The sequence below is a fragment of the Myotis nattereri genome (genome assembly GCF_964212035.1).
Source record: "Myotis nattereri genome assembly, chromosome: 2".
Lineage (NCBI taxonomy): Eukaryota > Metazoa > Chordata > Mammalia > Chiroptera > Vespertilionidae > Myotis > Myotis nattereri.
Genome location: NC_138076.1, coordinates 142,934,506 through 143,078,684, shown reverse-complemented (window position 1 = coordinate 143,078,684; position 144,179 = coordinate 142,934,506). Strand labels below are relative to the sequence as shown.

Sequence of the window (144,179 nt, the reverse complement as noted above, 5' to 3'; positions counted from 1 at the left end):
CGGAATCGAACCTGGGACCCTTCAGTCCGCAGGCCGACGCTCTATCCACTGAGCCAAACCGGTTTCGGCGATCATCAGAATATTTTTATCAAATGCCTTAAACACTCTCAGATTCTGGGTTCTGCCCATGAAGTTTTTAATCTGCAATGGACTTGTGTGTGTGGTGTGATCCAAAAACATTTTTTCTAGTCCTAACCGGTTTGGCTCAGTGGATAGAGCGTCGGCCTGCGGACTGAAGGGTCCCAGGTTCAATTCCGGTCAAGGGCATGTACCTTGGTTTCGGGCACATCCCCAGTGGGGGGTGTGCAGGAGGCAGCTGATCAATGTTTGGATCACCAATTGTCTGAGTACTGTTCATTGAATATCTCATCCTTGTCTCACTGAACTATAATACCACCCTTGTGGGTAGGTCTATTTCTAGTTCTTCATTTTATTCCATTGGTTGTCTGTAGCTATATGATTATCATATTGTTTTAACTAATGGTTTTATAATAATTTTGATACCTGATGATAAAACAATATCACATGGTCTTAATTAATTTTATAATAATCTTCATATCTGACATTAAAAATTTCCCCAGTTTATTATTCTTTTTTTAGGAGTGTCTTAGCTATTCTTGGGTCCTTTTTTTTTGGGATAGTTGGGTTGCAGATTCTTTAACATTTTCCATTAAGAGGTGGTATCTATGTTCCCTCCCCTTGCCCATTGAACTGAAACCAGTCAACCAATGGGTCTGGGTTGCCTGTTAGTACTTGAAGCAACTCAGCAGAGACAGGGTTGGATCATATATGAGCATTTATTCCAATAATGCCAGCAGTATGGGAGAGCAGCAGGTCATCCACACAAATCTGCTCTGCAGCCCCCATAAGCCAGAGGCTTATACCAGGTGTACCAGTTAAAAATGCGGATTTTTTTCAACAGATGGAGTTACACATATGTTGATATATATGCGATTTGATATGTATGCTATTGTATTGACAGCAAGCTTCAAAACTTCATATGTCAAATTTGCTGAAGGTGTTAGCATCATAGCTATTTTTTACACTTAAAAATGTCGAATTTTGTGCCAAAAAAAAAGAGCATTTGCAGCAAGTTTTAATTCATTACTTTATTTTGAAGAAAAAGTTATCGTATACTTGGGGAAGCTTATGGTGAACATGCTCCATCTCAAGATACTTGTGAGCGCTGGTTTAAACGCTTTAAAAGTGATGATTTCATATTTTGAGAACCAAGATGGCGGCGTAGGTTAACGCCGGAGTTTGCTGCTTTGAACAACTACTTCAAAAGTGAAACTAAAAGACGGAAAGGACATCACCCAGAACCACTGGAACGCTGGCTGAGTGGAAGTCCTACAACTAGGAGGAAAGAGAAACGCATACGGACACGCAGAGGAGGCGCAGTGCTGAAGTCAAATTCTGAGGTGCGGAGTGCGCGGAGCGGGCTGGCGGAGGAGGGCGCGGTTGGCGTTTTCAATCGGGAGGGAGTCGCAGACTCTGAGCTCCAGATCCGGGCGAGTCTTTAGGGACCCAGACTCAAACGGGAGAAGCGGGACTGCCTGGCTTCGGTCAGAGCGAGTGCAGCTTTCTCTCCGAGGTTTGCAGCCATTGCTGGGACTCAGAGAGGCAGAGCCCCTGGAGACAGGACTGAGAGCCGCCATAACTGCTCTCTCCGGCCCACCCTGTTGATCCGGTGTGACCCGCCCCGCCCAAGCCCTGCACAGAGGCATTTGCCGGATAGCCTCAGGCAAACGCCAGATTAGCACCTCCCTAGAGGACAGAAGTTCTCTCACTGCTGACACAGCTGATTCTCATAGCCACTTGGCCTGGAGGTCAAACCCTCCCTGGAATTAGCTACAACAATCAAGATTTAACTATAAGACCACGAACAAAGACCACTAGGGGGTGCACCAAGGAAGCATAACAAAATGCGGAGACAAAGAAACAGGACAAAATTGTCAATGGAAGATCTAGAGTTCAGAACCACACTTTTAAGGTCTCTCAAGAACTGTTTAGAAGCCGCCGATAAACTTAATGAGATCTACAAGAAAACTAATGAGACCCTCGATGTTATATTGGGGAACCAACTAGAAATTAAGCATACACGGACTGAAATAAAGAATATTATACAGACTCCTGACAGCAGAACAGAGGAGCGCAAGAATCAAGTCAATGATTTGAAATGCGAGGAAGCAAAAAACACCCAACCGGAAAAGCAAAATGAAAAAAGAATCCAAAAATGCGAGGATAGTGTAAGGAGCCTCTGGGACAGCTTCAGGCGTACCAACATCAGAATTATAGGGGTGCCAGAAGATGAGAGAGAGCAAGATATTGAAAACCTATTTGAAGAAATAATGACAGAAAACTTCCCTCACCTGGTGAAAGAAATGGACTTACAGGTCCAAGAAGCGCGGAGAACCCCAAACAAAAGGAATCCAAAAAGGACCACACCAAGACACATCATAATTAAAATGCCAAGAGCAAAAGATAAAGAGAGAATCTTAAAAACAGCAAGAGAAAGAAACTCAGTTACCTACAAGGGAATACCCATACGACTGTCAGCTGATTTCTCAACAGAAACCTTGCAGGCCAGAAGGGAGTGGCAAGAAATATTCAAAGTGATGAATACCAAGAACCTACAACCAAGATTACTTTATCCAGCAAAGCTATCATTCAGAACTGAAGGTCAGATAAAGAGCTTCACAGATAAGGAAAAGCTAAAGGAGTTCATCACCACCAAACCAGTATTATATGAAATGCTGAAAGGTATCCTTTAAGAAGAGGAAGAAGAAGAAAAAGGTAAAGATACAAATTATGAACAACAAACATGCATCTATCAACAAGTGAATCTAAGAATCAAGTGAATAAATAATCCGATGAACAGAATGAACTGGTGGTTATAATAGAATCAGGGACATAGAAAGGGAATGGACTGACTATTCTTGGGGGGGAAAGGGGTGTGGGAGATGCGGGAAGAGACTGGACAAAAATCGTGCACCTATGGATGAGGACAGTGGGTGGGGAGTGAGGCCGGAGGGTGGGGTGGGAACTGGGAGGAGGGGAGTTATGGGGGGAAAAAAGAGGAACAAATGTAATAATCTGAACAATAAAGATTTAATTAAAAAAAAATAATAAAAGTGATGATTTCGATGTGAAAGACAAAGAACGTCCAGGTCAACCGAAAAAGTTTGCAGACCAACAATTACAAGCATTATTGGATGGAGATGGGTGTCAAACTCAAAAACAACTTGCAGAAAGATTAAACGTTGCCAGCAAACAATTTCTGATCATTATAAGTAATGGGAAAGATTTTAAAGGAAGGAAAATGGGTGCCACATTAACTGAACGAAAGACAAACGGAAAACCAAAAATTCATCAGTAAAATGTTGCTTCAACAGCACGAAAGAAAGTCTTTTTTGCATCGAATTGTGACTGGCGATGAAAAGTGGATTTATTCTGAGAATCCCAAACACACAAAATCATGGGTTGATCCAGGTCAACCATCAACGTCGACTGCAAGGCCAAATCGCTTAGGAAAGAAGACAATGCTCTGCGTTGGTGGGATCAGGAAGGTGTGGTGTATTATGAGCTTCTAAAACCAGGTGAAACTGTTAATACTGATCACTACCAACAACAAATAATCAATTTGAACCATGCTTTTATCATAAAATGATCAGAATGTTCCAGAAGACACGGCAAAGTAATTTTGCTTTGTAATAACGCAGTATCACACACTTCAAAACCAGTTAAAGACACGCTAGAAGTGTTAGGTTTAACCGAAGAAAGGCACCAGAGTCCAAATTAAAAGCAGAATGCTCTCGGGTGAGGTCCCGTGGTCCGTGAGCACGGGCCGGGGGAGTCACACCCGCCTATGCCTGGCAGAGCTTCTTTATGCTACTGTTGGACCAATCAGGTTTATCTGAGGTAGCTTGTGGCAGGTGATTTATGAGCAGGAAGTTTGTACATCTTCACCCTGGCCATCCTGAGAAGTCTCAGGTGGTCATTCATTGTCCAACGGGATGTTAATAGGATGTTAGCACTGTTGTGACTTGGTGTTCTAGTAGTTCCCAGGGGACTGCTATTGTCCAACTCAGCGGGCGGGATTGGGAAAGTCCCTATCTTCCCAGCCCCAGACCTTACAAAAAGCTCTTGCCTGGAAAATATGAACCCACCCGCCGTATTCATCAGACCTTGCTCCTTCAGATGACCACTTGTTCCGATCGATGGCACACACACTTTCTGAGCAGCACTTCAAAACGTACAAAGAAGTGGAAAATTTGGTCTCTGAATAGTTTGCCTCAAAACAAGAAAAGTTCCATTGGGACGGTATCTGCAAATTACCTGAAAGATGGAGGAAATGTGTAGCTAGCGATGGACATTGCTTTGAATAAAGCACTTTTGATGTTTCTCTTGAAATTATCCTGTTTTCTTTGATTATAAAATCCGCATTATTAACTGGTACACCTGGTATAAGATAGGACAAGGATTACATGGGGATATAGGGGTTAGAGGCATGGGGGAGTAGGAGGCTGGGGTGGGACTCCATTGTTTAGGCAACAAGGTTGCTAATCTTTCCATGCTAATAGGCAGTTCTTAAATGAGAATGGTTCCAAGGTTGACTCCCAGGTCCTGGGGGCATACAACTCCTAGCCAGGTCAGAATGTCCTTTCTTTAACTAACACAAAGCAATCATGGTTAACAGAGCATGATTAATATTTCCCATAACCATAGCTAGCCCCCAACATTCTATTTTTGCCCCTAACACTATTGTGTTTTTATTACAAAATTATGTGTTTCTTGTTTACTTGTTTTTTTTAGAATAAATTTTGTAGTCTTATTCGTTGCTCAATTTTGTGATTCCTTTTTTATTTTTTCAATATTTTATATATGGCTTTTACATTCTAATGTCTGATATTTACTATATATAGTCCTTGGGTTTAATGTGTTTGCTGATTCTGCTGACTCTAATGGTGGTGAATTTGAGGTATGATGAATTTATTGTGAGTGACATCAGGGCATACATTGGGGGTAATTTTCTTCAGAGAGGATTTATGATGTTTTGCTGGGACCCAAGGGTGTTACCGACCTGGCACCATACAAGTTTCTTTTTGGGGTCTTGATTTAGCCTAAATGTGTCAGCCTCGCCTTTCCCAGTTGCTGCTAGTCCAGGGCTTCTGTACTACAGTGCTGTTGTTGGCATTTGCTTTCGGACTAGCCACCTATCATTTCTTTATTTGGGATTTACCAATCCTATTCTAATCCATGGTCTTTCCCCCTCTCATTATCTGTAAGCCCAGAAAGGTCTGTTTCTCATGCAGGATCTTTTTGTATTTATATAAAGCAAAGTTCCCTCAGAATAACTGCACTTTTTCATTTTATTCCAGACACGTAACATTACCCAATATTACATTATGTAATTAGCTGTTTATTGTTTTATGGCCAGTCTCCCTACCAGAATGTGAACTTCCTGATAAGAGGGACTTTGGTTCACTGCTGTATTTTCAATGACCAGAACATAGTTCTTTGTTCATTGGAGAGCCTAGAGTTTAACAACTATTTCTTGAATGTTGGAATGAATTAATAAATGAGTGAATGAATTCCATCAATACCTTTATTAATATCAGGCATTCCACTCATATTTCTTAAAGGCAGAGAGTGCCTTGTTCACAGTTGGATTGCTTTGTGGGATAGTGCCTGACACAGGTAGCCTCTGAGTAAATATTTGTGGAGAGCTTCGTGAATGAGCTTGCAGATGAGACAGAGATGCCATCTCAGGTATGAAGCTGGGGCCTTAGGCAAACCTCTAGGTTGGTATTATCTCAGTGAGGTAGTTTGGTCCAGTTTTGGTCCTCAGCTCCATAGGCCTAGGATCAAGATTTTGCACTTTAGCCAGAGGTGATAACCCTCTTGGAGATAGATTCAGACTGAGCCAACTCATGTATAACTATATTTATTTCCACTAAGAAATATAACTTTGGGGTGGTCTGGAATTCTGCTTATTTACTCATTTGATGAATATTGATTGATTAAGCATTTCCTATGTGTCAGATGTTACCGTATCTTTATACAAACAGTGAACAAAGCAGACAAGATTGCCACTCTCATGCAATTTGCACAAATATGTCCACAAACAAATATAAGATCACAGATAATGATAATTGTTATAATGAAAAACATAGCAGGGTAAGAAGATGAAAACTATTAGGAAGAGGTATGTGTTATTTTGAACTAGATAATCAGGGATGTGTGCCTCAGGAGGGAATTTAAACTAAAACCTGAATGAAGTGGGAGAAGAATATACCAAAAAGGGAAATGTTGCACTGTATGTAAAGGCTGTGATGTAGAAATAATCCCTGGGGGTGTTTAGGGATGAAAAGCAGGCCCATGTGAGAGGCAGCCTCTAAGATGGCTCTCACTGATCTCTGGCTACTGGTATCCATACCCTTATGAAATCCCCTCCCCTTGAGTAACCAGCAGATTTAGTAACTAGCTTCTAAGGAACAGAATGTGGCAGAGGCGATGGACTGTCCCTGCCAGTATGAGGTTGCAAAGAGATGGTGGCTTCCATTGTGGGTGCTTTTGCTCCCACCCTTTTGTTTCCTTGCTGTGCAGCAAAGAGTTAACATAGCAGGCCTGAGAATGCTATCCTTAGAAGGGCTGGCTTATCAGATTGGCCTGTGAGTAGCCTCTGCGAACTTGGCTGGATTCCTGCACTAATATAAAACTCTCCCTAAATGATAAGTGTGGCTCAGTATGCCTAGGCTGTGCAAACAGTATGCTTATGCCGAACACCTGCTTTCTCCTTGGAGTCTGGAATTTTAGTATCACTAGGCAGAGGTTGTCTGTGTGACTAGCCCTGTATATGATCTTCAGGTACTGAGTCATTACTGGGTTTCCTCGGCAGAAACATTGCACACACATTGCTGCAATCTTGTGACTGGGAGAAGAGTGTGGTCTGTGTGAGCCCCCATGGGAGGGTGGAAGTAGAAAGAAGCATGCTAATGGATTCCTCCAGACTCTGCTGGTGCTTTTTTCCTTTATGATTTGGCTATGCATCCTTTCTACATTGCTTTGATAAATCTCAGTGTGAGTCCAATTACATGGTGCATCCCATGAGTGCTTTTAGCTCATCTGTGAGTGGGGGATGTCCTTGGGGACTCACAACACACTTGCTGTGATAAAGAAGCTGCCATGAGCTGCCCCCTGGAGTGGTCCATGTAGCCCAGCACTGAGGGAGCCTCTGGCCTACAGCCAGCAAGGAGGAGGTGAGCCGCTGAGGAATAGAGGTCCATGTGAATGAGCTTTGGAGCAAATCCTCCCCAGTTGAGCCTTCAGATGAGGCTACAATCATGGTCAATGCCTTGACTGTGAGAGACCTTGACCCACGGGCACCACCCAAACTGTGCTTGGATTCCTGGCCTACTGAAACTGTCAAATAATAAATGTTCATTGCCCTTAAATTTTGTGGTGATTTTTTAAAATATATTTTATTGATTTTTTACAGAGAGGAAGGGAGAGGGATAGAGAGCTAGAAACATAGATGGGAGAGAAACATCGATCAGCTGCCTCCTGCACACCTCCTACAGGGGATGTGCCCACAGCCAAGGTACATGCCCTTGACTGGAATCGAACCGGGGACCCCTCAGTCCACAGGCCGATGCTCTATCCACTGAGCCAAACTGGTCAGGGCATTGGGGAGATTTTTTAATGCAAATCAGCCAGTGTGGTTGGAGTATAGGAAGCATAGAAAATGTGGTAGGTGGCAGGCTTAGAGAGGCAGACGGAGCTCAGATCGTAAAGGGCATTGCAGTCTACAGTAAGGATTTGGGATTTTGTTCCACTAGAGCAGTGGTTCTCAACCTTCTTAATGCCGCGACCCTTTGATACAGTTCCTCATGTTGTGGTGACCCCCAACCATAAAATTATTTTCGTTGCTATTTCATAACTGTAATTTTGCTACTGTTATGAATCGTAATGTAAATATCTGATATGCAGGATGTATTTTCATTGTTACAAATTGAACATAATTAAAGCATAGTGATCAATCACAAAAACAATATGTAATTATATATGTGTTTTCCGATGGTCTTAGGCAACCCCTGTGAGAGGGTCGTTCGGCCACCAAAGGGGTCGCAACCTACAGATTGAGAACCGCTGCACTAGAGGATTTGGAGCAAGGAAATCTGATCAGCACATTGCCTCCTTAGGCCAGTGGTTTTCTACCTTGGCTATGTTTTAGAATCTTTTAAAAAATACCTATGCTAGGCCTCACCCTCAGAGATTCTGGTTCAGTTGGCCTCTATGTCATTATTTATTAAAAGTTTTCTGGGTAATTCTGATGGGCAATTTGGGCTGAGAACCAGAGGTGCTTTAGGGAAGTACACCTGTGTAGGAAGCCAGAGAGGATAGTTTGCTTAGTAGGGAATCGGAATGAAGGGAATGAGTTGCATAGTTTTAATGATTGATTATTATATCAGATGAAGCATGCCTGGGCTCTGGCTAGGTAGCTCAGCTGGTTAGAGTATAGTCTCAATACACCAAGGTTGTGGGTTCGATCCTCAGTCAGGGTACATGCAGGAATCAATCAATAGATACACGGGTATGTGAAACAATAAGTTGATGTTTCTCTCTTTCTCCTTAAAATCAATAAATAAAAATTTAAAAAATATTAAGCAGTCCTGGTGAATCTAGGATGATTCTCTTCTGACCAGTGCTGGAGAAATAGTTGCAACTGCTCAACCCTTGGATTGTCCCTTCCTATGATAGCTGTCATCCATCTGTTCTGTTCACACAAAATATAATACTATAAATTAGGCTTCAGTTTTATTTATTTATTTATTTATTACATATGTGTCCTTCCCCCCCCTCCACCCCCCCACCCCCGCCCTTGACAGTTCCCTAGCCTTCCCTACCCCCCAGTGTCTTATTAGGCTTCAGTTTTAAAGAGACCAATATAATCATAGTAAATGTAAATCTTTGGTCTTAAAAACTTTTTTGATAAATTCCAACCAGTGACAGCAGAAAGAGTCTTTTGTCTTCCATTTCCAAAAATAGACAAAACAAATTCTCCTGGCAACCTGGCTGTGTTCTAAAAAGAATGGATCTAGTAATCAGTAGATTTATCAACTAGCTTCTAAGAAACAGAATGTGGCAGAGGTGATGAACTGTCCCTGCCAATATGAGGTTGCAATATCAATAGTAATCAATATCTATAATAATAAAAGCCTTGGTGGCCCTTGTGCCCTCACATCATCACAAGATGGCCACCCCCACTTCGTCACAAGATAGCCATCACAAGATGGCCACCACAAGATGGCTGGCAGCGGAATAGTTAGGTGTCAATCAGGCCAGCAGGGGAGCAGTTAGGAGGCGATCAGGCTGGCAGGCATGTGAGTGGTTAGGAGCCAGCAGTCCCAGATTATGAGAGGGATGTACAACTGCCAGTTTAGGCCCAATCCCAACCTAAACTGGCAGTCGGACATCCCCCGAGGGGTCCCAGATTGGAGAGGGTGCAGGCTGGGCTGAGGCCCCCCCCCCCCCAACCCGCAGTGCACAAATATCATGCACCGGGTCTCTAGTATACATATAAGAGAGCAAATGTGGAGACATGTCAAGCCGTTTCATCAAACCTGTTTCTTAAAACTTCATCCCCTATAATGAAAACACAGACATTAACACACCAAAACAAAGCAAACAAAAAGAAAAATCTCTTTCATAGGACTACAACAAACTTGGATTTTTATATTCAGTGTATTTTATATGTTATCTTTTATATATTTGGCTAAAGATATTAGTCTGAATCTTAAATTCTGATCAATACATGAACATTCTTGATTAAAAAATAATTAAAATTTTAATGAAATTTAATTCATTTGAAATGTAAATTTTAAAATCTTGGTTTATAATGTTTCATAAGAAAACCTTTTTTGAGGTAGGAATGAAGATAATTATGTTTGCTTCTCTTCCCCAGTCAGTTTAGATTCTGAACTAAAGGGGGGTTCACTTGGGGAAAGTGCTGACAGTGTTCCTAGGACCAGAGGGAATACCCTATACTCATATTGAAAAAGAAATAAAGACGGCAAATTCAAAAGCATTAAATTCCAAGTCATCCATTCATAATTCAACAGACATACTAAATTTATTATATGCTAGGTGCTCTTTTGGTGCTAGGGATATAACAGTGAACGACTTACACAAAATATCCTTAGTTATGGAGCTATTTTGGCATGGAATACATGTGCCAGATAATAAACAAATAGATGTCAGGTGGTACTAAGTGCTATTATCATAATAAAACAAGATGATGCGATTAGATGATGGGAGTAGAAGGGTAGAGAATGGCCAGTTTTGGCTGTGTGGTGTCTCAGGTATCTGATGTACTCCAGAAGAAAACTGTTTGATCCACAGTGTTTTAAATAGGTTTTTAATTAATTGCCAATTATTAATATTTGGGAGATTTCACATAAAATCCAGAGTTTTACCTTCTCTTAAAAAAATCAGAAGATTTTTTAGGGATTCTCTTAAAAAATCAGAAGATACAGTATTTCTGTATGGCAGCAATTTTCCTTTCAATGGGAAATGTCTCTCTTTTCTTCATAAGCCCCCCTTTCCTAGCAGAGCTGCTGTTCTCATTTGCATTACTGGCCGGCTTCTGAATTCTGAAGAATTTTCAAGTCTTGCACTAGTCAAAGACCAGGGGCCAAGATATGGTGTGGAATGGATCCAGGGCATCTAGAAAGTCATGAGCTGAGGGGCAGAGGGGAGCAGGCCTGGACAGCTACTAGTATGTGGACATCTGAGATCACCTTTTTGCCTTGTCCCAATACGTCCCATATTGTCCCAATATGGGCTTGTAATGATATACCGAGTCCATTTTTGAAAAGTGTGCAGAGTGGACCAGAGAGTTTAGTATGATAAATAAAAGAATCAACTGGTAGCCAGGTTCTGCTGCTATGTAGCAATTTAATTTCACATGATCACATGTTTTTACATGATCATACATTTTTCTAAAATGGGCAAAGTGAGATATTTTAACCACTGTTTTCTTTCCACTCAGACTTCTGATCTGTTAGACTTTCCCTGGTATCAGATGGCATTGGCATGCCAATAGCATTTTTAGAAGCCAGCTGAGGAAAATTGAGTTGGGAATATGTCACTTTAACTGCAGTATTTAGAAAGTCATTTTGGAGTGTTTTAGCAAAACTAGCCAGGAATGGTAGATTTTTAATTTGGAAATGTATGAAGACTAGGCTCTTCGTCAGTTTTAAACTTATTAAAGAACTGATAAAAATTCTGATAGAAATTTAATGGCATATGAAACAAAAGGGGTAAAGAAGAACAGTAAAATCAATGGAAAGTATTCTGATATTGGGCAAATGGTGACAAGAATATTTACAGAGCGCGCAGGGAGCGCGCGGGCGCCACGGGAGCCTGGGACAGGAGGTGCGTGCGGAGCCGGGGGGACAGGCCCCACGACCACCCAAATCCGCCTGCCAAGAAGGGGGCGCGAGCCCGGGAGGACCGGACCCCACGCGGGAGCAGCGCGCGATCGGGACTGGCTCGGCCTGGCTGCTGGCGGAGACCCGGCCTGCAACTCTGGGGCCGCAGCAGGCGGCTCCCCGCGACCCACGTGGATGCCCCTGTGTCCCCGGCCTCTGCCCCTCCAGGAATCAAAGCTTGACTCCCATTCGTGGACAAACAGACCTACAGCTCCCGGTGTGGTGAGAGAGTGCGATTTGCTGTCCTGGATTAGAAAAGCAAGTCAGTGAGCGAGGGCCCTGACTCTTCGTCAGCGAGAGAGAGATGGAAGCCTTACATTCTGGGCACAAAAAGAGGGTCCTTCCCTCCTGGATGACAGCCCAGGGGTCTGAGAAGAGAATGTTGCTGGTGAAGACTCGGAAGAGGAGAATGGCAGCGGTGCCTGGGCTGCAGCCAGCGTCCCGCAGTGAAGCCCAACTTGTCAGTGTTGCTCTGGGGTCCTGATTGGGACCTGAAACCTGGAAAAGGCCTTGGAGCAGCTGCCCTGGCAGGCACTGATCAGCCAGAGCTGTCCCCCACCTGCTCGGAGGGGCCGGCTTCTCCCGAGAGAAGTGAGGGTGAGGACCGTGAGGAAGCAGCCTCCCCGCAGGCTGGGCGGCCTCACGGGTCTGCAGGCTTGGAGCCTGCCTGCAGCAGCAGCCCTGAGGAAGACCAGGATGCGTTCAAGTACCGGGAGACAGTCTTCAGCTGAGGGACAGGTTCCCAGGACGTTAGGACGGGGCTTTGGCTCTGCCTGGGGACTGTTCCCAGCTCCATACCCTCCGGCTTGCAGCCAGAAGCTCAGGACGCTCAGCCTTGGGAAGTGAGGGATCCGAATGAACTGCCATTAAAATTCCCCTCTGCCTTGTCTTCCCCGGGCACAGGGGTCTGCAATCCCCATGTCTGTGTATTCAGTGACCAGGCTCCAGGGAAAATGAAGTCGCAGTGTCAGACGTACTGGCATCAAGGGATCAGATTAATACCTTTCAAACAGAAAAAGGTATGGCTGCTAAATACACCAGAATTGCCCGGTTTAGGCAGCACCATCTCTCTGTGAGGAGGAAACCGAATTTAGAGTTTCCTTCACAGGCAGCCAGTCAATCCCTGAGTGGTGAAGACATTCTGCCCACAGTGCTCTGCTCTGTCTGGGAGCTTAGCACTCCCGGGATACCTTTGATCCAAGCCTTCTACCATCAGACAGGCCTCTTCTCCTGAGCTGCCCCCCTTCCTTCTACTTGGTGGCTTTGGCCTTGATCCCTGGTCACTCTGAAAGTGCATGTGGGACAGGCTCCCAAAGTGGACGCTAAGGACAACAGGTCAGGGCAGAGATCACATTGCCTCTGAATTCAGTGTGGCTTTTGGCAGGCAGAGAGTGAGGCGACCATTGCTATACAGCTTTTCAATATACAGTGCTGAAAAGTACAATTCCCCATGCAGAAGTGGTGCTTGTATCCTTTCCAGGTCTAGCTTGAGCAGTGAAGGCATGCAGCATTTGTGGAACCATTTAGTCCTGTTCACCCTCCCTGCCCTCCCCCCCCCCCCCCCCCCCCCCCAGGTTTCAGCATGCTCTGCTCCCGGACTCCCAGGTTGTGCCAACTCACTCCCCTGCTGTCTGGCTTGGGGTCCAGCAGCCTTGGGGGAACTTCAGAGACTCCCTCTGAGATCTCTCCTGTGCCTTTGGGAGTGGTGTCCTGGGGAGGAAGGGGCAAGGGAGAAGCTTGCTAACCAGGGCCCCGGGGACACTGAGGTGCCCTCAGCGTTCCCCATTTGCCACCATGAACCTTCCCGGGGTCTCAGTTTGGCCTTTGACCAGTCATCCTGGAAATCTGGCCCTGGGACAGGAACCCTTCTCTGGCCAACATCCTGGGAATGAAGTAAGAATGGTTTGCTCAGATCAGTTTAATTATAGCAGGAATTCCCGTGACAAGGAGCTACGTGGTGTTAGCAGTCCCAAAGGACAGACAAGCCAACACTAAGAAGCCGCAGGGCCAGTCACCCTTACTGCCCGGGCCTCCTTCATGCCAGGTGCCCCTTCCTCAGGGGGGCCCATCTGCTCAAGCTTGAGATCAGTATCAGCTATGATGCAGGGTGGCTGAGAAAACACCAAGCCATGAGTCCTCTGGCACCTATCGGAGCCTCCTTCAAACAACCCTGGCAGTCATGTGAGCCTTTGGACAGGACTAGTGTCTCTTCTGCTTGCTCTTGTCATCTTCTGCCTTTTGGGGGAACATGACTGTGGCCATAAGCAAGAGGACCAGCAAGGCCTGGGCAGCGGCCAGAGCTAGAAATCCAGGCCCCAGGAGGGAGATCGTGATCCACTTCCAGGTGTAGGTGAGGAAGAGGCCCAGGCCTCCAGCCAGCAGCATGGAGGCCATCGCCAGGAAGCACACTGCCAGATGCCACTCACCCTCGCTCCTGTGGCAGCGGGCCAGGAGCAGAGGCAGGGGGACAAAGAGGGTGAGGACCAGGGCCCCGTACACACCGAGCCTGGCCAGGGCCAGGGTGCCCCAAGGCAGCCCCAGGGACTCCAGCTCAGGGAACTGGTGGCACTGCAGGCGGCCTGCTCTCTCGTTCCACAGGCAGAAGTTGTAAAAGCCGATTCTCAGGTTGGGCAAGTTGATGAGGTCGCCCGCCTGCCAGAGGAGAGCGTAGAACAGCAGGAAGATGGCCAGGACCGTGAGGACCATGATGCCCAGGAACAGCAGCTGGTCGCCCCTCCTGGGTCTGGGGAGGCTCATCATCTCTTATTCTTGACAGGGCCACCCTCCTGGGAACCTGAAGGAAGTCACATCAGTCACATCAGTGTCCAGCTCTCCCTTTCTCCCTCCCAGTTTCTTCACAAGCTCATGCTCTCCCTTCTGGAATTCCATAAAAACCTGTGGCAAACTCCCACCCTCTCCCACTGCCGCCTCCAAGGAGTGTGAGGTCACTTGTCACCAGGACAGGCTCTCCAGGCAGCTCTGAGTGCCTCAGACATGCAGCGTAGACACCACAAGCCCCTGAAGACATCTGTGAGGTTTCTCAGACCCCTTGCCTAGGGGCTTGAAGGAAAAGGCAGATGCTGAGAGTCCTGGCGACCCCTAGGACCACACGAGAGCTGTAAGGATGACCATCACTGGGCCACAAGCCAGTAAACTCAGAACTTCTGGGGTTGGGGCAGGCGCTAGTGTTCTAGCAGCTCTGCTGCTCCTAGCCTGAGCAGGGCTGAGGACCACCAGAGTCCCTGCCTGCTCTGGGAATGCATTACTGGGCTAAGACAAGATGCTACCTGGTGATGAAATCACATCATTTTAGAACAACTACAGTATTTTTTTTCCTGACAACACTAATATATGTTGATTTTTTAAAAAAAATCTTGAAAAATATTTTTTAAAAGAAAAGTATATGAAAACAACCTTTTTTTCCCACCACATACGGTAGAACCACTGATAACCTACCAATATTCAGATTTGTAAATAATCATACCATTAAGCATAATGCTTTTCTTACCGAATATTAGGCACATTTTTCAAAGCTGTTTCGTATTCTTCAAAAACATAGTCAATGGCTGTATGATAGTTCACGTCACAGAATTACCCATTGCATTATTATTGGACAAATAGTTTTCACTTTTCACCATTATAATCGATAGTCAAGGTAAGTGCTAACTACGTAGCAGTGCAATTATTGTGTCAAGGGGAGAATCCTCTTTAGTGATTTTATTGCGTATTGCCAAATTGCCCTACAGAAAACTTGCCTAACCCTCCTCACCATTTTTGAAAAATCCTTTCACTACATTTTAAATCAGTAGGACTTTTCCCAGTCGGCATCTAAAATAGTCTGCACACTGTATGTAATTTTTCCAATACGGGACAAAACAGCCGTTTACACAGTGAAGTGCCCAGGAAGCAGTGCGGGAAAACCTGACGAGACACAGGATGCTGAGGCCAGAATGCAGAGGGGCATTCGTCCTGTCGGTCCCCCAGCCAGGAGAGCCAGGTGGCAGTCAGCAGTGAAGTGAGCCGTGGCCATTGGTGGCCCTGGGGAGCGGACCCAAGACACAGCCCTGGAGATGAACTTGTGAAGGGACCCCTCAGGGGACTAGTCCCTCTTTACTAGAGTGTACTGGAGGGTCCTGACCACACCCCACATCTGCTCTGCAAGAGCTGAAAGGGAGCAAATGGAAAAGAACAATCTGAAGGAACAGGATGTGGGACAGGCAGAGGGAGAGGACGGCATCTTAGTCCCTACGGCTGCTGTAACAGAATACCATAGACGGGGCGGCTTATAAAGAACAGAAATTTATTCCTCACGGTTCTGGAGGCCGGATGTCCAAGCTCAAGGTGCCTGCAGACTCAGAGTCTGGTGCAGCCCACTTCCTGGTTCAGAGATGACACCTCTTTGGGTCCCGTGGTGAAAGGCACAAGGGAGCTAGCTCTCTGGAGCCTTTTTATAACAATCCCATTCCCGAGGGCTCCACCCTCATGACCTAATCATCTCCCTAAGGCCCGACCTCCTAATATCACATTAGAAATCAGGTTTCAACATGTGACACGGGGGAGGGGCACAAACATTCAGTCTGGCAGGTGGCTCCATTCAAAGGACCTGAGTGAATTCGAATAATGACAATAAAGACTTATCAGTGACTCCTGGGACAGAGACCCAGGGATATTGTCTGGGGGTGAAGCGGGTGCCTGTTAGACAGGAACCTAAACCTAAGCACACAGGGAGGGCTCACGTCCATGCTGCCACCACCTGACCGTGGTCTTCTGCCCATGGCATCTGCGAACTGGACCGGGGAGCTCTGACATGGAGGTGAGGGCCAGCTCAACGGAGCCCGAGAAGTTGCCCCTGCAGTCACTGATCCTCAGTCTCTGGAGGCCTGAATTAGTGAAACAGAGAAGCTGAAGGCCCCACTTGAAGGTGGTTGGGGGATTCCTGCAGCTATGATGCCTGCTACAGAGTTATCGAATGAAAATGGTGTCTTTAGTCCATACTTTATCAGATTGAGGTAACAGAAGTTTTAACCAGTTAGGGTCCATCCGGGAGAAATTCCCAGTAGGGACATATTTTGCATATTTAACAAATGTTTATATAAGCCTCAATCTGCATGTTTAGTGAATGTTTGTATAAGCCTCAATCTGCATGTTTAGTGAATGTTTGTATAAGCCTCTATCTGCATGTTTAGTGAAGTTAGGTATTTCAGGATAGAAAATAGATTTCTACGACTGGAACCCCGACTTATGTCCTTGTGCTATAGGAAATAAGGTTTGACTTGCCTCCTTTGTCCAGAAACCAACAGGTTGGGACTTGCCTTTGTATAAATGCTCCTTCATATTGCTCCTAGATGGAGCCTGTTACATTTGGGTTAAAAAAAAAAAAAAAGGCATTGTTAAACTTCTTTACTTGAAAACAGGGCTCCAGGAGGAGATTGTATCAGCCACCTTCCACGCAGCATCTCCAGCCCTTTGTTTCCCACTTCCTGTTTTTCTCTCAACGGACCTTTTGGAGGTTTTCAATAGAGTGAAACAAAAGTAGAACTAAGAAGCCCCTGATCATGTGGAGAAGGGAATAGGTCTCTGGTTCCCTTTGTTCTTCTTGCCTCTCTATGTGTGAAGAGTTGAGTCCCAACTCTGCTGCCTGGGGCTCTCCACCATCAGGCTTGACTTAGAACTTGAACTTGGAATTTTCTAGTGAGGCCCTGCTCCCTTGGGTCTTCCAGTCTTGCTTTGCTTAATCCAGCATCTCTCAGGCTGTCCTCATTCCCGTCTGCCCAACTCCTAAAGTCCTGCCCTGTTTTCTGTTCCTCAAGTCTAAACCCTACTAATTCCCCCTAGCTTCCCTGGACTACCTCAGCCACACTCTGACTTAGCCCAGAGTTAGAATGTATGCTGTGTTCTCTCCCAGGGATGACTTTCATCTGTTTTCCTCTCCATTTTCTCCCCCAGCATGGGGAAACTCACTTTGTCACTTCATGAACATATCTTAATATGAACATATCTTAACAAGATACCTTGAGGGGAGGGTGCTGTGACCTGCACAGCTAGGGTTCAGGATCTGAAGGAGGGGCCAATGCATAAATGAAAACACTAGACAAAAAATATGAACTTGAAAGGCATGGGTAGCCAGGTGGAGACCTCTCTCTTGGAGAGGCACATCGAAACCTGGCCTTATCTGCTTTTTATTCAGTTTTAGATACACACCTTGCCCTCAGTAAAGCATGGCAAACAGGTAGCAGACAGACTGTCTCTAAGGTCAATAAAGATCAGTAAAGATCAGTAAGGTCCAGTAAACATATACTTTGAGGTCATTAGGTCAGGAAATTGCTTTGAGTCATCACTATCTCAGCACAGCCCTATTAACGCTCAAGGTCCATCAGCCTTCTGTGTTCCTTGGTGCACTCTCATGACAGTATTGGGAAAGTGATGGCTTCCTGCAGGAGGGGCTGTGTTCTAATGTCTCACACATACTCAACACTGTGCTGGGCTAGCCCCTGGGACTTACTAGTACAGCCTCTAGGAACTCATGGACAGAGAGGTTAGAGGCTCATCCTGGCTTCCTTTTCTAAACCTTTCACAGTGACTATCGATGGACATTTGGTTGGGAAACCCCATGGCACTCTTCTTCTCAGCTGTCCTAAGATGTCCTAGGAGCCTACCCTGTTGTGTTTTTGTTTGTTTGTTTGTTTTGGGCTTTTAAGAATCATAGTAATCATTGTAATCACAACTATGAGCCTTTTAATCCCCTTTAATGATAAACCTGTGCTTCCTTCAGAGGGCAAGGGGGAGACTGCTGAATCATTGTTGCCATTTTTAGGTGAATTGTTTTCCATTCTAAATAAAGTAAATACATGCTGATGGTAGATAACTAGAAATGTGGAAGTCTGATCCATAACCTCAGGTCATAGAAATAACCACTTTTAACAGGATACATGCACCCCTATGTTCATAGCAGCACACTTCACAATAGCTAAGATTTGGAAACAACCTAAGTGCCCATCAGCAGATGAGTGGATTAAAAAACTGTGGTACATCTACACAATGAAATACTATGCCACTGTAAAAAAGAAGGAACTCTTACCATTTGCAACAGCATGGATGGAACTGGAGAGCATTATGCTAAGCTAAATAAGCCAGTTGGAGAAAGATAAATATCACATGATCTCACTCATATGTGGGATAAAATGACCAACATAATTTGATGAACAAGAATAGATCCAGAGACAAATGGTGACGGGGGGGGGGGGGGGGGGGGGCGGGGAGGGTGGTTAGAGAGCAACCAAAGGACTTGTATGCATGCATGTTAGCATAACCAATGGACACAGACACTGGGCAGTGGGGGCTTGCCCGGGGTGGGAATGGCTGGGAGGTGGGGGTCAAGTGGGGAAAAAGGAGACATATGTAAAATTTTAGACAAGAAAGAAAGAATATTTTCAGAGCATTACAAAAGCAGTAACTCAAAAAGAGAAAGAACTAAGACTCTTGGATGTTTGATCATCTATTTAATTAAGAGGAGATGATCACGTGGAGAAAGATTTAAATTTCTCACTCATTTGACATGTGTGTGCTTATTGATGCACGGCCTCTTAGTTTCAAAGCATGATTTTTTGACTACTCTGAAAAATGGATCAGGGCCCTTTAAATAATTTCCTCATCCCAGCTGACACTGAGGCTTTAATAGAGGGTGGTGGAGAAATAGCAGGAGGAAAAGAGTTTTGCTCTCTGATTCTGGTGTGCGTGGGTAGGTTCCTGCAGCACACAAGACTTCTGCTCACTGCTCCTCTGGCACCAGACTCCCGCAGTGCATACAGTTTCTCCAGCATCTGGCGCCCACAGGGCTTGCAGCTTCTGCAGTGCCCAGCAGCCTGTAACCCTCCCTGACAAGCCTCTTGGGCAATTTTGTAAAGAAGTGCCTCAGGGAGATGTCTCCCCATCGTCAGCTTTCACCAGCACACAGCACAGATTTCTTGCAAGTTTCACCCGTGAGAGCCATGGCAACTTCTCTGCCATTCAGCGAGTCACAGCCATACAATGTCTGTGTCTCAGTTCCGGTTGGGAGTGAGGGAGTTTGGGGTGCTCTCTCTCAGCCTCAGAGGTAGTAGCTGCTCCTGCTATCTATTTCTGTATTCTCTGTAGCCTACCCAATGTCCCATTTTCTTCTTTTGCTCATCCACCTAATATGCCAAAATTACTTTTGAGTCTTATCTTTAATCAACTTCCACATGTGATTATTTTGTTATTATTTTGGTTTTTGAAGTCTAACACCCTAGCAAGCATGTCAAACACAAAACTAACACGGGCCAAATAAACGAGGCATGAAGCCCATGGGTTGCGAGTTTGACATGCTTGCCCTAGAATCTAGAAAGCATTAGTATGGAAGATGAGAGTGTTACAGGGACAATAAGAATTGTGGACTGAACACACTTATTTTATAATGTCTCTGATGATAGTTTCTGTTTGTATTGGCATCAACAAAGCATATATATATATATATATATATATATATATATATATATATATATACTTAATTATTTGAGAGAGGTTGAGTTTTGCCAAGTCCTTCCTTATGAGCATGTTCAGTAATGATTGGATTGGCTCTGGTAGTAGAAGTGGATGAGGCTCAAAGGCCTTCTTCCACATATACTTGTAAGGACCTGGTGGATGGATGTACAGGATGTGCCCTGCACAAGGACACCAGGCCTGGCAGGATGCATGTGGAGGCTGACATCAAACCTGTGCTCTGGTCATCAAGCTCTGTGTCCGGGAAGGGACTGAAATGGCTGAGAGAGATACAAAAGCCTCTCCATAGTCCTGTATTAAACAAGGCATCAAAAGAACCAAGAAACGCTGAAACCGGTTTGACTCAGTGGATAGAGCGTCGGCCTGTGGACTGAAAGGTCCCAGGTTCAGTTCTGGTCAAGGGCATGTACCTGGGTTGTGGGCACATTCCCAGTAGGAGATGTGCAGGAGGCAGCTGATTGATGTTTCTAACTCTCTATCTCTCTCCCTTCCTCTCTGTAAAAAATCAATAAAATATATTTTTAAAAAAAGAACCAAGAAGCATATTGAATCACAATATGTATTCCTGCAAACATAACCCCCAAATGCCTCTTCTCATATTCATTTTTTTAAAAACATATATTTTATTGATTTTTCACAGAGAGGAAGGGAGAGAGATAGAGAGCTAGAAACATCGATGAGAGAGAAACATCGATCAGCTGCCTCCTGCACATCTCCCACTGGGGATGTGCCCGCAACCCAGGTACATGCCCTTGACCGGAATCGAACCTGGGACCTTTCAGTCCAAAGGCCAAAGCTCTATCCACTGAGCCAAACCGGTTTCGGCCATATTCATTTTTTATTGGTTCAAATTGGATATCAAAGAGTTCAAACTGGACAGTAATTATATTTGCATAACAAGAATAGAAAAAATTTTCAGTAAAAAAATCAGGTCTTAATTATGGAAATCAAACAGAAGTAAAATATTATGAATATAATGAGTACAGGTAAATCTTCGATTCTAGTTCATATTTTACATACACCAGAGAATTCATGCTGGAAAGAAAAAAGAAGGATTGATGTTGTAAGTCCTTCAGTTGCTGATCAAATGTCTTTCATCACCAGAGAACCCATACCCAATTAATTATGTGAGTATGCAATAAATATGGCAATGAGGATTTAATGGAATAGAAGATTTCCCATTTGAATTCAAGATCCTATAGTGCATTTTTAGCTCCAAGCCCTTTCCCTGTGTATCTCTTCTACCTGGCTGTTTCTGAGTTATATGGTGTCATTGGAACCTCCAACTTATAGCTGGTTGGTCAGAAGCACAGGTGACACCTTGGACTTGTGATCACCATCAGAGTGGGGGCAGGGGCAGTCTTATGGGACTGAGCCCTTAGCCTGAGGGATCAGATGCTATCTTCAGGAAGATAGTGTCAGCATTGAGTTGAATCATAGGACATCCTGTTGGTATCAGAGAATTGCTTGATGGTGTTGGGAAACCCCCCACAAATTACAAGTGGAGGCAGAATTGTTAGTGAAAACAAAGTTAAAAGGTGTGTTACAACAGGGAATGCTTGAAACTTGGAGAAGATAAAGGAGTATCCCTGAAATTTTAAGCACAATCTAATCAGTTTTTTTTAAAAAAAGATATCATCATTACTATTTTTGTGAATGCCTAATCTTCATTAATATGCAAATAGCAATAGGTGAAAATGGCATTTTTACTGGTATATATTTGCTTATATCAGGGCATTAAAATTTTAGGTATCACTAAATTAGATAAGCGTAACAAAATTATAAATGTTTTATTACTTAAGGTTTAAGGGAATCTTTATAAACATGGGAGCTTTAAAACTTTCTGCAAGATGCGATCCCCTGAAAGGAAGAGGCATGCAGTCTATCTGACCTAAATGTAAGTTTTACATGGGAAAGAAAACAAGGTTATCCCAAAGTAAAGTTTCAATTTCCTTAGGAGGGCAAAATGGAGAGAAGTCATGTCACGAGTGAGATCAGTTGTGGCAGACAGGCTAGTTGGGCATTTAGCTAGACAGCATTTCCCAGTCTGCCGTACAGTTAGAGGCAGTGGGTGACTGAGTCCTAGACAGTAAAATGTGAGGTGAAGGGACATGTGCCACTTCCAGAACTGGCCCGTCAGACCGCCCCGCGCTCTTGTCCCTTCCTCTAGTTTGACAGACATGAACACAGCAGCCTGGGAGACCATCCTGTGTTGAAGATGAAAGAGCCACAGATGGACTGGCACTGAGAGGAGAGCAATCTGTCATCGGGAACATTCGTTTTGGACTGCAGTTCTGTGTGAAATAAGTTTCTCCTGTATTTGAGCTATTTTACATTTTGAAGTTTGTTACAGCAGCTAGTGTTACCTTAACAATATCACAAGAGTCTGTAAATAATTTCTTAGTGATGATGGCATACTTCAAACCAAGTTAGCCTAAAGGCTCCCCTACAAAAACCACTGCTGTATCCCGCCTTGTTCCCAGTCCTCCAATACAACTTATCCCCAATATTGATAAAAAGTTTTAAATAAGAGTGTAATTGGGTAGAATATATTTAATGCCATGACGTCTTGAATCAACCAGTGTAAGTTGAATTCCATCTCTGCAATTTACTAACTATATGGCCTTAGGCATGTTATTTAACATCTCCATGCCTCAGCTTCTTTTTCCATTAAATGAGGATAATAACCCTTCCTCTAAGTTTGTTGTAAAGATTAAAAGAAGTTACATATGGAAATTTCTCAGTGTCCCCAGTGTTTAGTAGTTAGGTTAACTATTACTAAGATGTGTGGGTATAAAAAATGTCCTTACATGTGTATATTTCTCTGTGCATTGTCTCTCATGGAACTCTGTGGCTAGTGCCATAAACTGGGCATGGGGGGCCTCATTCTCTTCTGCTGGTCCTTAGAAAAGGAGCTCTCTCTCAAGCTATCCAGACCTTCCTTCAATCCAGGCAAAAGGAATAATCTTGGTTCAGCTCCAAGTTCCATTGGAGCTTAAATCCACCGCTCCAGAAAGGAATATTGAATGATTTTGTGACAAATATATAATTTCATCATTTCTTTCTTTACGGCCACTAGTCTAAGGCTCTCTCTCTATATCTCTTTATTTCTTTTTTTCTCTATATTTCTTACCAAAACTACTGCTATAGCCCTTTCGCTGTTACTGACCCCACTAGAGTGTATTCTATACATAGCAGTGAAAGTGATCCTGCTAAAATATCAAACGAATCATATCCCATCCCTCCCCTCCTCCTTACCCTCCTACAGGCCTCCAGCATCCATTCTGGTCTTAGAATGTGCTTTCTCATCCTGCAGATACTAGAAAATTACAAATCATGTATCTTAGACTCTGTGGCAGCTACGGCTTAGACACATACAAAAGATTAGGAAGGTGGAAGTGGGGTGAAGGCCCTGTTCTGGTTGTTCTAACTATTGTAGCAAGTAAGCATGGTCTCAGATATGCTTTGGTTGGTGATGTAGGTGTTCAGAGATGGTTGTGGTGGCAGCAATGGGGGCTTCCTGTTCCGTGGGTCATGGCCATGAGATCTATTCCCAAAATGCCCAGTTCATTTGTAGCCTCTTGATTGCCCGCCTTCCTGACTGTGACAGAGGCTGGTTGGGCGGTGGTGTTCTGGGTCTCATTCCTAAGGACCAGCTTAGCGCTTGCTCCTCTAACCTTTTCAGTGGGTTTATAAACACCCAAGTTTCTTTCTAATGAAATAATGAGAGTCTTTTCTGTTTCCTGTGACTGAAGTTTAAGTGATACATGTCTAATGACACTTAGAATCAATACAAAGTCCTAGCCCTGTCTGGTGTGGCTCAGTGGATAGAGCGTGGGCCTATGGACTGAAGGGTCCCGGGTTCAATTCCAGTCAAGGGCACATGCCTGGGTTGTGGGCTCAATCCCCAGTTGGGGGCCTGCAGGAGGCAGCCAATCAGTGATTCTCTCTCATCATTGATGTTTCTATCTCTCTCTCCCTCTCCCTTCCTCTCTGAAATCAATAAAAATATTTTTTTAAAAAAAACAAAACAAAAAAAAACAAAGTTCTTACCAAGGCCTACAAGCCCAGATGATCTGGGCCTTAGCTGCTCTCACTGTGCACTTGCTTGAACAAACTGCTTGCCGCAGGCTTCTGCACCTGCTGTTCTGAGTTCCTTACATCTGTGGCATGACTCATTTATGGGTGTTTTTATGTCCCTGCTCGAATATACTTCTTCGGAGAGGCCTTCTCTGACCACCTATCTAAAGCATCACTCCCTGTCACTCTTGTCCCTTTGTTTTTCTTCATTATACTTAAAATCTATCATTAAAGTATATATGTGGTTAATGTGTGTCTGTCCCATTGGAAAACAGGCTCTCTGTTTTGTTAATTGCTCTATCCTGAGAGGGTCAAATGATTCTTGGCACACAATAGGTGCTTCACAATTATTATTTTTGAGTGGACTCCCACTTTACAAATGGGGAGACTTGAGGCAAAGAATGATTAAGTGGCTTGTCCAAGCTCATACAAGAGTGGCAGCCTGATGTGGGGTCATTTACTCTTAAGCAAGAATCCTCACTGCCTCCCAGCATAGCCAGCTTCCAACTAGGTACTCAAGGACTCCATCTGAAAAAATACTGATCGTGCTGTTGGGAGGCAGGAGGTGGGAACAGCATGAGGGTTGAAAAAGAAAAGGAATAAAAATGCTTAAGCATTTGCCTGTTCAAGAGAGGTATGTCCTGACCCACAAACACAACCGCCTGCCAATGAGGTAGGCACACCCCTGTGGTGGGGCCAGATGGCAAAATGGAAAAGAGAGATGGCTCAGTGCCACACAGCCTGTTCTCAAACCACCCATCCCTCTGCTTCCCAATCTCCAAATACACAGCAATGCTCTCAAAATTGCCCTCTTCCTACTCAGCACCTGGACATTCTCTAGGTTGTTGTGTGTGTTTTATATTTCTTTCTTTCTTTCTTTCTTTCTTTCTTTCTTTCTTTCTTTCTTTCTTTCTTTCTTTCTTTCTTTCTTTCTTTCTTCCTTCCTTCCTTCCTTCCTTCCTTCCTTCCTTCCTTCCTTCCTTCCTTCCTTCCTTTCGTTCTTTCTTCCTAATATATTTTTATTGATTTCAGAGAGGAAGAGAGAGGGAGAGAGAGATAGAAACATCAATGATGAGAGAGAATCATTAATCAGCTGCCTCCTGCACACCCCCTACTGGGGATGGAGCCCGGAACCTGGGCATGTGCCCTTGATGGAATCAAACCTGGGACCCTTCAGTCCACAGGCCAACTCTCTATCCACTGAGCCAAACCGGCTAGGGCTGTTGTGTCTGTTTTAATCTTACAAGGGCTGGGTTTTATTCTTCTTTATTCATTTTTCTTTTTTTTAAACTTCTTTTTCTTTTTATTCTCTCCTTACAGTTTAATAAACAAAAGCAGTCCAATGCTAATTAGGTAACATATTCATTTAAATTCAGAAATAACAAAGAGTGTTAACTTGCTAATATTTCCATTTCAGGCCATCAGAGAGGGAGGCTGATGGTTTTATATCATGGACCCCTTTTGTCACCAGCCTGGGGTCAGGGTATCCATCATTTTCTCTCACAAGAAGCCTGGGGGAATGAGGCAAGCTCTGGAATTGGACAAAACCTCAGCTCAAATAATGGCCTACAAGTTTCTTATCTCTCTCAGCCTGATTCCATACCTATAAAATCAGAACAAAAATATTTTTCTTGACGAGGTTTGTGAGTATTAGAGGTAATGTGCATAAATAACCTGGCACTAGTAATAAAACATAAGCAAACTACCAAAGGAAGGCAAGACTTTTTTCCTTTTTTCTCCCCATGTAAAAGAATATAACACAAAATGATTATTCTGTGATTACACATAGAATTAATTTGCTGATGGAGAAGTCAGGAGGCTTGTTCACTTCAAATAAGCTTCAATAGATTGAAGCATACTTTTTAAACCAGAGAACTAGGCCAGAAACTCCTTAACAAACATTAATTGAGCACCTGCTATCTTCTAGGCACTGAGCTGGCAATGAGAATATAAAGATTTTTTTTTAAAGCTACAGTCTTTGCACTTCAAGTTTCTTATTGTTAAGTGACTGTATAGGAGACCTAAACAGGGTCCTAATTATCTAAGGTCTCATGTCCTGACCTTTGGGGTTTGAACTTTATTCTGAGGACAATTAGAAGCTGTTGAAAGATTTAAGCGGCAAGCAGCATGATTAGATTTTTATTTTACAAAGAATAATGGGTCTGCTGGAATTTGAGAGGATGATTGTGGGTGGGAGTTTGGTAGCAGAGGTTAGAGGCAAAGAAACTGAGAAACTATTTAGAAGATTGCTCAGTAAATTAAGCAAAGAAATGATGAACTAAGACAGTGATGGCGAACCTTTTGAGCTCGGTGTGTCAGCATTTTGAAAAACCCTAACTTAACTCTGGTGCTGTGTCACATATAGAAATTTTTTGATCTTTGCAACCATAGTAAAACAAAGACTTATATTTTTGATATATATTTTATATACTTAAATGCCATTTAACAAAGAAAAATCAACCAAAAAAATGAGTTTGCGTGTCACCTCTGACACGCGTGTCATAGGTTCGCCATCATTGAACTAAGAGCTGCACTGGAGATGGAAATACTAAGGATGCGGAATTGACAGGACCCAGTGAACAGTTTGACTAAAACAAGTGCATGATTAGGGAAAAGGAAGAGTCAAAGTTGAAACTGATTCAGCAGAGAAAAGATGAAAAGATCATCAAAAAAGATTTTAGCTTTTATTTAAATAAATTTTTGGTTTTATTTAATATCTGTAGATTTTTTTGATGTAAAAATAACCAAGCATTAAAAAAAAAAAATCTTTATTGCCGAGACCGGTTTGGCTCAGTGGATAGAGCGTCGGCCTGCGGACTGAGGGGTCCCGGGTTCGATTCCGGTCAGGGGCGTGTGCCTGGGTTGCGGGCATGTCCCCAGTGGGAGATGTGCAGGAGGCAGCTGATCGATGTTTCTCTCTCATCGATGTTTCTAACTCTCTATCTCTCTCCCTTCCTCTCTGTAAAAAATCAATAAAATATATTAAAAAAAAAATCTTTATTGTTGAAAGTATTCCATATGTTCTCCTTTTCTCCCACTGACCTCTTCTAGCCTGTCCCTGCTACCCGCCCCAGGCCTCCACCACCCTATTGTCTGTGTCCATAGGTTATGCTTAGATGCATACAAGTTCTTTGGTTGATCTCTTCCCACCCACATACCCACCCCTGCCTTCCCTCTGAGATTCGACAGTCTGTTCCATGCTTCTATGTCTCTGGATCTATTTTGTTCATCAGTTTATTTTTCTCATTAGAGTCTACACATGAAAATATTATTTCTTCAAAATTTGCTACTGTAATTGTGATTAAAAATCGACAAGTAGAAGGAAACGTTTCTTAATTACAAATTTTCTTATCATTCTACTTAAGATTTTAAAGTAAGTTAATGAATATATTTAACAGAAAGACTGGTAAAGATACCTGTACTTTATATGTATACTCTAAGTAACTTTTTGCGTGGTTGGCAAATATATAGTTCTCAAATTTTAAAAGAATGCTCTGAATGTGAAGTCATGGGTAGTGATGATGAGACCACCTACATTGGTTTTATATGGACAGACTCTAAATTATCCATATTAGAAATGTTCTCACCACAATCTTTTCTAATTACCATGTTTCAAAAAGGTACCTTTTAATTAGTAAAAAATTATGTTCAGTTAATTCTTTCATACGTCAGCCATAAAGCAATTTTAATAGTCTCCAAAATAAAAAACTCTTCTTTAAAAAAAAAGAAAAGAAAAGAAACAGACCTTTCTGTTTTTATCCATAGCTATAGAAAACTAATGATTACTATTATGTTAAATATGTCCCAATAGATTTCTATACCAAAATATAACTAAAAATAAACTTCTGGTTGCATCTATTTACATTTTTAGCAGAGTTTGAAGCTTACTAATTATTTCAATTGGTATTTTATAAAGCAAGAATTTTATAAGTCTATGCACATTAAAAAGATTTTCTAAATGTGCATGACAAATGTTCATTGCATAAATTCGTGTGTAGGCAGTACATTGGGGTGATGTATTGGTGAAGCACATAGAGTTAGAAATAGTTTCATTTCATTATAAATTTATGAAATCTGTAAAAAGTGGATGCACTTACAGATATGCAAAATCATCTTAAGAGATGGGCTCATTGCCTGAAGAAGCACTGGTTAGGGTTTAATTGATTGAATTAATATTTTCAAAAGATAGGAATTAATAAACATACAAAAACATGACAATCAGGACAAGTCAGGTCCCCATTATTTAGGCTGTCTCAGCCCGTGGAGAGTGGGAGCCTACTAACAGGACTCTGTAGACAGACTGTTGGGCAGCTCCAAAATTTCCTATGGGAGGGACTTTGGAAGGCAATCCCCCTACCATGAGAAGCTAGAAACCTGTTTTGAAACTGCATTTGCACACTGTGAAATAAGCACACTGTTATCACTTCAATTTCACTGTTATTTAGGGATGCTGAAGGAGATGGGGGAGGCTCAAAGGCTCTCAAAGCCATCCTTTGGTGCTCTGTTGTAGAGCTCCATGTCTCAGGATATCTTGGGGACACTGGGATTTAGAGAAATATGCCTTGATTTCTAATCCCTATTATTTCAGTTATTGGCATGGCACTTTCATAAAATCATTCAATCTTTCTGAATTTTGGTTTGCTTATCTGCAGAGTATCTTGATCTTGGTTTGGTTATTTGGATCAATACTGAATGTGTAAAAACACCTACTATATAGCAAGCAACGATTAAATGCTAGTTATTATTACAATAGCCTAATGCAGTAAGTACTTAACTCATTTTGTCACCACCCCAAAAAATTCTTTACCACTGTATTCATTTCCTCTTGCTGCTGAAAAAAAAAATTACTACCAACACACTGACTTAAGACAACATAAATCTATTACTATCTTATACTTATGGAAGTCAGAGTAAAAAATGGGTCCTATTGGGCTAAAATCAAGGTGTGACAGGACAGTGTTCCTTCTGAAGCTCTGGGAGAGAGTTTACTCCTTGTTTTATCAACTGCTGGATAATATCCTTGGTTTTTGTGGCCCCAGCTAGCAATTATGTCATTTGGACCCCTGCTTCTGTCATTACATCTTCTCTAACTCTGACACTTGTGTCTCTTATAAGGACCCTTGAGATTAATTTGGGCCTACTGGATAATTACAAATAATCTTATAATCTTCCCATCTCTAGATACTTAGTTTAATTATACTTGAAAACTCCCTTTGACCATGTAAGGTACTGTATTCACAGCTGTATTTGCCAGGTTCTTCAGAGAAACGGGACCAATGGGAGATATATATGGAATTAGCTCACATGATTATGGAGACTGACATGTCCAAAATCTGCAGTGTGGATCAGCAGGCTCAAGACCCAGGAAAGTGGATGGTGCAGATAAAGTCTGAAGGCAATCTGCTGGGTAATTTTCTGTTGCTCACAAAGGCCATTCTTTTTATTCTATTCAGGCTTTAGCTGATTGGACAAGGCCTATTCACAAATGGAGAGCAATCTGTGTTCACTCATTTGAATGTTAATCTCATCCACAAGTCAAAATCACAATGAGATACCACCTCACACCTGTCAGAAGGGCTGTCATCAATAAATCAACAAACAAGTGTTGGCGAGGATGTGGAGAAAAGGGAACCCTTGTTCACTGTTGATAGGAATGAAGATTGGTGCAACCACTATGGGAACAAGTGTGAAGGTTCCTCAAAAAATTAAAAATGGAATTGCCTTATGACCCAGTGATTCTACTTCTGGATATATATTCAAAGAAACACAAAACACTGCTTTGAAAGAGTATATGCACTCCCATGTTCATTGCACATAATTTACAATAACCAAGACATGGAAGCAACCCAAGTGCCCATTAACAGACTAGTGGGTAAAAAAGTTGTGGTACATATACCCAATGGAATACTACTTGGCCATAAAAAATAAAATCTTACCTTTTGTGATATCTTAGATGGCCCTAGAGGGTATTATGCTAAGTGAAATAAATCAGAGAAAGACAAATACCGTATGATTTCACTTATATGTGGAATCTAAAGAACAAAGTAAGTGAATAAACAAAATAGAAACAGACTCATAGATACAGAGAACAGACTGATGGTTGCCATTGAGGAGGGGTATTAGGGAGCTGGGTGAAAGGTGCAGGAATTAAGAGGTACAAATTGGTAGTTACAGAAAAGTCCTAGGGATGTAAATTACAGCATAGGGAATATAATTGATAATATTGTAATAACTATGTATGGAGCCAGGTGGGTACTTGAAATATCAGGGGATCACTCTTTTATAAACAAATTTATTTATTAATTTGAGAGAGAGAGAGAGAGAGAGAGAGAGAGAGAGAGAGAGAGAGATTTATTGTTCCACTTAGTTATGCACTCATTGGTTGATTCTTTTATGTGCCCTGACTGGGGATCGAACCTACAGTCAGGTGTATCGAGATGATGATCTAGCCAACTGAGCTACCTGGCCAGGGCTCAGGGCTCAGGGGACCACTTTTTAAAGCATATGACTGTCTCACCGCTATGCTGCACACCAGAAACTAATACAATGTAAACTGTTATTGAAAAAAAAATTTTTTTTGATGTTAGTCTAATCCAAAAAACATCCTCTTACTTAACAACATAAAATTAACCATCACAACAAGTTTCAGGGATTAGGATTTAGACATATTTTGTGGGGGCAGAGATGATTTTGCCTATCACAAGTATCTATCCCTTGATATCTGTATATTGAGCTCCGTGCTGCCACTAAATCTATAAAAACATGTTAACACAATTTCTGCTTTTAAGAAACTCACATTTAGAGGCAATAACACATAAATTGACAAGTATGGTACAATAGAGTAGGTGTAATGACACAGTTATGCACAGTATGCCATGGTAATACAGAAAAGAGGCAAGCAATTCAGCGTGGGGGGTGGGAAATGCAGGTGGAGAAGGTGGGAGTGACCTTTGAAAGCTTTCTAAAAGAGATGATGCTTAAGCTGAATTTTAAACGATATGTGGGCGTTAAAAAAGAGAAAAAGCATTGCAGGCAGAGGAATCAACCTGAGCATAGAAAAATAACCACTCCGCTATGTCTGATTCTGCATTCACCTGTAGCTTTTTCATGATAACTTTCCTCAAAGTTTGTTGTTGCTGTTATTCTATAAGGAAAGAATATATTGGTCAGAGAATTCAAGTGTGCAGTTCTTTTCGCAATAATAGTTCTCGGTGTAAATTAATAAATGGACATTTAGATGTATATACCAGTCTCTGTGGCATGGTAGATGCTATTGGTTACTGACCAAAAAACTATCTTTCTCTTATCTTTCCCAACAGAAATACAATTTTGTTCAGAGACTTGGTACAAATATACTCAGGGAACGTGGGTCCCCTCCAAGCCCCAGGGGCCAATTGTGAGTGTTCAATTCAGTGAAAATACTCATCCTTTTTTGTAGTGATTGGTTTAGGGAAGACAGGTGACAGAGTTGTGGTCACCGAGACAAAAGAGAAAAGAGAAGTCAGCTGGGGAGCTTCTAGAAAATGAAAGGAGAGCGACAGGAGGAGGTGCTCTCAGCCCTTCTTGCTTGCTTGCTTTTTGACTTTGTTTGTCGAATGTGTTGTTTGGAGCTGAGGCAGCTATTGTGGTATCATGAGGGCAACATTGTAACACACTGAGGATGAGCAGAAAGATGAAAAGAGCCTGAAGCCTTAGTGACATCACTGAGCAGCTGGACCAAAGGTGCTGGGAGGCCAGTGAAGACTAAACGTTGGGTGCTGTCAGAGGTCATCTGCAAAATAACCAAGACCGCATTATGTAGATGAACCCCCTCTACATCCTATCTAAGAAAAGACAAAAAGGGTAATTGACCATACCTTCGCTAGGCTTCCCATTGGCTAATCAGGGTGATATGCAAATGAACCGCCAACAAAGATGGCGGCCGGCAGCCACACAGCTGAATTTTTCTTTAAATTTTGATTCATATTTACACATATGAAATTATTTCCTCGCTGAGGTTCTCTAAAAAGTATGGAGTTTATACATGTATACATATTTAAAATCACGGACTTACTGTTTTGAGTATCACATTTAAAAATGAAAAAAGAGCTAGAAGCTATACCTATAATGAATATTCTATTTAGCATATTTTTGCATTTTTAAACTATTTATATTACTATTTAAGTACAGTTAATGTTCTGGGCCATTAATGTGCATCCGTGCATGATATATTGATTGATAGCACATTTAATTGATTGATAGCAAGTATTATCACTGCTGTGAGTGATTGTGTTCTGCTCACTCAGCACACAAACATTTCAAGTTGCAGTACACTGAGATGTCAGTGATGAAAGGGAACATTCTAAAAATAAAGTGATTTTTAAGCATTTAAAAAAATGACCTTTTTTAAAAAAAACCAGTGAGCACATACTCTATGTTTTTTCAAATGCTTCTTGGAAACCCTTATGAAACAAAGAGACATACTTCTAAGTATTCTCTATTGGTGGGTTAGTTTCAAGAAATAGTTATCTCCCTGATTCTTTACCATTTGTTATCATAGAATTAGACTTGCAAACCCTGAGGTGGGGGGAATACCTACTAAGAAGAGCTCTTGGTGGTTAACTAGGCATAAATTAAAAATTAGAGCCTAGCAGCCATTTCTGCACAGGGGCCTTTTATCCAAACCTCACTTCACAGAGAAGCCTGCACTCAACTACCCGCCTCTGCATTGGAGCCTTTGCACTGAGCTGCCTGCCTGCACTGTGTTTCTGCCATCTGAGGCAGCCCTTGTAAAAGTTCCCTGGAATCATATTTCAAACAATAGGACTGACTTTTCCCCATCTAATCAGTGCTGCGCAGGACAGTGCCTTTGGACCAATCAAACTATGAGGATTGGGAGTCTTCATTTGCATAAGGATGGACCAATCAGGGATTAGGGGCAGGGACTGTTGTCCATATAAGCCAGCTCCCTTCTGGTTGGGACAGTGTACCTTCCCTTTCCACCAAAGAATGAAGAGGGTATCTCCCTGGCTGAGCTGAAACACAGAGGGCACAGTGGAGCAGAGCTGTCTAGCCAGAGAGGGGCGTGGCCCCAGAGCGGTTCCACAACCCTGCTCTTTTCACAGCCATGCTGTAGCACAATTGAGCTGTTTTTCACTGAATACAATTCCCTCCTTCACAGCACTCCAAATTGGGGATTCTTGTTGGCATGGCATTGGCTCCAGTGGCCACTGGTTGACAGACTTGGTTAAGACTGAAGAGCTTATAATCAGCAGAGCCAGGAATTCAACCACAGTTTTTCTGAATTCAAATTCTCTCCACTTGAACACTTTGCCAAAATGACACTCTATTACTTCATGGTGACAACTACTAATAAAATAAAATGAACTTTGTTGTTTATTTTTCTTATTTGAAAGTAAAATGTTTTCCTTTATATCTGAGTTGAAGCACTTTCTCTATGCTTGTGGCAATCCAATTGGATGTCTTTGGGCCTACGTACTATCCTTTCTCACTGAGAGCAAGTGGGTTGTTGTCTTAAAGCAAGCCATCCAGAGAGGCCTCTGATATACAGATTAGATACATAAATTTGTATGTACATTCATACATACATACATGATACAAGAGATATATGCATATGTGTGTGTGTGTGTATATATATATATATATATATATATATATATATGAAAAAGTCAACAACATGTGTGAACAAATGGAGAATTTCAGCAAAGGTGGAAACTTAAAAATCAAATGAAAATTATACCAACTACAAAGAATTCATTTCATGGTTTTAAAAGTGTCTGGACACAGTAGAGAAAATATTCACTGAACTTGAAAACATTTGGGTCAATAGACAAATGTTTACCCAAACTAAAACACAAAGAGAAAAGAGAGATTAAAATAAAATAAAATAAAACAAAATAAAATAAAATATCTAAGACCTTTGGAACAATACCAGTGATCTAAAACATGTAATTGGAGCCCAAGAAGGAGAGATAAGAGACTGGGGAGTTTCAACAAAACTTCAAAGAAAATTTAAAGACTTCAACTCACAGAACCAAGAAGTTCAGTCAACCACAAGTAAGATAAATACAAAGAACACACACACACACACACACACACACATATTATAGTCAAACAACATCTTTAAACTGCTGAAAGAAAAAAAGCTGACTTACAATATACCCAAATGATTCCTTAAAAATAAATACAAAATACGTTTTAAAAATAAACAATGAGAGAATTTGTTGGTAGCTGACCCAAAGACAAAAAATGCTAAAAGAAGATTTAGGTCTAAAGGGAAATAATATCAGATAAAAGCCAGATCAGCTGGAAGGAATAAAAAGCACCCAAACACCTAATATGTCTTTTTTATGTTATTTATATATATATAATCCTAAGTGACCAGTCGACCGTTCGACTGGTTGACCGTTTGGCTGGTCACTATGACATGCCCTGACCACCAGGGGGCAGATGCTCAATGCAGGAGCCACCCCCTGGTGGTCAGTGTGCTCCCACAGCGGGAGCACCGCTCAGCTGACTGATGGGTGCCAGATGCTGGGCTCACAGCTGGCGAGCACAATTGTGGCAGTGTGAGCTTCTCCCAGCTCTGCGGCAGTGATACCAAGCAGCAGTGGCAGGCACAGCAGGGCCAGGATGAGCGGAAGCAGCGCAGCACCTGGCCTGGGCTCAGGCTCCTTCCCTGGCGGCCTACAGCTTCACACATTACTATATCCCTCTGGGAATGTCGGATTGCCAGTTTTGGCCTGATCCCTGCAGGCCACCTGTGAGGATTGGGCCCAAACTGGCAGTCCAACATCCCCCAAGGGGTCCCGGATTGCGAGAAGGCACAGGCCAGGCTGAGGGACCCCACTGATGCACAAATCCGTGCACCAGGTCTCTAGTTTTAATATATAATATTATGTATGTTATATTTTATATGTGCTTAGAAAGTAGATAGATAGATAGATAGATAGATAGATAGATAGATAGATAGATCATAGATAGGTAGAAACAGATTCCTGTAACCTGAAAAAACTTGCAGGAAACTATTTTGGAAAATAGGGTCCCATTTCCAAGGACAGGGAAAAAAAACAGTACAAAGTAATTTATAAAATACTACTAATAGTGTGATGGAGTCATTCATTATAAATGCAATTTAGGCATTAGCAGAAGTGCCCTCATTCTGGAATTTTGAGGTCTAGATAGGATTGGCTCAGCTCCTCCATTTCCATGCCCTGAATTCTTGTTTTCTTTTCTGTATGCTTATGGCTGTTCCTTTACAGCTGCTGTGGCATTCATGCAAGCTGGGCACAGCCCATGCCCTCTGTTCCGTTCTCGCACCCCAAAGTAAGCTTGAATGAAAACGCTATCAAATAGAAACAATTTTACTGAAGACAAGAGCTTGCATAAACCACTTCACACCACTGAAATTGTTTGTAGAACCTTCTATTTTGATCCTGCCACCTTTCTCATTCTTTTCTCCCCGCCCCCCCCGCCTTCCTTTCCCTTTTCTTCCCTTCCCTTGTTTTTTCTTCCCTCTCAAGAACTAAATAAAAAATTTCCTGGCCAACTCTCTCTCCCTATCTCTCTCTCTTATATGCCCTTGCCTTTCTCCACCCCCTCTTTCCCCAAGGTGTCCTTTGGAGTACAGTACATGCCAGCACTTTTCCCCGTCTTCTCTCAAGGCGTGTACCTTTGCACGCGTGCACACTCTCTCTCTCCAAAGCTCCAAGGATTCTTCTTTGCTTCTGTAATTTGTTTCCTGATCCCATGCAGCCCAGCTGGTTCACTTTTTCTACCTCTGTGACTTTTTAATAAACTTTTGCTTGTATTTGAAATCAATTTTTCTTTCATGTCCTCATTCAGAGAAATTTAGCCACTCTCTCATTGCTTTGTCTCCTTCTTCCCAGAACTGTTTCATTGCATAACTCCAGGGGCCTCACTTACATTGTAGTTCACATAAATGGGGCTCCTGGGAGTTGTGCAGTGCACAGACTGAGAAGCAGTATTCGGCAATCCTACCCGTACTTTGTTAGGGTATTTTCCTAATCAAATAATGTTCTGGTGTCAGCTATTATGCTAATAATCTCCCACCTATCCTATATAATAAAAGCCTAATATGCTAAGTGTCCGGTCAACTGGTCGGCTGTTCAACCAATCAAAGCTTAATATGCTAATGATATGCTAAGGCCACTTAATCACTCACTATGACGTGCACTGACCACCAGGGGGTAGACGCTCTGACCAGTAGGTTAGCTTGCTGCTGGGGTCTGGCCGATTGAGACTGAGTGAGATGGGCCAGACATGTCTTGGAGCCCTCCTGTGGTCCCTCCCCAGCTGGCCATCCTCCCACATCCTCTCACATCTCTCCCTGCCCCGATAGTGCACCAGTGGGGTCCCTCAACCTGGCCTGCACCCTCTCACAATCCAGGACCCCTCGGGGGATGTCAGAGAGCTGGTTTCGGCCTGATCCCACAAGCCAGGCCGAAATTCGTGCACCAGGCCTCTAGTATTACATAAAAACACCTACAAGAACTTTATAGAACATTGAATATAGTGTTATCAATTTTAATTAAGATATCAACAGGTTTTTCTCTTTTTAGGGGGTATGGCAATAATTTTATAATACATTTGAGTAATTGAACATAAGAGAATAGCAAAAGTAAATCTTTTGGAAAAAATGAGAACAAATGTTTAGACCATATAATGATCACTAACACATGTAGCTGTCATCTATGTAGTCATCTAATTAGCTAGTTCCCCATCTAGCTAGATATACTGGAGCTATCTTTTTTGTGACCATCTGAAGCACCTCTTTTCTCCTTCTTTGGGAGCAGGGGATCATCCCCAAATTGCATCTCATATAGTTCTTTTGGAGCTACCAATCATAGGACCCTACTCCATGGCCTAAGCGTGGATATGCAATGTAGGCAGGCCCACTCAGACAGTAAACTATCTTCTTCTCCATATTGATCGGTCCAGGGGGATAAGTAAATGACTCAAGTCACTCAGAGATTTTCCTAGAAATATTCAAAATGAAGCTGAGAAAATGTATCCTTTTCTAGGAATGATAACTGGGATTATGTAAGCCCAAGATTGATGGCAGGTATGTTTTCTGCCAGTGGAAAAAGTACATCTGTTATAAGAGAGAAAGAAGCCAACTAAAAGTAGGTAAACATGAGAGATGGCATGAGCAAGCGAGAAAATCCTGGAGGTCTTGAGTCCCAATTTGGATTTCTGAAGCTCCAAAACCTATCTGGTTCCCAAAGCCCTTCTCTCAAATCTCAGTTTCCCTAGTATGTTTCTAATAACATAGAGATAGAAATAGAGATAGAGATAGGGGTGTAGAGATATAACTACAGGGAATATTTCTGCCTTTCTTTGCCCACCATTCTCCTGGTTACCCCACCCAAAGGAGGAAGTGGAAAGAGATGCCACCCTGATTGGTCAGGATCCCTGACATATTTTGGGGTTGTAACTTACTAGTGGATGATTTCACTCTTAGCTAATGATGGTGGGTATGTGATGATGGTACTGGTGGTGATAAGAATGTTAGTACTTGTAATAGTAGCTCTATGCTTAGGGGTGCCCGATGGTGTCTGAATGTCCTGAATGCCTCTGGGGCTGAAGTGGGACTCAATGGTTTGGGAAAGCAGATGATATACAGGTCATAATTGGTATAGAATAATAGAATCTGAACAGACAAGTGAGTGAATTATTTTACACAGATTCTAAGGGAGTTTACTAAGGTTGAACTCTCAAAAGTTTTCTTCTACCAGGAGCACTGGAATTTCCCTTATTAGGGGGAAATCTGGACATACCTCATCTTAGCTATGTGACTTCAGTTGTACATTTTTCTAGATTATCCCAGGTTGCCCAAAGATAATAAGGCCTTCAAGTGTACTACACTATGGAGACAGCTCAAGATCGCCATTCTAATTCTTCCTCCCATGCTTTTTTTGCCACTAACTCTCATTCAGGTCACCTGGATGTTTTTTCCACCCTCTCATGTAGGGAGTTTGTGCAACTCTCTAACACGTCTTTTTTCTGTTTTGGACATTCATTCATTGATCCACCTATTTAATTCAAATCTATATTTAAAACCAATAGTATCCTTTACTATTTGTATTAATATTTTTAATATATCTTTATTGATTTTTTACAGAGAGGAAGGGAGAAGGATAGAGAGTTAGAAACATCAATGAGAGAGAAACATCGATCAGCTGCCTCCTGCACATCTCCCACTGGGGATGTGCCCGCAACCCAGGTACATGCCCTTGACTGGAATCAAACTTGGGACCTTTCAGTCTGCAGACCGGTGCTCTATCCACTGAGACAAACTGGTTAGGGCCAAATCTATATTTTATGAGTACCTACTATGTGCCAATCATTGTGCTAGTTGCACCCCAGGAGTTTTTAGTCTGGTAGGAAGACAGACATTGAAACACTTTAATAAATAATTGCTAAACCCAGGTTCATTTAGCAAGGCCTGGGTAAGATGGGTCTACTTTTCTCAGTACCTCAGTGTTTCCTGCACTTTCTTTTTGTGTTATATACTCAGTCTCCTTCCAGAGTAGAGCTGGGGTCACTTAGTTCAACCTTCTAATCATAGGAAAATTCTAGCAAGTACTACCGTCCTTATTTCCTTATTCTAGCAAGTTCTACCGTCCTTATAAAGGAGAAGAGCTGCCTCAGCTATCACACATGATGCTTTCCTAGGCATACCATAGTACAGAGTCCCTACCCATAATTCAAAGAACCTGGCTTTTTCAAAGGCATGGATAGCAAGTGGAGAGAATTACATACCCCTGAACCTGCTGCAAAATAGTTGCTGCTGCCTTACCAAAGATGTCAACAGAAGGGCAGTAGGAAGAGATATGGAAACGAAGACCAGGGATAGAAGTGACTTCAGTGTTGGCTATTGAAAATATAATTCCATACAATAAACTTGCTCTCACCTGACCAATCGGTGTGGCTCAGTGGTTGAACCGGTGTGGCTCAGTGGTTGAGCATTGACCTGGAAACCAGGAGGTCATGGTTTGATCCCTGGTCAGGGTATATGCCTGGGTTGTGGGCTCAGTCCCCAATGGGGGGCATGCAGGAGGCAACCAATCAGTGGTTCTATCTCTCTCTTGACATTTCTATCTCTCTGACCCTCTCCCTTCTTCTCTGAAACTAATAAAAAATATATTAAAAAAATAAACTGGCTCTTATAGATGTCAATAGAAGAACAGTAGGAAGAGATATAGACTTGAAGACAAGGAATAGAAGTAGTTCATTTATATTAATAATTTTATTATCTATGTAGATTAAAAACTGACTAACCTTTAAATATCACTTTTATGCATTTTTGTTTACTCTGCTTTCACACTTCAATTTATTATCATTTTAAAATGCCACCTACTATAATAGTGGCATGTAAGCTTAATTACTGTTTAATTTTATGGCATAGTGTAATTGTGTTTTGTAATGTTTTATGGATTGTTTAGTAATACAAAATTGTGACTGAATTAAAAATGCATTTAATTATAAAAATAGTGTATGCTGCACAAATAAAAATAGTTGAGAAAAAAAAAGAAATCCTGCTCTTTCCTCTAGATTCCTGCTTTGTAGAAGTCACATTATTTTTTTTTTAGGGATGTACAATATCCCTCCACAAATCCCATAAGTAAGCGCACACACACACACACACACACACACACACACACACACACACTTGTAATTAGCTTTCTCCACTTAATCTGCCCATGTCATATAAATATTTCATAGTATGAATGTACTGTCATATACTTAACTGTTTATTGAAATACAATTAATATGATTTTAGGTTTTTCACTATTACAAACACTGCTACAATAAATAACCTTGTGATAAATATTCTTGCATGCTTATGTGATGTATATTTAAAGCAAATTTCTAGAGATGGGATTGTTGGGTCAAAAAGTAGATATATTTGAAGTTTAGATAGATACTGTGGAAATGCCATCCCAAGAGGTGCCAGGCTGTGCTCTTAGCAGCATGTGTCTGAAAGCATATGCTTTTGACCCTTGCCAGTCTGGTAATGAAACCTGGGATATAGCATTGTTATTTTTACATGCATTTCTTTAATTATGAATGAGATTTAGCACCTTACCATATATTTATTAACCATTTTTATTACAATTTCTCTAAACTGTATTCTTTTTATGGCTGGACTTTTAAAAGTCAATATATTTTTATTGATTTCAGAGAGGAAGGGAGAAGAAGAGAGAGATAGGAACATCAATGATGAGAGAATCATTGATCGGCTGCCTCCTGTACGCCTGTACACTGGGGATCGAGCCTGCAACCGGGGCATGTGCCCTGACTGGGAATCGAACCATGACCTCCTGGTTCATAGGCTGATGCTCAACCACTTAACCACACTGGCTAGGCAGATGGATGGATTTTTTAATATTGCAGTTAATTTCCAAGAAAGAGTATACATGTTTTTGAGTTTCACATTAAATGACTCTGAAATTTTTAAAGCATACACTTAAAGTTAAAAGTAGATTGGTCATCTGTAATAAAATAATGATTTTTGATATGAGGAAAAGCTATCTAGTCTGTTATCGGAAAGTGGATCTGGCCCTGAGTGGGTCTGTCTAGGGACAGCTGGTAGTGTATGGGTTCTTGACTTGTGCGGGAAGATGTCACAACACTAGTCCAGGTGACTTTGAGGGTATATTTATTCCAGCTGGGGACAGTGAAACAAGGAAGGGCTTGGCATAGAAGAAGCAACACAAGAGCCTCGTCAGGGCTGCTTTAGTCACTTGGAAGTGAGAGAAAAGGGGGCCTTAGAGACAGGTTGAGAGGATTAGTCTGGGAAGAGCTGCGGCTGCCCATTGCTCTCCTGGTTGTAAGTCTTGTAGGGACCCTTAGAGTTTAGGCGATCCATGCCTGTGAGGGAAGGAGAGGGAGAAGGAAAAGGTGTGGGTATGCTCCCAGGAGGGAGAGGACTTTCTGTGTCCTTTGTTTTGAGGGTTTTTAAAGGCTGGGAATTTAGGGGAGGTCTTAGGGGCGATCTCAATAGAATAGCCATCAGCTTTTGCAGGTGTGCCCTATCAAGGTCGTGGTTTCTACTGACTGGTCAGCACCAGGGGAGGGGTCATTAGTCATTGCATCTGGCCCTGGTTTTGCATCACCCTCATGGTTTTGGTACTCTTCTGGCCTGGAGCTGAAATACAACTGAGATCTAGATGTTATCTCTAGGGAGGTGACCTATATTTGGATATACATTGCTTGGCCAGTTTGTTCAGCTAATTGTCTCAGTTTCCCAATTCTACTTCCAAGGAATTCTCCTAGCTTCTTACCATCCTGCCTCACGTCCATTTGATTTCCCAGGGAACCTCCCCATTCCCACATTGCAAAGCAGCCATGGACTTGCATTAGCACAGCCACTCTTAATTCTTGGGGAGACAGTCTCACACCCTCTTTAAAAGGCCAGACAATATGGTTTTACCTCTAAAATTGTAGCTTAAATATATAAAAATCATAGAGGATGGGCTGACTCTGTGCCAACAGCACAGAAAGCAGCTTTTCGGAGGTTATGTAAGAAGGAGGTAAGGAACAAAATGATAATGCCATGTGTACAACTAAAAAGCTGGGGTTGGCCCAGATCTCTAGAGCAGCTGCGGGAAAAAAAACAGGAGCTGTAGCCAAATGCAAAAGAGAAACCCATTAGTACTGGGATGAGTTGGAATACTGGAATGCCCCACGAAGATTAAGCAAAGGGCCTATTTATCTTTGTTTAAATTCAATTTAAGTGGCTCTCCAATAGAGGGAAACCCCTGCAGAAGACAAAACAATTGTTTCAGTTTTAGTTTTTGGCTTTTGGTTGCATGTGCAGGAGCCTGACTCAAATTAGTTCAGCTAAAACAGAATTCACTGGTTTGTATAAAAGGAAGCTGAGGCGTAACAATTTTCAAGCATCACTGAGTTCAGGGCTGACTCCTGAGGTAGGGGCCTCATCCCTGGCTCTTCCCTGCTTTTCTCTGCATGGGCTCCTTCTCAGCTGGGCTGTCCCTATGGCCACCAGCAGCATTAAGGTTTTTCTATGAAGCCCCTGCCAGATGCCAGGTGACTTCCTAAGTGCTGGGAATATAAACATGAATAAGACATCATCCCTATTATTGTTTTTATGAAGTCAAAATTTAAAGAATTCTATTTCCTTTACTTAAACAACTAATTCCTTCTTTTTTAAAAAATATATTTTTATTGATTTCAGAGAGGAAGGGAGAGGGAGAGAGAGATAGAAACATCAATGATGAGAGAGCATCATTGATCAGTTGTCTCCTGCACGCCCCCTACTGGGGATAAAGCTCACAACCTTGGGCATGTGCCCTGACTGGGAATTGAACCATGACCTCCTGGTTCATAGGTCAATGCTCAACCACTGAGCCATACTAGCCGGGCTAATTCCTTCTTTTCTTAAACTATTTTTATCCTCTTTCCACATATAACCATTTTAGTAAATTCAGCGTATAGACAATATTTTTACATTTTAACTTTCATATTTCATTTATACTTGCCTAAAAATCTAATTTTTATATTTTTATTAATGGCTGCCCAATTGTCCATTAATTCAATATACATTTTTTTTTCATATTTAAAGACTTTAATTTTTTTTAAAGCAGTTTTAGGTTCTCAGCAAAATTGAGGGGGAGTTCAGAAATTTCCCATTTAGCCTCTTCCCCCACACATGCATAGCCTCCCCCATTATCAACGTCTCCCATTAAAGAGGTACATTTGTTACAGTTGATGAGCCTACATTGACACATCATTATCACCCAAAGTTCATAGTTTACATTAGGGTTGACTTTTGGTGTTGTACAGTCTATGGTTTATTACAAATATATAATGATATGTGATAAGGGGAAAATTCTAAATTAAATTCCAGCATTGGAAAGTGAGTGCAAGGGACAGAACTGTTAGAACTGTTCATGGCTGCAGGCCAGCTGACAAAAAGTCTGCTCACATTCCTTCTCTGTCTGTTGGAACTTCAGGTTAATTTTCAGGTTACACTTTCTGCAAATTATGTTAGCCAGGCACCATCGAACTCCAGGAGTCTCCGCTTCTTGTTTACATGTGGACTTTTCTGACTGCTGCCCACAGCCAATCCACAGGAGCAGACATTTCTTTTTGCGGACTCTGCACCTATCCCAGAGCTGGCCCTGCTTAACTTTCTCCCATCCCTTTGTCTATAGCTAATGTAAGTTTTTTTCAGACAGTTTACATCTTTCTTCCCCCTTCCTCCTACTTGATGTATAAAATCACTTGCTAATTTCTAAATGAAGAACATGTTGTCTAGACTCCATGCCCCAAGACTGGACCCCTCCTCCTCCTCCTCCTCCTCCTTATTCTTTTGCTAGCAATGGCCTAATAAACCTTGTCTTTTAAAAAGATTTTTAGTCATAGAAGTTACCATTTTTTGTTTTAACCCATGTATCCATCATTACAGTATCATATTGTGTATTTTCAATGCCCTAAAAATCCTCTGTGCGTTGCCTATTTGTCCCTCAGCCATACTTACCTCACCACCCTTACTGTCCCCTACCTGCACAACCCCTGACAACCACTGATCTTTTTACTGCCTCTGTAGTTTGGTCTTTTCCAGAATGTCATGTAGTTGGAATTATACAGTATGTAGCCTTTCCAGATTGGCTTCTTTCACTTAATAATATGCATTTAAGATTCTTCCATGACTTTTCATGGCTTGGTAGCTTATTTATTTTTTAGTCCTGAATAATATTTCATTTTCTTGATGTACTATACTTTTTTTATCCATTCATCTACCAAAGGTCATCTTGGTTGCTTCCAAGCTTTGGAAATTATGAATAAAGCTGCTATATACATTCATGTAAAGGTTTTTTTGTGTGGACATCAGTTTTTAACTCCTTTGGGTAAATACCAAGGGGGTGCAATTGCTGGATCATATATATCATAAGAGTGTGTTTAATTTTGTAAAAGCCAATAAACTGTCTTACCAAGTAGCTATACCATTTTGCGTTCCCACTTGGAATGAATGACAGTTCCAGCTGCTCCATATCCTTGCCCACATTTGGTATTGTAGTGCTCCAGATTGTTTTCATATCTATTGTTCATTCTAATAGATAAGTAGTGGTGTCTCACTGTTTAGTTTTCATTTCCCTGACATATCATGTGAAGCATTGTAGGCTTATTTCTATCTATCTATATATTTTTTTGGTGAAGTGCCCATTAAGATCTTTGGCCTTAAAAACAAAATCTTTATTGTTGAAAGTACTGCATATGTCCTCTTTTCTCCCCCATTGATCTCTCCTAGCCTGCCCCCACCCCCTGCCCCAGGCCTTCACCCCCCTATTGTCTATGTTGGCCTATTTTTAAATCAGGTTGTTTGTTTTCTTATAGTTGAGCCTTTTAAATATATATATATTGTTATTGATTTCAGAGAGGAAGGGAGAGGGAGAGAGAGAGAAATATCAGTGATGAGGATTATTAATTGGCTGCCTCCTCCATGACCCCCACTGGGGATCAACCCCACCACCTGGGCATGTGCCCTTGACTGGAATCAAACCTGGGACCCTTCAGTCCGCAGGCCGACGCTCTATCCACTGAGCCAAACCAGCTAGGGCATAGTTGAGTCTTAAACGTTCTCTGTATATTTTGGATAACAGTCCTTTAACAAATGTGTCTTTTACAAATATTTTCTAGCAGCCTGTGGCTTATCTTCTCATTTACTTTTCTTTCTTTCTTTTTTTTTTTTTTTTGGTAATTTTCAATCGAGGATATTTTCCCATTGACATTTTAGAGAGAGAGTGGAAGGAAGGGAGGGGAAGAGAGAGAGAGAGAGAGAGAGAGAGAGAGAGAGAGAGAGAGAGAGAGAGAGAAACATTGATGTGAGAGAGACACTTGATTGGTTGCCTTCCACACACGCCCTGTCGGGGGCAAGGGATCAAACCTGCAACCCAGGTATATGCCCTTGACCGGGAGTCGAACCTGTGACCATTTGGTTCATGAGCCAGTGCTCTAACCACTGAGCACACTGACCAGGATCTTATTCTCTTGACATTGTTTTTCATGGAGCAGAAGTTTTTAATTTTAATTTAGTCTGTTTATCCATTAGTTCTTTTGTGGGTCATGTCTTTGGTGTTGTATCTAAAAGGTACCATTCTCAAAGTCATCTAAGGTTTTCCTATGTTATCTTCCAGGAGTTTTATAGTTTTGCATTTTACATTTAAGTCTGTGATCCATTTTGATTTAATTTTTGTGAAGGGTGTAAGATCTGTGTCTAGATTCATTTTTTTGCATGTGGGTATCCAGTTGTTCTAGCATCATTTGTTTAAAAAGTCTGTCTTTGCTCTATTATATTGCCTTTGCTCATTTGTTAAAGATCAATTGACTATATATATATCTGGTACTATTTCAGGGCTCTCTGTTTTGTTCCATTGATGTATTTGTCTAATCTTTCACTGGTACTACACTGCCCTGATTAATGTAGCTTTATAGGAAGTCTTGAAGTCAGTTCTCCAACTTTGTTCTTTTCTTTTAATATTTTGTTGGCTATGCTGGGTCTTTTGCCTCTCCATATAATCAGTTTAATATATGCAAAATAACTTGTTGGATTTTGGTTGGGATTGCATTGGGTTTAGATATCAAGTTGAAAAGAACTGACATCTTGACAATATTGAGCCTTCCCATTCATGAATGTGAAATATCTCTCCATTTATTTAGTTACCTATTTTGCTCTTCCATTCTCCTCATTAATCTTATACATAATCTGTTAGATTTATACTGAAGTGTTTCATTTTGGAGGGCGCTAACGCAAATGGTATTGTGTTTTTAATTTCAAATTCCACACGTTCATTGCTAGTATATACAAAAGCAGTTGAATCATATATATATATAATTCATAACATATAACATATAATAAAGTATATAAATCTTATATCTTGGAACCTTGCTATAACAAGGGTTTTTTTTGGTTGATTCGTTTGAACTTTCTACATCTCCAAGCAAAGACAGTTTTCTTTCTTCCTTTCCAAGTTGTGTACCTTTTATTTCCTTTTCTTGTCTTATGGTATTAGTTATTACAGTAAAATGTTGAAAATAAGAGGTGAGAGGGAATATCTTTGCCTTGTTCCTAATCTTAGTGGGAAAGCTTCTAATTTCTTACCATTAAGTATAATCCAGGCTGTAGATTTCTTTATATCAAGTTGAGGAAGTTCCCCTTTACTTTTATGTTACTGAGAGTTGTTGTTTTTTGTTTTTGTTTTGTTTTTTTTTATCATGAATGGGTATTGGATTTTTGTCGAGTATTTTTCTGCATCTGTGAATGTGATCATGTAATTTTTCTTTTTTAGCCTGTGGATGTGATAAATTACGTTAATTAAGTTTCAAATGTTGAACCAGCCTGCATAACTGGGATAAGTCCTACTTGGTTATGGTATGTAATTCCTTTTACACATTATTGGTTTCAATTTGCTAATATTTTGTTGAAAATTTTTTCATCTATGTTCATGAGAGATATTGGTCTATAGTTTTCTTTTCTTGTAACATTTTTGTCTGGTTTAGATCTTAGAGTAATGCTGGCCTCATAGAATGAGTTAGGAATATTCCATCTGCATCTATCCTCTGAGAGAGATTGTAGAGAACTAGTATAAATTCTTCCTAAGTGTTTGATGAAAGTACGCTTTTAAAGCATAATTTCATTCAGAAATTGCATGGCAGCTGAGGGTGAAAGAGCTCGAGTGCCAAGCAGGGTTTCCTGATTATCATCACAGGAAAAGGGAGTGCTCATTACCTAGGAACCGGCCGTTGGCTTGTTTCAGAGCATTCCTCTCCTGATATTTTGAACATTTACTGAAAATCCTCTATATGACAGCAAGCATTGTGCTAGGAGGTTGAGAAACAAACAAACAAACATAGTACATATGCATATATGGATAAATAAATATATCCATTTCTCTTGTTTAAAATGAATCTTTTTATTTTTGACATCATTTGTTGCAATAACTGTACAAAGAATTTCCACATATCCTTCACCCAAGTTCCTCAAACATTAACATTTTATTATCATTTCTCTTTGAGACTTTCAGACATGATATTCCAGTATCCTTAACTATTTCAGCATGTATTTCAAAAAAAACAGGGACATTCTTTTATATAACCATAATACAATGATTAAAATCAAGAAATTAATATTAATGCAAAACTGTTGTCTAATATACAGATCATATTGAAATGTTGTCATTTGTCCCCATAGTGTCTGCTATAGCAAAACAAAACTCAAGGTCATATGTTGCCTTCAATTTTTATTTAGTTTGGAACAATTCTGTAGTCCTTCTTTGTCTTTCATGGCATTGACATTTGTTTTAGGAGTACAGGCTATAAATTTTGTGGACTATCTCTCAATTTGGGTTTGTCAGTTGTCCCTTCATAATTAGATTCAGGATATGGCTTGTGGTAGGAATGTCAAAGAAGTGATATTGCTTTCTTCTCAATGAATCACTTCAGGAGGCACGTAATGCCAATTTACCCCATGTCTCTATTTTTAAAGTACTTAGCATCTAGGATTAGTGAGAGGCACACAATATTGTGATATAGTCTGATTAGCACAATAAGAGAGGCGTGTGTGTATGACATCTTTCACTCCTTCATATCTCTTGGCACACTTTTTTATGCTCCAGCCTTTGCTGCCACAGCCAACCATGGTCCATCATGGCCTTGCTTCAAGTGCATGGAGCATCTCTTGCTTTTTGCATAGTGCTTCTCTGCCACCACCATCCAGCTGTTCTAGCACAGGCACAAACTGGGGAATGTGTGGGAGTTGACACTTACTGGGGCAACCTTTTACCACTGAAGAGTAGAGCCAAAGAATCAACTGTCTTCCTCTGTGTCAGGTAATTCTGACAATTCCGAGGCACAATTCACCAACTCTCAAAGGACACTCAGCAGGATCAGGCTCCAGGTGCCCACAGTGTGACCAGCTTGATAATGTGATTTGGATCGGCTTTCTTTCCTTCCATTTACCATTCCTCTCCAGACCTCTACTCGTGCCCCCTGGAATAATTTCCCAAAGTAAACCAACTGCATCCAACTCCTTGTCTCAAACTGCCTTTCAAGGGAACTCAAGATAAGATTTTTGATATCAGGAATAGACTGCAAAACAAACACCCAGGAAAGGATTCTGGAATTGAAAGCCTTTCCAGTCAGACACTCCCACTGCTGATGGGAAGTGATAACCCCTGGCCTGAATCAGCATTACTAAGACGTTCACTGGTGGATGAGCCCTGAGGACCCAGCATCTGACTATGTTTCCCAGAGGACATATCCATCTCCAAAGCAGTAAGAAATACAGCAGTGGGGGTACCCCTCACATTTTTGAGAAGCTTGGTGGTAGCTCTTCACTGTTGTTGACTGTAAGAGATGCTTCTATGGAACTGGGCTTCCTGATATCAATTTGATTGAGTCCAAATTATCAGAAGCCAGATGGTAATTAGGATAATGGGTGACAAGACCAGAGGGGCAACCAGAATGTCTTCAGCTACAGGGTTCTGAGATAATGATTAATATACCATGGTGTTCCTCAGGACAAGTTAAATGAGTATCCACTAGAGCAGGGGTGGGCAAACTTTTTGACTCGAGGGCCACAATGGGTTCTTAAAGTGGACCGGAGGGCCAGAACAAAAGCATGGATGGAGTGTTTGTGTGAACTAATATAAATTCAAAGTAAACATCATTACATAAAAGGGTCCGGTCTTTTTTTTTTTTAGTTTTATTCATTTCAAACAGGCCGGATACGGCCCGCGGGCCGTAGTTTGCCCACGGCTGCACTAGAGTGTTACTTGACCTATTTGTATAACCAGAAAAAATGAACAGCTGGTGAACAGAAGGCTGATGACAGCTGTCTCAAAGGGAAATTGCAACCTCTCACCCAGTTTACAGATGTAAGCGAGTTCTCGGACCCAAAGTCCGCCATTTGAAGAAGGCTGTGTAAAGACCCAGCAATACCAGCACAAGTATATATGCTACAGATTCCCCCAAGTGTTCACCAAAAGGACATATACTCGCTTATGGAGAAACTGTACGTTAACAAAGGGAAAACAAAGAGGTTTTCAAGGCTTGATGGATATAGGATCTGAGCCGACACGCATACCAAGAAGCTAGAAGCCCTATCATAGCCTCCAGGGAGAGTGGGAAACCAGGGTCCAAGTTCTTCTCACAGTGGTCCAATGGAGCCACAGACACACCTTTGTTTCTATCCCTGGTTTCCAATTGAATTGGAATGGAGTATACTTAGCAACTGGCAGAACCCTCACTTTGGTTTCTAGTAAGAATTAGTATGGTCATAGTTTGTTTGGCTCAATGAGTAGAGCATCAGCCTGCGGACTGAAGGGTCCCAGGTTCGATTCTGGTCAAAGGCACATGCCTAGGTTGTGGGCTCAATACCCAGTGGGGGGGCGTGCAGGAGGCAGCCTATCAATGATTCTCTCTCATCATTGATGTTTCTAACTCTCTCCCCTCTCCCATACTCTCTGAAATCAATAAAAAAATTTTTTTTTTAAAAAAAGAATTAGTATGACAATTCTGAATTCTGGCCCCTCAGAAGCTCTCCAGCAGGGAAGAGCCCCCACTGCCTACAAAGGTAACCAGATCAGTAATGCACCTCTGCCTTGGTTTTCTTCTTATCCTGTTTTATTCCTAGTCCTCTACCCCAATTCCTGTTCCCTGGGGTTATGTCCCCAAATAAATGAATGTGAGTGAGCCCTTGTCTCAGATTCTACTTTTCAGGGAACCCAAGCAAAGACAAAAAGGTAAGATATAGCCCCAAGTATGGTGTTATAAGGTTTTTCAGAGGAAATAATTGAGTTAGGTCTTAAAGTCTCTACCTTAGAAATTTTCCATGTGGACAAAAGAGAAAAGTGTTCCAGGTACAGGTTACAGCATGATTAGCCATAATTAACTCTGGGAAGTGTTATTGGATGAATAGGGAGGGAAAAGACAGTTAATTTTAATAGTAGATATTACTTTATTATTTAAATGTTTAAAATAATATGCAATTATTACTTTTAAAATTGAAAGGCTGGTTTTTAAAAAAGAAATTATTAATTTCCAGATAGACGGGAATCTTGAATAGGATTCTGCAGGAGTCTGGGCATGTAGCAATTCAATGCTGATGCCTAAAGAAAGTAAGGCTCTAGATTCAGGTAAATGATTTCACTTCTGTCTTATTCTCTTAATGTGGTATCTTTAGTTGTGCTATCTTCTCTCTGAGTGAAGCTTAGAAGGGTATAATCTAGGAGAGAAGAGAGGGACTACCAGATACCACACCTACAACAGTTTAGCTTTTCTTATCTGAGAGACAGAATATCTAATGGACTGCCTTTGGGTGTTAGGACTGTGTCTCATCTCATTTACCATGCATATTAATAATTTAAAAGTGGGAAAAGGGGTGCTTAGTGATGAAGTCTGTCTTAGGTTTCAGTGGTAAGACTTTACCTGTCTGGGGATGATTTAGGTAAGGAAGATAACAGAGAATATTAAGAAGATTGAGAAGAAAATAAAATAAAGAAGACCTACAGCATGAGAGGTGTAGGATAGAGATCCAGAAGAAGTTTCTGATGGTAAAAACTACCACAGACAGAACAGAGAGAGGCTAATTGCAGACAGTGTAGACTTTTCATTATGGCAATTTAAAAGGAAATTATTATCTGTTTAGGAAGGTATTATTATAATTAGAATCATAAAGATAAAAGAAACTTTAAAGAGACCTATTCTAAGCCCCTTAGTTTTATAGATGATAAAACTGACACTGAGAAATTAAAGTGACAAAGATCATATAATTAATTAGCTGTAAAGCCAGAACCAGCGTTCACTTTCTTATAATAGTCTTTCTTCTATACTACATTTATGAGAATTATTTTGTCTGGAGGCACTAGGATAAACTAGATGACGTCCCAAAGTCCTTTATAGGTGAATGACATTAGTCAAGAACTAAAGCTATGACTTATGATCAGGGATTTTTCCTCATATGGGACCCATGGACTATGCTGAGGGAGTCCATAACCCTGTTATATTTAGGCAAAATTGTGTGTATGTATGTTTGGAAATCAGTAGTTCTGGCACCTTCTCATATAGACTAATCTAACAGCATGAATCCCAAAAGCTGAATTTGAGATTCATCTCAGAGAATTAAATTAGAAAAATGTGTGCTATACACACACACACACACACACACACTAGAGGCCCAGTGCACGAAATTTGTGCAGGGGAAGGTGTGTGGGGGGGTCCCTCAGCCCGGTCTGCACCCTCTCGCAATCCGGGGCACCTCAGGGGATGTCTAACTGCCAGTTTAGACCTGATCCCGCAATCTGGGACCGCTGGCTCCTAACCGCTCACCTGCCTGCCTGCCTGATCACCCCTAACCACTATGCCTGCCTGCCTCATCAATCCTAACACTCACCTGCCTGCCTGATGGCCCCTAACTGCCTCTGCCTGGGCCCCCGCCACCACAGTTTCATCTGGAAGGACGTCCGGAATGACATTCAGCAGGTCATTTGGCTGTCTGGTCTAATTAGCATATTATGCTTTTATTATTATAGAAGTCTAAGCAACTGTTCAACCGGTAGCTAAGGTGCGCACTGACCACCAGAGGGCAGATGCTCAATGCACAGGCATGGAAACATGGAACAGACTGATGAATCTCAGAGGAAAGGGGGAAGGGGGGAGGTTGAGAAGATCTTATATGCATACTAGAGGCCTGGTGCACGGATTCATGCACTGGTGGAATCCCTCGGCCTGGGCTGCAGGAATCGGGCAGAATCCATGCACTGGGCCTCTGACATCCCCCGAGGGGTCCTGGATTGTGAGAGGGCGCAGGCCAGGCTGAGGGACCCCACCGGTGCATGAATCTGTGCACTGGGCCTCTAGTAATAATAATAATAATAAACAGTTAGAAAGAACCCAAACTTAGCAAAGAGGGGTGGTGGAGTTAAGGGGACTCTCAGGTTCAGTGATGTGGGAATATTTTCTCATGCATTTGATTATAGCAGCATATCAAAAGCTGAGTGGGAGGGGAAGAAAATTCCCATGTGTTGGGGAATTTTAAAATGTCCAGGTGGCCAACTAAAACTGCACCACGGATTTTTCTATCCCTTAATACTTGCTTTTAAAAAAAGTCTAGAAAATTTACCAATTCAGCAACCAAAATACAAAAGAGGTATAGTGTGAAGTTAAAAAGAAAAATAAAAGAACTGGCAAGCACACAAAGAAACATTACATTCTGAAACGGAGTAGAGTATGGTTTGGCTTATTTCTTAACTTTGCCCTTTCACCCATTTGCCCATCTCAAGCTATACTGACAAATATACCAAATTCTGAGTCATACAAGTATCCCCAAATTTGTAGAGAAACAAATGTAATGGATCTCCTTACATTTTTTATTTCTTCACTGTACATTACTAGAAATAGCTACAAGAAAGGCTGGTGATATGGGGGAAGTAAACTATGGGCTGATTCTAGTGAAAGTAAAAGTTCCAGGACTACTCACTAAGATGGAAGACTACCCGATGCCTGGGGCTACATCCCTATGGAAATGACATATAATTCTCCACTAAAACAAACACTCAGCAAGGAGAGCATGACTCAAGCTTTCTAATGCAGCTTGTATCTTACCTCAACAGAGCTTATCTCTCCTTCACCATTTCTCTGAGGCACAGAAAAGTAAACAGAAGATAAAATACTCTGTAATCAAATAAAAATTAAGAGTGGAAACCAATCAGGACTCAGGTATGGAGGAAAGAAAGTGAAAGTCACCCATACCGTATTGCAACAAAGAGAATATCTGTCAGAGCTACCCAAGCCTGAGCAAGATGAAGAGAAATGGCAGAGTAACCGTGCAAGCATGTAATAGCCAGAGAACATACGTAACATTCCTCAAGTCACAGAATTAAGATGATGAGACTGGGATTCAAACTCAGGTGGTCTGACTAGCCTGAGAAATCGGAATAGAACAATGTTTTTATTTACTAAACTATTTCCTAAATAAGATAAAGCAGTTGAAACAACTATAGTTACATTTCCAAATCTCAGTTTGAGTCTTAGATGTGAATAAGCCAGTGTGAGAAGAGTCTCTGGTTCCTAATCTAATGGGACATAAACTAATTAGGTTGAATCTTTCCAATGACGGGCCAGGAGCTTGGTGAAGAGTAATCACGTTGTGGAAGTGACCTGGTCACCCTCTGGGCCTACACCAGTTCCACACATCCATATTGTCCTAATGAAGCCCTGATAGAAAAGTTTATTCTTTCAATATCCTCCTGAACAGGAGCCTAGGCAGGGGTCCAGAATAGCGAGGCAAAACCTTTATTAGCACAATCACTGTTGCTGTTTACAGCCCTGTGTTAAGCATGCCTGAAACATAAGGGTATTCTGCCCTAGAATCAGGGTAACAGGAGAGGGGATGTCATAGCGAGGGGGGGGGGGGCACTTCCTTCATGTGTCACAATGGCCAAATCAAAGTCTCCTCCTCCTCCTCTCCCTCTTCCTCCTCCTCCCCCTCCTTTTCCTCCTCCTCCTCCTTCTCCTCCTCCTCACCCTCCTCCTCTCCCTCCCCCTCCCCCCTCCTCCTCCTTTTAAAGACAAAACATAAAGAATACCCAATTTGTTCTCAGTGTGGGTTTGGGTCAGTGAAGATGTGCAGACTTTAGCCAAGTCCAGTAGCCATTCTGAAAAATATAAATGACATTAACTACATGGTAGCATATAGGAGGTAAGAAGAGGATGAGTAGAAATGTGGAAAACACATGGGAGATCATTGAAAATACGTTTTAAGTTTTATATATTTCCCCCTAATTCATGAAGGGCTATGGCATAAAATTTCTCTCAACAGCTTGGCCTAATGATAGCAATGTAAAAGATTTCTGTTATTTTTTATAGTTTTTTATTTTTATTTTTATTTATTTTTTTTTTTAAATATATTTTATTGACTTTTTTACAGAGAGGAAGGGAGAGGGATAGAGAGTTAGGAACATCAGTGAGAGGGAAACATGGATCAGTTGCCTCTTGCACACCCCCTACTGGGGATGTGTCTGCAACCAAGGTACATGCCCTTGACCGGAATCGAACCTGGGACCCTTCAGTCCACAAGCTGACGCTCTATCCACTGAGCCAAACCGGTCAGGGCAGTTTTTTAAATCTTTATTGTTGAAAGTATTACAGATATCCCTTTTTTCCCCACTGACCACTATGATTTATTTTCAATAAGAATTAACTTCATCTTCTCTTAAAGTTGTGATTAATTATAGGTATTATGTAGATAATCAGTTATAAAAACACTTTCCTGGGACTGCTGAATTGTCATAGAAAAGCTAATAGTGTATTTGACATTGGATCAAAGAAGTAATTTTATGGCAACAATAGTCATATGCAGTCATGATACTTAATCAACTATTATATCTCAATCTAATAGCTTATTAGCTGTTGTCTACATATTTGATTTCAGGGATTGTTAGTGCATCTTTAGTTGTTTGCAAACTTCCTAACATGTGGTTCTATACAGACTCCCTAGTACAATCCCATGCAACCGTCATGTACACTCACTATAAATGGTTAACAAACCTGTAAAAGGGAGATGCTAACCGTACTTACCTCGTAGGCTGCATATGAGGATTAAACGAAATAATGTACATGAGGTATTTAGAACAGTGACTGGCACCTAGAATGTGTATTAGTCAGGCCCCTCCGGGAAATAGAATTCCCTCCACATGACAAAGGAAAAAATGTTAGTGAAATCACTACTTACAGTGAAGTGTGTAGGTTTAAGGGAACAAGCAAGGGATGGTGGCCACCCAGAGACTAGCAATACCCTCTGGCTGAGGGGACACGGGGAGGAGCACCCACTGACAGCTGGAACTACAGAACAGGGACCACTAGGTAGGCACTGTAGTCTAAGAGGATGAAGCTGCTGACAGAGATGCTTTGTCAAACCAGAGAGGGACTGGGAAGAATCACTCTGGCCTATTTCTTCTGCCAGTGCCTCCCATCAGCCAAACCCAAACTGCAGCCAACTTGGCCAACGTAGCCCAGGAGAGGAAGTCCTTGGTGAGTAGTTCGCGATAGCACCGGCAGAAATGAGCAAAGAATGGTTGGTGCTGGGGGGCGGGGAAGAAGTGTAGGGGAGAGGCTGTTGGGACGAGGAGGGATGCAAATGAAATACTTTGGATCATTTTCTATTTTAAACCAAACATACTATTTGAATCCTCACAAAGTTGGTATAACATTATCTTTCTTTCCCTAGGGGAAATAAATTATCTGAAATTTTGTCTATATAGAGGCTCATATATGTTTTCCTTTTTTCGTACCTTCATTAATTATTCATTCATTTAACAAATAATTATGGAATAACTAATTGAGAAAGTAATATGGTATTTTGTATAGGATTGGTATTCCTGTTCTTATGGGGATTATAATTTACAAACCACTCATATAAATTAATATCCTATATAATAAAAGTCTAATATGCAAATTGTCCCCACAGGCAGGAGTTCGACCAACTGGGAGTTAGACGTGCGCTGACCACCAGGGAGTGGCATGGAACATGGCGGGTGCCGGTGACGTGGTGCTGGTAGCAGGGGGCAGTGGAGGCACTGCCAGCCCTCATGGGCCCCGACGAGAGTGGGACCATGGCGGGATGGTGGAGCAGCTGAAGGGGTGGCTCCAGGCCAAGGCAGGTGTGAGCAGGGGCCCTGATTGCCCTGCTGGCACCCCATAGATTGGCCCTGATCCCTGGCCAGGCCTAGGACCCTACCTGTGCACTAATTTCGTGCACCAGGCCTCTAGTCATTTAAATAATATAATATAGTAAAAATCCCCAGTGTAAATTTTTATTAATGTAAAAGGAGGTAATACTTCTAAAAATGGGGACTTTACATTTCAAATATTCCTTTTTTGGATCAATAACCCCTTAAAAATATGATGAAAGCTGTGGATTCTCTTCCCAGGAAGCAAAAAAGTGCAGATGCATATAGGAAGTGCTTTCATTGATCATTGTCTTAGTTGAAAGAAGGGTCTCAAGCTTGCTCAATTGAGCCTTTCTCACATACTCCTCCCATCTCCTAACTGGGAAGTGCGCAGGGGTTCCTTTGGGCTTGGAGGTGCCCTAGAACATTGCAGAGGGTTCAGGTCAAAAGGCAAAGAGTAAAACTTAGTGGCATTGCCTGGCATGGCCACGCCTTGAGTTATTACCAATGTCACTGGCAAAGAGGTTCTTGGCACCCCTTCAAGATAGCAATCAAGAGAGGAGGCAAAACAGATTCAAAAGAAGTAGTTTAGTGAAAACAAGGTGGAGGGAGAGTAAAAAAGGAAGGATGCATTAGGGAGCACACAGGGTCTGGCTTGGGGCTGGTCACACCAGTGCGGAGTGGAGCTCTTTGGGGAGTGCCTGAAGAGAAACTTTAAAATTATCTAGGAGAGGCTTAAAAATAACTGAAGAGCATTCTCATCCCTTTAAGAGAGGCACAGCCTGTCTCGCCAAGGAGCAGTGAAATGATGGAACACTGGTGCTTAACAGGAGCAGCTTGCTCCCACACACAGAATGAAGAGAGGCCTTGGACACTTACCTCCTTTTCCAGATAAACTAGAAATCTAGATTTTAAGGTAAAATCTCCTGATTTATTGAATTTTGGTATCTACTTAAAATATATTTGGAAAACTACCATGTGGGCCAAAGGAAACATTTTTGCTGGGTGAATTTGGCCCTTTGTCCTCCCACTTAGGACCTCCATGAACCTAGGATCACTGAGAAGGCTAAACATCTTCGTGGTTTTTTTTTGTTTTTTTGTTTTTGAAATCTCTTCATCGTACCTCTGCCCCAATAGTCCTATTCCATGGCCACCCATGACATACTCTTTCCTGTTCTTCATGCCTAGTTTCTTCACCCCTCCATCATTCAACACCTCCTCTGTCCCATCGCCCAACTTTTCTACTGTTTCCTTTCTGTGCTCCCATCTTTTCCCTATTCCCAGCAAATGCGGGGCATAAGGACAAGATGGCATTTGAACTGTTGACGTGAAAATAACTTCCGTCCATGGTAAGGTGCGTCTGAAAGCAGTTTGGAGCTCCCAAGGCAGAACCCTAATCCTGTCCAGTTCGGCATCATGGGTGCAAGAACCCCAACCAGAATTCTTGGTTTGGGCCAGGACCAAAAGAAGGAGCACCAGCTCTGACTGGACTGAGAACAAGCAGCAGCGACCGGACAGGCACAGAGAAAGCCGGCTGCGGAGTTACCCGGGAACCTTGTATTCGCGCGGCCGCGTCTTCCGTGCGCAGTTTTGCTGTAATGAATGACACCCAGGCCCCCTTGGCTATTGTCGCTTATGACTGGGCACCGCACCCAATCCCCGCTTCGTGCCCGCTTTTCCCAGTCGCGCCTCGGAACGGCGTCCAATCCAGATCCCCGCTCTCCCTAGACCCTCCCCTCCCTCGGCGGGAACCGAAACCTCACAAAAGGCGCTTCCTCCTCCTGCCTTTCCCCATGGTACCCACGCTTCCCCTGCGCGGTCCTTCCTCCCGGTTTATTTACAAATAAAGCTGACCTTAGTGGACCGCAGACTTCTTCCTGCTGGTCTTGGGCTGACTGACTGGGCTTTAGCAGGAGGCAGGTTAGCAGCAGGATTGCTCAGGGTCATGTTTCATCATCGCTGCTGCTTCTTCCTCTGAGCTCGCAGTGGTTCTCAACCTTCTGGCCCTTTTAAATACAGTTCCTCATGTTGTGACCCCCAACCACAAAATTATTTTTGTCGCTACGTCATAACTGTAATGTTGCTACTGTTATGAATCGTGATGTAAATATCTGATATGCAGGATGGTCTTAGGCGACCCCTGTAAAAGGGTTGTCCGACCGCCAAAGGGGTCGCGACCCACAGGTTGAGAACCGCTGGATAATGTGTCACAGCTCAGCACAAGGAGGAATGCCTTCTGTAATGGTCCCGTCCCCACCCCCTGCGGCTCCAAGATGCGTTTACAAGTGGCTTTGGCCGTGTTGTCTGGGCTCCCCTTCCAGGGAACTGAATGCCCGGCCCGCATGAACATGCATTAGATGGGGCTGCACGGGCCTTGCGGACGTACATTTTTTTTATGAGGTTCCTGCTCATTCAGGATCCAGGAGCAGAGGCTGGGGTCCTTTTGAAAAGACTGCTCTAGGAGGAAGCCTCCAGCATTACTCGTGCTTTTGCGGGCGGCCCCACGGCGGGCATACATTCGGGGTGACCTTTAGGAAGCGTGGAGGAAGGGGGTGAGTCTTTTGTCTTCACAGGGATGCGCGTCTGGATTCAAGCCGGAGGTTCCCAAACCTGGAGCCTGTGCGGGTTCCGCCGGGGTCTCCAGGGAGGGGTCCCGGGGTCCCGGGGTCCTGGGGCGGGACAGTGGGGCTGTGGGCCCGGGCCGCCCGGCTGCCTGCGCCCCCGACCGCGGCCACGCGGCTCCAGGGCCGCCCCCGCTCCCGCGCCGCCGCCCGGTTCCCCACTTTAAGGACTCAGTTGCCCTCCGGCGCCTTCTCCGGGCGAGCAGAGGCGCACCTCCGCCTCGGGCTGGGGCCCGCCCCCAGCAGCGCGGCCCACGCCCAGAGCGGTCCGCCCGCCGCCCCGCGCAGTGCAGCAGAGCGCGCTCCCGCCCGGGCGGCCCGGCTCGCGCGCACGCGCAGGGACCCGCGCCCTCCGAGGGGCGGGCGCAGAGGGGGCGTCCGGGGGCAGCGGCCGCAGAGGGAGGCGGTCGCGTCGCCGCCGGCCGGGCTCGCGCTCGCCCTGCCGCTCGCCCTCCGCCTTCCCCGAGCCCCGCGAGGGTGAACGCTTTCTCCCGGCATGCAGCGGGCGGAGGGATTTAACACCAAGATGGCGGACGGCCCGGATGAGTACGAGGCCGAAGCGGGCTGCGTGCCTCTTCTGCACCCAGAGGTGAGCCGCGGCGCGGGGCGCGTTCCTCGCCCTCAGGTCCCCGGGCGTTTCGCCCTCGGACCGGCGGAGGGCGGGGGCCTGCGGGTGGCGGGTAGTGGAACGTGCCCAAGTTTGGGGCGGCTAAGCCAGGCCCGGGCGCGGGCGGATAACGGGGGAGGAGATAGCGGGGCGGGCCCGGCCGGGGCGGGCTCCGGGACGCGGTCCCTGGCGGAGCCTGGAGGACGGAGCTGGAGAGGTTGATGCCCGCTGTGCACCGGCGGCGGGGGCCATGGTGCTGGTTCGGAACCGCTCCTGAAGCCCCCAGTCGTGCCCCAACCTTCTCCGACGAGGAGGAAGCGCCTTTAGTTTTGATTTCTTCTTTCCATGCGCCTGAGTGCATGACGCTGTCAGTTCCTCCCATTTGGCTGTGTGTGTGTGTGTGTGTGTGTGTGTGTGTGTGTATGGGGGCGGGGGGAGTATAGAGGAAGAACACAGTTTCTTGGACAAAGTGATGTCCTTCCATGTTATGCTGCAAGCAGCACCTCATATAAGCAGCACCTTGTGTCGGGTGTCCTATTTGAGCATTTGCCCTTAAGCAATTAAAAAGGGAGGTCAAAACTTTTGGGAATGGACCCACGCTCCCATTAGCTCGTCAAGGTACCATTTTTATATTTTTATTTTTATTTTTGTTTTGGAGCCGGAGGAGAACAGTGCAACACGTTACCCATCACGCGAGTATCCTCCCCTGTAAGTAAACAGTGCCCCCGCTCCAGGGCCAGCCACCTTCTGCACTTGCTTACCCCTGAGTGGGTCGCCGAGCGAGTGCTAGTCCAGGCCTGGCAGCAGTTCTTGATGAATTCTTGTTTTTCACGACCCGCAGTGATGTGTGGATGGGCAGCGGCGAAGCTTCCGGAAGAGTCCCTGTAGTTTTTATGCGATTCAAGGATGAAGACCATCTTTGCGTTGTAGTCGGGTGAACATAGAAGTCTGTACCCGGCTACTCTGCCTTAGAAGGCTTTTCTGTATTTCTGGATTTTGATCTGTGGCATGCTTATGTTATTTAGGAAGGTGTGAATAAAGACAAGCACTTAACCATGTCATATATGAATACTCAACTAGGCTCTTATTCATTACTTTGATTAATCAAAAAGAGACGGACAGTTCCTTAGGAATATACCTGGGTCAGTCGCAATAGAAAAGGCTACTCTGGGTTTCCGACAGATAGAACTGAACAGTAAGACTATACCTTTTTTATGTTTTTGTTGTTGTTTGTTTTTTAACCAACGTGGTAACATTTTCTGGGATTGGAGAATATATCAAGGCCCTGAAAATATATCAGGAAGTAGACAAAGTAGTCTTCAGATGATGGATTGAAAATGTTGCCAAGGAATTTTTTTTCCCTTAAAAAAATTTATTTTTATTGATTTTAGAGAGGAAGGGAGAGGGAGAGAGAGATAGAAATATCAATGATGAGAGAGAATCATTGATCGGCGGCCTCCTGCATGCCCCCACACGGGATCAAGCCGGAAACCTGGACATGCGCCCTGACCGGGTATCCAGCCGTGACCTCCTGTTTCATAGGGAGATGCTCAAACACTGAGCCATGCTGGTTGAGCACTTTTTCTGCATTTTAAAAATTGGGTTAATAATACCTATCTCTTAGAGTTCTTGGGAGTATAAAATAGAATAATGTGTATAAAGCAGGCTTCAGAGACCTAGGCACATAGGCTGCCAATCCAATCTACTAAAGGTCTTGACATACTGGTGCTGTTACTTTGTTTTCTGACTAAATAGGTGATTATTTTATCACAATGGCGGAAATTAGAGGCTATTTGGGAAAGGATGAACTGATTAGGGTGCAAATCCCAGCTCTGACTTGAGGCTAGTGGACATTTAACTACTTTTAGTGTCTTTGCTTTTAAGATAGAGTCCAGACTACATAAGTCTAAGATTTCCTCAAACTTTAATGGTCTAATTGTATGTTGTGATTTTTCAAGATTCAAGCATAGCACTGTGCTGGGTTATATGGGTGAAACGAAAATAAATGGGGTAGCTTCTGCTCTCCAGAAGTTAATGATCTAGTTGGGAAGATATATGCACATGAGACACTTAACAGAATCCAAATAAGTGCTGAACTGAGTAGTGTAACCTACAAGGAGTGTCAGATTCCTTTCATCTAGAATGGTTAGAAGACAGACTTTAGTGGAGAGATAGAAGCCGTAATATGTTGGTCTACAGCAGTGGTTCTCAACCTTCCTAATGCTGCGGCCCTTTAATACAGTTCCTCATGTTGTGGTGACCCCCAACCATAAAATTATTTTTGTTGCTACTTCATAACTGTAATTTTGCTACTGTTATGAATCGTAATGTAAATATCTGATATGCAGGATGTATTTTCATTGTTACAAATTGAACATAATTAAAGCATAGTGATTAATCACAAAAACAATATGTAATTATATATGTGTTTTCTGATGGTCTTAGGTTACCCCTGTGAAAGAGTCGTTCGACCCCCAAAGGGGTCGCTACTCACAGGTTGAGAACCGCTGGTCTACAGGTTCAGCTGACTTGCTATTACTAGTCATCTATTTCACCCACTAGTACATCCTCAGGAAGTCATCTCAGTTCTTTCCTAGAATGAGGCCACAATACTCTCTTCTTCCAGAGCATTATTATAGGGGCTGTTTCAGCAAGATCTGAGCTTTGAACTGGATTGCCGACATTATCTAGGGCTTTCATCTCTTGCCTGCTTCCTTTTCCCCAATTTGCCTTCTCTCTAGTTTCTCATTTTTTTAATGGTCACACTTTTTTGTTTCACATGTTCATATTCATGTCTCATTTTTTGTTATTTAGAATATTAAACCAAAGTACTACTACATCTCTTGTCTTCACATCCTATATAATAAAAGGGTAACATGCAATTATCCCCTTGACCGAGAGTTCTTCCGGGAGTTCAGCTAGGGGGCGGGGCTGGCCAGGGGAAGAGAGGGAGCACCCGGAGGCAGCTGGCAGCCACTAGGGACGACCCTACCAGTGCATGAATTTAGTGTATTGGGCTTCTAGTATTTTATAAAATCTATTTTTTGAAGCTTTTCTTTAGTAAATGTGACTTTGCCTTTTCCATTACTATTTTTTTTTCCCCTATTGTGTAGTTAGAGATACACATGTTTACAGTCACATAAAATAACTCATTTGCTTTCAGAAAGCAGGTATAAAATTACTTTGAAAATTGTGTTTCTCCTTCTGATAGGTTACTGGCATGTTCTTTCCCTTTAAAATGTATCTTTCTGGCAATCTTTAGGATCTCATTCCTTTTATTATTCAGCAAAAAGGTTATAGGTCATAAAATTATAATTTAGATTTATAAATATTATACCTTAAGCATACTAACCACTGAGTCAATATCTATAAAATGAAAATGCAACTAATTGGTTACCTCAGGGGATTGTGGCAAAGCCAAAGTTGAAAATTACTGACCTGTAGAACCAAAAAATTATATTTAGTTGCGAAAAATGCCATTTTATGTGTTGAATTTTTTGTTTTATTTTGCTCAGTATTTTTATTTAATTTGAGAGAATTATTCCAGAAGTATATAAGAGTTGACTCTGAAGTGGGTAGATACAAGAGCAGATAGGTTAAAAGTGTGAGGGCTGATGTTTGGCTGCTTGGGTTCAGATCCTAAGTTTGTCACTTACTAGCTGTGGTCTTGGGCAAATTATTGAACTTGTCCCAGTCTTCCAGACTAAAATGAAGATTAAATAAGATAATGTATACAAAGTTCAGTTGTGAAGATTAAATGAGATAATGTATAGAAAGTTCTGTGGCATTTAGTAACACTATAAATGTTAGCTATTAATGTTGTGGTAAGAAGTTAATATTTCAAGCAATCCTATATAATAAAAGGCTAATACGCAAATCGACCAAATGGTGGAACAACTTGTCGCTATGATGTGCACTGACCACCATGGAGCAGATGCTCAACGCAGGAGCTGTCCCCTGGTGGTCAGTGTACTCCCACAGGGGAACGTTGCTCAGCCAGAAGCCGGGCTCACAGCTGGCAAGTGCAGCGGTGGTGGCGGGAGCCTCTCCTGCCTCCAGGACATCCCCCAAGGGCTCCTGGACTGCAAGAGGGCGCAGGCCAGGCTGAGTCGTCCCCCCCCCCCCATCCCCCAAGTGCAGGAATTTCGTGCACTGGGCCTCTAGTAGTAGTATACACATCTATCTATATATATAAAAGACTAAGTGACTGTTTGACCATTTGACCGGTAGCTATGACATGCACTGACCACCAGGGGGCAGATGCTCAATGCACAGGCACGGAAACATGGAACAGACTGATGAATCTCAGAGGGAAGGCGGGTGGTGGGAGGGTGGGAAGAGATTAACTAAAGATCTTATATACATACTAGGGGCCCAGTGCATGAATTTGTGCACCTTGAAAGGAACTGTGGGCCGCAAGACTGTGATGGGCACAGGGGCGGGTCTTGTCCCATCCTCCGCGCCCCTGCCCAGCCCCTCCTGCTGGCAGCCCCGCTCCCGCCGCTGCCATTCTCACGCGCTGACGGCTCCGCTTGCACCTGCTGATGGTGCGGAGCAATTGGGGCTGGTACCAGCAGCATGTGTGAGTGGGGCCGGCGCCATCAGTGGTGCTAGCGGCGGTGGCTGCCCTGATCACCGCGCAGGAGCAGGGGGAGGTGGAGAAGCCCTCAGGGGCTATTGGGGCCGGCAACCACCATTTGCACCTGCTGATGGCACTGAATGATCGGGACCAGCCCTGGGCGCTGGCAGTGGGTACAAGTGGCGGCTCTGGTGCTGGCTACAGGTGCGAGTGGGGCCGGTGCCAGCAGCAGGTGCGCGCGGTGGCTGCTGCCCCGATTGCTCCTCAGGAGCAGGGGGAGGTGAAGAAGCCCTCAGGGGTGATCAGGGCCAGCAGCTGCCGCTTGCACCTACTCATGGTGCCGAGCGATCGGGGCTGGCACCAGGTGCTGGCAGTGGGTGCGAGTGGGGCCAGCGACAGCAGCAGGTACAACGGGTGGGACTGAGGAGCGTGGGAGCAAAGAATTTTCAGTAACCACCAGAGACTCACTCTGATGATAGCAACCAGTGCCCCAGCTTGGTCTGGTGCGCCTGCTCACCTTCTCCAGCATCCCATCGCGGCCGACGCCCGCCATGTTATGCACGTCATAGCAACCGGTTGTTTTGTTGTTCAGCCGTTCAGTCTATTTGCATAGTAGGGTTATATCTATATCTATATCTATATCTATATCTATATCTATATCTATCTACCTATCTATCTATCTATCTATCTATCTATCTATCTATCTATCTATCTATCTACATACTAGAGGGGTCCCTCAGCCTGGCCTGCTGGAATTGGGCCAAAACTGGCCCGGTGTACAGATTCGTGCACCAGTGGGGTCCCTCAGCCGGGCTTGTGGGGATCAGGCTGAAATCGGCAGTCCAACATCCCCTGAGGGGTCCTGATTGCGAGAGGGTGCAAATCAGGCCGAGGGACCCCACTGGTGCACTAATTTGTTCACCGGGCCTCTAGAATTAGATATGGAAGCAACTGACTAATAGCTAAGAAAATTAAATTTGATTGTCTGGGAATTGAGGAGATGAGCAGAGGACTCTTTTTACACGCCTTTTTGCACTATTTAATTTTCTTAAAGATGTGTGCTATGATTTGAGGAGTATTTATTTATTGAGCATCTAAGTATGGTCTTGATGCTTTGCTAGGCCACAAAGTAAAGAGGAATACAAAATAGGGCATTGCAAAGTCCTGCAGATCCCTCAGGATAGATGGTGAGTGTGTGTACATGCGCACACATTTTGTTAAAAATTAAAAAGGCATGTGAACCTCTTTTCCTCCAGAGAGTATCCTAAGGGTATGTTAGACTAGTTAGGGTTAGTTAGTGAAGGGATCTTGATGGAATGTGTTTTTAACAGAACCCTCAACAACTACATAATCCAAAAAGGCATTATTTCAGTATCAAGGTTATGTGCAAGTCTCTTTCAAAGCATCATCCTTACTAATAAAAGGCTAAGTAGCCGTCACGCCCTCATGTATGATACCCTGACACTGTCACAAGATGGCTGCGCTCACAGTGGAGGTGGGGTTCCCATGGCCCTGCGCGCCTGCCGCAGAGGCGGGACACGCGGCTCCGGCTACCTCTTTTGGGCAATCCATCGAGGAGCCCCGGATGGGTGGGTGGGGTCTACCTCTTTGGGGCGATCAATCACGGGGCTCCCACACTGTGAGAGGGCACAGGCCAGACTGGGGGAACCCCACCCCTGAGTGCATGAATTTTGTGCACCAGGCCTCTAGTAATAATTATATTATTACTAGAGGCCTGGTGCACGAATTCGTGCACGGGTGGGGTCTGGCCGCCCGGGGGAGGGGCCGCGGGTGGTTGGCCAGCCGCACCACCCCCGATCGGGGGAGGGGTGCTAGTCAGGGGTGGGGCCAGCTGGGGGGAGGGGCCAAGGGGCCCTGCCCCCGGTCAAACTCCCTGTTGAACTCCTGGTCAAGGGGACAATTTTCATATTAGCCTTTTATTATATAGGATTTTATATTTAGATTATATTACAGATGGGTAATTCAAGAATCAAATATTAACTATTTTAAACTTGTTCATTTGAAAACTTGATTCAGGACAATACTATATTATAAAATATGCAAGTAAAATTTTCACCCAGTTTTCATCCAATTATTGGATAATGTCTTCTTTTTTTTTAAAAAAAATATTTTTATGGATTTCAGAGAGGAAGGGAGAGGGAGAGAGAGGTAGAAACATCAATGTTGAGAGGGAATCATTGATCAGCTGCCTTCCGCACGCCCCCCACTGGGATTGAGTCTGCAAACCAGACATGTGCTATGATCAGAAATTGAACCGTGACCTCCTTGTTCATAGGTTGACACTCAACCACTGAGCCACACCAGCTGGGCTGGATAATGTTTTCTATTAAAAAATCCTTAAAATAAAGCTACAGGCAGCTAATTTGAAAATACAGTGGAACTTCAACCTTCTGTGAAGGAGATACTGTGAAGAGCTTAATTTCCTGAGTTTTAGAGGGCTAAACAGAATATTTTTAGGTTTTGTTTCAAATGAATTACTCCATATTCTAGGGATAATACATACTGAATTACTCCATTTTTCTAGGGATAATACATATTGAATTACTCCATTTTCTAGGGATAATATATACTAAACATGATAGAATTTTTCTTTTATAAGTCAGAATATTATAGTGTCTTAGGCTCATTGTTTTCATTATCAGTAGTATTGTTGAGGAAATGGAGATCATTGGGCTAAATGTACCTGAAGGTTTCTTTTTGTATACTATATATGTCAGGTAGCTTGTGTTTTTTATCAGTTGTTTTATATTAGGAAAAAAATCAAGTGAAAAAATGATAACTACTGATTGAGATGTTACTGTTTTATACCCTTCTTCAGTTTTTTAAAACAACTTTCTGATTATGTACCTTTGCTAATTTATGCATGATTTAATGAGGGATGAACAAAATTGGTGACCAAAACTATCCTCATTCTCATGAAAATAAAATAACATAAACTCTTCTGTGAGCTGAAGACTGAAGTTGTTATTGTTAGAATCCCCAGGTTGCAAATATCACCAACCCTTCTAAAACTTACTTGGGGAAAAAAAAGGGAATTTACTGGCTCATATAACCCAAATTTAGGATGGCAGAAGTACAAGTAAGCTCTGAGCTGAGAAGATCACCAAACTGTCTTCTGTCTCTTCTCATCTCTGCCTTTCAGCTTCATTTTCTTCTAGTGCAGAGCAGCTTCTTTCTTCTGTGTACTGGGGTTTCGGATGCCAGCATTTTTTTGCCATACATCTCAAATCTCAACTAACCATTACAAAGGGTCTGCATATCTTCCTTTATTCCATACCTAGATTGTGGGTTCGATCCCTGGTCTGGGTACGTATGGGAGGCAACCAATTGATGTTTCTTACATTGATGTTTCTTTCTCTCTGTCTCTCCTCTTTCCTCTCTGAAATAAATATTCTCAGGTGAGGTTTAAAATTTTTTTTTATATAAAACAGCAGTATAATACTTACAAAAATTACATGTAATGGCATGAGAAAATATGAGGGAAGAATATAAAATATATGAGTGCTATGATTACAAATCCCATAAAATATATAAACATTTAAGCAAATAAATTTTGTATACCAGTGTTCAAAGAGATTTGCAGAATTAGGTTCAATTAAAAACCGCTTCCTCCTAAAAACATAATTCCTGTCTAATAATGGGGGAAAAAAGCCCACAAAGACAAATTCCAGTTGAGGGTCATTCTACAAAATACCTGATAGTTCTTGTCAAAACTGTCAAGCTTATAAAAAACAAGGAAAGTTGAGAAATTATCATAGCCAAGTGGAGCCTAGGGAGCCATTATAACTTAAAAGTAATGTGGTATCCTAGATGGATCCTGGAATAGAAAAAGGACATTATATAAAAACTAAGGAAATTTGAATAAAGAATAGACTTCAGTTAATAATAATATTTCAGTATTGGTTCATTAATTGTAAAAAAATGTACTATGTCAGTGTTAGATATTTATATCTAAACTATCTAGAACTTAAACTATCTTAAAAATGTTTATTTTTAAAGAGATAGAGATAATATACATACAGAGACTTTTTTTGTGTGCGTATAGACATTTGTTGATCAAATATTTGTGGAAAGAAAAAGTATGCCAACTTTATGCATATTGTTACAAATATGTGTGTACATATGGATTAATGCTAGAAGGAAATGAAGTAAAAACAAGTTTTTGAAGAAACTAGAAGATAATGAACATTTTCCTGGTCTAAATTTTGTTGGAAGCAAGCATTATTAATTTGACTAGAGGCCCAGTGCACAAAATTCCTGTATGGGTAGGGTCCCTAGGCCTGACCGGCAATCAGGGCCGAACTGTCGGGCGACTGGTGGGGTGATCAGGGGCCCCCTACTGGCACCTGCCTTGGACGGCCTGGTGCTGCCCGCTTGCTGGCCCCGCCCCCCACTGACCAGTCGTTCTGCAGGTCATCCCGCCATTTGGTTGATTTGCATAGTAGGGTTTGATATAGATAGATAGTTTGGATTGAGGAAGTGGTACTACACTATGAAGAGAACCTGTGTCTCAAGTTGGACTCTGATATTAGATGCAGCATTCATGTACTGTTAGCCAGGGATCAGGGACCACAGCAGAACACATAACATGTAAGAGACCATTTGCATATTGGAAAAGAAAATGGAAATCTTTCCATTATATAACCACATCATTTTTGTCCAGTGTTTCCTTAAAGGAGGATGGATGCATCAAATAGGTTAGTAAAGAATTCTCTCTTGAGTTTAGTGCCCTCTGCTGGCACTATTAAAAACATTTTTAAAGAAAGTTATTTTATGTATTATGTGGTTACTGGTTTCCCTTGTTATTCATTATTCACTTGGTTATAAAAGTTTTATGCTTATGCTACCTTTTTCATTATATATAATCAATATTTCTTTTTAAAAAATCCTTATGATATCTCTAGAATTTAGTTCATTACTTTCTTAGGTTTTAAGATGGCCTCACATTTGGCCCATTGATTTTAGTTAGGATTTAGAAATGAATCAAGTACACAGAGACCTTTTTTTCCTTTTCTATTTTCTTCTTGTTAGCAGCCCTACATAGTGTTCTAATATTATCTTGTACATTTAATGGAATTAAATTTCAGCAGCAACATTATATAATTAAGTACATTTAGTTCCTTGAATTAGAGTCCAATCTATTAGAATGATACTAACAGCAGATATTTACACAGGGCACATCATAAGCATATGGGTAAGCCCTAATGGCTTGCTAATTCACCTGTGTGTATAGGCTATGCACCAAAGGCATGTGTCTTGAAAGTAGCATGTATATGCCCTAGAATTTTATTGACTTGATTTCGCTTCCCCTTTTTTTGTAACATTTAATTAATTTATACATATTTTTTTAGATTAGATAATATAATTTACTCATATTTGCATTGTATTTTTCTTTGAATTGTCTTCATAGCCTTTGCCCATTTTTCTTTTTTTTTTCAATCTACAATTATTTTTAATGAACTGTAGTCTGCAAAGCAGTTGCAAATATTTCAGTCTTTGGAAAAAGTACATACTGATAAAGAATAAGAGTAAACAAAGATACACTTTTTGTCAATTTAATGCCAATCTTTTTGTGAAGTTTTGAAAGGGTTACCAGTCTACTCTTGACACAGTCTTCATGGCCACTCTCTTTTTAGAGTGAATTCATTTTTTTACTTCATTATACATGCTCCAGAAACTTGGGTAGGATTGATATTTTATGACATAGATTAGATTTCAAACTTACTTTATTAAAATCATGACTTTTTAACTGAGTTTTGGTGTCAATTTACACAGAATGTCTATACTATATTGAATTCAGAAAGGAAAGTTTTAAGTTCTCTTGAGGACCTTTTCAGGTCCTTCATAAAAGAACCCTATTGCTTTTTCTGGAGTCTTTACTAAAGAGCTTTGTTGTCCAGACTAATATCAGAAACCATAAAATCCAAATCTTCCTATTCTTTCTTTCTTTGAGTCTACCAAGGAAAAAATCATTCCAATGCTACCTTGCAAACCCAAACTATCGTTCAGGCTTCAATGTCTAGAATGTTAGTTTCCCATGATTTCTGTTCTATTTATCTAAATCACTATTTTTCTACTTAATTCATATTTTTTATTAAATCTTTATTGTTCAGATTATTACAGTTGTTCCTCTTTTTCCCCCCATAGCTCCCCTCCACCCAGTTCCCACCCCATCCTCTGCCCTTACCCAATCCCCCCCCCCTCCCACCCCACTGTCCTCATCCATAGGTATATGATTTTGGTCATCTCTTCCCCCACCCTCCACACCCCTTTCCCCCCCGAGAATTGTCAGTCCACTCCCTTTCCAATGCCCCTGATTTTATTATAATCACCAGTTTATTCTGTTCATCAGATTTTTTATTCACTTGATTTTTAGATTCACTTTTTGATAGATATGTATTTGTTATAACTTTTATCTTTACCTTTTTCTTCTTCTTCCTCTTAAAGAATACTTTTTAGCATTTCATCTAATACTGGTTTGGTGGTGATGAACTCCTTTGGCTTTTTCTTATCTGTGAAGCTCTTTATCTGACCTTCAGTTCTGAATGATAGCTTTGCTGGATAAAGTAATCTTGGTTGTAGGTTCTTGCTATTCATCACTTTAAATATTTCTTGCCACTCCCTTCTGGCCTGCATAGTTTCTGTTGAGAAATCAGCTGACAGTCGTATGGGTATTCCCTTGTAGGTAACTGACTTTCTTTCTCTTGCTGCTTTTAAGATTCTCTCTTTGTCTTTTGCTCTTGGCATTTTAATTATGATGTGTCTTGGTGTGGTCCTCTTTGGATTCCTTTTGTTTGGGGTTCTCTGCGCTTCCTGGACTTGTAAGTCTATTTCTTTCACCAGGTAGGGGAAGTTTTCTGTCATTATTTCTTCAAATAGGTTTTTAATATCTTGCTCTCTCTCTTCTTCTGGCACCCCCATAATTTGGATGTTGGTTCGCTTGAAGTTTTCCCGAGGCTCCTTACCCTCTCTTCATATTTTTGGATTCTTTTTTCTTTTTGCTTTTCCGGTTGGGTGTTTTTTGCTTCTTCGTATTTCAAATCGTTGACTTGATTCTTGCAATCCTCCAGTCTGCTGTTGGAACTCTGCATAGTATCCTTTATTTCAGTCAGTGTATGCTTAATTTCTGGTTGGTCCTTTTTCATATCCTCGAGGGTTTCACTAGATTTCTTGAGGGTTTCACTAAATTTATCGGCGGTTTCTAGAAAATTCTTGAAAAACCCTATAACCATGGTTTTGAACTCTATATCCAGTCGTTTGCTTTCCTCCATTTCTGTCATTTGTGATCTGTTTCTTTGTCTGCGCAGTTTTTATGCTTCCCTGTGTTGATAGGGTGGCTTTGTTTGCTAGGTATCCTATGGGGCCCAGTGGCTCAGCCTCCCCAATTACCTGAGGTGGACACACTCTTGGTGCACCCCTTTGTGGTCTTTGTGCACAGTCTTGTTGTAGTTAAGCCTTGATTGTTGTAGGTATCACTGGGAGGAATTGACCTCCAGGCCAATTGGCTGTGAGAATCAGCTGTGGTTATGGTGGGAGAACTTCTGTGCTGGGGACACCCTTCTGGGACAAGACTTGCTTCAGTGGGGCTTTGGTGCTCACTGAGTCTGCCCTCTGAGTGTGTCCCTTATGGATCTGAGGAGTTGTAATCTGGATGGTCCCACTCTGACCACTGGGTACACTGGCTCTTGGATCTCTAAGGAGGTGCTAATTTAGCCTCTACCTGAGGCTACCCAGCAGGAGCTATGGAGAGATCTGCAGATTCCTCTTCTTTGTTTGGGATTTGGAGGTGCCCATATGAGGCCCAGCTGTGAAGCAATGCAAGCTGCTATGGGGCTTTGGACCTTCTTTTGGATGTTCTGGGTCTCTCTGACCCAGCTGCAATTTGTTAGGTAATTTTCAGATTGCAAAGCGCCAGGTCATTCCTATGCAAAAGGCTCTGCGCACAGCTTGGGTGGGGAAGGGTCTCAGGGAATCAACAGGAGCAAACAACTATGGCTGATCCTCAGCCCTGCCCTAAGAGACTCCGGGTCTCAGTGTCCTGCAGTAATCACTGCAGGCACCTCTGAGAGAAAGCCGCCCTCAAGTTCTGCCCCCTGCCAGACAGTCCAGTTTCTCCCCGAATGATTCTGGGTCCCCAGAGACTTGCCTGGAACTGGAGTTCAGAGCAGTCGGAGCTTGAGACTCCCTCCCGAGTAAAAAAGACAACCTCATCCTCAGTTGCCAGCCCTTGCCGTGCGTGCTTCCATACCTCTGCACTTTACTTCCACACCTCCTATGAGTCTCAGTGAGCTTTTCTCTTTCCTTCTAGTTGTAGAATTTCCACTCAGCCATCTTTCCTGTGGTTCTGGATGATGTCCGTTTTGTCTTTTAGTTGTAGTTTTGAAGTGGTTGTGTGAGGCAGCAATTTCAGGTGTTTACCTATGCCGCCATCTTGGTTTCTCTCTCTAAATCCTGCCCATTTTTCAAATATGTTGTTATTTATGCTTGTCTTAGATTTTTTTTTTTTTAACACATTAGGACACTTATTGCCAGTATTTTTATTTTGAAATCTTTGGTCTGGCTTTTGAAGTTACCTGATATAAGGAATGAGGTGGGAATCCATAGGAAGAATCTTCAGGAGACTGAGGCCTGGTCCTGCCAGGGTATAGTCACAGCTCTGGGATCTTCAGTTTACTGTCTTGAAGTAAACAGGAAAAGTCCCTGTAGCCATTTGGAACAAGTTACTTAGATCCCATGAGCACTGGGCATATGGTCAGAGTCTCCATCCAGAACAATCAAGAGCCCGGGGGGTGGGGGGTGGGGATGGGAGGAACACAAAGACTCCCCAAGAACAGGAGGGTGGTGCATGCTTCTGTCATTAGGTCTAGGCATCTGTATGTTCTCATGGAGAGTGGCTGACCTGGCAAAGCCTTCACCTAGGAGCCTACTGCCCTGAATCCTGCTTTGGCCCTGTTATTCTCAGGCTCATTTCAGTATCACCTGCCATTAAAGAAACTATAGCTGTGGCTGTATTTGTTGGCATCTTTCCATCAAGCATATTACCCTTTTATATTGAAGCCTGCTGAATTAAAAAAAACAAACAAACAAAAAAACACACGCAAATGGTCCTTTTTATACCATTTATTGAATGTCTTTTCCTCCTGATTCTGATTCTCACTCTTCAAGCTCTATTCCATTGCTCTGACTGTTTATAACCAATGCCCCTATTTTTATATTGGTTTGCTTTCTAATAAATTGTAATTGCTGGTAAGTCCCTTCCTTTACTCTCCTTTCTGAATATTTCTGAACTTACCTTGTGTGTCTGTTTTCAGACATACTGTGCCATAGGACCTATTCTTGGAGAACCTTTTCTGGTAGAGTACTTGTAAAACATCTGTATTTGGTTGGTATAAACTTAGAAGCACTGGGCCAATAGAGGATTCTCTGGTCACAGACACTTAGTAACTAGTTGATTGGTTTTATAATTCTACCCTGCATGTGAATAAATGTATTATGGCATCTATCACCTTGGCATGTAAGTCAGCATTTGCCTATACCTGCTGTATAAGTTGAGTTCTAACATATTGATTTCTCTTAGCAACAAGGTATAGTAGCTGAGCTTATCACAGCTCTTCTTATTCCTATCTACTATTTCAGCAGTTGATTTTGGAGGTTCTTTTTCACCTTCCAGCTCTCTTCAACAAGTACCAGGGCTGTGTTTTCCTAGTGGCTGTATTTTCTGTACTCTAATGTATAAAATCATTGTATGTTAGCCTTAGAAGAGATCTTGGAGGACTTCAAATCTAGTAGTTTAAATTGTGGGTTTTTTTTTGTGTGTGTGTGTGTGTGTTTTTTAAGAGCAGCTGGATCTTTTGTTTTTAATTAAAGAAATCTAAACACAGGATAAATTACAGTTTAAGAAGGAAATGAATTGAGTGGGGCTTGGAACCTTTTAGCTCTTTGATGTCCTGATATTTGTCCTTGAAACAACTCAGAGGAACTCCGTGAAGATCTTATTCATCCTTCTCTTTTTACAAATAAGGGGCCTGAATTCTTGTTGGATTGTAGCCTAGATAAGAGAGTGGCAGACATTCAATTCAATAGCCTTATACTCAAGGACTTTTTCTATTACACCAAGCTGTTTCTCATGGAATTAATGCATTTTTAAAAGGTACAATGACCTACATATATATTTTTAAATTAGTATTTTCTTGCCAGAGCTATCAATTAAATTGCTTCTTGGTTCCTATTAAAGTCAAGGAAAAATTACAGAATTTTAAAGTGTCATTAAATATTTGTATGTTGAATTGTATCTGATATAATAGCAAATTGGTAATTTAAAAAAATTGATATTGTCTGTATATTTTCAAGGTGTACTTATTTACATGAACATAGTATTTTTATTTTATTTTATGTTTTCAAAGTTTAAAAACTACGGTTGTTATATCTAGGACTAGTGATAATGGTTATCTTGATAGACAGTGTTGGCATTTGTCATATTGATAGGGTACTAGTTCTAGAGATGAACCAGTTTCCAATCTGTGTAAAAGCGAGAAAAATACATTTAAGTTCTTTATAATAATGGAGGGTAATAAGTCAGGTAAGAGATTTGCTTTGCCATTTCTTCTATTTTTTATGGGAATAACTGTACCTTGCTAGAATTAATCTAGGGATATTTTTAAGCCATCTTTTAAAAAAAATCATTTCTTTTACTAAAAAGTAAAAATAATAAAATAAAAACCTTACAGATGGGATAACACAGATACCAGTGTAGGTTTAATATAAAACTATTACTAGAAAAAATAGTGATTTTTGGTGCTTTTGGAAGATCGTATTTGTCAGTGTCAATGAGATTAGAGAAACTATAGAGAAACTGAGAATAGGTCTCTGGGGATAAAAATGACCTTAAAGAGCATGAAAACATTATAGTAGTAAGTAAGCCTTAAGTAGAAATTTACTTTTTGTTTTATGAATGTTATGTGCCTGTAAAGCACTATATTTGTCATTAGTAAAAAAAAAAATAGCAGTTTGCCCTAAAAGATTTTTCAACTTGAAATAGTTTTTAAAGTTATTAATTTTTGGATGTAATGTCTTTATTTAGGTTTTAACTTATTATTGGAAGGTTTTTGCTTCTACCAGTACTATTTGACCTATATTTCTTACTTTGTCCTTCCACTCTGGACTGTAAAGTCCTTGAGGACAAGAGGCTGTGTTTGGTGTTTGTAGTGCTTCTCTGAGCCATTGTGGAACCTGGTGCAAATAGAAAAATTAGCAGTATTGATGCTGTCTATATTCAAAATGGTGATGTTAGGGATTTTTTTGCATTTTTTTTATTTTTAAAAGGTAATGCATTAAAATATTTTAAATTGTGATTACTGAGTTTTTTGGCACGTTCTTAAACTTTGCACTGGCCTTACACTTATTCTGGCCTGAGGTCCCAGTACATTGGAGAGTGCTTTACATATAGTAGGCTCTCAATACATGTCTTTTTGGATATACAACATTTTTCCATTTTGCTTGTAAACTACTACCAGTTTAAAAAAAAATATATATATATATATGTATATATATATATTTTAATATATTTTATTGATTTTTTTTACAGAGAGGAAGGGAGAAAGATAGAGAGTTAGAAACATCGATGAGAGAGAAACATCAGCTGCCTCCTGCACACCTCCCACTGGGGATGTGCCCACAACCCAGGTACATGCCCTTGACCGGAATCGAACCTGGGACCTTTCAGTCTGCAGGCTGACGCTCTATCCACTGAGACAAACCAGTCAGGGCTAAAAAAAATATTTTTATTGATTTCAGAGAGGAAGGGAGAGGTAGAGAAATAGAAACATCAATGATGAGTGAGAATCATTGATCAGCTGTACTCCCCCTACTGGGGATTGAGCCTGCAACCAGGCATGTGCCCTGACTAAGAATTGACCATGACTTCCTGGTTCACAGGTCGATACTCAACCACTGAGCAACAGCAGCCAGGGACTAACAGTTTTTATTTTTCTTCAGGTGTGTTTCACAGAAGTCAGAATCAAAAGTTTAAAAAATTATTTTCCTGGTGGTAGAGGAGAATAAAAATCTGAACAGAAGACTTAGAAAGAAGGAAGTGTTATTGGTCTAAGAAGTTTCTTTCTTGACTTCACTCCACTGAATATAGAGCATAGAGAAGTTGAGAACTGTAATTCATTGGAAAAATTAAACAGAAAAGTTTTAAAAATATTAAATGGTTAAGTCTTATGAATTGGTTTGTTTCATCAGTTATTCAAAATGTTACACATACCTAAAATGCTATACCCCTGTCCATGTTCAAATTTAACCAGTTTTATTTTAATGGAGTCCAAGAACAATCTCAAAGAAAAAAAATCACTTAGTAAACTATATGCATTATGCATGTTGTGAATCTTGGTTTAAGACTTATGTCTATTTTCTTCTGCTAATGTAGATTAATGATTATTACTGTGGCATTTTAATATTAGCTATAACATTTTCATAAGGAACTAATCTGTTGAAACATTCTTTACTAAGCAGAATTTGCTTTTGTGAAACTTTTTAATTCTCCTTGAAAATATTCAGATTGACATTCTTCTAAATTTATGGCTCAAACAAACTAATTTTGGAATTTCCCAAACAAATTGAAAGGCGATAGTAATTTAAAGATAATAGCCTTTTTCTTTCAATAAAATGCCATTCAATTTGGATTATTAAATATCAGTGGCCAAGAGAGCATGAATTCTTTTAAGGGTTTCATTCTTTCCAGATAGCTTGTTGTGCTGTATCCTTTTATTTACATTTACATTTGTGTGTGTGTGTGTGTGTGTGTGTGTGTGTGTGAGAGAGAGAGAGAGAGAGAGAGAGAGAGAGAGAGAGAGAGAGAGAAAGAGAGAGAGAACAGAATAATAGAAATTTGAATGGGTGATATTAGAATTAAATATGCTCAATTTTTCTGTTTGCATATAAGAAAATATAATTGTATCTCAGTGCTACATTATATTGAGGATGCTGATTATGCATAACAAATTTTGTATTTTAAATAGAAAATTACACATAGCATATAAGCTTTGGATATACTAGTAATATTCTACAAAATTGTTGTTTAATTGAATTTTTATATAAAAAGTTACTTACTTTAGTGGGTTTACATTTTATCAGAGCTGTTCCATTGTTCCTTATGCATCTAATGGTAGATGCTTAATAAGTCCTCAGCATGAATGAGTATAAGAAAAGATAATATCTGAGAATAGTAGAAGAATAATATCCCTGAGTTTTTATCTTTAGGAATCTAGAGTTTATTTGGCATGTAATGAAGGTTTTAGAGCAGGAGTGGGCAAACTTTTTGACTCAAGGGCCACAATGGGTTCTTAAACTGGACCGGAGGGCCGGAACAAAAGCGTGGATGGAGTGTTTGTGTGAACTAATATAAATTCAAAGTAAACATCATTACATAAAAGGGTACGGTCTTTTTTTTTTTTTTTTTTTAAGTTTTATTCATTTCAAACTGGGCTGGATAGTTTGCCCATGGCTGTTTTAGAGTAAGGTGTTAGGCCTAGGGGTAATGTTAGAATAATAGAAAAACTGGTCTAAGAGAACAAGAGTTGATTTGATGAAGAGATAAGAGAGTTTTATGGAACTAAAGATGAATTTCACTTACTAATTTGTCACTAATTTCTGGTCTAGCATCTTTTCTGTTTTGGGAGTGTGTACCAAGGGTTTTTCTCTAAAGAGTACAGACCTCAGAAAAGATAAAACTTAATAATTTCAATAACGAGCATTCTTCAAATAATGTAAAACAGTAGAGAAATATTGAAATGTTTCCTGTAACTTTTCTCAGTTCTTGCCTCTGTGTGATTTTTCTCTTAAAAGGAAATTAAACCCCAAAGCCATTATAACCATGGATATGGTGAACCTCTTGGACGGAAAACTCATATTGATGATTATAGCACATGGGACATAGTCAAGGCTACACAGTAAGTTTCTGTTGTAGTTGTTTTCTTTGATATATGTATTTTAAGTGAAATATGAACACATATTTCTTTGTCTTTATTGATAGACAAAGGGATAGTTGGTGAGACATTGTTTTCATATTTTGGTTCTTTAGACATGATTTCCTTTAGTTCTTTGTACAAATTCAAAATAGCTGATTTAAAATCTTTGTCTAGTTAAGTTCAGCGTGTGGCATTCCTCAGGGACAGTTTCTATTACTTGCCACCACCACCCCCACGCCCCCAGTATAAATTATACTTTCGTGTTTCTTTGGAGGTCTTATAATTTTTTTAAATTGTTTAAAGTATTATATATGTCTCCTTTATTCCCGATTGACGCTCCCCCCCACCCCCCCAGCTACTTCCACCCCCGATGTCTTATAATTTTTTGTTGAAAACTTGTCAAATAATGTAATGTGAAAATTCTGGATATCACGTTCTTCCAGGGTTTGTTGTTTGTGACATTTCTGAACTATTCTGTAAAGTCTGTATCTTTGTTTTGTGTGGTCACTGAAGTCTCCATTCAGTTCGTGGTCAGGTAAAGATGGGACAGACTTCTTAATTCCTTAGAATCATTAAGCCTTGATCTTTGTCAAGGGATTCTTTGTGCATGTTGGGACACTGAACACTCAGCCAGGCAGCTGCCAACTCTGACTTAGCCTTCACTTTCTGTTTATATAGAACCTCAAGGTCAATCAGAGGTGAGAGCTTGGGCTATCAACAGCTAATGTGCATGGCCTTCTAGATTCCCAAGAATATGTCCAAACTTCTTTAAAGCCTCTATGGATATCTTGTTCCTTAGGTCTTGTTTTTAAGCTTTTTGATTTGTCTGTTGTTTGTTCCAACTACTATCCATCATCTCAAACAACTGCGATGTTAAAACATCGACATGCACAACCCCAGGGAGAAGCTTTTAATGAGTTTGAGTGAGATCCAATTGGTCTTTCAAGCAGACAGCCAGACAGGTCAAATAATGACTCCTCTTTGTGAATGAAGCTTTGAAAGACTCCATCCCTATTCTGCTCACTCCAGTACCATAACACAATCTTATTTTTTAAGGCAGCTGGGAAGCAGAGGATGGGACCATGATATGTTAAAATACCACCATTCTCTTGTTGCTCCTTGGATTGCTGAAAGCTTTTGTTTCTTTTCAGAATTTTGAAAAAGTTGACTCTTGACAGTTTTTGCCAGATTTTTAGTTACTTTTGTGGAGAGGCAAACTTTGGAAGTCCTTAGGCTACTGATGTCACCCTACTTTCTTGAATGTTATGTATCAAAAAAATCAAAGTACATTGTGCCAATTGTATTTAACAAATTATACTGCTCTACATTCATTTTTCCTTTTGAGACTTTGTTTCTTTTGCTATTGCTTTTCCTTTATCATTAATCTCTCTTGCCCTACCTAATGCATCATTTTCATCAGCAAATATATTATAACATCTTTTATTTTAAGAAAAAAACACACAACACAACTGTTTTTTTTTTAATCCCTCACATACCTTTGTAACTACTCTATTTCTTGAAAAGTATCTAAGTATGAGGTCTATAATTTCTACCTTTAAAAACATTTATTTAAATTTTGAAGCATTTCAGTCCCATAGAGAAGAATAACTGTCAGATTAAGCAGATGTTAACATTTTACTGTAGTTACTACAGGTTGCTCAGTGTGTTCTTTTCCCTGTCTCCCCCAAGGAAACCTCTCTTGAAGTTGCTGTGAATCATTCTCATGAACATCCTTGTACATTTCTACAAATATTTATAAACAAAATATGCTATTGTAATATATGCTTAAAATTTATATAAATTGTATTCTACATTACATATCCTTTTGCAGCTTGCTTTTATTAAAAAAACTATATCACTTTTGTGATTTATTATCATTATCTTATTTAATAAAAGAGAAACATGGTAATTAGTGTACGACCGCTACCCTTCCCATTGGCTAATCAGGGCGATATGCAAATTAACTGCCAGCCAAGATGGCGGCCGGCAGCCAGGCAGCTGACGCGAACAGGAAGGCTTGCTTGCTTCAGTGACGTAGGAAGCCAAGCTTCCCCGCCTGCCTTGCCGGCCTCTCAGCTGCACTCGAAGCAACATTGTAACAAATATAGAAGCTAAACAAAACCCTGGGCTTCAGCCAGCAGGACTGCAACATTGTTTCAAATACAAAAGGTAAACAAAGGCCAGAAACCTGCTTTCAGCAGCGGAGGTCTCATAGTTGGAGCCGAGCCTCAAAGCTAAAGCTGGCCCAGAATTAGAAAAAAAGAAAAAAGGACAGGTTGGGAGCTTCAGTCACCTGCCAGCCTGAAAACGGCCCTCAGCCCCTCACCCAGGCTGGCCAGGCACCCCTGTGGGGACCCCCACCCTAAAGGGTGTGTGACCAGATGCAAACAGCCATCATCCCCTCACCCAGGCTGGCCAGGCACCCCAGTGGGGACCCCCACCCTGAAGGGGGTGTGACCAGATGCAAACAGTCATCATCCCCTCACCCAGGCTGGCCAGGCACCCAAGCGGGACCCCTACCCTGATCCAGGACACCCTTCAGGGCAAACCAGCCGGCCCCCACCCGCGCACCAGGCTTCTATCCCATATAGTAAAAGGGTAATATGCCTCCCAGCACCGGGATCAGCGGAGCCTCGAGGCCTTCTAGCACCGGGATCAGCGTGACAGGGGGCAGCACCCAAACCCCCTGGTCGCCCTGCGGCTCTGTGTTTGACAGGGGGCGGGGCCACAACCTCCCTATCTGCCCTGCTCTGTTCGTGACAGGGGGGAGCTCCCCAACCCCCTGATCGCCCTGCGGCTCTGTGTGTGACGAGGTGGGGCCACAACCTCCCTATCTGCCCTGCTCTGTTCGTGACACGGGGGAGCTCCTCAACCCCCTGATCGGCCCTGCTCTGTGCGTGACAGGGGGGAGCTCCTCAACCCCCTGATCGGCCCTGCTCTGTGCGTGACAGGGGGGAGCTCCCCAACCCCCTGATCGCCCTGCAGCTCTGTGTGTGACAGGGTGCGGCGCCCCAACCCCCCCCCCCCCATCGGCCCTGCCCTGAGTGTGACAGTGGCGGCACCCCAAACCCCTGATCCGCCCTGTCTATGTGTGGCAGGGGGCGGTGCCCCAACTCCCCTATCGGCCCTGCTCTGTGAGTGACGGGGGAGCTCCTCAACCCCCTGATCGGCCCTGCTCTGTGCGTGACAGGGGGGAGCTCCCCAACCTCCTGATCAACCCTGCTCTGTGCGTGACAGGGTATGGAGTCCCAACCCCCCTGATGGGCCCTGCTCTGTGCGTGACAGGGGGGAGCTTCCCAACCCCCTGATCAACACTACTCTGTGCGTGACAGGGTATGGAGCCCCAACCCTCCTGATGGGCCCTGCTCTGTGCGTGACAGGGGGCAGCGCCCCAACCCCCTGATTGGCCCTGCTCTGTGCATGACGGGGTGGCGCCGCAACCTCCCCATCGATCCTGCCTTGAATGTGATGGGGCGGTGCCTCAACCTCCCAATCGGCCCTACCCTGAGCGTGACTGAGGGTGGCATCACAACCTCCCGATCCGCCCTGTTCTGTGCATGACAGGTGGCAGCACCCCAACTCCCCAATCGGCCCTGCTCTGAGCCCGACCAGGGGCTGCACCTAGGGATTGGGCCTGCCCTCTGCCACCCGGGAGCAGGCCTAAGCCAGCAGGTCGTTATCTCCCGAGGGGTCCCAGACTGTGAGAGGGCACAGGCCAGGCTGAGGGACCCCCCCCCCCCCCGGAGTGCACAAATTTTTGTGCACCGGGCCTCTAGTATATAATAAAAACCTAATATGCTAAGTGTCCAGTTGACTGGTTAGCCATTCAATCAATCAAAGCATAATATGCTAATGATATGCTATGGCTGCTCAACTGCTTGCTGTTATGTGCACTGACCACCAGGGGGCAGACGCTCCAACCGGTAGGTTAGCTTGCTGCTGGGGTCGGGCCGATTGGGACTGAGCGAGACAGGGCCAGACACACCCTGGACCCCTCCCATGGTTCCTCCCCAGTTGGCCAACCTCTCACATCTCTTCCCGGCCTGATCATGCACTGGCGGGATTTCCCCGGCCTGGCCTGCACTCTCGTAATCTGGGACCCCTTGGGGGATGTTGGAGAGCAGGTTTCGGCCCGATCCCGCAGGCCAGGCCAAGGGACTCCATTGGTGCATGAATTCATGCACCTGGCCTCTAGTTGTTAATAAAGACCTAGTTTATTCAGTTTCACTGCTTTATAGTACAGACTGAGTCTGCCCCTTATCTGTGGCTTTGCTTTCTGTAGTTTCAGTTACCCATGATCAACCACTGTCCAAAAATATTAAATGAAAAATTCCCCAAATAAACAATTTACATTTACATTGTACACTGTTCTGAGCAGTATGATGAAATCTCGCACTGTCTCATTGAATCCCACCTAAGGCATGAATCATTCCTTTGTCCAGCATATTTATGAATGTAAGCTACCTGCTTAGTCACTTACTAGTAGTTGCCATCTTGGTTATCAGATTGACTGTCAAGGTGAAAACCGCAGTGCTTGTTTTCAAGTAACCCCTATTTTACTTAAGGATGGCCCCAAAGCACAATTTGGATATGCCAAAATGAAGCCTTACAGTGCTTCCTTTAAGTAAAAAGGTGAAGTTCTCAATTTAAGTCATTTTATCATCTCATCACAACATGAGTGAGTACAATACAATAAGATATTTTGAGAGCATGAGAGAGAGAGACCATATTAACATAACATTACAGTATATTATTGTTTTATTATTGTTAGCAATCTTTTACTATACTTAGTTTATAAATTAAACTTTATCATAGGTTCCTCTGTATAGGAAAAAACATAGTATATGTAGAGTTCAGTATTATTTATAGGTTCAGGCATCCACTAGAGGTCTTGGAATCATCTCCCCAGGGTGAAGGGGGATTACTGTATTGTATCACTCTTTACTGAGGGACACTTAACATTTCTTTTACTTTTTCATTATTATAAACATTGTGTCAGTGAATGTACTTCCACTTGTTTCCCCTGCACATAAACAAGAGTTTTTTCTAAGGTAGACACTCAAGTGGAATTTCTGTCTTGTTTAGGATATTCTTTTTCAACACTAGCAGTTATTGCCAAATTGATTTCCAAAGTGCCTGTGCCAGTTTATACTTCCAATGTCGAAAGAGTTCTTTTTTACTACATTCTTACTAAATTCTAGTTTTGTCATACTTAATAATTGTCAGTTTGATAGTTGTGAAATGAGTTTTCTCTGTTTTGATGGGCCTTTCTCTGATTACAAGTGGTGTTGAATATCTTCCCTATGTTTATTGACCATTTGGGTTTCTTCCTGTGTGAATTGCCATTTTAAATCCTTTACCCATTTTGAGTTCTTTTATCGTTTTGTAATTTGTAAAAGTTATTTATGTATTTTGATGGAGTCTGCTTTGAACTTAGTGGGATCTGTGTCCCTTAATGTATACATAAAATAAATATATATACCTTCCAAGTGTCCTGTCTGCCGCTCTCCCAGCCTCTTCCCACTCCCAGGTCATGTAGCTTATGATTCAGTACTCCTCTCCAGTGTGTCCAAACTTGCATATTGTTCTGCTGAAACAATGTGCTGCAACCTCTCTGGAAACCTGGACTTCCACAAAGGCTCTCATCCATAGGTGATTGCCTAAAACAGTGTTTTCCAGAGCTCTCAGACTGCAGCCCAGATCATGGACCATTTGCAGGGGCCACAGCTGAGATAGAGGTCTTTGTTCCTATTACCCAGTACACGGGTGAGTGAGACTTCTCCCAGATCACTTGATGTATGGTTCTGGATCCCACAGTTCCACAGAGGCACTTTGCCTGTGAATAGTACAGAATTATTGTTGGAGGGGGAACAAAATGATGGAGTCTTATTATACCATGATGCTGATGTCACTCTGTGGTCCATATCTAAATACTCTTTTTTCTTCCATTTGTTTAATCTTTTATAGTTCCACATTGTTTTAATCATTTAGTCTTCAGAATGGTCTCAGCTATTCTTGGCCTTTTACTCTCACTAATGAATTTTTAGGGTTCTCCTTAGGAATTTCATGAGATAATTCATTTAGGATTTAAATTAGAATTTCATTGTATTTATAGATCAATTTGGAGGAAATTGGTGTATATATTTTATGTATACATTAAATATGTACTTTAATGTCTTATTAATTTTATTTACAGTGAGTGGTGTAATTAAACAGGCTTTCTTATTATTATTTTAGATGGTATATGTATAAATGATATAGAAATCTGATCCTAAATTGATTTTTTAGGTACTTTGTTTTAATTATTTAATTATTGATTGATTGCTGAAAAAAGGATAACTTCACAAAGAAACATAATTCCCTTATGGAAGAATTGGAATATATGCTGCATTTACTAAGTCACAGTCATTACTTTTTCAGCTTTAATCACTAAGCAAATATTTTTTTATCTTTATCTTGTAAACATCCATTTTCTGATGACAATTCTTACAAATTAATCAGACTTTGGCATTTTTGAAATTACAAGAAATGGGTTCACACATGTTAGAAAACTGTATCAAAATTTTTCAGTATGTCCACATGAGAAGGATTTTATAGGTGATGTATTTAAAGCTTTCAGAAATTATCCTGTATAATAAAGAGATAATATGCTAATTAGACCAAACAGCAGAATGACCGTCTGGATGAAGCTGGGCTGCGAGGGCCGGCCAAGGCTGGGAGGGGCTGCAAGGGTCGAGCCCCTTGCATGAATTTCATGCATCGGGCCTCTAGTATTATGTAATGATGGAAATATTTCCAAACATTTTTAAAAAATATTCTCTTTATAGTTTTTCTGAAATAAAAATAGTTACTTTCTCACTATTCCCTTTGCCTTGAAGGGGAACAGACTAAATATCTTTACCCTTCTTAAGAATATATGGTTGCTAGCATACTACTCACAGTTTTTTGGCATGACTATCCCCTGCCTCACACGCAAAGCCAGCAGTTTGGAACACTTGTCTTTTTTGTTAAAGGGAAAATGAATGCGTACTCACTTTTAATTGTTAGAAAAATAATCAGTGATTTTTTGAATGGTTAAGATTTTTATGGACACGTATTTCATTCAAAATGTGAGGTAGATTCTGCTCTTTAAGGTAATATACCTAGTTCACTGAACTGGGCATATGTAAACAATTTTCTGAAAAAGAACAAGGAATTGAAGAAGGTACCACTGTTGTCTACTATAATTTGTGGAACTCTTGGTCTTTCCTCAGGTTGATTACTTTGGGTGTGTGTGTGTGCGGGGGGGTGAGGGGGTGTGTGAGTGAGTGAGTGTACACATGCAATACAGAGCCAGTGAGAATAGCAATGTGAAGTCTGTACCAAATATTAGTAAAGCCTAATTTCTGTATTAGGTAAGATGTGAATATAGGTAGAAATTTTAATATTTGCTTTGAGTGTCCCATTAATGTGCCACTCCTACTGCGACCTCTTCCTATGGGGTGCCTTCCCCATTTTGAAGACCACTCTGATTAAGAAATTACAAATATAGTCATTTAAATATACTTTTGTGTCTCAGTTCCAAGGACCCAGTATTTTGTTTAGAATAAAGTTGATGGTTCTTGAGGCTTGAGGATGGATTCTTGGTGGTTTATTGTACTACTAGAGGCCCAGCGTGTGAAATCACGCGAGACCCAGACCCACCCTGCACGAGCCAAGGGACTCCAGACCCACCCTGCACGAGCCGTGGGCCCCCAGGCCCTCCCTGCACGAGCCGTGGGCATCGGCCCCGTGTGAGCCCTGCCAGCCTCGCACGAGCCCTGCCCCACCGCTGCGAGCGGCTCATGGTTGGGGGGGGGGGGGGGGACTGAGAGGTGCACCTCCTGGTGACCAGTTGTTTGGTCGTTCCACGTTAAGGCATGACGGCCACAGGCCTTTTATAATATAGATTCTTTCTACTTTTGCTTATGCTTGAAAATTTCCATAATAAAAAGTTTTTAAAAATTTAGGCTGCCTCACAATTACCAAAGCGGAAAGGTGGAAAAGGATCAGGTTCTTTGCCACTACCGTCTTTATCAAATATGATCATCTCTCCTAGAACTCTCCCAGTAGATTTTTTCTTATGGTTCATTAGCTTGAACTCACAAGACTCTTTCCCCAACCCAATCCACTTCCCACTCCAACACATCCTTTTAAAATTTTCCTTCATGAATATCAAAACTAAATTTGAAATAAAGAAGACTGAGGCTTGTAAAACATCTTTTCTTCTTGATATTAATGTAAGTCATTGATACGCTGTTTGTTACTGCTCTTTTATGTCCTTAACTAGAGGCTCAGTGCACGAAACTCGTGACTCAGGGTTGGGGGGGTCCCTCAGCCCTGCCTGTGCCCTCTTGCAGTCCGGGAGCCCTCGCAGGATGTCCAACTGACAGCTTGGGGGATATCCAACTGATGTCTTACCTAAGCCATCAGTGGGACATCCTTAGCTCTGCCACAGAGGAGGGAGAGGCTCCTGCCACTGCTGCTGCACTTGCCAGCTATGAGCCCAGCTTCTGGCTGAGTGGTGCCCCCCCTGTGGGAGTGCACTGACCACCAGGGGGCAGCTCCTACATTGAATGTCTGCCCCCTGGTGGTCAGTGTGCATCATAGCGACTGGTCATTCCACCGGTGGGTCGATTTGCATATTAGCCTTTTATTATATAGGATATTTTTAAAAATTGTATATACTTTTATAAGCTGCCTCAAGTGTTTTGTGGTATAAATAAGTAGTGATATAAATAAAAACAAGTAAATGATAGATGTTTGATTTTTGGTATCCTTTTCTCTTCCAACTAATAAGATATTGCATTCTTATAGATGAGACAAAAACTCATCTATAAGATGGATTAGTAAAATCTGTTGGAATATTCATATGTTAAAAGTAGCTTTTTATGTTCAGAAGTTCATTTTAATTTTCAGATATCAAAATGGAGCATTATTTTCTTCTGAAAATGTTATTTTTTAGCTTTAAATTTCTTGTCAAATAGTAGTAATCTCTATTTTTTTTTTCAAGATATGGAATATATGAACGTTGCCGAGAATTGGTGGAAGCAGGTTACGATGTGCGACAACCAGACAAAGAAAATGTTACACTTCTCCATTGGGCTGCTATCAACAATAGGATAGATTTAGTCAAGTATGTGCTTTCTGTATTTTTAAGTAATTAGTTATTATAAAAATATTAGAAATTATTATAAAAAATAATAATTTCTAACAATCATAGCTTTTAAAATGTAGATTCTATGTACCTTTTTTCCTGAAAAGTTTTGTTTTTAACATATATTGAATGCTTATTAATGTGTCATACTGAGCTGAGTACTTTTCCATGTATATTTCCTTTAATTTTAATTCTTGAAGTAACCTTGTATGAAAAATAACAATTACTGCTATCCTGCAATGTGGAAACTGAAGCATAAAGAGGTTAAATACACTACTGACATACAGCTAATAAAGTTTGGAGTCAGGATGTTAACTCCAGCAGTCCACCTTGCAGCGCACATTTTAGATATGAATTCTATGGGGAAGAGTTACAAAAGAAAAGAGAGGGGTTAAAAAGATAATAGGTAATAATATTCTGATTTAACTATTCAAACTAGCATAAGTGATGAATACATACCAAGTATAAAATGATTTTTATTACTGTTAATCTGCGGGTTTAGTATTACTAACAGGTAGTTAAATAAGCAAGAGTCAGATGATAGAAATCTTAGTCAATCTGTTTTAATAGTCATAATTTGGACATAAGACCTTTAGATAAAGACAAATTTGAAAAGAACTGCTTGCAAGTGTGCAGTTAAGTACAGCACACAGAGTCTACAGTCAAGTAAGATATCAATGTCACATAGAATAATTCATTTGCACCTAGAGTTCTAAAGAAAGATTAAGCAAGTAATATCTAAAGCAGCCCTGGGCAAACTACGGCCCGCGGGCCGGAAATGAATAAAACTAAAAAAAAAAAAAAGACCGTACCCTTTTATGTAATGATGTTTACTTTGAATTTATATTAGTTCACACAAACACTCCATCCATGCTTTTGTTCCGGCCCTCCGGCCCAGTTTAAGAACCCATTGTGGCCCTGGAGTCAAAAAGTTTGCCCACCCCTGATCTAAAGCATTGAACTCCATGAATCACTTTCTTCCAGAGAGCATGTTTTCATTTTATTCTTTTTTTTCCTTTATGTATCTCTAACTGTCGTCCCTTTGCTTTCACTGTGGGTCTCCTAATATCAAATTCTGCTCATGGGACAATGTTTTCTGTGTGTGTGTGTTTAATCCTCATCCGAGGATATATTTATATTGATTTTAGAAAGAGGAAGGAAGAGAGAGAAACATCATTGTGAGAGAGAAACATTGATTGGTTGCCTCCTGAATGTACCCTGACTGGGGATTGAACCTACAACCTAGGTGTGTGCCCTGACCTGAAATTGAACCCACAACCTTTTGGTGGTTTGGATGACCCTCCAACGCAGGAAAATGTTTTTAATCTTCATTAGTGAAGGAAATTTTCACATAGTATAGAAATGTAGGTTGACAGCTTTTGTTTGTTTTATTTTTAAAATATTCCACTGTTTTCTGGCTTCTTTTACTTTTGAGAAATCAGTCTTTTTTTTTTTTTTTTTTTTGGTGCCCCAACCCAGAAATCAAACCTGAGACCCTTCAGTCCGCAGGCTGACGCTCTATCCACTGAGCCAAGCCAGCTGGGGTGAGAAATCAGTCTTAAGTATTGTGCTTATGGAGGCTTTCTGTTTTTTCCTGGATGTTTTAGGATTTTCTTTTTGTTTCTGGCTTTTTGCAGTTTCATGATGATGTATTCTTGATTGTATGGATTGATGTTTTCATCAGTTCTGAAAATAATCTCAGTCATATTTCTTCACATATCACTCTGCCCCATTCGCTTTTTGCTCTCTTTCTGGAAAACCAGTTAAATGTCTGTTTGACCTTTTCATTGTATACTTACTGCCTCTTATCCTCTCTTCTCCGTGTGTGTTCTCTTCTTTAGTCTCTGCTTCATTTTGGAAACTTCTGACTTATCTTGCAGTTCATTCTCTGTTTATGTATAATCTGCTGTTAAATATATTCATTGTGTTTCTAATTTTGTTTATTTTTAAGTTCTAGAATTTTTTAAAAAATATGTGATACTTAAATATTTGTTCCTGAAATTTTCTATCTTGTTTTATATACTTGGACATAGTAAATATAGTTTCTTTATAATCTGTCTGAGAATATATAACATTTTGAGTCTGTGTGGGTCTGTATCTGTTATATTCTTGTGTGCCTGACTATCTTTGAATATGTATTAGACATTGTGTTTGAAAAATTATTTGTTGAGTAAGTTGAGGCCTAAGATGAGAAGATTTCTACTGGTATTTGTTTGCGCTAGCCCCAACTTTAACTTAATTTTAAGGCTTTAGATGTTCTGGATCACTCAAGTGGCTGAAGACCATGCTAAAGCCAGTTTTATTTCTGTTCTTAGTTACTGCTACAGTGCAGCCTTTTGGAGTCCCAACCCTTGTCTCTAAGGCAGATGGTGTCCAAGTGGTTTTCTAACTTCTCTAGGTTTTAACCCTTTCCTGAATCTTGGCCTCATATATGCTCTTACTCTTCTTAGGCTTTGCTTTTTAGGAAATGTTTTTTAAATTTCATTGAGCTTTTTAGTTTTCTTTAATGTGAGGGTTGGCTCAGATTATATCTAGCCTTCTACAACCTCTAGTTTTTTCAATTAATACATTTTAACCAAAATAGTACATAAATGATTTGGAAAAATCAAATAGTACTTAAAGGGTTACAATGGGAAACAGCAATCCCTCCCCACTCTCTGAGTCCTGTATCCCCAAAGTAACCCTTTTCAATACGTTAGCTATTTCTTTCAGTATTCACTCTCGTATTTTATATATTTGTATTGCTACTTTTATCTAGAATATTATTTTCTTTACACAAATGATAGTAAACCCTATTCTGCCTTTTCATTTAATTTATATATCTTTGAGATTTTCCAGATTAGTACAAATATAGTTGCATTATTCTTTTTTTTTAAACTGTGTAATAATCAATTATATGGATTTAATTCATGAATGGTTTCCCTATAGTTGATTCTGGTATTTTTACTAGTACAAACAGTGCTGTACTTGTCCACATATCATTGTGCTTATGTTCATATCTACCTTTAGAATTCTGAGGAGTAAGAAAGTTAGAAAGATGAATTTTGAATTTTAATGAATATTGCCAACTTCTATACTATTATTTTTTGATTTATCAGTTATTACATTTTGACTTTCTACTTTGGGATAACTAGATGTCCTAAATCACCTCACCACGAATACTTCTTCCTTCACCTCTGTTATAGATTTAGTTAAATCATTATGCGAAGTTTAAATTGTTAGTACATAAATTCTCACTGCTAACCCCAGGAGTCTTCTATGATTATCTGTTCTTTCCTGTAAAAATCTGTTTTTTGTCTGAAGTAACATTTGCTTCATTTAAAAAATATATATATTTTTATTGATTTCAGAGAGGAAGGAAGAGGGAGAGAGAGATAGAAACATCCATGATGAGAGAGAATCATTGATCGGCTGCCTCCTGCAAGTCCCCCACTGGGGATTGAGCCCACAACCCGGGCATGTGCCCTTGACCGGAATCGAACCTGGGACCTTTCAGTTCGCAAGCTGGTGCTCTGTCCACTGAGCCAAACCACCTGGGGCCAGGTGCTTCATTTTTAAAAATTGGTTCAATTTGCTATATGTCATAACTAATTCTTACTATACTCTTAGTCAGAACTGTAAAACCCCTCTATATGCAAACAGTATCAGATCATTTATCAGTTCTTCCTGGATTTCCACCTTTCTGCTCCAGCCCAAACTGTTTGTCCTTTAAAGCTACTATACAACAATTGTCTTGAGACTTTCCTTTGCCATTGTCCTGAGAAATCCCTTTGCTCCAGTGTTGCTCTGTTTCCTGATCTCAGGTTTTTATCTTTATGCTTTGCTCCCTAGTTTTAGTAGAGCACATTTCCTGATAGTTTGCTGAGGGAGAGAATGATTGGGAGGTAAATGTTTTGAAGTTACAATATCTTCTGACCTCATACCTTATTGGTTGTTTGTCTGAGCATAGATTTCTAGATTAAAAGTCGTTTTCTCTGAATTTTAAAACATTACTTTGTTATTTTCTTGCTCTAAGTATTATAGTGAGATACATTTGATTTCATTTTATTGATCAAAAATTCACTTTTGCCTTGTGTTTAGAAATATATAAGGAAGTTTGAAGTGAGAAATAAAGATAAAAAGTCTTGATGCTACATGCCTTACAAATTGTTCCAAACCACTTATGGATTAATGAGGTTACAAAATAAAGTCAGTAACTATAGAGTGAGTTAAAAATTATAGTGTCTGTGTATATTATATTTTCAGGTGGGTAAGCTTAATTTCTTACAGTACATAGTCTAGCAAGTTACTTTTCTAAAACAAACATATTTTGAGTAAATATAGTTTTCACTAACAACTGGTATTCATAGCCTCAAGATTAATTTTTACTATTGGGTTTGGAATTACCCCCTACTTAAAAACTCCAACATATTACTTCTATTTCATGGATGCTGGCAGAAGATACATGACTCAAGTAGAGACAAAGGACTTGATTATTCATAGCATAGCAAATAGCATGAACATAGTATTTGCATAGGACCGTCTTGCTCTTTAGGTCCTATAAGAGTGGCTTGATATTGCCCAGATGGATGCAGCACACACAGCAGGTTTGTGTTGCAGCTTGGGGAATTCATTTCTTTATAGTAAGTGGTAAGCAAGCTTGCTCTTTGTCCCAGAGGAAGACGTTACCTCATCTCTAAAGGCTGCTTGATGCAAACACAGCTCGGAGAAATGGCCTGTGTAAAGAGTGGGTAGGGCCTTGCATTTTTGGTATACCTAGCAAGACATGGGAGCACAAGAGACCCATGGACAAGTGTCTCTTCTAACAGTTAACATTTTATCAGACTGTGTATTAAAGGAACTTACCACAAGCAAAGTAGTTGGGTCACCTTCATGATGATGATATATAAAGTAAATGTACTTTGGAAAGGAGGAGATCATCAGCCTGGATAGGTTTATATTCCTAATTAATGTCTTCAATTGCAAGTCTTTCAACTATTTCTCAGCTTTTACCTTAATAATAATAAAATAGAAAAGATTAGCTCAACCTCTTGTCTTCAACAGTCTGTTGTTACCTTAAAGATCTTCATTAACAACAACTAACAATGCATGAGTGTCTGATTTCAAGTCAAGGCTTTATTAAGAAATACTAGAGGCCTGGTGCACAGAATTCGTTCATGGGTTGGGTCCCTAGGCCTGGCCAGCCATCAGGGCGGTTCAGGTTCCTTGCCTCCCTGACTCCTCCTATCCTTGTTCCCTCAGCACACCGCACCAGCCATGTTCTGTGCCAGCCCCTGGTGGTCAGCGCACGTCACAGCAAGTGATCAAACTCCCAGTCTCCAGGTCGAACTCCTGAGGGGACACTTTGCATATTAGCCATTTATATGTATAGATGGCCTTTATTAAAAAATATGGAGCTTATAATTTTCTGAGAACAAACTATGTGTGTGGCTTATTACTCTTGACAACATGTAATTTTTTTCTTTAGCCCCAATTTTGTGAAAGTTTATTGTGCATTGATGGGTTTTTATTTATTTAAAAATTCAATTTATGGCCATTAATTTGCCACTTTTAGCCTAGAAATTTGCCTTTTTAGTTTAGGGAAGAGTTTTTGCATTGTGCCCTCAAGAGAGCCTCATTTTCATTTTCTGTTTTTTTCTTTCAGGAACTCTTACTTGTTAGATACTGGAACCAACCAAATTAATTTTTTTTCTTTTTCTAGCTTTATTCTAGCTACCTTTTGTCTTCCAGTATAGCAATTATACTTTGAAGAGAGTTTCTTAATTTATCTTCTAGTCCCTCTTTTCATTTCTAATTCTATCTAACACATTTTCAGTTTTTAAGCAGTTATTCTCTTTCCCCCTATCTTTAAAGAAAAACTTGGTTCTTTTATCATAGGTATATAGTCTCTTATTTTTTTGGAGGCTGTTAATTGTAACTTTTGTTGTGTTAAGTTTTTCTTCTCTGTATATTATCTATTTTAGGCTTGTTTTATTTTGGTCTTCTTCCATATTTGAACTTTCACTTAATTGTCTAGTCCTATTTGGCCATTCATATTTAGGAGAGACATAAAAAACCTGATTATGCCCTGACCAGTGTGGCTAAGTTGGTTGGATGTTGTCTAATGCATTGAAAGGCTACCAGTTTGATTCCCCATCAGGGCACATGCCCAGGTTGCAGGCTTTGTCTCCAGGAGGCAGCCAATCGATGTTTCGCTTTTTTACCCTCTTCCTTCTTCTTTCTTTAAAAACCAATAAAAATCTTAAAAAAACAACAACCCTGGAAGCTGTGAGGCTTAGAGAATTTACATTAGGAGCCTCCCAAATGTCCGTTTCTGGAGGTTTTTCTCTGGGGTTGTTCAGTTGCTCTAGAAGAATCTTCTAATTTGTGGGATGGGCCTAACCATCTGTCTAGCTACCTGCTGACCAGAGCAAGGAAAATGGCTTGGAATTCTTGTTGTTCAGTATGTAAACTCTCACTGGATTGCTACATTTTTAGTAAAATGTTTTATATGGTTCTTTGACTTAATTCCCAGCGGCTCAAACTTCTTGGGTAAAGGTGCACAGAAAACACCTTTTGGCAAACACTGATGATTGACTATTAAAATCAACATGGGCCTAGCCCAGTGATGGCGAACCTATGACATGCGTGTCAGAGGTGACATGCGAACTCATTCTTTTGGTTGATTTTTCTTTGTTAAATGGCATTTAAATATATAAAATAAATATCAAAAATATAAGTCTTTGTTTTACTATGGTTGCAAATATCAAAAAATTTCTATATGTGACATGGCACCAGAGTTAAGTTAGGGTTTTTCAAAATGCTGATATGCCAAGCTCAAAAGGTTCGCCATCACTGGCCTAGCCTGTGGTCGGCAAACTGTGGCTCGCGAGCCACATGCGGCTCTTTGGCCCCTAGAGTGTGGCTCTTCCACAAAATACCATGTGCGGGCGCGCGTACAGTGCGATTGAGACTTCGTGGCCCATGCGCAGAAGTCGGTTTTCCACAAAATACCATGTGCGGGCGCGCGTACAGTGCGATTGAAACTTCGTGGCCCATGCGCAGAAGTCGGTTTTTGGCCTGGGCGAGTCTGTTTTGAAGAAGTACTGTTGATATTTGGCTCTGTTGACTAATGAGTTTGCCGACCACTGGTAAACTGAAGCCTAAGTCACCACCATACCATGAAGTTTAAGGATGCAAGAATGAATCAGAACTTTAAGAGTTTGAATTACTACTACAATAATATTAAAAATTTGAGTAGTCACATTTTAAGATTTAGCAGTATAGTGTACACTGTACTGTTAAATCAGTGAATACTTTTCTTTCAGCTGCTTGATTGCTTCCATGTCACTGAAATGCCTATTTGTGATGTTAAATAAATACTTTCATGGAGTATATAGGTCAGAAAACAATTTTTTAGTAACTTATATTGACTTTCAGCCAGTGTTTATGTTTACAGTCCAGCTTCTTATTACTTTCTTTGGAGGTAACAATTGACTTTAATCTCTTAGCTTTTCTAGGGTTTTATAATATATTCTGGTTTGCTTCTCATTGGTGTCCCCCTCTGGAGACATTTGAGTTTTAGCAATTTGCTTTTCATTTTTCGAATGCTTGTTGATATCTCTTGTTCATTGATGGTCCTTTCTCAATACCTAGGGATCATTAGCATTTGCAATAGCATTCCGTGATAATAACTTTTTTCTAGTATTGCAGGAAAATTCTAGTTTAAAAATAAGAAGTATACGGTCTTCTCAGGAGTATAGTTTTGAGCTAGGGTTTTATAGCTACAAAGAATAACATGTTATAAAATACTAGAGGCCCGATGCACAAAATTCGTGCACTCAGGGCAGGGGGAGGTTGCCTTAGCCAGGCCTGTGCCCTCTCGCAGTCCGGGAGCCCTCGGGGGGTGTCTGAGTGGGCCTAAGCCATCAGTCAGACAGACTTAGCACTGCTGTGGAGGCTGGAGGGGCTCTTGCCATGGCCGCTGTGCTTGCCAGTCGTGAGCCCGGCTTCTGGCTGAGCAGTGTTCCCCCTGTGGGAGTGCACTGACCACCATGGGGGCAGCTCCTGCGTTGAGTATCTGCCCCCTGGTGGTCAGTGTGCATCATAGCGACCAGTCATTCCACTGTTGGGTCGATTTGCATATTACCCTTTTATTATATAGGATAGTAGTACTTCTTTTTCAGGAGTTTATAATGAAAAGGTAATAGGAGTGATTCTTTTTTAGCATGGAGGAAAAAAAAAATTCCCCCATCCTATTGAAAACAAAGTTATATTTTAAAACCATGTTGGAAATTGCTTATTGTCCTAGGCCTAGAAAGTATTTGAAATGTGAGTAAAAATAATTCTCTGGAACAGATATATTGACTATAGAGAAGGCAATCAAATTTATTTGTTTTAATCCCAGTTGAAATTTTTTGGAAAATATTTTCTATCAAATCTATTCTTTTGAGCTGTACTTTTCTTTGGGCTCAAGAAATAATTTTTAGCAATTATGTAATCTCTGCCAGGTACCTTAAGAAGCAATTTAGGATTAGTTAAATGTCTGTGTTCAGATTACAAACATTCTGTATTTTTGTTCTAATTTACAGAATTTAAAACTGTGATATTTTGGACAGAAAATATTTCAGTATGGAAATATTTTAAGTTACTTCAAACTATTTTACATGATAGAGTGGAGATGGACTCCTCACTGCACAATGCTTTATAAGCACCAGTTTAATAAATATTTATATAAAGCAGAAAATTTCTGAATCAAGCATGTAAATATGAATATATTAAATGTTTAGAATTGTGTATATTAAGAGTGCATTAAACTTACAACAATTTAAGAGCCCCAGTAATACACATACATCAGCAAGCATTTGACATTAAAATGCCTTAAATCAGCAGTAACTAGCCTTTCAGACCTCATGGACCACCAGAGGTCTGTGGACCACCGGTTGGCGATCGCTGCTCCAAAAGTTTCCTTAAACGAGAGGTTGCCAACCTTTTGGACCTCACGGATCACCAGTAAATCATTTATTATATTCAAGAGTCATTGCATTGATAATTCTTAAAGCAAGTATTATAAGAAGCAGCTAAGTCTTATTCATTTCACAGGGTATCAAGGTGCTATGACATTAATATATTAAGCAGTGAGGTTGCTCTTTCTTTTTTTTTAAAAAAGCAACACAGCTTTTAAGTCATAACAAACAAGGCATCATTAAAAAAAAAAAAACCTTTATGCTATACTTTATAATTTACAAAATTCTTTCATGTGTATTGTTTGACTTAGTCTACAGTAAACTTGTGAGGGAAGTAAAGCTTAATAATCTGAGTGTCTTCTGCCCATAGACTGTCTAACAGGGGTGGGCAAACTTTTTGACTCGAGGGCCACAATGGGTTCTTAAACTGGACCGGAGGGCCGGAACAAAAGCATGGATGGAGTGTTTGTGTGAACTAATATAAATTCAAAGTAAACATCATTACATAAAAGGGTACGGTCTTTTTTTTCAATAGTTTTATTCATTTCAAATGGGCCAGATCCGGCCCGTGGGCCGTAGTTTGCCCACGGCTGGCTCTAGCATGTTATACAGCTCTCCTAATTCCAAGATCTGCTGCTTTCTGAACCAAGTCTTTGGGGTTCTCTGACTGCTTGGTTTTTTGTTTTTTCTTGGTTGCTTTTTCACATGATTGTTATTTTCTATTGCTATTACCAAATTGTAATTTTTTTCCTTTTACTTCTAGAACAAAAGAAGGTGATGTGTTTGATATAAAATTCTGCTAAATATATTTTTTAAACTCTCACAAATGATCATTTATCTTTAAAGGCATAAACTAGTTTGAGATCTAAAATGAAAAACATTTTTCTTTTTTTTACATAATTTCTTAAAAATTGAAAATGAAAGTTGTCTAAATTATTTAAAATTTTGTCTTATAGATACTACATTTCGAAAGGTGCTATTGTGGATCAGCTTGGAGGAGACCTAAATTCAACTCCATTGCATTGGGCCACAAGGTTTAAATCTGCTTCTGGATTTATTTTTCCTTTTGGTTTCTTTATTAGTCTGTAACTAAGCAACTTTTTTAATGATATGCTATAATGAATAGGAAAACGTATTATGCCAATAGTATTAGCACCATTATACTAATGTATTGCTGTTCAATGTTACCTGCATTAGGATAAAAATTAAAGACATAACAAATAAGGCATCATAAAAAAAACCTTTATGTTATACTTTATAATTTACAAAATTCTTTCATGTGTATTGTTTGACTTAGTCTACAGTAAACTTGTGAGGTAAGTAAAGCTTAATAATCTGAGTGTCTTCTGCCCATAGACTGTCTAGCATGTTATACAGCTCTCCTAATTCCAAGACTCTATCTGCTGCTTTCTGAACCACGTTAGGTTCAGAAAATTTATTGTCCAAAATGTCCTTAGGGAATGAACTATGTTTATGTTAATCAAGTTAGTTATATGATTGGGTTAAACTTTAAACTTGTAAATGTAATAATACTTTTGCAGCCTATGTATATTACAATTAAAGAAGTTGCCCAGTTTATCAAACAATTACTATCATGGTGGAATATAGTAACTATTTATTACAGATTTAAAGAAGTTATGAGTATCTAAATTTCCAAGGACAGTTATTCCAGTTAAGAATTAAGAACCATAAACCCTATATGTATCTTGACACATATGCCTGTTATAAAATAATTCTAAAGGTATTTGTGTTATTTTTTTTTATTTTATTTTTTTTACCATTACCCTGTTTAAAAAAAAGATCTTTCCAGATCTATTTGAAATAACTGTATATCTAACTGTTTATTCTTTTATGTTTTAGACAAGGACATCTATCTATGGTTGTGCAACTAATGAAATATGGTGCAGATCCTTCATTAATTGATGGAGAAGGATGTAGCTGTATTCATCTGGCTGCTCAATTTGGACATACCTCAATTGTTGCTTATCTCATTGCAAAAGGACAGGTAAAAAAATCACAATGGTGGATTTTAATCAGATGTTCTTCATGGTTTAAATGCCTGATATCATTGGTGTTACAAATGTAATAACCTGGTAATATTTAAATAATACTTTTGATGGATGAAGAGAAGAAATAAATATATACAGTAATTAGTTTGATATTCAGCTATGTGATACTTTATGTAGTTAACATAAAAATAAGGAAGATAATCATGAACACATAATAGTCCATTAAGTTGGGCTTTTTTATTTCCGAGAGTGACAAGAGGTGAATCCCAGAAAGTAAGGAAGAAAATTTAGGTATTTTAAAAACTATATCTGAATTCATTTAAACTTTTTGAACATATTACTGGCTATTTTCTATATTAAGTACCTCTCGAGGGAGGTAAATTCTTTAAGATCAGTTTTTCAGTTTCTGCTAAATAAAATAATGCTGCTTCACAATGCCAGAAAACGTTTCATGATTTAAGTGGTTTGTCTGATTTTTCTTGAATGTACATTGACTATAATCATGTTACATATTATAAGTTTATATGTATCATGTTTTTGTAATAAATGTATTTTGTTAAAAGTAATGCCACTCAGTTTTTCTTTCATGTATTTTTTCTGGTTATGCTTAAATATTAGTTTTATAGCTAAGGATCTCATTATAAGAGTAAGACAAATGATTTGAGTTGATAGTAATTAACCTATATTTATTTTAATTTAAACTATTATGCTGATTTAGAATTTGAATAGTATTTATTTTATGAATCCCTTAAGGTATTTGTTGTTGGCAGTGTCAAGCAATGACAGTTGTGTTTGTGCATTATAGCTTAGGAAAAGAGGCATAAACTGTTTAAGTTAATTTCTGGAAGGGGGAGTTTATTTATTACTGTGTTAACAAACTACCCCAAAATCGATGGCTTAAGAACAACACCAGAATTTATTATATTTCACAGTTCTGTGGTTTGGCCTTGACTAGGTGGTTCTTGTGATAATCGCTGGGAGCTGCAGTCATTTGGGAGCTCAGCTGAGCTAGAGGGTAGCTCACTTAAACATACTTTGTACCTTGGTAGGAATGGCTAAAAGGCTGGGCTCAACTGGAATGTTGAGACAGCTCGGCCTCTATCTTTTTCTCCATGCAGTCTCAGACCTTCTCCACAGTACCCTCCCCTCGCGCCCCCTGCCTGCAATGTGGTCTCTGCAGCAGGGGAAGTGGACTTATGGTGGCTCAGAGGTCCCAACAGAACAGAAGTAGAAGCTGTTTTGCCTTTTTTAAGTCTTAGGTCTTTAACTGGCACAGCAGCATTTCTCCATTTTTTCAGTTACAGCAAGTAATGGAGCCGGACCATGTGCAAAGTGGTAACGCAAGGGCTTGAATACCGGGAGGTGAGGTTTACTGGGGGCCATCGTTGGAGACCAAAAACAGGGGATTATCCTTGTTCTCCCACAGTTTCTTCTAGACTGGTGGTTGGAGGAGTAGATAGTGCCATAGCATATGACAATATCTTTAATGGCTTTCTTCTGTATTACAGATATAATTTCATATTACTCATTCTTTTCTTTCAGTTTTTAACTAGGTAAGAAAAGTGTAAATCTTTGAGTCTTCCTGGTCTTTTTCTTAGTGCATTATTAATTTTAGAATTTGGATGATTTCAGCAATCTTTTCCAAGCATGTCAAACATGTGGCCTGCGGGTAGGCTATAAAATTATTAAAGAGCAATGGTTTCTACCTGTCATGGTACTTTTTGTATAATAAATGCACGATGATGGTGATAAATGTCTTTCAAATAATTACTTTTTCATAAGTAAGTTATTTTTCTGCTTACAGCAGTAACACATGCATAATTAAATTATTCAAACATAATAGAAGAGTATGAGTTAGAAAATGAAATCTTACTTCTCCTTCCCCTTTATTCCCCAATGAGGTTACTTCCTTTAACAGTTTCATATATATTTTCCCAGCATTTTTTACCTTGTATACTCTAATATGTTGTAAAGCACACCCCTCTAACGTGCATTACATTATACTTTGAATGGGGTCCAAAGTCCTTCCTTGGCCTATGTGATGTAGCCCTGGATACCTCTTGAACTTAACTTCTGCCATCTTACTCTGCTTTAATTATCCCAGTCATGCTGTTTCTTGAGCAACTCTGATATGTTATTGTCTTAGGGCCTTTGTGTTTGCTGTTTCTTCTGCTCAGTAAATCCTTTCTTCAGATAGTCACACAATTCTCTCTCTTCAATCAGTGTTCAAACAAATTTTATTAGTTTTGATTAGTTCCGAAGTATAAGCAGTAATAAGTATATTTTTATTTCTTCTTTCTCTTCTCTTTCACTGACTTTAGTCAATAATACTGTTTTTTCGTAGTACTAACTTTGTTCTGATAAATATAACTACATTTCTGTTACTTGATTTTTCAGCTTTAAATAACATCCTTTGAGTTATAACTATTACAGTTTAGGCACTCATCATACTTTTTTTCAACCTTCTTTTTCTATTCCCTTTCCCCCATTTTTTGTTAATTGGAGCAATTTTACATTTTTAGGACATATAACATTTCCATACTTTTGTCATTCTATTCTTCACAAATGTTTCATTTTAGTTATACCATTAAATATATTTAGTGCTCACTACCAATTCTTTTGGATGATTTTCAGGAGAAAAAGGGAAAATGCTAAGTTACGGATCCCTGTTAATCATGGAATTCCCATAAGCTATTGATCTGGGCTTGTTAATTCTTCCTAATAGAGAATACCCATACATCCAGGCTGTAATTGGAAAAGAAGTACCAAGTTTTAAATCCTGAGCCAAAGAGAGAAAAGGTTGAATTTCATTTTTCTTTTAAGTACTCTAGAGATGTGACATAATTTTACATTTTTTATTTATTGATATTTTTAATGCCATCACTTTTTTAAAAGGATATGAAAAGACTTACAAAAAGGAAGAAGAAATCTAAACATAATAATTTACCTGTTTGTTTTAATTGGGCATCAGATTTAGTTGAGCTTTCTTGAAACCATGATAGCTGAAGGAAGTAAAATAAGATAAAGTACTTAACTCCCCTGTAATAAACAAGGAAGCTTGCCATTTTTTAGAGAAGATTTTTTAATTTGAAAAAATCAATGTATATAGTATTGGAAATATTGTGTGAGGTTACATGAAATGTTCCCCAAAATATTTAAAGTAAATCCAGAAATGGGTTTATAATGGATAAGACATAGCATTTAATTACATTATTCATGATGAGGCACTAAACTAATGACAACGTTCAAACATGTGTGTTCTAGTTTGTCTAATGTAGTGGTTCTCAGCTTTTTTTCTGCCTCAATACACTTGGATAATATTGACATTTGAGACATACTCCCATCAGTAATAATGGCTCACAGAGAACTGCTGCATAGAGATATGTATTTTACAGTGTACTCACTGTAAATCTGCTCTCTCTCCACTGACTGGTAATTAGATAACAGGTCAGATTAGAACTGCTGATTTAATGTAATTCAGGAGTGGGTGATGGGGAAAGGGGGAAGAGGAAACTTAATATTTGTTGAATGTCTGTTATGTTCTAGGCTTTGGACTAGGTGCTTTACACATGGGATTCCATTTAATCATTACAAGGGTCTTAGAGCCATTATTTGTATTTATATTTTTAGATGAGGAAGCTGAAGCTTAGAATTAAAGTAATTTTTCCAGTCTTATAGCTATTAAGTGGTAGAGCTAGGAATTCATAACCATGTCTGTCTTATTCTAAAGCCTGTGCCTTTTCCAGGAGTAGATGAATAAACATGTCTTTTCATTTAATGAATGATTTTTTATCATCTACTGTGCTGGGCACTGAGACTATGTGAATTTAACATAATTTTGATCCTCAGATAACTCGTAGTTAATGAGACAGATGCTTTGGTCATATAGGTTAATGGGTCCAGATTGGAGTGAATTAGGAGAGAGAATTTTAGGGAAGTGAAACTGATAGAATCCCTGATACATCAGAATGTCTTGTCTTGAAGTTAGACTTGGATAATTAGGGAAGAGTTTTGTTTGAGCAGGTGATAGTTTTCATTTCAATTTGCTTGAAAAAACACACAAAAAACTAAGCAAAGGGCTGGGGCGGGGGGTGGGGGGAAGCGGGGGAAGATAGTGCCAAGTAAAGCAAAAAGTTAGGTAGTAGAAGAAAAGTAATCATGATTTACTACATGATTTTGCTGGGAATAGTCATATTTTTATAATAATGTAAATATCAAATGTTTTAGAACCAAAATTACAATTCTCTTGAGAGGAAAGAACAAGAAAGGTATATACTTGTGATGGCGCAGGGAGAGGAAAGAGAGAAATTCTCATTTTGCAAACTGAGGGGGTCTCAGAAGATAATGTCTAAAATTGAAAAATCAAAAAGTAGCAATTTAAGCATTCTATTTTAAGATATGGAGGTAAATACCAAAATAATGGACTAAAAGGTGAAAATAGTGAGGAGTAAGGCAGAGAACTGCTCTATCACCACGAACTTTGCAGAATTATTTAACTCTAAAAATGTATATGCATAATGATAGACTGAAGAGAAAACACTAAATTTATTTAATTGTTTAAAAAGATAGGTCTTTTATTCATTGTTTTGAAATGCCTAGGAATAAACAGAGTTTTATTATTCCCTTTTATTATGAATTAGTATAAATTAAGTTTTTTAAAGACTTTAATCATTTAATCTATCTTTTGTGGCTGAAAGATCAAGAGTAGGTAAAGATCTTTAAATGCAAAACATTGAAAGGCTGATTAATAATGCATCTTAAAAAGGAAAACTATAAATATATGTTAAATATATCTTTAATATATACATCAATTAAGTATTTACATACACATTAAAATAATTAGGGACTGTGAATACTTTTACTTTGAAGTTAAGAAAAAAAGTTTTCATAAATCACCCATGATTGAGTAATGTTATATTGGCTTCTCCTATGATATGTAAATTAGATTTTTTCAAGTAAATTGTTTAAGAATTTAGTGATTTTTTTTTTTTTTTTTACTTTATCAGGATGTAGATATGATGGATCAGAATGGAATGACACCTTTAATGTGGGCAGCTTATAGAACACATAGGTATGTATGCATTATAAAATACTTATTCATATCATTTTCAGCATAATAAAATGTAAATAGTTGAAAAGAGAAAGCAGTTAATGTTATACTTGTTAATACTTAAATTTTTCATTATGAATGCATAGTATATGACAAATAACCTTTTTGGATGTTTGAGTCTCTATGCTTACCCTTACCTTAGTAATGTAGTACCTTAATCTATTTTCTTTCAACAATTTTTAAGAATGGAAGAGGATGTTATCTTTTTTAAAAAAGCAGTGAATTTTTTCACGTTATTTGCATATTAACAAGTTTTATATATTAGTAAGTTGCCTTAAATCATTTTTGGAACAATCCAGATTTATATTTTAAAAATATAATTGTTTAATTATATAGATATTAAAGACATAATTCCAAGATCAAAAAAAGACAATATCAGGACCAAGTATGCTCTCTCTTAGAACTGTATTACTTTATATAGTATTTCACATACTTAATATTTCATATTAAAATGTTATCTCATTTGTGATTATAAAGTTGTTGAGTATAGGTTAGATTAGAAGTGTTCCAAGATGGAATGCGAATACAAACACAGTCAGTTTAGTATCTGTAATGATTTCTATAATTGAAATTAGGGTTGTTGTTGTTGTTGTTTCTTTTTTCCTTTTCAGTGTGGATCCAACTAGATTGCTTTTAACATTCAATGTTTCAGTTAACCTTGGTGACAAGTATCACAAAAACACTGCTTTGCATTGGTCAGTACTAGCAGGGAATACCACAGTCATTAGTCTTCTCCTGGAAGCTGGAGCTAATGTTGATGCCCAGAATATCAAGGTAAAAGTATCCTATATTTATTATGTTATGTAAAACGTGGTTATAAGAAACAAATTTCTCAATAAACCAGGTTTTTTCACAAACTATCAAAGATGAAGAAACTTCTTATTTAAGCTCAACCATTTGCCTTCATGCAAGAAATTTTTTTTTGAAAGACTGGTTTATTTACTTTCATCTTTTAGTATTGAAGTAATTTTCAGATTTTGGTGGCCTTTTTTTTTTTTTAATTTATTGCTTAAAGTATTACAAAGGGTATTACATATGTGTCCATTTTAGCCCCCCGCCCTAGACAGTCCCCTAGCCTTCCCTATCCCCCAATGTCTTATGTCCACTGGTTATGCTTATATGCATGCATTGGTGGCCTTTTCATTAGTGAATTCTTATTACTTTTGGAAATTATATAATCTGTATTTTTATAGCTGAAGGGAATAGTGTTTTGGTTTCTTTAAGAAGATCATTACAGAGAATCACAAGTTTATACTTAAACCACATTACCCATAATAACTTTTAGTAATTCCTTGACTAGGTCATTTATTGTCTTTTATGTTAAAGGTCAAAACCTTTAAATTTGATAAACACCTTTGTGATGTTTATAAAGAGAACCTCTCTCCTCCAAATGCTGGACTAATCCAGGAAAAGTACACAAAATTATCTAAGCAAAGCTCAATTATCATTTATACTCTGAGCATTTTGAAATTTGTAGATATTTTATGGATATTTGTAAGAATGTTCTTTTGGTAGTCTTAAATTTTGGGTAACCATTCTCATTTTTAAAGCTTAAGGATCTACCCTGTTTTTTAGCAACAGATTTTGTGAAATGACTTTAAACTTTTATATTTTTAAATGTTTTTATTGCTTTTAGAGAGAGCAGGAGAAGGCTAGAGACCTAGAAACATTGATGAGAGAGAAACATCATCAATTGGCTGCCTCCTGCACACCCATATTGGGATCAAGCCTGCAACCTGGGCATGTGCCCTGACTGGGAATCAAATCAGGGATCTCTTTGTTCATGGGTTGATGCTCAACTACTGAGCCACACCAGCCGGGCTAAACTTTTAAACATCATCTTTTAGTAATGTGTATTCATAAATAACTTTGTGTCAATGACAGGTGTTCTTTAATTTGACTATAAACCATAATATTTTCTGAGTCATGTTTTTTAAATTTCTAAGGGCTATGTGGTAATTAACTATGAAAAGGGTTCAAGCACATAATACTATGAAATGGCAATCAAAAAGTAGGTTATCTCCTGCTGGATCAGGGCATCTGTTTATGTCTCTCTTGTATTACTCTACAAGTGAAGCTTAAATACTAAATGAAATAGCTTAGACTAGATATAAGGTGCTAATGTAGTTAATATAACCAATATTTAGAAATGAGTCTAATTAAAAATATTTAAAAGTAAGTATCACATACCTTATTGGAAACTAAGAAATTTTTTAAAAAACAGACACATTTTCTTTATCTTTAAAAAAAAAAAAAAAAAGTTCTTGTTCCTACCCAAAGTGATAAGAGCAGTCTTGTCTGCAAATTAACATGTCATAGTGCCTGACACATGATAGGCACCCTTAAATATTTGGTGACTGACTGAATGATGATTTGTGAAGTCTTGAGCTTTACTGTTAGTTTTCATGACTTAGGTAATATACTTCTCTGCTACTCTGAAATTATGGGGATAAAATTTTGCTTTTCTATACATTTTTAAATAGGAAACTCTGAAAGGTTCACAACACTGTAATTAGTAAGTTAAGGATTAAGACCTAAAGTATAAGGAAGGAGGAGTTTGACTAAATCTGACCAATATTCCTATAGGAAAAAAAGTCAGTGAGATTACCTTATATTTTATAACCTGAATTGTTTTAGAGTGCTATTTTTATTCTTTCTTTTCTTTTGCTACCAGTCATTCCTAGAGTAATTATGCCTCCAAATACATTTTAAGATTTTTAGCATTATATTATTGAAAAGATAGAACTAGTTTCAATATGGCAAATAGTGAATCTTCATAGACTGCCAAGAGCCATATCAGTATTAAAATTGCGGTAATGCCAAGGAATTATGACAAGATGACTACCCCATTCTGGAGTTGGAAACTAGTGGCATATATATTTTGAGCATTTAAAAATATCATTCTATTCATATAAAATTTTAGATAATTTCTTTTTGATTATGATTTTTAATAAGTTGAGGTGTGGTTTGTAAATTTAATGTCTTTTCAAATAAATAGTGAACACTTGCACTCCACATTAACCATTGCATAAGCTTTTGATTAGTCTTAGTAAGAGAAGTAATCTATAATGAATTTACACAGAAAAGTAATGGTAAGAATAGAGATATTTGAAAAGATTTAAATGGTTTGAGCCTCATATTTTTAATATTTTCTAGGCTCAGACACATGAATTATTTGGTGCCAAGATAGGATAAATGAATGTAGCTTCCTTAACTAGTACAGTTCATGTGAATACTTTGCAGGATCTAGTGTCAATAATTAAGATAATTATTGTGCCTGTAGAACTTTGTCATAATATTTTTTTTAGTCACTTTCTTTCTATGAAGATTTCCATTTTATCTGACATGTACAATCAGGGTTATTTATTGATAAGAATATTTTAAATGTAATTAATTCCCTAATAGTTTCTGGAGGGACATTATTTTTAAAGAAAGTCTAAGGAGTTGCTTCAGTTGCTCAGGGAACATTTATACTTTCCGAGTAAAAATAATCTTTTTATCTACACTGGTGGAAAAGTAGATTTCTGTTTTAGAATGCACTTTTTATGTAATTAAAATAAGTATCAGATGCCTATTCTACTGGAATCTGGCATTCCTAATATGCTGAAGCCTAGTCACCACCTTCTAAAGGAAGCCATTTATTCATTCAACAATGTTCAATGCTGTGAAGTCACAGTATTTAAGAAAGATGAAGTCCCTGTTCTCTCAGAATTTACATTGTATTGAGAGAATAGACAATAGTAAATTAAACACAAATGCACACATAGGCAAATGGAGTAGAGTGATGAGGGCTGATGGAGCCACATCATGTGAGAGTGATTTGTGAAAGTCTCTGAGGAGATGACATTTGCTGTGAACTTGTCGGATGAAAAGGACTCAATTATGCAGATATTTGGGAAAAAACTTACCATGTGAGCAAGCATGTCAAACTCGTGGCTGCATGCGGCTCACAACGAATATTTTTGTGGCCCAGCCAATATAAAGGTGTGAGCAGTTATTTACAATCATGAAAGGAAATAAGTCTCCTGTCAGATCCAGAATTACTGACATTCACCTTGTGTCAGTTTTGAAAGTAATCACTGCGAACAAGATTTCCCCCGAAGTAGGAAAGATAGTAGCAGAGAAGAGATGCCAGTATCAGGAAGAAAACATTAATTTTATCATTGCTCTTGTTCTTTTTTTTTATACTATACTTTTCAAAATAAATCTATGTTTCTATGAGAATTGAAGCTTTTGTTTTTTTGTGGCCCACATAAACTTAAACCTTGTTTATTTGGCCCATGTTAGCCTTTGTGATGTAGAGGAAACTGCAAGTGCAAGGCCTAAGGATAATGAATAAGCCAGGAATTAGCTTGCCATGTTAGAGGTGCAAAAATGATGGCCTGGACCAATAGCAGTGAACAAGGGAGTGAAGCCACGGAGAGAAGCAGGTGCCAGATTATACAGGGCCATGATAAGGAGCTTGAATTGTATTCTCAGTCATGAAAAACAAAAGGAAGGATTTATGTAGGCTGGTTATATAATCTTTGTGTTTTAAATATTTTTAAAAGATTGCTTTAGTTGCTGTAGGAAGAATAGCATCAAAGAATTAAGAAAATGGAAGGGATGGATGAAGATCAGTTAGGCCAGTGGTTGGCAAACTCATTAGTCAACAGTGCCAAATATCAACAGTAAAACGATTGAAATTTCTTTTGAGAGCCAGATTTTTTAAACTTAAACTATATAGGTAGGTACATTGTTATTAACTTGATTAGGGTACTCCTAAGGCTTAGGAAGAGCCACACTCAAGAGGCCAAAGAGCCACTTGTGGCTTGTGAGCCACAGTTTGCCGACCACGGAGTTAGGCTATTGCATTAGTTTAAATTATTAAACTAATGATTTAGTTTAGCTTATTGTAGGAGTAGAGATAATGATAAATGAGTTGATTTGGAAATGACAGAGGAGAAATGAAGAGGAAGAGTAGATATGAAGGTGAAAGAAAATAGCATTGATGGTACGTTTTGGTTTGAATAATTGAATGTCTTGTGATATAAAGGTTGTGAAGACTGAAGGAAAACTTTTCTGGGGTGAAGGTGATAGGAATTGGTTCCGCTTTACTCATATTTAATTTGAGTGGTGTCTTTTACTTATGTGGAATGCCAAGCTAATTAAATAAACTTAAATTGCTGCAAAGTTTGAAAGGGAAAAGTTTATTAATTTAAAAAAAAACAGTTAAGATTCTTTGTCCAGGAATTTGACAAGTAAAGTTGATTTATACCTGTATATTTTTACATTTTTTTATTTCAAGTCTTAAGAAAGAGTTTGTTAATAATCATGAATTATGACAAAAAGATGTAACCTACAAATCTGGAAATGGCTTTAATAGCCAGTAAAAGTTATATTCTTTAAAGAATATGGTAAATTATACTTTGTGTTATAATAGTTATATAACTATTAGCTGATCATCTTCTAAAATAACTATTTTCTAAATAAGGCGAAGCTTAAGTTGCTTAGAAATCTGTCTTTATATTAACTAGGTATTTACCCTTGTAAATGAGTTATTTGACTAAAGAATTCAATTCTTTTAATGTATAAACACGTGATTACTCTATCAAAAGAAGATAGAACTTATTTTGGAGACAATTAATATTAAATAGTAGGTAACTTTAAAATGGCTGCTTTGATCCCTAGAAGGATTAGAAAAGGCTATATACCCCAGACTAGAGGTTCTTAATTTTGATTAGGGGGTGGATCCATGGACCTCTGAAATTATTATTAAAAAATTAAATTTCAGCTTTTCTAGAAGACTTTCATCTGATGACTTAAAAAAATTCAGAACCTGGATAATAGTTACGTAAGATAAATTTGAATTTTAAGTAGTAACAATGGGGGGAGTTATTTGGGAATACTAAGATTTTTTTTTAAATGACCTATGTAGTTATCCTTTTTTATGGTAACATCTCATTTGTGAGTTTAAAAAAATATTTTACCCCCTTGCACATCTTTTTGGTTATGCAGATAAATATAGATGAATTGGGTATTGAGAAAACAATCTTGGAGTAAAGCCCAAGCATTTGTCATTTTTTTCTTTCTAAAATGATCAAAGGACATAAATTTTAGCTTTCGAAGAATGTAAAATTACTGAGCCTCGTTAATTAACATATTGGAAGACTCGTATAGTTTTTTTGAAATGAGGTAAGAAACTGTTTTTAGAAAGTAGTTGTATTAAGTAGTTTTTTCTTAAGCACCTGACCTAGATGGTCTCCAAGGAAGAATTTTCCTTCGTTTTAATAATGAAATTCAACCTAACTTAGGCAAAGTATGATCTTTCAACTTCCACCTTTCATAATGTTTATTTATCTGACCAAAATCCTTGAAGAATTTATTTTATTGCAAGTCACATCGTCCATAAATACTCCATTTAAGAGATGTTATTGTTTACTATTTTAGCTAACACATGGAGTGATCAAATAAAGACTTGATTCGGAACCCTGGTTTTAATACAGTTCTTTAAATTAATTGCTTGTTTATTTTACCAGCTGAATAAAAGAACTATACAAAAGCAGTCAGTTGACTAGAGGAGTAGTTGAAAGATTTCTTAAAGCTCCCTCCATCTTTTTATCTAGGCAATCCCTAGGTGTCACATGGCCCTCTAGTGGAAGGGATGCTCAGCTGGACCGAGGCAACTGCAGAATATTCTCTGGGAGTTGTTATCCAAGGGATTGCTTTTATTCAGGTAATCTTTATAGTTTGGATTAATTAGCTGGTTCTAACAACTTAGGTGATAGAATCTTTGATAGGTAAGGAGATATTTAAAAGTAAATATTCCTATTTGTGGAAGACCCACCTAGATTAGCCTGTTCCTAATTAAATACAATTGCTCTTTTTATTAAAGGATTGGTTGGGCTTTCTGTTGTTACTTTGGTGTTGTTATAGTTGTTGCTATTGGTGGTAGTGGTGTGTTTATTTTTTTGTTTGCTTTTTAAAATTTTTTAGGTTTTTTAAAAAATAAACTGTACTTCATACTTGATAATCATCCCTCATAAGTAAGGCACCCCGAGGCTCCTTATTCCTTTATTTTCATCTAGTTTTTAAAATTAAGATGTTAATATTTTTTCTTCTTTTTAAAGTAATTTTAAATATTCATTGATACATTCTTGAAATTTGGCAAATTTGGAAAATGTTTTATTTCACATTTATACTGGAAGTAATAGATAAATAGTGGAAAATATTAAAATAGATATGTAGGTGTTTGATTAATTTAAAGGAAAAGATTTAAAATTAATACAGGCATAAAGAAGCATAGATCTAGAATTAGGGACGCTATTTCTTGTTTCTTACTTCCTTTAAAAGGTTTTAGTTCTGTTCACTTATATTCCTTGGCATTCTTTTTCTTGAGATAAAAGGGAATTACAAGTTCATAACTTGAGGTTCACTCTTTTTTGGTTACTGCTCTTATCTTATTCTCTTTGGAAATTTCTATGGGTGAATGAATTTAAGGTGATCAAGAATGGCAATACAACAGTAGTAGAAGTAGAAGTTGATTTTTTTTATCCCTGTATTCATCTTCAGACTTTTGTCATCATTGAAATTAAACTGAAAGAGTTCTGAAAATTTGGTAATATAGCAGGATGTTATGTAGCAATAACTATTACTAATGAAACCTTTAATGAACATGAAATAACTGATAAACTGTGTGATAGTCTCTGATCCAGCAGGTACTAAAATACCTACTTTTTGATTTGCTCTCTAATATAAGCCAAAATGCAAGCACAAATAGAATCTATATGAGTAAATTCATTTTTTGATTGTACCTTGAATGGGAAAGCATAAGTAATATTTAATGATTTTTAGATTCTTCTAGTAGTTGGCTGCCCAGTGTAAAAACAGTAATGAACTAATATGCAGTCAATTTATTTTTATAGATGTGCTTTAAAAGTTAGTAACTAAAATATTTTGTTTTTATTATTAATATGAATTTCTTCCACTTATATTATCAGGGTGAATCAGCACTTGATTTGGCAAAGCAGAGAAAAAATGTCTGGATGATCAACCATTTGCAAGAGGCAAGACAAGCAAAAGGATATGATAATCCATCTTTCCTTAGAAAACTGAAAGCTGATAAGGTAAGTTCATGACTGAAAATTTTCAAATATATAGTGTTTTTAAGATTTATAAGTATACTTTCTTTTTTCAAAAATTTTTTTTATTGATTTCAGAGAGGAAGGGAGAGGGAGCAAGAGATAGAAACATCAATGATGAGAGAGAATCATTGATCAGCTGCCTCTTGCATGCCCTGTACTGGGGATCTGGGGATCGAGCCTGCAACCAGGGCATATGCCCTTGACCAGAATTGAACCTGAGACCCTTCAGTCTGCAGCTCTCTCCACTGAGCCAAACGGGCGAGGGCAAGCATAATTTTTTCTCATGAGCATTTATAGCTTTTAATTTTGACACTGGCCAATATAATATTTAAATATTTCACCCAGCATACAATGAAGGTAGATAGCAAAGGCTCTGCCTATTTGGCTGATGGTCTATTTGTGTTATCTGATAATTAAGAAGGGTATATGTGAGATTGCTTAAATCTCACAAATTTTAGTTCATTGATTCAGCTGGCCGTAGTTAAGTAATTGATAAAAGTTTTTCCTGTTTAAGTACATTTTTTAATATGATAGTCAATTGTAAAAAATCTTAGTCCCAATACATATCTTTTTACTCACAAGTCTACCTCTAATTAAGTTAAGCTTTTCATTCTTTTGTGATGTTGTAACTTTTTTCAAAGAGAGGAAATCTATTTTTTCACTTCTCTATAGAAATCCCATTTTAGACCTTTCATCTACCTTTAATTATAAACTGTGTGACTTTTGGCTCAGTTGCCCATTTGTATTTATATGATTTCAAAACCAAGAACATTTTCCCAAAAGAGTTGACATTCCTTAAAAATTTCCCTTAAAAAAATAGCTGATTGACAATTTCTTTTATATGCCTAAACAATTGACAAGGTATTTGCTAACTTGTCCATAGTTAAAACTTGAATGGCAGACATATCTTATGCATGTCTTCCTCAGGTTGTTCCAGTGTAAAACTGTTTGTGTAAAGTTAATATTGGTCTGTCTGTTATCAGAACAAAATGACAAGTTTTGAATAAAGGGAAACACGCTTGAAAGCATGCCTCATTTACTTGTAGTTCAGACTTCCTTAATGAGCTGAAAAGCTCATTGGTGTATTATATAGGCATCAGAAGAATTTAATTTATAGTTTATAAACTTGCCTATTTTCTATGCTATAGTTGAGAATAATGAACAATTTCTGCAAGTTATGTTAACTCTTATTTCACCATTAGTTATGATATAAATGTGGTTTATTATTTATTTTCTTTGGTTTTGCTCTATCCTCCAGGCTTTAGAGCAGTTTTGCTCAGCAGAGTGAAAATGGCTGATGTCTTATAATAACTAGGCTAGTAATTAAAGTATTACTTTGGGATGTCTCATAATCTTTGTGCTTTCATTTGTTTAGTATAACTACTCTAAAGTTTTTTTTAATATATTGTCAGATGAAAATGACATTGTAAATTCTAGATATTCATTAACATGCAATAATGAACTATATATCAGGTTTGTGTGTTTGAATATGATCTGTTTTAAAAAAAGAGCTTCATTAAAAATTTTAGCACAGTTTTACTAACATTTATATATTATTGTGATTAGTTCGGAAGTCGAGTATTCCTGTGGTTTTTGTTTTGTTTTGACTTAGTAGCCTTAAATATATTACCTTTTTAAAAAGGTTACTAGATTAAAAATAGATGATGATTAGGGGCTTTGTGGAACTAAGTACTTGTAATTATGTAGACTATTCTTTTCCCATCTCAAATTAGAGAAATGTAAATCATGATCATGACTTGATTTGCTAGTCCGTAAAGTATATTCTGTATTTAAAACTAAGAAGACAGTAAGACCTAAGATTCAGTAGTATATACCAAAAATAAGTCATTCCAAAAGGGAAAAAGATTTTTTTTTTGACAGTGCTATTAAGACAATTAGATATGGAAGGAATTTTGATTTTCGAACTTGGGTTTTTAAAGTTAGAAAATTTTAGACAGGCAGATATATGGTTAAACAACTTGCTTAATGAAAAGTTAGATAAAATCTCTAAATTAGTATTTCTGCACATTTAAAAATCCATGATCCCTTTTGTTAACAGTGGATATCTCACAATACCTTCTTTTTTAATGTTGTTTATTGATTATGTGAAAATAAACCCGGGAGTATGAAGTACATGTACTTTTCCCTGTTCCTCCCTCTAAGTAACTAAAAAACCTGGACATTATTTACAAAATAAATGTAAAATGACTCTGGAAGATGGAGAGAATGTGGCAAAATGGCTAGGGAGCTCAGGCCCCAAAGAATAACATGGTGTTGAGTTCCCTGTGTTTTCTTTTGTTTATTTTTGCCTCATATATTAGTATCCCGAAGAGGAGTTGACAAAGCCAACAGCCTAGAATCATGAATGGGTGCAGACAAAAAAGCTTGCAACAAAAAAGTCTCTGTTCTCTATTCAAAGGACCAAAAACAAAAAATACAACAACAAAAAAGACAGAAAAATTTTAGAAGCTTTTTGAAAATAACTTTCTACTATATCCAAACACTACAGAAAATACTGTGGCCCCACCCTCATTCACACAGCAAAGGCCAGGACTTCTGCCCTTACCAGGCTATAATGAGGTACTCCAACTTCTCTCCAGGGGTGGTCAGAAAAAGGCTGAGTAGAGAGTTGGGACTTTCATTCCCACTGGCTGTGAATGACATTCCATCCCCTGCTGTATCAGTGGAGAACACATAGGAAAAAGTAATGAGGCACACCTAACTCTCCTAGCCAGGGAGGTATCAGTAGTGGTTCATTGGAGACCTAGAAGTCCCAGCTTTGCTCAACGGTAATGAGGAGCCCTGTCCTCATGTGTTAGTAGAGGCCAAGCAAGAATCCTGGACTTCCACCCCACCTGGCAGGAATGAGAAAGTGCCTCACTCCCCTCTCAACCTACATCAGAGGAATCCATCTAAAATAAAAGGTTTAAGTAAGATCTAGTACCTAACAATACTCAATATGTCCAAGTTTCAGTTGAAAATCACTCATCATGCTAAAAGCCAAGAAGATCTAAAACAATGAAAAAAGAATCAACAGATGCCAACAATATGAGAGATATTAAAATTATCTGATAAGAGATTTTAAAGCAGCTGTCATAAAAAGGCTTCACCAAGCAGCTATGAACATGTTTAAAACAAATGGAAATTAAAGTTTCAGCAAAGAAATAGAAATACAGAAATAGAATATAAAGAAAAGCCAAATAAAAAAATTTTAAACTGAATATTACAGTAACCACAATTAAAAAAAAACTCATTGGATGGGCTCAATAGCACATTATAGGGGAGAGAAGAAAGAATCAGTGACCTTGAAGATGGAACAATAAAAATTACCCATTTTGAATGACAAAAGGAAATAAGCTTAAAAAAAACAACAACAGAGGCTTAGGGACCTGTGGTTATAACAGAATATCTAGCATTAATATGATTGGAGTCCCAGAAGAAGAGAAGAAAGGGTGACGCTGAAAAAGTACTCAAAGATATAATGGACAAAAATTTCTCCAATTTGGCAAAAGACAGAACTACAGATTAAGAAGCAGAACAAATCCAAAAAAGAATAAACACAATGGTATCCTCACCAAACACATCGTAGTCAATCTTCTGGAAAAAATAAAGATCTTAAAATCCCTTTATCAATAGGGCAACACAATTCAAATGACTGGATTTCTTTCTCGTCAGAAGCCATAGAGCTCACAAGGAACTGGCACATTTTCCAAGTGCTGAATGGGAAGAACTATCAACCCCAGCATCCCATACAGTGGAAAATATATGTTAGGAATGAAAGAAAATCAACACATTTTCAGATTCTCAGATAAAGAAAAACAAAGAGAATTTGTCATCAGCAGAGCTATTCTAAAAGAATGGCTAAGAAAAGTTCTCTAAACAAAAGAAATAAAATCAAGACTCTTAACATTAAGATTATGGTAGGCAAAATTATGGGTAAATATGGTAGATTTTCCTTCTTAAGTCTTCTAAATTTTGTTTGACAATTGGAGCAAAAATTATAATGCTGTCTGATGTGACTCTAAATGTATGTAGAGAATATATTTGAGATAATTTATAACATCAGTGAGGTTAGAAGGACATAAGGGAGGTAAACGTCACTTGAACTGGTAAAAAGAAGACGAGTACACCGTGATAAGTTATGCTTATATAATGTAATATTTAGAGTAACCACTAAAAAAGCTATACTCACAAACATTGTAGATCATGAAAATAGAACTCTAAAAAACTTTCCAATAACCCAAAAGAAGGCAGGAAAAAGAAAATAGAACAAAAAACAGAGAACAGACAGAAAACAAAACATAAAATTATAGACTTAAACCGGAACGTATTAATAATTATGTTAAATGTAAATGGTCTAAATATACCCAATAAAGGACAGATATTGGCAGTGTGGATTATAAAGTATGACCCTACTATATGCTTTCTCTATAAGAAACTCACTTCACATGTGTGAATATTGTTATGTTGCTTGTATATGGAAATAACAGAATGGAAACAATGTTTCCCTGATACCAAAACCAGACAAAGACAGTACAAAAAAGAAAACGATAGACCAACATCCCTCATGAATATACCCAAAACTCCTTAACAAAATATTAACAAATATAAGTCAGCAATATATAAGGAAAATTATGCACCATGACCAAATGAGGTTTATGGATGCAAGGCCTAGAATAAATATTCAAAGATTATTTTATATACTCTGACTTATTAACAAATTCAAAAAGATATTTTATGATTGTATCAGTCAAAAAGTATTCAATAAAATTAATGTCCATTCATGATGAACCTCTTGAGAAAAATAGGAATAGAGGAGAATTTCCTGAACTTTATAAAGAACATATATAAAACCTTTTACTAACATGTACTTGATGGTAAAAGATTGAATGCTTTTCCCCTGAGATCAAGAACAAGGCAAAGATATCCCTCTTACTGCTCTTGTTCAATAGTACTGGAAATTCTGGCTAGTTAGATGAAGAAAGAAAGGAAAAAATAGTAAAATTGTCCCTATTTGTGGTTGACATGATTGTCTACATAGAAAATCCCAAGGAATCTGTCAAATAAACTTCTAGAACTAATAAATGAATTCAGCAAGATTAAAGGATATAAGGTAAATATATTTAAAAATCTGTTTTATTTCTATACACTTGGAATAAATATGTGGGCACCAAAATTAAAAAAATAAAGTACTATTTAGGATTTCTAAAGAAACCCCAAAATTTAAATATTTAGGTGTAAATGCAAACAAATGTGTAATGTACTTATGTACTGAAATTTTTAAAATGCCAATGAAAGAAATCAAAGATGATATAAATAAGTGGAAAGATATACTGTGTTCATAAATTTCAAGACTCAACATGTCAGTTTTCCCAAAATTGATATACAGATTCATTGCAATTAAATAAAAATTCTAGCAATATTTTGCTATCGTCAACATAGAGCTATTTTTTTGCTGGAGAAATAAACTCACAGATCAGTGCCCCAGAACAGAGTCCAGAAATAGAGCTGTCAAGATATGCCCAAGATATTGACAGAAGTACAATAGCAATTCAGTTGAGGAAAGATAACCTTTTCAGCAAATGCTGGATCATTTGGATATGCATAGGCGCATAAATAAACAAAACCTTACTCAAATCTCACATCATATAAAAAAATAAAATGATTCACAGAATTAAATGTAGACCATAAAACTATAAAAGTTTTAGGGAAAAAAAACCCAGAAAAATCATCAGAATCTAGGAGTAGGCAAAGAGTTAGAATTTACACAAAAACATGATCCATAAAAGTAAAATTGATCAATTGGACTTTATCAAAATTAAAAACTATAGTTCTACAAAACACCCCGTTATTAGGATGAAAAGACACACTACAGACTGGAGAAAAGTATTTGCAAGACACATATCTAATAAAGGACTAGTTTTTAGACTATATAAAGAACTTTCAAAACTCAAAAGTAAATAATCAAGTTAGAAAATGGTCTTAAGACATGAAGAGTTATTTTACCGAAGATATAAAAATGGCAGATAAGTATATGAAAAGATGTTCAACATCATTAGTCATTAGGGAAATGCAAATTAAAACCACAGTGACTTACTTTCATATACCTATTAGAATAACTAAAAAGTTGTGAAATCACCAAATGCTAATGAGGATGCAGAGGGACCAGATTCCTCAAGCATTGATGGTGGGAATGTTTGGAGAAAAGTTTGGCAGTTTTGTGTGTGTTTTTTTTAAAAAAAAACTTCAGATGCAATTATCATGCAACCCAGAAACTTCACTCTTAGTTATTTATCCCAAAGAAATGAAAACTTGTGTTCACATAGAAACCTGTATGTGAATGTTTATAGCAGTTTTATTTATACTACCCCAAATTAGAAGCAACCCCAAGGCCCTTCAATGGGTAAACAGTTCAAGAAACCATGGTATATTTGTACCATGGAATATTCCTTAGCAATAAAAAGAAATGAACTAATGATACATACAGTAACCTGGATGAATTTCCAAAGAATTATGTTAAATGAGAAAGCCAATTCTATAAGGCTATATACCATTTATATAAAATTTTTGACATGAAAAAATTATAGAAATGTAGAACAGATTAGTGGTTGCCTGAGGTTAATTATGGGGGTGAAGGTAGGGCTGGAGGAGGTTGTAAAAGGACAGCATGAGGAATCCTTTAGTGATGGGAATATTCTGTGTCATAGCTGTGTTGATGTCACTGTCTTGTTGTGATACTACATTACTGTTTTGCAAGATGTTAGTCATTGGGGGAACTTGGTTAAAGATTACTTGGGATCTATCTGTATTATTTATTACAACGGCATGTGAATCTACAGTTATTCAAAATAAAAAGTTTAGTTAAAAAATAGATTACTGAATTGTAGAAGCTAGGTGGTAGACATGCAGGTATTCAGTATAAAATTATTTCAAATGTACTTTATATTTGAAAAATTCCATAATCCTATCTAATAAAAGAGAAACATGGTAATTAGCATACATCCGCTACCCTTCCCATTGGCTATTCAGTGAGATATGCAAATTAACTGCCAGCCAAGATGGCGGCCGGCAGCCAGTCAGCTTGAAGCTAACATGAGGCTTGCTTGCTTCAGCGACAGAGGAAACCAACGTTCCTCGCCTGCCTTGCCGGCCTCTGAGCTTGCAGTTTGAAACATTGTTACAAATATAGAAGCTAAACAAAATCCCAGAAACCTGCTTTCAGCCCGCCGGGATCTCAGAGCTGGAATTGATACAGTGTTTCGATTATAGAACTCAAACAACCAGATACCTGCTTTCAGCAGCAGAGGCCTCAGAGCTAGAGCCAGAGCTAAAGCTGGCCCAGAATAAAAAAGAAATAAGAAAAAATAGAGCAGTTGGGAGCTTCAGTCACCCGCCAGCCTGAAAACAGCCCTCAGCCCCTCACACAGACTGGCCAGGCACCCCAGTGGGGACCCCCACCCTGAAGGGGGTGTGACCAGCTGCAAAGAGCCATCATCCCCTCACCCAGGCTAGCCAGGCACCCCAGTGGGGACCCCCACCCTGATCCAGGACACCCTTCAGGGCAAACCAGCCGGCCCCCACAGGTGCACCAGACCTCTATCCTATATAGTAAAAGGGTAATATGCCTCCCAGCACCGGGATCAGCGGAGCTGAGAGGCCTCCCGGCACCGGGATCAGTGTGACAGGGGACAGCGCCCAAACCCCCTGATCGCCCAAACCCTCTGATCGCCCTGCGGCTCTGTGTGTGACAGGGGGCGGGGCCACAACCTCCCTATCCGCCCTGCTCTGTTCGTGACAGGGGAAGGTGCCCCAAGCCCACCCCCCCATGGGCCCTGCTCTGTGTGTGACGGGGTAGAGCCATAACCTCCCCATCGGCCCTGCCCTGAGTGTGAGAGTGGCGGTGCCCCAACCCCCTCTCCACGGGCCCTGCTCTGTGTGTTGGGGTAGAGCCATAACCTCCCCAACGGCCCTGCCCTGAGTGTGACAGTGGCGGTGCCCCAACCCCCTGATCCGCCCTGCTCTGTGCATGATGGGGGAGCTCCCCAACCCCCTGATCGTCTCTGCTCTGTGCGTGACAGGGGGCAGCGCCCCAACCCCCTGATTGGCCCTGCTCTGTGTATGACAGGGTACGGAGCCCCAATCCCCCTGATGGGCCCTGCTCTGTGCGTGACAGGGGGCAGCACCCCAACCCCCTGATTGGCCCTGCTCTGTGCGTGACGGGGTGGCGCCGCAACCTCCCCATCGACCCTGCCTTGAGTGTGACAGAGGACTGTGCCCCAACCCCCTACCCTGAGCATGACTGAGGGTGGCATCGCAACCTCCCAATCCGCCCTGCTCTGTGCATGACAGGGGCCGGCGCCCCAACTCCCCAATCAGCCCTGCTCTGAGCCCAACCAGGGGCTGCACCTAGGGATTGGGCCTGACCTCTGCCACCCGGGAGCAGGCTTAAGCCAGCAGGTCGTTATCTCCCGAGGGGTCCCAGACTGTGAGAGGATCTATAAAAGTACTTTATCACCATTACACCTTTATAATATTATGTATGTTATGTGACAGTTTTAAAAAATCTAGAAATCCCATGCATAGGTGTTTAACCACGTAAAATGCACTTATGTTACACAAAAACCTGTATGTAAATGTTTATAGTGTCTTTATTCACAATCATCAAAACTGGAAACAACCCTAATTCCTTTGCTGAGGAATGGTATAAAAGAACAGATAAATCCTGTAATGGAATACTACTCAGCATTAAAAAGGAACTGAGTACTGATAAACACAACAACATGGATGAATATCAAATGCATTCTTGAAGTGAAAGAAGCCAGACTTAAATGTTTGCATTCAGTATCATTCCATTTATATATATGGCATTCCTGCAAAGGAAAAAATTTAGGAACAGGAATCAGATTAGTGTTTGCCAGGGGCTGGGCCTGTGGCTACAAGGTATTTTTGGACTTGATAGAACTATGCTGTTTCTTGATTTTTGCGCTAATTACACTATTGTGTATGTTAATCAAAACTCAGAGAACTATGCAGAAAAGGTGTATTTTGCTATATGTGAATTGTATCTTTTTTTTTTTTAATAATGAAGAAATGTGGTCATTGCTGTGGGAAAACAAGTATCTTAACTAAAAACAAGCCAAATTACAGAAAATTTTATACCAGACTTTTTCAAATGACACATGTCCACCTTCTCTCCCACCAATAACTACCCCCTTACCTATAGGTTCTTTCCTGTAGTTATAAATCTTCTCTAATGTCTTGATATAAAACTCAAAATACTAGAGATGAAAAAAAATTGGAAGGATTACTTATTTTACTACAGCATAAAGTTAAACTCTGGAGTTGATATGTTTAATCATTAATTTAAGTTAAAATTACACATTTAGTTCAGAAATGGTTGAATTGGGGAAAACATGGCCATTTATTTGAAAAAGTATATAGTTTTTTCACTCAAGAAACTTGATAGAGGCTTATAAGTTTGTGAAGGGGTTGTTATGTGGAAGAGGCGGTATACTTACTTTGTGTTGCTCTGAAGATACTATTGTGGTAGATGTTACAAGGAAATAGATAAATTGTTAGAGTGGACTTTCTAACAACCCAACCAGTATAGAAATGAAATAGAACTACCTCTGGAGTATTAAGCACTTGGCTTTTATATGTTTTCAGAGGCACATAATCTCCATTCTATGGATTCTGGTACCCTGTAGATTGTTTGATTTTATTCTGTACCTGATATTAAGGTTTTGATATGCTGTTTATATGTATCAGTCAAAATGCCTTATCCAGGCTCAGCTTCCTCAGTTTCCTTATCTTATATAGTTCTTCGATCATTAGTCATTCTGATGGTCCTTGTCTCTAGTTATCTATCAATGCCCCTGGTAAAATGGGGTGGTATTTGTCCTGTACTGTTTCTAGCCTGTTCATGAGTTAGCAGGTGGTACTGCTTTCTTCTGTATCTATCTAGACACACTCCTATAACTTCTGTTCTCATTATCCACAATTTTAACCAAGTACTTTTAAATTATTGACTGTGTATTGCCTGTTTCCAGAAGACAGAGACCAGCACCTTGAATAATACCTGCAGATAGTAAGCTTATTTGAATAATCAACTCACTCACTTGTGGCTTGTTTTTACAAAGGTAACCATGGTTACCTTTTCAGGTTACTTAAAACATTAAAAACTTTCTAATTTTTTTTTTCTTTATAGGAATTTCGGCAGAAAGTAATGCTAGGAACTCCTTTCCTAGTTATTTGGCTGGTTGGGTTTATAGCAGACCTAAATATCGATTCCTGGCTCATTAAAGGGTTAATGTATGGTGGTGTTTGGGCTACAGTACAGTTTCTTTCAAAGTAAGTGTCGTTTTTAACTATACCTTAACTATAATTGTAAGATTATAATTTGGATCCTGCTATATAAAATTAATGTTTTGTATGTTCAGAAAATTGCCTTTCTGTAACCTGTTTTATCTTAATGTTAAAGAATTTTGGCAAATTTATATGTGAAATATTTAAAATTTTTAATAGTGTTGTCTAGCATTAATTCTTAAGGCTAAAGTGCAGTTTTAAACATTTCATTAAAAGTGGACTTGAGTTTGTTGAACTCTAAATGTAATATACATATTGCTTCTTTCTAGATCAGCGGTTCTCAACCTGTGGGTCGCGACCGCTTTGGGAGTCGAATGACCCTTTCACAGGGGTCGCCTAAATACATCCTGCATATCAGATATTTACATTACGATTCACAACAGTAGCAAAATTACAGTTACGAAGTAGCAACAAAAATAATTTTATGGTTGGGGTCACCACAACATGAGGAACTGTATTAAAGGGTCAAGGCATTAGGAAGGTTGAGAACCACTGTTCTAGATAATTATAATGCTTGAACTTACCTTGCCATAGGAATGATATTTTCTTTGGTCATAGGCAATATTCAAAAAAGGGGTGATTTTATTTTTTTTTTTTTTTTTTTTTTTTTTTTTTTTTAAATATATTTTATTCATTTTTTTACAGAGAAGAAGGGAGAGAGATAGAGAGCCAGAAACATCGATGAGAGAGAAACATCGATCAGCTGCCTCCTGCACATCCCCCACTGGGGATATGCCCGCAACCCAGGTACATGCCCCTGACCGGAATCGAACCTGGGACCCCTCAGTCCGCAGGCCGACGCTCCATCCACCGAGCCAAACCGGTTTCGGCTAAAAAAAAAAAAAAAAGGGGTGATTTTAGTAGCAAGGTAAAATCTAAGCATATGAAGCAGCTCAGTTTTTTATTATTATTATTTTCTCCCTATTTCTTATTTAAATATTTTGATAATTTCTTTTTCTTCTGTCCTTAGATCTCATTGCCTTAAAATTGCCCATCTGGCAATCCCTAGTCTGTGATCTCATTGCCTTAAAATTGCCCATCTGGCAATCCCTAGTCTGTGATCCAAAACTTCCCACCTTCCATTCATTTCTTTAGTACTTTGTTTTTACCTGAATTTAAAAAAAGAGTTCTGCAAATAATTTACACAGAGATGAGAATGACTAGTAATACACTAAATGTGTTAACTCTTAGGAATAGGCTTACTTCTAGGTAACTAATCACATTTAAGTGTTTCCTGCAGCTTTGGGGGCCTTTATAAATAGGAATTCACCACGATTTTCTATTTAGCCTACATGGATGATTGATCCTGCTTATGTTTGATGAAATTTATTAATATTTATTTTTCCTGAATTCTAAATGCTGTAAATAATGACCTTTAGTTTTACTGAGTTAGTAGTTCATTCTACTTGAAAAGATGTGGTGAAGACTTAACAGGAGTATATAGGTTAGGCAAAATAAAGATGAAATACAGAGAAAAGCTTTAGGATTGCTTTGTACTTCTTTGTCAAATTATAACCCATCATCAGTGAATAGTGCTGAATGATAAAGTTGAATTTTTGATTAAGAGTATAGGAATACACTGAAATATTAAAATTGAAAAGTAATGGAATATAATTTTAAACTCTTGGTGAATTAAAAGGAGCTTCAAAATCTTGCTGAGTCATTCAGCTGTGAAGTCATTTATTGTTGATTACTATGAAAACAGTCTTGGAATTTAAGCATTCTGGACTTCTGGATTTTGGTTAACCAGAGTTTATTATGTGAAAAGTGTGTAATTTTCATTTAAATATGTAAATATTCATTTTCATAATGAAATATAGAGCTCAAATTTTATAAAACTTATGTTTTACAGATCCTTTTTTGATCATTCAATGCATAGTGCATTGCCCCTTGGAATATATTTGGCAACCAAATTCTGGATGTATGTGACGTGGTTCTTCTGGTTTTGGAATGATATCCTTTGGTTGTAAAGGCCATATCCAAGCAATTTTTGTTCATTATTTAAATAATTGTTTAATAATAATTTAACATTAGGACTGAACTACTCACAATTAACAGTAAACTATTTCTAGAAAAATAAATATGAACAGTATTTCTAGAATAATAAGTATAAAAATATTGTTTTTAAAATGTTACATATTGAATAGATTGCTTTTGAAAATTGCTCTTAATAACATCAATAACAATAATAGTAATAATAATAATAGCTACCATTTATTGTATGTTTAAAGGGCATTTTCTTAAATACTTTGTATCATTTAATACACATCCAGTACATTAGTATTATCTCCAATTTATAGATGAGAAAATTTAGGCTTAACTAGGTTAGGCTGTTATCCTTGACCAAGGCCACACAGCTAGTCTCTGGTATAAAAACATGTACTTATTTGATTCTATAACACATATTCTAAATCTTTCTTTTAAACTGTGATTTTTATGTTTTAATATCAAGCAATTTGCTCTAAATATTTTCTTAATTTCACAACTTTTGCTATGGTTGCTAACAGTTAATTTTCTCTTTTGCCTCATGAAAAGCATGTAATGCTGCATCTTCAAATATTTGCTAACTTTAATAAATTGTTTCAATGTAGTATATTTAAAAAAATAATATTTCAAATTGTAAATGTGTATGCATGTGTGGGTATCAGAGAAGTAAGGCCCTTGTTAATTTCTGATATTTTTACATAGAAAAAGTTCAGTCAGTAAGAGAGTCTGATGTATTATAATAAAGACACGTGTTTCATAAATGTTCGTTAAATCATTTTCAGAACATTACCACAAAGTATATAAGATTTTAAATGGGTGCAATTTTTGGTGACTTGATTTTAATTAGTACCTGGTTTCACTTTACAGTCTTGCATGCTATAATACTGTATTCTTTTTGTTAAATTGTCCTGTATTTTAGTTGAAAAACAAAACATGCTTATTTTATTTTTGAGAGTAAGGCACAATTGTAGCTACATTTGTAATGCTTATATTTTTATCGTGTATATAATTACTTTTAGAAAGTATAGTACTTTTAAAATACTTCCTTGTGTAAGTATCAAGTGAAATTTTTCCATGTGGCAGTTTTCACTAGCTCCTTCTGGGCTTGCATAATATTTTCACATAAAAATTGTCCTTCCAGAATTTATTATTAAACATTAGAATTGTCTTATTGGGACATTTAGTATGAGTAAGACAGATTTACTTGTTTTCATTACCTCATCTATTTTAAATTTATAAAAAAGCACTGACCTCTGAAGTGACTTTGTATTCCAGACATATTTTTTAACTTGATTTCCTAAATTGGACAGTAAATTTTATGTTCAAGAAAAAAGTTAGATTCCCATCTTAAAATAATATGAGGCTGTTGCTAAACTCTTAATCTGTTGTGCATGTAAGTGAAGAAAAAAACAGGAAAATTAGTAAATTACAAAATTATGAAAACTTTATGCCAGACTTTCTTATGTAGTGCAATTTGAATTTTCTTTATTTGGATATAGTATAAAAAATAGCTCTGCAGATTCCTACGGCTGGAGAGTTGAGAATGTGAGAGGAAGGAAAGGCCAGAACATTGAAGCCTATTTAACTTGCCCCATTTGAATAATTCTGCATTTAAAATAGATTTGTATGTAATTCATTTTTAAATGCATGGAATAAATTGCACATGCTAATTTTTCAAATAAAAATTGTAGTATGAGAATACTAAATTTTATACTTGCCTGTAAAGTAAGGTTGATCATATAGTATTGTCTCAGAGAATTCTAGAAAAGATGAATATAATACAGTTTAAGACATACCTGACATGTAAAAAGTGCTAAATAAGTACCTGTTATTATTTATATGTGAATTTTTAAATCTTAAGTTCGTGTCTCAATGGGCTTTAAATGTGCATTTACATATTTGAATGTATTTGTGTATATCTTACTCATGGGATGTGGAATACAATCACAAATAACTTTAAATTCTGATTTAAAAAAAAAAAACCCTCCTTTTATACTTGTCTGTGTTGTGAAAGAACCATATCTCTAGTTCCTGTATGATTTTAGAGCTACATTTTTTGTTTTTCAGTATTAAATTTCTGAGCCAGAGAGAGAAGCCCCAAAAACCTGTAGGAAGGAAATAGTAAAGAGCCCAGATGAATTTATAATGGATACACAAAGGATATTAGACAGAAAGGAGCCATGAAGCTCATGATATAGGGTCATGATTAAGGTGCAGAGATAAATTAGCAGCAGCAATCAGGGGTAACTACCTCTTTTGCTGACCCCGTCTCCTTGCTATTGCTTCTGCCATTTTCCTCTTGTTACTAAGTACTACGTATGTAATTAAAGCTGATTAGATAGTTTTGAAAAATAGAATTACAGTCAATTTTCATTATTCACAGTAGTTAAGTTCTATAAAGTCACTGTGAATACCCACTGTTCCTAGGGGAAAAGAAGGTTAGCTTCCTATAAGCCTCTGGTCACAACATTTTTATCAACCAATCAGAACATAACCTTGTTTTACATGTGTTTCTGTTTAAACACAAAGTTTAATGTTTATTGTTGACTCATTAAAGTGAACTCATTGCCAACCACACGATAATCCATGCCTGAATAAAACATATCTAACACATGTATTTTCTCTGTAGGCATAGCAGTCTTCTTGCACGTAGGACATTAGGTAGCACTTCAGCACTACACTTAGAGGCCATTTCAAAAGGCAGTCACCAATAAAAATACAACGATGTGGAAGATATGGCACTAAATAAACTATGAAAAAACATTGTTCACAGTATAAAGGTGAAACACGAAGGCAGAGTGTGACCTTGTTCAACTCAGCTGAGAATGTGTGTGTAGGGTGACTCATACTGTTTGCCATTTTGTGCATATACATAAATGACTGCAAAAACACCATGAGTATTGATTTGCGGGCTGCAACTAAGTTTTTTACTGAGTAGGCATGAGGATCAACTTTATGTTTTTCATAATATACACACCTAAGTGTTTTTGTGAGGATAATGAGTTTTATATTGGCATAAACTATTTCTTTTAATAAATAAGTTCTTATTTTTTTACTACTCATTAAATATTTACCACCCCATTATACACCTTATATTTATTCAGTGCTTTTTGGTTTATAGCTTCCTGAGATATTTTACTTGGTTCTCAGAACAATTCTTTGAGATTAGAAAAAACAAAATGCACAAATTTTAATGCTGTTTTCTAACCAATGGATAAATTGAGTTTCTGAGAAATTGTATGTCTTGCTCAGAGTCACATAGGTAGATGATATCAAGTCTGGTGTAAAACTCAGGCCTTTGACCTGATATAGAATAACCTTAAATTCATAGACCTTCCTGTAAAACAGTTTGGCAACCTGTAGAAAGAGCTTTAAAAATACACTTTGATCTCTTAATCACTTATTCATAATTAAGTAATCATGGATAAGATCAAAGATTTATTTACTAGGATGTTTATCATAGTACTATTATAATAGAGAAAAATAGAAATAACCTAAATATCCAACCTTAATACAGGGATAGTTTTATCAGTTACACTACATATGGTATGACATAAAATAGCTATTAAAATGCTTTTTATAGACTTGATATGGGTTGATACTTAGGATACAATAAAAATGCTACAAAGTATGTTTACAGAATGATCCTAATTTTAAAATGCACAAAGGATATGAACTGGAAGTGGCGACATGTAATTTTAGCAGTGATTATCTCTGGGTGTCAGATTCATGCGTGATTTTATTTTGTTTCTTGTCCTTTTATTTATTTGAAAATTTTATTGACTATGCTTCTTTTATAATAATCATCTCTAAAATTCACTGTCATACCCAGTACAGTCAACTATGGTTGGCACCACTTATTATTTATTTATTTTTATTTCAGAGAGGAAGGAAAGGGAGAGATAGAAACATCAATGATGAGAGAGAATCATTGATCAGCTGCCTCCTGCATGCCCCCTACTAAGGATCCAGCCTGCAACCACTAAGCCACTGTGGCTGGGCAGCACCACTTTTGAAATATTGACAGTAGGATATTAGAAATTCTTTGTGTCTAAAAATAAATTATTTTCAATTATATTTTAAGGTCAACTAAGTTTTTAAACTAATGATAGATGTGAAAAACTTTAGAGCCTGGAATGATTACATATATAAAAATGAAGAGAATGCAAAATTATCATTTTCACCATTCTCTTTTATGTATTTTTCTCTTAAATATTTTTTCTACTTCTTCAGTTTTTTGTATATCTTTCTTAGTTTCCTTCTAATATCCTCTAAGTTTGTTATTACCTATCTTTAGGTATCCAATCACCACCAACAATATTGCTATAAATATCCTTGTATATTTTTGTGCACAAGAGCAAAAGTTTCTCTGAAATTATTAAAGATAGTCTTTTATTTTAAGTTCTGAAACTGTTATAATAAGTAAAAGTACTGTCCCTGAAAAAATGGCAGGATTCAGCATTCTTTGCATATGCATTTACCTAACTTTATTCTCAAGAGATTTTTAGCTTTTGGAACAGCTGAAAATTTGACTTTGTATTTACTCTCCTCTGTACCAGTACATTTTCTTTTTCTTTTTTTAATCCTGTTTTATTGATTTCAGAGAGGAAGGGAGAGGGATAGATAGAAATATCAACAATGAGAGAGAATCATTGATCGGCTACCTCCTGCACACCCCTCACTGGGGATCAAGCCTGCAATATGGGCATGTGCCCTGACTGGGAATCGAACCACTACCTCCTGGTTCATGGGTCGACGCTCAACCAGTGAGCCACACAAGCTGGGTTGTACCAGTGCATTTTCTGAAATAAAAATGGTAAAAGTTGGGAGAAATAGAAGACTGGAGAGAGAGAAATCACTTTTATATATATGACAGGTGATAATAATTACTCTTCTTCCTTTTTTTTCTCCTACTATATTTTATGAGGTTATTTAGTGTTTGGGTATTTACCAAAGAAATATAGGATTATTTTATTCAAAAAGCTGTTCTTTTTCCTGTGCTTCATAAGAAATGTAAACAGTATATATATATATGATCATGTCCAAAAGTCTTACAAAATTGTTGTAGGATACTTTGTTACATAAAATCTTGAAAATGAAATCTTAGTATTCCAGATTTTTGTGTCTCAGAAATGTATTGTTCTAACAACATTGCTTTATTTTTCCTAATGCTTTTTAAGTCTTTGATTCTTCACTTATTTTTATAAATGCCTAGTACATTTTTATATTTTTATTAGATAGAAAAATATGACCATAGAAACTATTTCTGTTTTAAGCAACTTTATAAATATCTTTTCTAAAATTAAGGTTAGCTTGAATGTTTTCAAAAAAGGCAAAGGAGAGAATTTGAAGGCAGTATTTTAAATACATGAGTATGATATCTGAAGAGTTTGGTAGCTATATAAAGATTTTAATGCATATAAATAAAGATATAATATGGCTAAGCGACTATTCAACCGTTCGACCAGTAGCTGTGATGTGCAATGACCACCAGGGAGCAGATGCTCCGACTCATAGGTTAGGTTGCTGCTGGGGCCCTGTCAGCCCAAATCTAGTTCACCCACACCCTGGGCCCAGAGAGGAGGGAGGAGGGAGCCCGATGATTCGCAGAATCGGCCGCAGGTTAGCTTGCTCCTGGAACTCTGTCGGCCCGAATCTGGTTCACCTGCACCAGATTCCCTTTCAATGTGCACGAATCCGTGCACTGGGCCACTAGTATGATAATAACTTTGAACGTGAGAAGTCTCTTCATTTTTGTCAAAAGAAATAATCATTTAAAAATGATCTAGTCAATGAATTTTTAATGTACTCGCTGACTTTTAAAAAGTAGATAAGCCTACATGATTTAATGTTTATAAAGAATTCACATTTTTGCCCTAGCTGGTTTGACTCAGTGGATAGAGCATTGGCTTGCGGACTTGAAGGGTCCTGGGTTCGATTCTGGTCAAGGGCACATGCCCAGGTTGCAGGCTTGATCCCCAATAGGAGGTGTACAGGAGGCAACGGATCAATGATTCTCTCGATCAGTGATTCTCTCTCGTCATTGATGTTTCTATCTATCTTTCCCCTCTCCCTTCCTTTCTGAAATCAATAAAAATATATTTTAAAAAAAGAATTCACATTTTTACTTTTTACATTTAGGTATGGACATACGGAAACTATCTCATTTGATGTTTACAGAATAGATAAACCAGCTTGGGTAGTAGATGTAATAATCTATTTTCATGTAATAAATCAGCTTGTATTTTTTGATTGGTAGGTGGGGTTTTTTTTATGGTAAAATTTAATGGATTATAAATTTACCTATAAGAGTAACTCATTGGCTCTTTAGATTCCTTAACTTTAAGTACATCTCAACTTTTTATTTATTCATCTTCCATTCCTTGCCAATAGTGTTGCACTTTTCTACAATTTTGGGAAGTCTTGGAAATCTGATCCAGGGATAATTAAAGCTACAGAAGAGCAAAAGAAAAAGGTAGCAAGAAACAATCTAACTAGTCACTTGAGTTTCACTGCCAAATTATCAGTAGTTACGGTAGATATTAGAGTACAAAGGAAGAAACTGTTGTTTAGAATTTTCAAACCAAAGAAGTTTCAAAACAAACAGATGTATAGTTGGTGCTCTTGTGATGCCTGTCCTTACACTTCCATAACATTTGATACTTTTATGCATTGCTTATTCATAAGGCTACTGGGATTGCTTTGAGAGGTGAATACAATATTTTCAACATCTCTGTAAACCCTCCACTAATAATATGCATTCAGTAGATGTTTTTTGAAAGACTTTGTAAATTGAAAGGCCAATTAATTGGTTGATACTGCAGATATATCATCACAATAACTGAAATATTTGTATATACGATCCTGGGCACCCCTCACTATAACACAGGTACTTAGGAAGCCAATTTTATTATTTTAAGCACTAGTTATGGACATATGGAAAATACCTATTTTAACCAGTTTTTTGGTTTTTTTTTAAAACAAAAACAAATCCTGATGAATTATGTCTGCCTACAGTAGACTAAAACACTGGCATGTTCTTATAACCCAATCCCCCCTTTTCTAGGAGATTGCTACTGTTATGTTCTAGTATTCTTCAGGCATTCCTGCTAATAATTGGTTTGACAGTTTTTCTTAGTCATAATCCAGTTCTGAAGATTCAGGACCAGCTGTTAGGGTAGGTAACTTAGTTTTATTCTCAGAGGAATATTCCCATAACTAAGTTTAGGATCGCGTTTTCATGTATCCAAGGAACAAAACTCCTATATCCATACTGTGGTGATATAGCATAAGTAAATGAATAAAAGATTTTCTTTGAGCTGAAAACATTGGTTACTTAAAGATGAACATTATGGTGATTGATTGATTTGATGGCACAGTAGTTGGTGAACATTGTTCAGTTTTGAGTAAAATATATATTTTTAATTTACAGACAATAGTTGAACTTGCAGAGACAGGAAGTCTGGACCTCAGTATATTCTGCAGTACCTGTTTGGTAGTATTTTTTTTTTTCTTCATTCTTCCATCTATCCTCTTCTAGCAGTGGTATAGCATAGAGGGTTTGGGAAACAAAGAGAAGACGTTCTTTTGCTGAACACATTTGTGCCCTCCAAAAAAGTGATACAAGAGGAAAGATGGTAAAACGATGTCTCCTTCCAGTGTGCTTATTCCCTGATAGAACTTGACTATAGTTATGATTCAGAGATGCCATTCATTGATATTCATTCTTATTCTCTTCCTCTCTCTTAAAATGTAATTCAACAAATAAAAAACTAAGTAATAATGCCTTTAAAATCAAAGGTTTAGTATGATCCCTAACACTATTATTATTTTAACTACATCAGTCTGTCTATATTAGAATGTTATGCAACTTTGAGCACTATTTTATTGATATTAAAAATTGTTATCTTCATCCAGGTCATAGATAAAGATACATATGAAATTAGATAGCATTTACTTGTTGACTCAGCTATGGTAATATTGACATTATTCTATTACAGACATCAAATTTCTATAGAATAACTATTTTTGTTTTTGTTATTTTCTGCTTTAATTTTTATAATTCTTGAGAAAAGTGTATAAATTGCTACAGTGTTTACCATGTTTATCTACATGGAAATTGAAATATCTTCAAATTGTACCTGCTCTTTTACGCCTTTGCAACTGAACTGATGTCTTAACATTTGAATAATAAAATAGTTTAGGATTATGGAATGAGTTTTTGAAACTGAGCTCTAATGCTACAGATTCCTTAAGTTGCTTCATTTAACATTCATTGACCAAACAGTCATGGTTTTGAATATTCAAAATATATACTGCTGTGCTTTTGGAAGCAACTTTAGGTTGCTGTTTTCAAGCATTCTTTAAAAGATGGTTTTTGTTTCTATGTTTTACAATGGGTTATTTACATGTTTGGCATTCTTAACCTATAGAATGTTTTTATAGCCTACTGTTCTGTGGAAATTATTCTGTCCTATAAAGTTAAGAATGCATTGCTGATGTGTTTGCCATATGGCAAACAAATTCTTTATAGAGTCACTCAGTACAGTTTTATTGTTAAACAAATATTTAATAGGAAGAACAAAACTATTTTTGCCATCATAGTGTAAATGTTTTATAATGTTTTTATAAGACGTGTACTCCTGGGTAGATAATTTGATTTTGTAAAGTAAGAACATACATGTTATGAAATGATTCAAATCAACAGAGTATTTCTCATCATATGGGTATCTTTCACTTTGATAAATAGGCAAATCTCTAGGAGACACACCTAGATCACAATTTTCTAAAAAAGTTACTTTGTACGTGAACTGAAGAGACTACTACATTCAGGAGCCTCTGTCAGTCTGTAGTTCAGAATTCATTGACAAGTGAATTCCCAGAGGGGAAATGTAGCTGAGGGTTCAAGGTGGGAGTAGAATTTACCTAATATATCCTGCTACTTTCTCCTAATTAGATGTTGTCACATTATCTGTGGTAAAGACTAACTTACCCTTTTCTTTGATCCACAGATCATATTAGTACATGTAAGAACTGCAAAGTCAGTTTAGGTTTTCTTCGTAGGACCTCAGAATAATGTATAATCTTATGAAAATTATTGGGGAAATGGCAGTGCTTTTGTTAAAACACCAATGAAGGATATTATAAATTTTGTTTCTGGCATAGTTTAATCACCTTAGCTTTTTGTCATATACCCAGCACTGGGACTACCAGTCCTTCAAAGATTACTACTGAGTTCTTATATTCACTTAGCTGATTTAGAAAAATATAGAGTAAAATATTTTACAACAGTTAAAACATTAAGACATTATAAACATGAACTCTTTATTGCCTGTCAGAAGCTGAATAATGTATTTATAATTTGTTTTGCAAGAAATAGGGACTACCTAAACTTCCTAAGCATATTGTACATTCTTAGATATGGCCATGCATTTCAGGGTATGTCTGTACCTGAAACTGAGATCGCAGGAGGCACTGAGAAATAGATGTGTACACTTACATTTTTTGCTAGAATATAGGATGACTCATATTAAATGATTTTGAATTCTAAAAGCTTTTATTCACTTCTAACTTGACCTTCCTTTTACTAAAGAACAATTTCATTATTAAAGAACAACTAATATCATGACCATTAATCACAATAAATTTTCACTTAGAAGCCTGGAAAGTGGTGTTTTTATTATTCAGAAATTTGAGGGATATAAATTAAAAATAGTATCATTCATCCAAACAGCAAATTGGATGATTCTGCTCCATTCTTAAGAGTTTATATTCTCGAGTAGCTTTATCCTTTTCGACTTTGTTGCTGCAATTGAAATTGTTTTGTTTTACCCTTGGAAACCTTGGGATAATTCTTTCCCAAAAATACAGCTTTATTTTTTCATAATTATACTTTGAGAAAATAAATGTTCTGCTTTCCTCTCCAAGATACAGTGCCTTTTATAATCTTTTAACATGCCTATTAACAGATACGGAAACCAGTGAGGTCCAAACATTGTGGTGTGTGCAACCGCTGTATAGCAAAATTTGATCATCATTGCCCATGGGTGGGTAACTGTGTAGGTAAGTTTCATTAGTAATTTCTAAATATATTGTTCATTTAAGTCATTCTAAGTAACTAATAATGTATAATATTAAAGCTGATAGTAGAAAGTTCATTCCTGTACCTTACTACACTCATTCCCCCTAACTCCCTAATTATCTTTGGGTTGACAAAACCAGTTCAGTTGAGAGGATGTGTTTAAAACCGGTGTCTAGAAAAGATTAATAGCATTTCTCTATCAATTTTTTCTGGTGCCTACTCTTTCCTATTTTCTCCATTGGATAATAGTGAAATTGAAAAGGAGACAGATAGTATTTTTTTAAATTAAACTAGAGAAAGTAAGGCAATAAAAATATTTGAAAGGATATGATGCAGAGAGGAAGAGAGGAATGACAAATAAGAACTCTACATAATTCATTGTTCAAGAATGGTGTAGTCTGAGGAGGTGAGCTGAGTGATCTGAGAGATGGCCCTGGGATTTCATGAGGTGACAGCAGGGAAACATTACAAAGATTGTGTAACTGTTGGGGAGAAGTCTTTGAAAAGTTGGATTATGAACTTTATAAAAGTAAAGCTGAAATAGGGATATTTTAACATCACAAAGCAAAGAAGAGCATTAAAGCTCAGAATTGTGACTTACTTGGTTGAGACTCTTGCCTTCAAAATGAGTATCATTGCAGTCATCACATCTTTGTATGTTGTCATAAGCATTCTTATATTAAGACTTTAGTGAAATCATTAATTTTCTTGAAGAACATTTTCTAAAATAATGTGTGTGATTACTGTTTCAATTGTATCACACCTTTCATGACAGTCCCTCCCTCCCCCTAATTCTTCTCAACCCTGGTGTGTTTCCAGTTGTTTTTTCTTAGCTGAAAAAAAGTGCTTCTTTGTTGTTTTTTAGGTGCAGGAAACCATAGATACTTTATGGGCTACCTGTTCTTCTTACTTTTTATGATCTGCTGGATGATTTATGGTTGTATTTCTTGTGAGTACAATTAGGTTTTTTTCTCTTCTTAGAACACAAATGTTTGCATACTCATGCTTACCATGTTAACAACAATATGATAATGACAAAAATCTTTTAACTAAAAATTTTGGTTTGGGGCAACTCACTGCAGTGAAGCATAAAGAAAAAATAAATAATAGAATTATCAATTATGTTCAACTTATAGTATAAGCAACATAATTATCAATTAACTAACTATTGTTTAATACTTGTGTCCCTGAAAAATGTGTTGGCTTACTAGGCTTTGAAAAGCTTCTGGGTTAAATATATGTACACGTTTTTTCCATCATTTGCTTGCTTTACTCTAGTAGTTTATAGATTTTGTGATTGTGCTAGTTGCTCTTTCTTAGCAAACGTAGTTGTTCCTTAGCAAGCATGGTAAAGATAGTTGAAGTTAAATTTGCAGAGAACTTGAAATATTTTGAGAAGTGAGGTAATTATTGCCTACTAGAGAATATTAAAAGATATTAGAAATTCCTCTTTTAAGAATTTAAGAATAAGTTGTCATTCATTTGATCATATAAGTTTAGTACCTTAGAGGAATTTGTGGGGTTTTATTGCATTGAAAACATAAATTGGAAAGAGTTTAAATCAGCAGTTCTCAACCTGTGGGTCGCAACCCCTTTGGTGGTCGAACAACCCCTTTGGCGGTCGAACGACCCCTTTCACAGGGGTCGCCTAAGACCATCCTGCATATCAGATATTTACATTATGATTCATAACAGTAGCAACATTACAGTTATGAAGTAGCAACGAAAATAATTTTATAGTTGGGTCACAACATGAGGAACTATATTTAAAGGGCCAGAAGGTTGAGAACCACTGGTTTAAATGAATATATTAGTTACTATGCAGGTCTTGGTGGTACTTAGCATAAAGATGTATTAGATCCCAGCTTAAAAATAAATCTTGGAAGGATGATTTCCTGGTTCTCCTACGCACACAGATATTGAGAATAACCTCTGTTACTGCCCTAATAAAAAAGAAGGCTATGTCCTCAAATATGTGTGTATAGTATCCATCAAATAAAATCTGAATATTGTTAAATTCAGTGATTTTTTTTAAAAGATTGACTGCTTTGCTTTCCATTTCTGATGTGATTTTTTTTGTTTTTATTTTACTTTTTATTTATTTTACTTTTTCCATCACCATTTATCTCAAGTCCTCTTCCACCACCATCCTCCCTTACCATCTCCCCCTGCAAAATCACCACCACAATGTTAACCATGATTTGTCCCTGTTTTTTTTCTTTTTCTCAGTCTCTACACCTCCCAACCCTAACCCTAAACCCCCAACACACACACATTTTTCACTAATGTATAATCGGATTATTTAAGATTATAAAAAATGTGCATTGAAAGTCACTAATTAAAGCTAGACTCTTAGATCATGCTTTTTGTTTTGTGTTTCTTTTGGCGGGGGGCAGCCCTTTTTTTTTTTTTTAAGCCTCATGTAAGGCTATGATTATTGTGTTGTTTTGTGCTTTTTTTGAGAGAGAGAGAGAGAGAGAGAGAGAGAGAGCGAGTGAGAGAGCGAGCAATCAGTTACCTTCCATATGCACCCCATCCGGAGACCAAACCCGCAACATGGGCATGCACCCTGACTGAGAATCAAACCTGCAGCCTTTGTGGTATACGGGACATGGCTCCAGCCAACCGAGCACCTGGCCAGGGCTGGGATCATGTGTTTTCAGTGGTGCCTACCACAGTATCTACACAGGTGCCTGGGTGATTATTGAGTCAAAGTGAGTATTTTTCTGATTTTAGACTGGGGACTCCACTGTGAGACCACTTACACCAAGGATGGATTTTGGACATATATTACTCAAATTGCCACATGTTCACCTTGGATGTTTTGGATGTTTCTGAACAGCATTTTTCATTTCATGTGGGTGGCTGTATTACTCATGTGTCAGATGTACCAGGTACGTGCAAGTGCATTATTTGTTCTTTAGTGTACTAATTGAAAACACTTAAAAATTTACTTCTTGCTTCAAAGATAATGTATTCTCTTTTCACTCACTCCTACATTTCAAATAGTACAATTTTAATTTACTTTTTCTTTGTACTTTTCTTCCTCCTCTCCTCCTCCTCCTTATTTTATGAACTTTTGACTTTGAATACTACTCTTGACTGAACTTTTTATTTCTGTTTTTCCTGATTCAAATACATCCACTTGGATATAATTGTAAGTTTAGATTGATGATGCCATTAAATTTGTGTTCATTTTAATAATAATGTTTTATTACTGACAAATATCAACATTTGTCTTTTATTAAATTATTTTTTAAAAAGTTCATTCTTAAAGGGGCTGATTGAAGTGGTCTGTGTACATAGTGTCCATCTCTCCATGTGCACAATGCCAAGTAACCTGTTTTTATTTTATTTATTTTTTAATATATATTTTTATTGATTTCAGAGAGGAGGGGAGAGGGAGAGAGAGAGAAATTTCAGTGATGAGAGAGACTCATGGATCGGCTGCCTCCTGATGCCCCCTACTGGGGATCCAGCCCCACCCAGGCACGTGCCCTGACCGGGAATTGAACCATGACCTCCTGGTTCATAGTTTGATGCTCAACCACTGAGCCACAATGGCTGGGCCTGTTTTTAAATATATTCCCCATTTTATGAGCTATTTTTCATGGAGTCAAAATGATATTTTGTGAACTAACTTGAAATTCTCCTGATTGAAAACCAAAAGCAGACTTCATCATTTTTCTCTCCATCCTGACCTTGACAGTTCATTAACTTATTTACATTAAATACTCAGAGAATTAATGGCTTGCTTTCCTTATCTCTTAGATATCATGTTTAGGTATTACTACAAATGAAAGAATGAATGCCAGAAGATACAAGCACTTTAAAGTCACAACAACATCTATTGAAAGCCCATTCAAGTACGTACATGTTTATAAATTTAATATTTTCCCTTGGCATATAAATTTCCTTACTAAACCAAGCTCAGCAATTATCTAGTGAATACATCAAAGAGAAGTGTTTTCTTTATTTACGGCAATAGGATATTAAGTAGGAAATGTTTCTTTTACTTAGCAATATGTAAAATAGTTTATAAATCCTACTAAATTTTAAATTTCAGCCACACGTAGCATTAATTAGTTTATCATAACTTTAGAATTTATCACATTAACTGTTTAAAAATTTGTGGTACTCTTTTTTTTTTAATTGCACAATTCAAACTTTTTTGACCTATTAGCATAAGTATTTGATTTTTAATCTTTCCATCAATTTATAAATTTTCATTAGAAAATGAATGTATCCAGAGAAATGAAATAAGATTTTAAAAATATAATCAATTGAAGTTTATATTTAGGGAAATTTCCTAGGCTCTAAGACAGCTACTTTTCAGTACAAGTTGTGTATTTACCCTCTGATTGAGACAAAAATTCCCACATGTCTTATCTTTTTAAATTGAGGTATAATTGGCATGTAACATTATGTTAGTGTTAGGTGTACAACATAATTTGATATTTGCATACATTGAAAAATAATCACCACAAGAGTCTGGTTAATGTCTGCCACCATACATATTTAAAATTTTTTTCTTATGAGATCTTTTAAGATCTACTCTCTTAGCAACTTTCAAATATGCAATACAATATTATTAACTACTAGAGGCCTAGTGCACAAAATTCATGCTCGGGTAGGGTCCCTAGGCCTGGCCGGTGATCAGGGCTGATCAGGTTCCCCACCGCCCTGCCTCCTCCTTCCCTTGCTCCCTCAGCGCCCCACCGCCACTGCTGGTCACCCACCATGTTTTGTGCCGCCCCCTGGTGGTCAGCACACATCATAGCGAGCGAGTGAATTTCCAGTTTCCCGGTCGAACTTCTAAGGGGACAATTTGCATATTAGCCTTTTATATAGGATAGTCACCATGTTGTACAGTATACCAGAACTTATTTATTTTATAACTGAAGTTTGTACCTTTTGAGGAATTCTCTTAACACATTTCAACCATCCCACCACCCTTTACTTCTGGCAACCACCAAACTGTTCTCTTTTTATGAACTTGGGTTTTGTTTATTTATTTGTTTGTTCATTTGGATTCCACATATAAGTGATAGCATATGGCATTTGTTTTTCTCTGTACACACTACTTTTTTTTATTTACTCATCCATAAGTGGACAGTTTGAAGCCAAGAAATAGTAGTTTCTTAATTATATGAAATATTTAAAACTTGGAGTTTTATTCAAGCTACTTGCCTCCCACCTGGAAGCTTTTGCAGTGCTATTAACTATTGTATGCTTCTGGGAAGCAAACAAGCCTGTAACTAAGGACAAAAATAAGAGAGGCAATTAGGTAGTTTTCAGAACTTTCCTTTAGGCACAATCCTATATAATAAAAGGCTAATATGCAAACAGACCAAACTGTGGAACAACCGAACCGGTTGCTGTGACGTGCGCTGACTACCAGGGGTGCGTGCGGAACATGGCAGGCGTTGGCAGCAGGTGGCATAGCGCAGAATATGGTGGGCATCAATCACAGCAGAATGGTGGAACAGGTGAGCGGGGGCGCCAGATCAAGGCAGGGCACCCGTCGCTGTCATTGGGATGAGCCTCTGGTGGTTACTGAAAATTTTTTGCTCCCACCTGCTGCGGTCCTGCCCATTGCTCACACCTGCTGCTGCTGCCGCTGCAGGTGCAAGCGGCGGCTGCTGACCCTGATCGCCCCTCATGGCTTTTCCACTTCCCCCTGCTCCTGAGGGGTGATCGGGGCCAGCAACTGCCACACCTGCTGCCAGCAATAGCTCTGCTCGCACCTGCTACTGGCACCGGAGCTGCCGCTCACACCCACTGCTGGCGCCGGTCCCGATCGCTTAACGCCATCGGCGGGTGCAAGCAGCAGCTGCCAGCTCCAATTGCCCCTGAGGGCTTCTCCATCTCTCCCTGATCCTGAGGGGTGATGGGGGCTGGCAGCCGCTGCTCTCACCCGCTGACGGCGCCAGCCTTGCTTGCACCCACTGCTGGCACCAGCCCCAATTGCTCCGCGCCATCAGCAGGTATGAGCAGGGCCAGCGCCATCAGCGTGTGGGAGCGACAGCAGGAGCAAGGCTCCCAGCAGACAGACTGGGGGTCACGGTGGGTGGGGCTGGGCAGGGGCATGGAGGACGGGCCAAGACCCACTCCTGTGCCTACCACAGCCTTGCAGCCCACAGTTCCTTTTAAGGTGCACGAATTCATTCACTGGGCCCCTAGTAGTTATGTAAGGGGGAAGCAGACTGCTTTTCCAAAGGTGTTCTCAAAGTTCTAAAATTCCCTGAACTTACCTGGACCCTTTTTTAAATTGTTATATTAGGTACACTATCAAATTCATGCTATTTGTATTTATTTTGTCTTTTACTTTCTCAAGTTTGGATGTAGTTTATCCTCTTGCCAAAGAACCACCAATCAAGGAAAGGTTTTATAAAAAATTACATGACAAGAATGAAATGCAAATTTGAATAACTTTAAAGTGTTAAGTGTGTAACTCATTAATTAGCACAAGAGAAAAGAAAAACCAGGGTTGGCCAGGCCGTGAAGAAACATGAATGCGCATATATTTTATTGATCTATAAACAGGTTCTTTCTGGCAAGTAACCTGAGATTTTAAATTTAGAAAAATAATATTTACCACCAAAATTATATTAAACTCATCTAGTAAATCATTGTACTAATACTCTTTTTCTTCTTTGGGTTTTTTTTTTTTAGCCATGGATGTGTAAGGAATGTTATAGACTTCTTTGAATTTCGATGCTGTGGCCTCTTTCGTCCCGTTATCGTGGACTGGACAAGGCAGTATACAATAGAATATGACCAAATATCAGGATCTGGGTACCAGCTCGTGTAGCAGCATCTTTATCTTATGAAGCATATTGCTAAGTGGTGCCTGAAAATGTGTCTGTCCGTGTCTCTCTCACACTCGAATCCACATCCTTTGAACAAGAGCATGTTGTATGTAGGTAGGGCTAACAGTGAATTTTAGTCTTTTTTTCAACACTTTTATTAACAAAGGTAAATATGGACAGAACACACTGCCACTTCCGGGAAGAGTAAAGATCTTAAAAATAATTTTAATGTGGGAATTCACAACATACTCAACTTTTTGGTTTTGTTCTCATAACACTTTTCACAAAAAAAGAGTGAACTTACTCTGTTGACAGATACTAATCAGAAATGTTTGAGTGTTGCTAAAATTAAATTTATGGTATACAGCTAAATTTTATGGTACAATCTACTAATAGTATTGCAGTTGATTCCACGAGAGTTGTCTTAAATTGATTCAAACTAGAATTATGTACATTTTAGAATGTACATGTTTATACTGTGATGAAAATCATGTGGGTTTATTAGGGATCCTCTCTAATGTGTCTTCAAAGGCACAAGAAAATAATGTTCACCAAAAAAAAAAAATGTGCTAACAATATTATATTGCTGTCAGCTCTTGCAGTGCTGATATATTTCTGGTTCAGTGAAATAATTTGTAGTAACCTTGCTGTGAGGTTTTATGGTCTGATAACAAAACACTTGCATGAGTATAGTAAGTCATGCCATTTTGTTCAAGCTTAAAAGCCCTACTAAATGCATGATACACCTCATAGAATGTATTCTAGTACCTACTGTCCAGTAAAGCATAAATTAGAATTTAATTTGATGTGCACACAACCTACTTTCTAAGAGTTAAGGTATTTTCAAGAAAATGCAGAATAAGTTAATGCTAAATTCTCACTAATAGATAAGTGAATTTACTTTTAAAATTCTGAGCTGCAAAATAAAGATAAAATGATGGAGTTTAGCTAATGATGGAGCATGATCTCTGTACATAGCACATCTGAATAAAAGAAAAGCTAATAGTATATTCTGGTTTTAAAAATATGACCTATCAGAAAGAATTCAATCCCAAGTTTGAGTTTTTTCAGTATTGAATGTTTTGAAATTTGTTATGCCATCTGGATTTCAAAAAAGATTTTCTTATATTGTTAAAAGTGATGCACTGATCAATTTTTGTTGCAGCATTTTCATACTCATGATGAACTATCAGTCACTGCTTCCATAAATATTGTTTACAGAGTGAGACTTGCTGTAGTCCTCTTAAGTGCTGTAGCAAACTGTGGTTCGAGCAACCTGTGGGAAACCTGTGAGAGGGAATGGGCTGGGGGAGGGTGGGAAAAGGGTGGTCAGACTAATGACAGATCCTAGGCCAGTGTAAAGATTGTGTATCTGTATATAAATAATTTATCAAATAGTTTTCTCTTTGTGTCTGTGTATATGTTAGTTGTTTAAAGCTGCTCATTTCATTTTATCCAACCAAAAGAAAAGGAAGATAACTAATGAGCTTCTAGTGATGTTTCATATTGCTGTTAATAGGCATTATACCTTGCAAGTTCACTGCATGTCTGATGCTTGGTAAAATTAGTATTCCCTGTACAATGCAGATTACAGGTATTAAAGCAATCTAGTGGTATACCCACCGCCCCTTGCCTTAGTAAGAGGAGCAGTGAAAATGTATATAGTTGATGTTCAGTATTTCCAAATACTGTTTTTATATAGTTCCTTTGACCATAAGTCACACATCAGAAAGATTACCCTTAGTGTGTTTGTGAGTGTTTTAAGATTAGAAAATTGGCGTATGTACTTTATTTTTGAAAAGGGAAGATTTGGTTGTAGGGTGGCAATAGCATTGTGCCATTTTTGTCAGAGTGTAAAAAACTGGTCAATTTACAAATGTCTCTGCTAGTTTTGACTACTAATTGGGGCAAATTTTAGATAATTTTTTATTTCACAATTATTTATAAAAGCCTAGAGTTTGTTTTAATTTTTTGTATTTTGAGCCACTTCACATGAAGACTCAGTTACAGTTTTTATTGAATACATTTTTATTAACAGTCAAATACTATGGTGATTTTCTAATTTGGATAAGAGTGTTGTTACCATGTTTTTTCTTTGTGGTACAATATTCTTTTCAGTGCAAGAGATGTCTTTCAGTTAAATAGAAAAACCCTCTAGATATATAATTACATGGAAAATATTAGCAATGTTAACTAGTACTAAGCATCTCATAATACCAATGAAATCTCTAACTCAGAAACAGCCAGATGGTCAGGAGCCAGCTGTGCAGCATGGCACCCTGTTTAATTATTTCATAGGTCTTGTATGTGGCACCAGCTTAACCCAGTTCTAAACTTGTGTACAAAGGTGACCCTTCGGGAAGTTCCTATCAGCTTAATTGGGTACATTTAACAAATAGGAACTTATTTCTCAGCTCTGAACATGAACTTTTTCTTTGGAGTTTTTTTCCTTCATATTTTTGTTGTTCCCAGGAATTTGTTTGAAATATTAGAAGGCATAAAACAACATCATTATAATTAAGCTATTGATATTTTTATTTTATATTTTCTTTATTTATAACTGTGCCAAGTATTATTTTGCTACTTACCGTGTTACTCTGTGGAAAGGAAAACCTGTAAAGTGTTTAATAAATTAGCTCTCCTCACATAAATTAAATCTGTCAAAATTTTTAAAATATTAATCAGAATAAATATTGACTCTTAGGTGTGTGCTTGCTTATTTCACTTGATTCACTTCAAGAAATTGATGAAACACTAGTAGTCGTACCTATAATGTGAAAAGATTATTCTATATACTTATATCAAGTCAACTAGGATTCAAGTTTCAAGATTAGAAATTGGTGAAAGTAAAGGGTGGTAGTGGTATTCTAAAAAAAGTTCCACAATTTTATGTGTATTTGTGTGTGTAATTATTTTTTAATAAAGAAAAAGTTTTCTGTAAGAATCTTAGGTTATATGGAATTAGTAGGATCCTCTGGGACTATATGAATCTCCAAGTTTTAAATATAAGTATATTTAAGAGGTTTTTAAAAACATATTTTTCTTGATTTCAGAGAGGAAGGGAGAAAGAGAGAAATAGAAACATCAATGAGAAACATTGATTGGCTGCCTCCTGTACCCCCACCCCCACCCCCGAGGATCGAGCCCGCCCTGACCCCCTGACCGGGAATCAAACCCACACACTTCTGTTGAACGGAACGAGGCCCAACCAACTGAACCACATCAGCCCAAATGGATAGTTTTTAAAATAAAAATATGTATTTGCCACATAGCACTTTAATATCACACTTGGATTACTTGGGTGCTACTCTGTCAATTTGCATCCAAATGATGAAAGTAATTCCTCCCAGAACAGTTGCCCAAAGCCAAATTCCCTTCTCCGCTCCTGAAACCAGTGGAAGCTAAGTTTACAGTTTCAGAGTAGCTGTTTTGCCATGACTCCCAGTTTAAGAATAATTTCACTTATTATGAATGGATATCTATCTAACTTAGCAAGAAGTCTCAAATTACCAGGCACCTGGCAACTTCACATAGAATATTTTTCTCTAGGATATTACTAGCATCTCCAACACAATTTGGGAAACAGTAAGTGTGGGAAATGTTGCCTCTGTGTAGGGAAGTTTATTATATAAAACATTCTGGGTAATCTATCACTGCTTCAAACCACCCCAAATTTAGTGGCTTAAAATGGTATTTTTGTTCACAGATCTGCATTTAGTCAGAACTCAACAGGAGTAGCTCACGTTAATCCCCTTGGTGTCAGCTGGGATGGTTCAAAAACAGGACTGGAATGACCTGAAGGCTCACTCACATGTGTGATAGGTTGATTGATACAGGCTGATGAGTGATAGCTATAACACCTATATTTAGCTTCCATATTTAGTCTGGGCTTTCTTAAAACATGGCGGCTCAGTTCTACAAGTAAGCACCCCAAGAAAGTAAGCAAGCAGAAACTGTATTGTCATTTTTTA

General features: G+C 38.9%; 2 protein-coding genes across 3 annotated transcripts; one reads left to right on the top strand and one right to left on the bottom strand.

The window, feature by feature from the left end:
• Positions 1 to 13,694: 13,694 nt before the first annotated feature.
• On the bottom strand, positions 13,695 to 14,255 carry LOC308514133 (transmembrane protein 140-like; the record flags this gene model as incomplete). The annotated part of the gene is made up of 1 exon (XM_081084165.1): positions 13,695 to 14,255. One exon carries the CDS (start codon positions 14,253 to 14,255, stop codon positions 13,695 to 13,697), a length of 561 nt encoding a protein of 186 aa, XP_080940291.1.
• A 44,524-nt stretch (positions 14,256 to 58,779) lies between these two features.
• On the top strand, positions 58,780 to 141,669 carry ZDHHC17 (zDHHC palmitoyltransferase 17). 2 transcript variants are annotated; one of them, XM_081082544.1, is made up of 17 exons: positions 58,780 to 59,017; positions 77,481 to 77,584; positions 86,634 to 86,756; positions 96,679 to 96,756; positions 97,583 to 97,727; positions 102,738 to 102,802; positions 103,453 to 103,615; positions 110,821 to 110,946; positions 121,172 to 121,314; positions 123,182 to 123,282; positions 129,666 to 129,790; positions 130,748 to 130,810; positions 133,284 to 133,377; positions 134,262 to 134,345; positions 136,133 to 136,290; positions 137,168 to 137,262; positions 140,072 to 141,669. In XM_081082544.1, the coding sequence occupies exons 1-17, from the start codon at positions 58,925 to 58,927 to the stop codon at positions 140,208 to 140,210; spliced, it is 1,899 nt and encodes a 632-aa protein (XP_080938670.1). In that variant the 5' UTR covers positions 58,780 to 58,924; the 3' UTR covers positions 140,211 to 141,669. The 2 variants fall into 2 exon arrangements, with proteins under 2 accessions (XP_080938670.1, XP_080938671.1); XM_081082545.1 differs by lacking the exons at positions 58,780 to 59,017; positions 77,481 to 77,584; positions 86,634 to 86,756; ... (2 more) ...; positions 102,738 to 102,802; positions 103,453 to 103,615 and adding an exon at positions 109,481 to 109,556.
• Positions 141,670 to 144,179: the final 2,510 nt, after the last annotated feature.

Bases quoted from the DNA above. Each gene is read 5' to 3' on its own strand.
- ZDHHC17 (XM_081082544.1), top strand. From the start codon at position 58,925: ATGCAGCGGGCGGAGGGATTTAACACCAAGATGGCGGACGGCCCGGAT. The intron at 110,947-121,171 runs GTAAGTTCATGA...TTTTCTTTATAG, and splicing joins GAAAACTGAAAGCTGATAAG to GAATTTCGGCAGAAAGTAAT. The intron at 133,378-134,261 runs GTAAGTTTCATT...GTTGTTTTTTAG, and splicing joins ATGGGTGGGTAACTGTGTAG to GTGCAGGAAACCATAGATAC.